The following is a 144,179-nucleotide window of genomic DNA, read 5'->3' on the forward strand; positions in this document are numbered from 1 at the left end:
GTTAGACATCTCGTTTAAACTACGTAATGTGGCAAAATGATCTAGTTTACACAGCTGCCTAAAGTCTATAAAAATAGAAGGCACGGACTCTTGACCAACACGTACAATGTTCGACTCGTTCTCTTTTAGTATTTTCCAGCTGAGGAACATTACTAGACGCATGACCAGACTCTTGCTTTTATTTCATCATATCTCGTCAATTGTGACTCCCTCTTCCATCCACGATGCTGCTACTTTTAACCCGGACATCTAAAAGGACTTGTGACACCAATTTTTCTGTATCCCACTAAAATCAGGATCCAGTTCAGGATTCTTATGATACCTTTCATGGCTCTGCAGTTTTTTTTGCTTATTTCTATTTATGTTGTTTTTATTCGTCTGTATTTTATACTTGTTGCTATATATATATGTATATATATATAATTTTTTTTTTTTTGAAATCATGAAGCACTTTGGGACGTCTGCTCTTGAAAGGTGTGATGAAAATACATCCCTTTACAATGTGAGAATGCAAGAATTGTATAACAATAGAGCGCACAGTAAGATAAACCGGTGTTTCTGTAATGGACAGAGGCAACCAAAGAAAACACAAATCTTTTCAAAACTGGTGTCAAAAACATTACTTTATTATCTAGGATGAAATGTCCTATCAAGTACAAAAGAGAATCTCTTCAGAGTTGCCACAATCTGTTAAAAACATAGAGTAATTTTTATCTGTAGTTTCGTTGCTTCAACATTACTCAAAAAACTGAGAACTTTTCATTGATATGAATAAATAATACAAGAAATGCAATGTCAATATAGAAGTTATGCTGAACTGGTTGGTTTCTTACAAAAAAAATGAAAAAAACTCTTTACAAGAGTTACTGTGTCACTCTACCCCATTCAAAACCTTTATGCTCACAATATGCAGCACTTTTAATATCAAGGGCAATTTCAGCTAAATGTAGAGTTCACTTCAATTAAAGAGAAAAAATAGACAGTTAAAATATACAGGCGGGCTTAGTTTGCTGGTTCAAAGAGTGAAAAATAAAAGTTTCTACTGCTCTAAAAATCTTTCATTTCTACATATTTGGACAGCAATAATATACAATAGAGATTACAAACAGTGGATGAAACACATCATCATCAGATTACAAAGAGACAGATATTTGTGTGAAAGACACACAAACACAAAAAAGAAGACAGAAGCTACATTATCTCTCAACTCTGATACACAGAGAAATAAAAATAAAAAAACTTTATGATTGAAACGGAAAAGTTTGCTTAATTTGAAATTGTTTTTCACATCAACTTAGAGACAGCTGTAACTGTGTCTTAATACTGCTCCCCTCCTACAAAAATGATAATCACACATTACAAAAATGTTCCCAAATATGCTAAAAATGCAGCTATAAAATTTTCATACAAACCCCACGGTACAAAGACTCCCCAGTCCCCACTCAAAATTTACTCCCAGACATGCTGCCACAAACCGCAACATAACTGAGTTGATGCTGAGTGGAAAAGTCCATTATCCAATTACTTAACCATGCTTTGAGGGCGAGTTGAGAGACATATGTGAGCCAACCTGTCAACTTCAATGAAATATGCTGGAAGAAGTGGCTGATAGATAAGGGAGGGGGGACATAGAGACTCAGCCACTGACAGAAAAGGACAAAGAGCTTTGAGGAGACAGTGTATGGAGGGAGGTACAGTACATGTGGGTTAATTAAGCCTTGTACAAGGTTCAGCCTCCCTGAAGGCCTAACAGACCCTTGTCATCGCAGCTCATCCTTGACCTCCTTCCAAAAGGTCACGTTTAAAGGAGCTCAGGACAAGTTAACATTCTTCACTTGCATTTCAGAAAAGCACAAAATGAGAAAAGGTCAGAATAAGGGCGGGGTGTGGTGGGTGGGATGGCCTGTTCTGGGCGTTTCCTTCTGGAAGTTCAGGTGAAGGTAGCACAGCCCTCAGACAAAATGATTTGAATTACTTGAGCGAGTGCTGTCTACACCGATATATGGCGATTTTTAAATCAGACAAAAACTTTGTCTCTCGACTATTGTCTTTTTTAAAATCAAGCTTCTATGATAAATGGAGCATCTCAGCATGAGGCTGCTGTAATAGGGAATGTAAATGAAATGTACCATTGACAGACATATTCTATGTGGCTGGTTCAGGCTTTGAACACACCTGAGGGTAAAGCAATAGTGTGGTCAGAACAGCTGGGTCCAGCGGAGTTAGGTGTGAAACATGGAAGGTGACACTGCATATTCATCCAAGATGAGCTGAATAAAGTGGCTGACTGTTTTCAGTGGGCTTACTTTTTCGGGTGAATGGAAAGGAGCTACGAATAGTCCTACAGCACCAATAAAATGCTGCTTACAGACATGCTGTTTGTTAAATATGAGAAGAATGAACTCAAGGTACTGTACATGGATGTGAAGTGTGCAGATCCTGCATATTTACCCCGACGTTAAGCATGGACAGGGCGTTTCTGTGCACTCTCGTAGCTGTTTTCATTTGTAGCAGTGACCAAGCTTAAATGGGATGTTTGTATCATGAAAACGTGAGAGGATGACATTAAAGTTGAACCTCTGGGTGGGAAGAACAAAGCTGACACTTTGCTATATAGGATACAGAAAAAATAGTGATCAGTTACAGAGTGAACACAGCTCTTTAACAGTATGGTGCTGCCGTGAGATCAAACTGCCACTGCACATCCAACCAGCCAACCTATAAATCTTATCTGCCATCTTTCTTCCCCATCCGGATCTTTCCTCTCACCGAGGGGCTGCACTGGTAGGAACGGCTGGCTGGGATGAAGCAGGCTGCCAAACAGGGTCGGCGATCACCCTGCCCCTGGTCTGAAGGTGTGACTTCTCTGTCATTAGGTCCCACTGACGCTTTGGACGAAAAGAGGGCTTTTGAATTCACTTCTTTCCCCCTCAGCAGTGCAATGGAGGTGTTGGAGGCTGGGCTCTGTGACACCAGTGCGAGCTGATTTTCAGCTGGGAGTTCAGATGCAGCCTGACTGGGACCACAGGGCTTAATCATTCAGAGGAAACCACAAGCCTTGTCTTTTTGACACTTGGTTTTTTAGGAGGGAGCTAAGAGGCTGCTGATTGTAGTTTGTTGTTATGAGACCTACAGAGACGGGCAAAGAGAGGAGGAAGAAACAGTTGGAAAACTTCTTTTCGTTTCCTTTTTTATTAAAAGCTTTACAATATGACAAAAATATGCACTAAGGGAAATACAAAAAAAAAACAAAAACAAACAAAACAAAAACATGTATTGGATGCCAGTGGGTCAGACACTTTGACATAGACCAAGCAGCCATGTTGGTGAAATGTTAACGAAGTGTATGATGTGATGTTGGCCCAACAGTGTATATACAAGGGCTTTTAGTTGTGAACTGGAGACTGCCAAGCTTGCCATATTTAGAACAGGAAAGCTAAACTAGATTTTCTCCAATCTATTTTTACAGTTCCTACCATTATTTCCTTTAGAGCATAAAAATAGTCCTTCACAAAAAGATAGAATATGCACATAAAATAACATTATACATGGGTACAGCCAATAAAAAGAAACTAATAAATGTTGCATGCTTTCTTAAAATTCTCGGCTAAGAAATGAGGTAAAAATGTTCTGCTGCAGCATGTTATGACCAATACAATAAACAACAGTTCTGTCAAATTAAAAGATAAGTTATGTGTGTGTCTGTGTGTGATGAACTTAAGAGGAACTCAGATTTCACAATAAAAATCAATAGCTTTATCTTTTCAAAATTGAATCTCAAGAAAGAGAATGACAAACTTAGCTAAACTTCATATTTTGCCGTATATCCAACTCAGACATAAACAAAATATCAGTCATCTGTTGCAAGAAGTGTAAGAAAATACATTTTCCCTTGAATGCTTTGTGTTACCAACATGGCTGCCATTATTAGACAGTAGAAACTTTTTTTTTTCTTTCCTTTGCCTCTAAAATAAAAAAGGATCACACCTACAGTGTGGCTTAATATATGCACTTTCTTACAAAGTTTTTAATGCTGTTTTAAACAAGTAAAAACAGCAACGTTCGGGATAGCAAATTATTTTTTTTGTTTGTTTTAAGAGTGACCCGGGCACCCAGGAGTTTGACATCACAATCTGCAAGAGAGGGAGAGAGAAAGAGGGAGAATGGATGGTGTAAATACATGCGGGTGAAGCACATCACCGTTTTAGGCACAAAAAGCTGGATGCAAACCATAAGACTCACTGAACTTATCAAACATCAGACCTGAAATGCTCAGAGAAACTCCATGTGTGATGAAATGAGACAAGAGATACACTATGACTGGCCCCTCTCAAGACGTCATGAAATGTTTAGCTTCATCTCCAGTAAACAAACATAATAAATCAATAAAGTAAAGCCAAATAACACCATGATGTACGGATATAAAATCAACCAAAATGCAGCTAAATATTGCCAAAATCTTGTAGTGTGCATCCACCCAAAGCAAACCACATTACGCAGCGAAGGGCAATGCATCGAGGTGAGTTTGGAGGCATAACCAAGCACATGATAGTAGTGTTGTTAGAGCTTCATTGTTGTATAGGGTTCAACTGTGCAGGAACAGCTGCCTCCACACTATGGGCAGGAGCAGAGGCAACAGCATCAAGGCAACAACTTGCTTGAAATCAGCTAACCCTGAAACCAAATAGGCCTGAGATTTTTTGGCTTTTTATCAGGCTGGCTTCACAGTCTATAAATCCACTTAAAACATCAAATAATAGCAGAAAATGCACCTTCATTACAGAGTGAGAGCTGAAGCAGACATGTTGTTATGGGTGTAAAATCAGCTGACTGAAGCCTGAATGTGTATGAAACGGGGATCCCACCAAGAAGGAACAAGGGTGTGACTGAACGCTCATAACGCGCGCAGAGAAAAGCTTGTGTCGGCAAAGGCATGTATCGCTTCCATAGTGCAAACAAATGAGGCTTTGAAATGACACAAACAAAATAAATTATGATTGTTTGTTCTGCTTGTTGACAGAACAAGCCTCCTGGTCGTATGAGCATTCACCCCTGACCCGAAAAGAAAAACCCAGTAGATGACAAAAAGGTCTGGAAGAAACATAAGATTAAGGAGGAGTCGATGAACTCAACCAGTGTCTGACAATGTGTTTTTCCATAAGAAGTAAAGTTTTATTGCTCTTTTTGGAGAAAGCCTGTGTCAACTGAACCTCCAGGGAGGTCAAAGGTCAGACAGCAGAACAGCTGGAGCCGCTAATGACTTGGTCTCTTTCTTACGGACACTTCATTCAGCAGGCTGGATGCTCTACCACTCAGGGGCATAACTATTCTCCAGTTTCTCAAAGTCACCAGCTGCAACTTTGTGTTTCTTTTCCTAATCAGTGCTCATCATCATGAACCATCATCATCCACCCATCTTACCTGCTGGCTTTGAAGCCTTTGAGCTTCTGGACAAAGAAGTTCTCCAGAACCTCGGCACACTGGTAGAACGGCGAGTCACTGGGGTTGTAGTAGCGGCAGTTATCGAAGATTTTGGTCATGTCCGCTACAAACTCTGTCAGCTTCACGTACTCACGCTTCTGTAACCTCTCCTCCATGGTGGAAAGGTCTGAAAAAAGGAGATTTAAAAAGTATATTTGGTCAAAGATTGTATGTACAGTATGTTATAGAGAAGAACAAAACAAACCCTACAAATTAAATTGCGAGATTTTGCCAGAGACAAACATCATATATGCGGAAGCAGCAGATGAATGGCTTTTCTAATCAACTTGGTTGATCAAATCAGCATGTCTGCTCCAAAGTAATTGCAGCTTATGTGGCATGTCTTTGACAGACTTTCAAATATGTTTTCTGGGAGCACAGTTCATCACTTTATATGTGACAGCAAAAATCCAGAACCTCTGCCAACTTTAACCTCGATCTACTCAGCCTTTCAGATCAGTAACTGAAATCTGACCGATTTGTCATTCCTGAGGAAAGTGTCATTATCCGAGTGTCATTCCAGAGAAAAAAAAAATCCACACAAAATTAATGGAACCTTTGAGAGTCCGATGAATATGAGTCTAGGTCTCCCTTGAAAGAGGAGCTTTCAGTGTTACTAACCTGGTTGAACCAAGTTACAAAATGAAAAAAATAAGATTGAGTTAGCGAGGAAGCTAACTGGCAACAGCTGAGGCTTCATATAATCTGCTGCTGCCGGTGGGTTGCTCTGCACGGCGTCCCCGGGGCTGCGTTTTAAACAAACATATCCGACTCTTAACCTCCTTAACCCCCACCCAGCTGGCCAGGGGCTCACAAACCTCATGGTCAATATCAAAGACCTCCTTCTTCTCTGTCATCAGATTTCATCTCAAAACCCTCCAAAAACTACCAACGGCTGCAGCTACACCGGCCAAATGCTCTTTTTATTTTCTGAAAATCAACAAGGTCTTTTTCTTGCGGTGGAAAGGAGAGGGGAGGGTTTCCAGGACCAGGCCAACAGGAGCTGAGTGTGGGGCTGGTCCCTTTCCACAGGGAGTCCGGCAGACCCGGACCAGCTCATTAACTGTTTGTTTGTGTGGAAGTTCAAAAAGGCCCTGTTGACGAAAGTCCCCATTTACATGGCCGGTTTGATCTGAGTTGGAGGGCTTCCTCCCTGCTGGCCTCCTGGCGGCTGTGTTTTAATGTTTAAGATATAGAGACTGGGTGTTACGTCCGATGCCTAAAGCAATTACAAAATGAAAACAGTAATACTGAAGCAATTTGATCTGCCGAATAAGGATTGCTTCCAATCCCAGTCTGAGTAACTCAGTATTAAGTATCTGCTGATTCATGAGTCACGATCTGATATTTTTCCATATAACGCAGCCAATGAAAGTAGGTTGACATTAAAATTCATAAGCTCAATCCACAAAAGATAAGAAGTCTGAAGAGCTCTGCCTTCAGAAAATACAGCCTGGACCACTGCTTTCCTTTACTAGTTTTATATTGTGTCCAGTAGTAGTAATTTTGTATCATATAATCTAGGGCTGCAAATTTATTGATTCTTTTCATTATCAATTAATGTGCTTTTTTTTTTTTTTTTTTTTAAATGAATCCATTAATCACTTATCATGACTGTAAAATGTCAGAAAATAGTGGAAATTGTCTCTCGTCGATGGGGGAGTGATATTTTATATGTTTATTGTATTGTTTATATATTTATTATTCATATTACATTCTCTGTGTTTCCAGTTTTCTGCAGTCTTGTCTTTCAACTACATTAACCTGCAGCAACAGCACAGATAAAAATGAGAGTAAAATGAGGTAGTTAAAGCTCATTGGTCAATGTATGCTCTGGAAAAAAAAGTCACCACCTAAGTACACGCAATTTTAAGTAAATGAGCTAAAACAAGCAACATTTGTAGTAGTGGTACTTTAGATTTGTATGATTTCGATTTCAAGATTTTCCCCAATGATAGGCATTTTATTTCAAAAGGCTTCCTCAGCGGGTTCAGTGATAATACTCAGAGAACGAAGTAGACGAGCCGTCAAAAGGAAGGTGAGAAAAGTTAAAATGCTCAATACGGTGCACGCCCTCAGTGGAATAAAGATCAGAGAGGGGGTTTGGATCCAGAGTATTTGCTGACCTAAATGGGAATGGAGGCCAATTCCCAAATACTGTTGGACATACAGTAGCTGGGAAACATTCACTCACAAACCCGGTTGTCAATATTCACTGGTGTGGTTCTTTGTGTAATGTGGACAAGGCCTTTGAACATCTCTTCTCACTCACCCATTGGTTCCTTGATGACCCTGTAGTAGTCCGGGGCGTCATTTGTATCCACTGGCTCCAGGAACGGCCACGCCATTTTATGTGCCTGCAGAGGAGGGAGGGCCCGAAAGAGAGAGAGATAAAGAGAAAGACAAGACACTTGAGAAAGCTGAAACCAACGAAGAAAAACAAACAGCACCGTGAAAATGACACTGGAAGCAGGTGGGTCAACACAGATGTTTTCTCTCTCTCTCTCTCTTCACACACACACATACACAGACCAGTGGACAGAGGAGGAGAAAATGAGGGGAGAAGAGGTTTGGAGGAGGAGGAGGAGGAGGACGAGAAAAGAAAGGGAAGCTAGAAAAAAAAAAAAAAAATGCTGAGGCCAGGCAGCTGTCCAAGTAGCGCTCTGGGGACCCAAACCCATCAGATAAGTCACACACAGAGGACTTTTGTTTGCTGCTCTTACACTGTAGAGGGGCGACAAGGAGCTGTGTTGGTGTTCAGTCTATCGCTTGTAATAAAAAAAGACCACTACTCTGTTACTGCTGCTTCAGCTGGTGCTGAGAGAGAGTTTGTGTACCTGCAGAGTATAATGGCACAGGGGGGTTTTATTCAGTACACTAAGTATGTGCAGCGACTGTTTGTCTCTTGTTTACCTGTAAGGAACGCAAGATTCTCCGCAGACCCTCGTAGTCCTTGTCAGTGAGCGGAGTGAACACCGTCATGGCGTCTTCTGTCGACTGACACTGTGGGCACACGTACTCGTCGATGTGGTTGGCCTCGCTCTGCAGGATGCCCACACAGCGACCGTGGTACCAGTTTTGACACCGATCACAGCCGATGTAGAACCTGAGAAGAAAGCAAGCGTTGACTTTTAATTGTGATTTTGGGCAATTTGCAATCCAATGCATAAAAATGTGCCGTCCTTCAAACAAATCACACACACACACACACACACACACACAGCTGCAACTGCTTACTGGGACTCGTCGTATGGTGTTTGACAGATGCAGTACAACTCCTCTGTGCTGCCCTCCTGGCCGCGTTTACACTCCACACAGATGTAGTCGTCCATTTTCTTGGCCTCCTTCTCCGTGATGCCCACACAGTCGCCATGATACCAGTTGGTACAAAGGTCGCAGCCAATGTAGAACCTTCAGAGAGAACAGAGAAACACAGGTGTTGTCACTGATGTCTCGCAGATACAGTGTGCCAACTTTACTTTATTATGGTTTTTAAAATATAAAAAACTGTGTTGGGCTTTTATAATTAGGTTGGAAAGAAAGGGTTTAATCTACACTGGAAGCTGAGTCGCATCATTTTACGGTTCTTTTGATAAATAATGAATGATGTTAACAAAGCTAATGTACACTACACAGGGGTGCGATACAGATATAGTTGGAACTAAAAGTCCCATAGAGCATTTGTATTTACGCTTCCATCACATCTGTAGATGTTTGTAGATCAGGCAAATTAGACAGTGCATTAATTGTCCTAATATTGGTTCTATAACTAGCATTTGCTTATATTTCGAATGAATGCTCCACAAACATCGCTGCAGTCTTGAGGCTTGTGTTTGACTGCAACCCAGTAGTTCCTGGACTGTTGGAAAGTACAACTTCAGGAGCTGTGACTTTTTGGGAGTTAAGAATTAAAATCCAGAAACCAAAACGGGAACTAAAAGGTTGCTGGAGAAGTTCCTGTCTTCAAAAAGAGCAATTCTATTTTACCTCTTTGTTTTTTTTTTTTCTAACTATGTTTAAATGTGCCTGTTGCTGTCACCTGCGCTTCCCTCCTTGGAAATAAAGTATTTAACATGAGTATTCGCAGTGAGCATGATCATACTTGGTCTCGTCATAGGGCGTCTTGCAGATGCAGTAGAGCTTGGTGTCCTTCTTGCTCTCCTTGGAACTCGTCGTTGAGATCATCTTCTTCTTCTTGGATTTAGCTGACGGTGCAGTCTCCCTCTCCTCCTCCCGTTTTCGTTTGTGTGTGGGGGTGACGGTTGTGGTGTGGTGGTGCTGAGCGGCGATGCCATGTGCGTGTGCATGAGCGTGTTGCTGCTGGTTGTGGGCGGCGGCCGCTGCGGCCTGGGCTGCCTGGTGGGCAGCGGCCTGAGCCCTCTCCTTCTCCCTCCGCATCCGCAACAGGTCCCGCTTCAGCTCCTCCTGAGGAGTGTCATGTCAAGACAGAAGGGGTCAAAACAAGTTGAGAGTTTCCACTGCCGTTCATCATACCATATATTTATGAGTATGTAAGGCCTTTTCGCATGATCAAAGCAATTTAATCATTTGTTATGTATCTCCTTCAGGGTTCTCAGTCTTTTCAAAAAAATATTTTGTGTCCCTCCCGCCCTTCCTCCATACCTGGGCCTCTAGCTGCAGCTCCTTGTCGAGAAGCGCTCGCTTCTTCAGGATTTCCATCTTGAGGCTCTCTTTGTGCCGGTAAAGGAGCGAGGAGAGTTTGCTGGCATTGGCCAACCTCCTTTTTGCCTCCACCACCTCCTCCTTCTTCCTCCTCTTGGCTGCCTGCCTCTCATCCTTGTCTATCCGGTCCAGGATGTACTTCATCACCTGGTTGCATACAATCATTCTGGACAGACACAAAAGAGAGAAGGGAAAACGAGAAAGGACTTCATTCAGATTCTACATCCTTATAACCTTTTAAAAGTTACAGTGGATCAGAAATGCATATTGTATAGAATAGTAAAGCAGGGTCTATTGAGGATGAACAGTGCTTTGAATGCAGCAGAAACAAAAAACAGAGCTCCAGAAACAGCCCTGCTGAATCTAATGAGGACCCATGTGAAATGGGGCTGTGGCCCATTAAGGGTATTTTAAAGGAATAAAAGACAAATAATACTCCTGCTGAGAGAGGAGAAGGATAAAAGAGCAGGGAGGGAGAGGATTATCACAGATCTGAATCTTGAATTCAGAAAGCCAGTACAGTCAAAGTCACAGAGGAAGAAAGTTATCCCTCTGACACACCAGTGGGAAGGAGCCGTATATTAATCCAAACAATGCTTCAATGTTTCAGAGAGTGCAACCTGCATGACTACTGGCTACTTCAAAAATGTGAACATCTAACTTTCCACATGTAAGAAATGGCAGTGCGTGTCAATGAACAATGAGAGCATTTCTCTCAGCACAGGTCCTTGAGGCATTCTGGTGGCTCGGTTGTACAAGCTACGTGACTACAAAATCCTGGGTTTGACTCTGGGTCTGGACTTTTCTTGTATCTCATCTCTATCTGTCTCTAAATCTTTCTGTTCTCCATTGTGAACTGTCAAATAAGAAGAAAAAAAAAGAAACCTAAATCTTGGAAAAACAAATTGCTTTCCCCAGCAATCTCCACTAGCACTGCTTGGAAAAGCTTCGGGGGTGTGTGAACACTTTCTGCATGGCTTGACAGACGTATGACACAATCAATTGAAATCCTGAACATACCATGGCCACTTCCTAAAAGCGATGAAAAGTATAAACAATTGTGCCATCATTGCTAGTCCCCCTAGTCGTGTTACTGGGCCACGTGTCTTACAGATGTTAGACGGGTGTTTGGTTGTCCAGTGTTTATTTGTGCGAGACACTCTTAAGTAGCAGGGAGTGGAGCTGACAGATGGAAGAGAAGCATGGAGAGAGATGGACAGATAGAGGACGAGTGGGAAGCCACACTGCTCTTGTAAACATGGGAAACCGAGGAAGAAAAGTCGTACACACAAATTCCATCAAATTAAAATGCTTAAGGGGATTCGAGGTTGTGTGTAAGGTCCTATTACTCTGTAATGATAGAACTTTCTGGAAACTTACATGAGATATTAAGAAATGAAAAAGAAAAAAAACATCTGGGAGAAACACATTGCAGATAAAAATATGTAAATCTAGATGATTCATGGCTCAACGTCTACAGTATGTTTCACTGCTGTTCGCTAACATTCACAACTAAGATTGAAAACCTTTCGGGAAGCCTGGTCCAGCGTATGTTTGTGTGAATGACACACAAACACATCCATGGCTGCTGAGGTCAAAGACCGGCCAGGGCTCCTGCAGCGTGTACTGAAATACGCAGTGCAAATGCAGCGTGAAAGTGGAGGAGACAAATGAAAGAGGACACGCCAACACAACTGATGTCAGAGCTCCAGGTTCTTACTGACAGAATCGTGTTTTGACGGAAAAGCGGGAGAAAATGATGACATGAAGGAATGGAAAAAGGGACGAAAAGTAAGCAGAGAGACAGACAACAGACAGAGCTGCTGCAGTGATGTCACGGTAGTCTGGGTTTGGTATTTCAGGTCTATGTGAATGGGAACAGTGTTGACACAGTGTCTGTGGACATAAACACGGGGTTGTCAGAGTTGTCTGTAGGTCAGAGTATAATCTATCTACAGCGTGTAAAGATGGAGGGAAGGGAGGGAACAAGCTTTTCTAAACATTCCACTACTGGTTTGTTTTTCTAATAGATTTTATTGTTGGTGTTTATGGAAGTGGTAGTTGGCCTAACTCGTCTCACAAATTAAAACAGCACCTTTTTTTTATGGTGAAAGTGAGCTACCAAAAGTGTCTGCTATAAAGATGTCACTCTGGGACGTCGATCAGTCTCTTGGGAACAACACTACCTGGACCCACTGGAAATAATTCCTGGCTTTTGATAAAACAGTGCCAAGATACCAACAGTGATACTAATGGTCACTGGAGTGATATAAGGTTAAAGAAGACAATCTCAGATCTCAGAGTCAATGCATGTAATGTTAGTAATTAAAGTGACATGACTTCATTTTCTGCCCATTTTAGACAGAATGTACACAAAGGGAAGCTACAAAGAAATAGACCGATTACCGTTTACAGACCGTTCACATGAAAGTTAACTACATACCCACAAATCAGTGAAGGGGCCGTTAGGGCCATGTGTGATTTCATAGTACAACTGCTCTCATTTGTAAATGGATTTGTCTTTGTGTTCATGCTCATAGGGTCACAGTGAGGACATGCAGCTGTTGGGGGTTACACACCCACAAGTTCCCATGCTGTGTAGCACCTCCCAGTGTGGAGCTGAATCAATGTCAAATGGAGACAGGAGAGGATAGCATACAGACCGCCTAAGTGTTGAGGTTACAGATCCATATGATCAGGACACAGACACACAAGAAGGCATCAATTTAAAGAGGCAGGAGTGTCCTATAGATAATGATCTTAAACATATTTTCAGTGCTGTTACTGTCGCACATTGTGTTTAATCCAGTGCTTCAGTATAAACCTCTTGCCTTCCAAAATGACACCTCTGAAGACAAGCAAAATATCATACCCGTATTTTCACACACATAAATGGAAACAAATTTGTGACACAAACCTCTGATTCTCTTCTCTCTCCGCAGGCGTCATGGTCTTCTTCTGCTTCAGGTGCTCGATCACAGCGTTTTGTTTCATCACCACCTGAAACACACGATGCAGGGAGACGTCAGAGCCGACCACATGTTCAACAAGAGAAAAGAGGTTTACATTTTTGAGAGGACATGATTATACACGAAACATACATGCACACATATACAGAGGAATCATTAGTACAGTAAATACACAGAGACAGGTGAACACACACACAAACACACACACACACACACACACACACACACGCACACACACACAAACAGTAACATTGGCAGTATTAAGCCCAACAGACAGAGACAGGGGCAGGGCTGTGAAAATAAACCCAGTCTTAGCGGAGGGCTGGAGGTTGAAGGATGGTGACTGTTTATGTACTGATGGCAGGGAGACGGACAGCTTTGGACTGAGATGGATGACCTGCCTACGACGGCTTCCCGAGCACATGCGCACCTGTTTCTGAATGATGTCGCTCTGGCTTGCTGCGTTGAGGGCTTGCTCTCTCTTGGCCTCTGCAGCTTGTCTCTTCTTCTGCTGTTGCTGTTCTCTGAGCTGCTGGATCCTCTGCAGCTGCTCCTGGACAGAAGCTGCCTGGATGGTCACCACGTTCCCAATCTGTGCAGACAGCGAAGTGTGATAAACAGTTCATGCCTTGAAAAAAAGCTTGATTCCCATTTTAATTTAGTTTACAAAATTAAAAAGAAAAAACTTTGTTAAATATTGCAGTTGAACCATGACAGATGTAAAGAAACAGTTTAAAAGGGGCAGGATTCACTTTTGAAAGACAGTTATCAAGAAAACTATCAGTTGAGGAAACTGTTTAATCTGAAGAGTAAGAAAAACTGAAATTATGAAATACTGTCGTCCTCTCCTGAGCTAGATGACACATTTTGTGATGTGCAGTCATCGAATTTATGGATTATAAATTATCCATATTGTATCTGATATGCTACAGAGAATAGAATACAAAAGACAAAACCTAATTTTCTGATTTGTTTTCCTCTAATTTTACTGTGATGTAAAACCCTCCAGCAAAGGCTTTAAAAAAGTAATAAAAGTTGTGGTCTAATTTAGCGGACTTGCTGCACTACCTGTCCTCCCTGAGCTGAGGTGGTCCCGGTCTGTTGTATCTGGATAGGAAGCTGCAGTTTGATGTGCTGTGGCAGAGAGCCTCCACCCTGCTGGGCCTGCAGCTGAGCCAGCACCTGCAGACACGACACAGAAGATACACAAATTTAACACAGCAGAAAAGAAAATCGTGGTTTTGCTTGTACATTTATATAAAGCATTTATTTAGAAGGGGTTAGATCACACTGTCAGCTACATCATACATCAAAGCTCTTAATGCAGAATCCAAACACTGTTTGGACCAGACAGATTAAATTAGCAGTTCACAGTATGATCTAGGTTTCAACAATTTGAGCAACAAGAACTTTTTTTTTTAGCCTTACTACAGATGTAGTTACATTTCCCAACAGTAAAGTCTCTTACTGCTGGACACCGTGTAACTTGAGTGTTCAGTGGCTAATCCGGTCAAGGTCAATTGAGCTACAGGTGTTTGGGGTAGTGGTTAACTTTCCAGTACCACCCACTATGTCCATTTGCTAATCATACCTGTACCTGCTGCTGCAGTCCAGACATGCTGATGAGCTGAGGCGTCTGCTGCAGCTGCAGCTGGGCAGTTCCTCCCTGTGTTTTAACTTGCAGAGAGGTGGGTGACTGGATGGGCATGTGGGCCTGCGTCTGAGGGGGCAACTGGCCCTGCGGGGTGGCTGAAGTAGGGCTACTGGTTGTGGCCAGTGGAGGCACCCCTGCCTGGACGGGGGCTGCTGCCTGCTGGGCGGGCTGGGCCGGGGTTTTGGTGGAAGTGGAGTTGGGCTGAGCGGGAACTGTGGTGGCTGGAGAGAGAGGGAGGGAAAGAGCAGAGAGAGGTGTTCGGAGATGTGCGAGAGAATGTAACTGTAACTTAAAATGTCACCTTCAAAACCATGGCACATAGATATACACGGACTTTAAAACTAATCTGTGAAAGAGACTCACCTCCAAGTGTGTGTTTTTGTGATTTTTTAAATGCAAAATGTAGAAAATGGAGGTGCTCTGAGCTTGCTTGATACTTCCCTAAAATTAGTTATTCAAAGACATGTCATTTTGTGTCCGTTTTCTGAGTGACTTTTCTGATATATTTTAATACTCGAGTGGATTTTTTACTTTTTGACTTTGCTTGTTTTTTTTTGTTATACCTGTGCTTGATGTGGGTGTGGCAGCTGAGGCCAAGGGCGTGAAGAGGAAGCGCTGCATCTGACCGTTGGGCAATGCCGCTTGCATGAGCTGCTGCCCGGGCCCTGGGATGACGGTGACCCCGTGAGGTATCACCTGCAGCTGGCCGGTGGTCTGGCCCTGGCCCTGAACCATCACTGTCAGAGCCTGTTGGGCACCACCGACACCAGCCTGCCGATCCACGCCTGACCCGCCCTGCTGCTTCTACAGGAAGCAGAGAAGAGAGCTGTGAGTGGGTGGGTGAATCAGAGCAATGCTATTTAATCTAGAATAATTTCGCTGAGGCTAGAGATTGTATAGTATAGTCATTTTTTTGTCCCATTTTTTCAAATCTTTACTCTACTTTCTTTCCACTTTTTGTATCGAAACACAAAAAACAGAAAAAAAGGAGAAATACTATGCACAGACCAATGTAATATGTTTATCTTTTCAATACCAAGTCTTGTATTGTACATATGATACACTCAAATAATTTGAATAGAAATTATAGGCCATGGTATCCTCTATTCTAATTTATTTGTCAAAGATACATTTTCCTGCGCATCAGATGAAATCTCCCTCACTAACCTGTGTGAGCTGGGTGAGCTGTGCCAGGGTGAGTTTAACCTGGCCTTGCCCTTGTGCCCGTGGGGTGCCGGGTGGTGTTTGGCCCACTGCCTGCCCCGCTGTGGTGGGGCTGGCTGCCCCCTGGCCAGTGACCGTGGCAACAGGGCTGGCACCAGATATTGCCGTGGAAACTGCCTGGCCTCGAATGATCTGCGTCACCACTTGTTGGCCACCCTGACCTGGAAGAGAGAGGTTTGGCAAATCTGACCCACAGGCAATAAACATGTAGCCATAGAGGCTGGGCAACACTCATATACAGACATACTGACTCACAGACAGGGGATGAAACAGTTAAAGTTTAATTTCTAAATTTGCTGCCAGTATTCAGTTTGCTCTTTGTTCAAACGAAAAGTATTCCAGCTCTCATGATGAGTACGTTACCTTGTTGGACCACGAGGGGTGTTCGAAGTATCGTCTTTCCCATGGGTCCTGTCTGCTGGATCGGGGTTCGGATCACTGTCATTCCTGGACGGATCTGACTACCAGCTGCCAGAACCTAGAAGGATATTTTCGTCAAGACATTACTTGTAATTCTTTCAAAGACTTTCCCTACCAGAATCTGACAACAGAGTGAGGTCTAGGATAAAGGTAAAAACAAAACAAAAACAAAAATTTGGTTTCAATTTGGAATAATATACATAAAATACATTATCTTCTATGGTAAAAACAACATGCAGAAAAACTACATATGTAATCGGCTGTAAAATTAAAAATGTGCAAACAGCAAAGGCAACAGAAACAGTGATGCAAGGGCATTTTGTTTTTGCAACCGTAGTAGAATATATATATATATATAAACTCTTTTATGAATATGCCAGAACAGAAAGAAGGCAGATGGATGTACCTGTTGCTGGGAGCCCGGGGTATTGGGCCTGATGTTGAGCGTGGTGGTGCGGGGCTGGAATGTGGTGTAGGTCTGGGCGCCACCCGCTGTGCTGGATGGGATGATACCCAACACTTTCTGCTGAACCACACCTGCAAAGAGAAGAGGAGCAGAAAGACACCAGGGTGAAAAAATCTGATGAGAAATGAGAAGAGAGGCATGAGGAGAGGGATGGGTGAAGGCAGGGGAGCAGTTATTATTATTAGGTAAGATTAACTCATAACTGGAGGAATGATATGAAGAGCAACAACAAGAAGGACAAAGAGAAATATTTGGAGATGACACAAAGTGGCATGGAGGGAGATGTGGTTTCAAGTAAGAGGGAAAGAGCAAAATGCTGAAAGGAAGGGGCAGTTTAAGGAAACGGACAGCTTTAAGATGTTTGATTTAAAGATACAATTCTGTAACGTATCTTTGAAAGACTGCTTGTCAAATTATATTTGATCAGTGATATTTATTTTTCACATACCTGCCTTTTATTACATCAAACATATCCATTAATAAACCTGAAAATGCCCAAACATCTCTAATACAATTACATTTTTGCATGTTACAAGTGAGCAGTTGTACAGAGGTCCTACATTGACACAACTCAATACATTATTTGTGGGCTTCTCTCCTTGCTAGATGGCCAGCTTTTGATCACAGTGATGGTAAATATTAGTTGAGCAGGTAAACAAAATCTTCAAAAGGCTCACTGAAAGCTTAGTTGGGTTCCCCCCAGCATATCTGAACCCCCTCATAAATTATGCATGAATTCAGACCCTACTTTTAAACTTTAATCTGACAAAGGGCGCGTTTCATATTTGTTCAACAGGCTCTGTGCCTTCATGGGCTCACGTGAAGCTGATGGCAGAAATGGAAACCATGAGAGCGTTGCTCTTTTTCCTCTGCTGCCTTGTTGCTGCGGTTTTTCAACCGCAACCGAGCAGGTAAACCTATACATCAAGGTTTTCCCTCTTCAAACAGGGACGTTAAACCCGGCCGTAAGACCTGGGGAGTAGCTGCTCTGGTCGCACACATCAAACACTCGTTTCTATGGACTGGCTGTTTGGAGAGGTCGGGGAGTTGGGACTCCGGTGAGTGGAGAGGTACACTTTTATTCAAAAGAAACGGAGGGAAAAAAAGAAAAATGGAATCCCACTATAGAGGGCTACCTGTCTGGGTAGCAGACCTCAGGGTAAACTTGTTTTCCTCCCTAACTTCCTTAAGCCCTTCCAAAACAAACAGGGCGCCCAACAGTCATGCTGGATAAATACACATGTCCATTAAATGGCTACACTCCACCTGAACTTAGTTTCTCCTTCATGGTAACTTCAAAGGTAAGAAAAGTCCCTTTCCTCATATCTTTGGTGAATATCATCCTCTTTATCGGGTGATTGCGTGTACGTATTAAAGAATACATTTATTGTATATTGAGTTGCTCTTTGTAATGGCACAATCATTTTTTGTTTGAAAATGAGAATTTATTCAGTTGTTTCTTGTTTCTTTTTCTGGTTTGACAGAATGGATAAAGAAGGAAAACAGACAGTTATTGTTAAGGCTGTTTAAAGGACAAACTCAATCCACATATATTACTTAATAGAAACATGGATACAGCTTTCAAAGTTTTTTGATTTCTATTTCATTTACCTTTCATATTCTAGGCTTATTTTCATCTTGAAATGGTGCCATTTAATTAAAAATAAATACATTGAGTATATCAGTGTTTAGTCAAATAACTGGTTTTGTGAATGCTGAATCTGACCTATGTGACCCACACGAGAGCTGTCAGCAGCTGTAATGGAGCTTGTCATCATGTCAGACCACCTCTACCGAGTGTGGAGCAGTATCCATCATCTGATAACCTGACAGGGCCACAGACAGGCCAGGTGGTGCTCAGTACAAACCATCGCCTCATCTGCGGTGTCAATATTGACATTTCGAAAAAAGTTAATAAGCACCTTACTTAAGATAGCTCAATTCTGAATCCGCAGTCTGGATTTAGAACCTCAGACTACACAAGTCTACCATCCTAAAAACCGTCCAACCAAAATAACAGCTTTCTATTAGATTACCATGCCGACAAGACACAACCAGACATGATCTGTCATACTAAACTACGCTGCTGACTCATGAGGTTGGCACACAATGGGCACCACAGTGGGGTTGGTGCAGAGCATGCTGCCACAGCGGCACAAAACACAGTGAGCGCACAGTGGCTGCTTCTCAGAGGGCAGCACCTTTCACATCTGTTGCATCTGGAACCAGATGGAACAAGAGGCTCACTTAATTCAAAAGGCCGGTGGACATTGTTAAGCTCAGCGTTACTTCTGCAGTGTTCGATGCTCCTTTACTTCACTGTGTCCTTCCTTTTCCTCTCTAAAATACATTATAAAGTTAGAAAGTTAAATTATCCATCCATCCTCTTCCGCTCTTCCGGGGTCGGGCCGCGGTGGCAGCAGGCAGCACGGACTTTTATTCATTCTCTTATTTCATTCATTCAGTTTCAGGGTGACCCTATAACATCACTTAAAGACAACCTTAAACTGAAAAAATAAGCCTATGGTAAAACGCTTAACTAATCAAGGAAGCGGGCTGTGGCTCTGAGGTCAGGAAGTAGGCTAAATGAAGTGCTTCAAAAGTGTGTGTAATTTCAAGCACGTAAAGGAAAACACAACTGCGTTAGGGCCATGGTAAAACTTACTGTGTCAACTGTGTGACTGATTCAGAAAAAGTGTATTTAGTAGTGCGGTTAATAGAGGCCAGCATCTGAACACTTGAGCCCTATAGTTCTTCTAAGATGTGGGGTTTGAAATGATCGTCTACTTGTGTACTTGGCTCACTGACAGTGGCAATCAAGGACAGAGGAATGTCCAATTTGTGTCTAATTTGTAGATTTCAAAATATTTGGGTCTGCGGTAGCTGGCACTGACTAGGTTTAAAAAGACTGAAGACAGGCTCAGTCTTTCTCGAGCGACATGCGCGTGGTTGGCACGCTAATTTGCTTACACAATGCCGTGCAATTAACGAGCCAGATCTAATTTGGCCCCTTTGACACATCTGAAAAGTCTCAGCTGTGGGTCCGAGGCGAAGAAAACGAAAACACAGACGCATCTTGAAATGGTGGTGGATGGAAAGAAACGTCTACACTGAATAACTGTAACTTGTGCTCTCTGTTTGCCTCAGAGGTGTGACTTATTAAAATCTGCCTTACCTCCTTGTGAAGTTGGCACATTGACCGTGACGATCTTGCTGTTGGCGGGCAGCGGCAGCTTGGTGGTCACTACCTTTCCACCCACTGAGGTTCCCGTAATCTGGAAGGTGTGCCCACCAGAAGTGGCCACGGTGGTCTCTGTGCCTGCTCCTAATAAAGCAAACAAACAAACAAACAAAAAAGATAACAAACACTGTTACTGCTGTCAATCCGTTGATATCACTACTTCTAATAAACTACCACGGTGACGCTGATGATGTTGATCACCATGCTGCTCCAGTACTCTCATGCACGACTAACAGACTTCATATACATGAAACATCACATAGAAAAAACAAAAAAATGCCAGTAGCCACACTCCTCTGTAACGTACCTTGTGTGGTTTGACCCTGCTTGACCCAGGTGGCGAATGACTGCTGGAAGTTCTTGTTCTGCTGGAATGTGACGGGGGTGCCCATCTTGGTGGATAGCACCACCTTGGTGCTGGGGGTGCCCTGGCCTGACAATGAACCGACAATGACTTTGGGTGTGGCGGCAGATGTTGCAGGAGTCCCCGTTGGAGTAACTGTGACTGAGCCTGGCTTCTGCTCCAGACGTTTCTGAAATGGTAAATAAGATGGTCAGCACATGAACATAGGAACAAGTGACAGAAATACTGAAACTAAGAGCCAAAACTTAAGAGCTGTATAGAAATGAGGCATTACAGTGGTATAGATTGGCAAAGACTGAGATGTGTGGATTTCTTGTTGTCTTGGCAACAATTGCACAAAAAGGTTAAGTGCGTGTGTAAATCCCAGCTACACCTGAGCTTTTTCCTTTTGAATTAAGACACAAGCTTTACTTGACACCAATTAAAAAAAAGGTAAAGGCCTACTACTTTGTTTAAATGAACAGATGTGCCTTAGAAGCAACTGAACTTTGATAACTGAACTAAACCACACTTGCCTTGGCCTGCTCTGCTGCCTGCGCTTTCTCTTTCTCCACCCTGTAAAAAGAAAAAAGAACCTATCAAGCTTAAAACGCAGCAAAAATCAAACATGAAGAAATATTTAAAATGTAGCCTAAAATCTTGTCACATTTTACAAATTAGAAATGATGATAATTAGGGTGAGGTTAATATCATTGGTTAAAAAAAGCATCACACAAGTTCAGCAGCACAGATCAACTCCACGCTAGAGAAATATTAGCGGTAAATTCTCCACGCCTGACAATATCTATGCAATATCACATGTTTCTAAATCGTTATGACTGACAGATTACATGATTGATGCTACACAGTAGGCGTAGCCAACACATGCTTGACTGTTGCGATCCTCTGCCCCTCTGACCTTTCTGAGAAGGCTCTGATCTCCCAGAGGTCCAGCTCCTCCTCAGCCACCCATGTCTCAATCACCACTGGGCCTGTCTGCTTGGCAGGCTCAGGCTTCTTGGGGCGCAAGGCACTGGAGCGCAAGCCCTTCCTCTGAGGGGTGTGGGTTTCTGGGATTGTGGACAGATGAATAAATTATAGACTGTTTGTGTTTTTGAGCTAGAGGGAAAGACTGTCAGTCAGTTAGATAGTTCTGTTATCAACAACAGGTTAATATTACCAACCAAAAAGGTAGAAATACAAATGAGGGACAGACATCTGACTGAATTCATACTTTTTTCTCAGCTATAATTATGGTCTTGTTCAGGAAGTAGCTTCCATCTTTTGGTCAGGTATGAAAAAAAAAGAATCTCACCTTTCGGAGTCTCCGGCACTCCAAGGGGGCAGATGATTTTGCGGATGCAGTACTCTGAGCGAATGCCGTAGGGTCCCACGTCACGGCGCTTGATGATCTCTGTGGTGGTGATTTCAGTGTCCGATGTCTCTGTAGCAATGAGTGGGGATAGGGCTGGGTTGGTATGGTGATGAGGAGGAAAGCCCGAGAAGATGGAGGAAATGCACTCCAACATAATAACACTGACACCCAAATGAGACTGAAGGCCATTTTGGAGTGTTTCTTTGGGCCCACAAGGGGACAAAGAGGGGAGCCCAAGTAAATGCAAGAAGAAATTAAGTTATCGCAAAGAAGGAAACACTTGAGTTTTTGATCTTTAGGATGGACTTCAGTAATTTTTTTGGGGAAACACCAGCTGCATGTATCTTCCACAATACAAGTGTAAATTCATTATCTTTTAGAAAGGTAAAGAAAAAAAGCTGTAAATATCTTGTACATCAAACAACACAATTAATTCTGCCCTCAAAAGCAGCTGGTGATTTCATACAGAACTAATTTCAGTATTAGACTTGTTGCCTTTTCCCCCTTCCTCCCAGAATGAAGGACATCTTTATTTGATGATTTGGGGGGTGGGGGGGTTGTACCTGTACGCGTGGTGCCGACAGCAGCGGACGGTTTGACGGCCATGTCGTCCCATCTGAGACAGGCCCACAGGAGCCTCAGCATCAGACTCACACCAGCCAGAGACTTCACAGTCTGAAGGCGATACCTATGACACAACCCAGAGGTTCAAGCATTAGTCACATAAAGTTGCATGTAAAGAACATCGCACCTACATCTCTTATGTAGAACATGAGAAAAATGCAACTATATTGAAATTAACTGGAAAATGGAAATGTCTGTTGATAGATAGAAAACGAAAGAACAGTTGTTCTACAGCTGTAGGTCGAAGGAAGGGCTGCTGGTATTCCCCGCTGCCCGGTGTCATGCAGTTCATTAAAGCAGCGCAACTGACCGCCAGTGAGTCGCTCAGCATTACAGAACACACACTGCAGCACGATCATGGAACAGGAAGAGGCCGAGTAAAAACAGACTGAGGTTTCTGGTGATGCTGCTGTCCCGTCATGACCATTTACATGAAAGAAGCAGAACAACTGGCTGCCATCTTTAATAAATCATTTTATTCACGCTAATTTGGTTGAGAAAAAGATATTATCCCTGACTACAAAAGCAAGTAAACCAACAGTTTTAACTCACTGAGTTCAAAGTGGAAGCTTGTGCATATTTCATTTGGTTCTTTTTAATTTAATAAACAATTCTGGGTGCAACAGACTGTTCTCAGTGTAGCATTAGATGACGGGACGATATCGATCAATGATTTATTTCCTCAAGTTTTTATCTTGAAAGAAATATTCCTTCCGTGCTGGGGCTGCCAGCAATGAACTTGTCACTTGGGATACGGTCATATAAAATATCTAGAACATCTACAAAAACATGATCATCACAGGGCTGTGTGTGTTGTATGGGGTTTGATTGATATTCCTTTTCCCATGTGTAACGACAGGCAGGAAAAAAAAATCCCTGGGTTGCAGGGTTGGGTCATTGCACAAAGTGAACATCCTGACACTTCTCCGACCGCTGGATGATTCATGTCTGCTTTGGAACTCTGAGGTCCGGTCAAAATAACCAGAGGTCCCTTTGTGACACACGGCTCAGAGCCACAACATCGCTCAGGGCCAAAGCCACAAACGTCAGACAGGGGGAGAGAAGACATAAAGAACGACAAATCAACAGGAAATGGCACTCCTGACAAAACCAGGAGAGGGTTTAAAGGTGACTAATAAAGAGAAATAGTATAGCATACGCCTGCCGTCCTTGTTTTTTGGAAAAACCGCACATATCCTACCACAAAGCTACCAAGAGAGATAGCACTGTTGCATTGGTTGACTAGATATTCCAACAAAAACATGTGACACACAGACGCAAGTGCTGTCAAATAGATTTTTTTTTTTCTGTTAGATTTTCATTTGTTTGGTTCAAAAGAGACAAAATGCAGTGAAGATGTAGAAACAATACAGACAAACCGCTTCAATACACTGTCTCTGGTTGGTGAGGTGCTCCCCTACAAAAAATAAATCAACTCTTTTTTTGTCTTTTAATTTGTCTGGTTTTATTTTAAATATATTGCAAATTCTAGTCTTTCCTTAATTTTAATCAAAGTAAATCTGCTGTGCTGCCATTGCAGGGTTTTTAATGAAGGTTTTTTTGGGGGGAGTCAGTAGATACAAATCATGTCTGACTGTCAAATACTTAAACTAATATGTTCTCTTTAAAAATGAATCAGAAATTAGATTTGGACTATCTGTATTGGAATTTCCCTCCTATCTCCTATCTCCTCCTCCTACATCCACAGTCACACAGTAAGTTTATGTTATGCCTGTTGTGTCAGAGTTAAAGACCTTAGTTTAAAACTTTGCCCCTTTTCTTTTTGTGTTTGACCTAATCTAGTATTTTTTTTTCCCTCCACACAAAGTGAGGTGAATAAGCTATAACGAACCCTACAGCCATCACTCTAGAACAAAATGCTCGAGTCCCACTGATCGTTGAAATAGCTGAGATTGTTCAAATGTAGAGGCTGGATTTCCCCACGCAGATCATTAAGTGCTACTTAACCAGTGAGCAGTGACAATAACACAGATGGAATGAAACCTTATGTAATGTGGTTTGGGTGGGTGAAAAGCTTAAGTAAGAGCAATGTTACCTCCAGGTGATGCCAAACGTGGGCCTGGGGGAAGGATATGGCCATATATCCAGGGCTGGCTTTGCATTGTAGCTAAACACGTGCACCTCCCGGAAACCGCCTCGCCTCGCCAGCACCTTCAAGTCATCATGTGGCAGTACGAAAATACTCTTGCGGCTGCTCTTGGTGACAAACTTGCGGTAAGAAGGAAGGGCTGTGTCCGAACGTGTCTTCTTGGTGCGGGAGAACTTTAGGAGGCGGACGCGGCCCTTTGTTGATGAGTCCTCTTGGCTCACAGCGACAGATGTTACCGAGGTTTTACCGCTGGTGTCAGTCGTTGACTTACTGACAGAGGCCGAGAGCATCGTCCTCTGTTCTTGTGTCACTGTTTCACTCTGGCTGTCCTCTGACTGACCATCGAGCCCGGAACAGATTTTGGTCACAGTTGTTTTGGTCATGGTGGTAAGAGTGGACACTGCGCTGCTTTCTGTTGTTGACAGCCTTTCTCCGGGTGCTTTCGATGGTGTGTTGGCTTTCCTCATCTCTGTGGAAACTACCGTTGTGGTGGTGGTGGAGGTTGTGGTTACCTGGGTGACGATGGTCTTGGGTGGTTCTGTCGTCCCACTGTTACTATTCTCCTCTGCAAAGTCGTCGCTCAGACTGGACTCCTCCGCTGAAGGTATAGGAGAGGGAGCCATTCTGATGATCTTGACCACAGGACTGGGTTTGGTTTCCACAGACTCAAATGGTGATGTGCTGTTGTGCTGTAGAGTGCTCTGAGTATTACCTCCAAGTGCGTCTATGTTGTTTTCCAGCCTTGTTATCTTCAGTGGAGGTTTGTAGTCCTGATCTGATATTGTCTTACTCTCGACCTCCACCTTAGAAGTTAGGCTTGGTTCTTTTGCCCCGACCTCTGTACTGTCATTTACAGGGGCCAAATCTCCGTTCAACAAAGGCTTTTGCTGCGTGCTGTCCTTCAGCGAAACAACTAGTCCTTGTTCTTCAGTTTTACCAGTGCTGTTCACCTTGGGCTGGGGACTGTTGGCGAGTACACCATTATTTGAGCTCATTACAGAGTTACTCAACAAGCTTTCACTCCCCAAACCATCATTACCGTTTACCTGAGGGAGAGGAGAAACTGGCTCGGGAGTACTAATGCTTTCGGCTTTATGTTGTCCAATTTCTTGCATATTTTCTTGGTTCACCCTTGGCCCCATGCCATTTTCCTCAGTGCCTGAATGTGCAGAACTTAACATTTCTGGGTTTTGTTGAATAGGTATAGAAGGAGATGCGTTTTGACCACTTTTTTGGTCAAGAATGCTCGTAGATGTCCTTATGGAGTCCAGTTTCAAGTTGGGTACGTCAGACCCTGTATGTTCAATATGTGCAGCCTTGGTATCATCTGATGGTACACTGACTGCTTGTTGCTCTAAAGAGCTATCAGTTCCCTGTGCTGTTATTTCTTCTGCATCAGGCAGTTTAACACCCTCTTGCCCTGAAATATCTGAACGGGTTTCTTTTGGCCCCATAGTCCTTTCCACTAAATCTGCCTCCAGTTCCTGGGGCAGGGAGGTGGTTTGGTTTTGTGGTGAAGCTGAATCTCCACCTGTACCTGTACTGCAACTGTCTTTGGGTGTGGAGTCTATTACAGAAGAAGTTAGAGGAGGAGTGACAATATCCTCTGTAGATTTCGAGAGTTCGGCCTGACTCTCTCCTTCAACTTCCCCTCCTCCAACTTCTCCTGGCCCTGGAGTTTGTATTGTGGAAGATTTCTCCTCCACTTTCACAGCGTCGCCCAGTGCGAGCTGTGTCTGAGCGAGAGAATGGGGCTTGAGTGGTGCCCGTGGCCGGACTGGAGTGCTCAGAGCAGGGGTTGAAGTAGATGAAACTGGTGTGGGAGTCTGGGGTTGTTTGGAGGCAGAGACTTGCTGCCTCTGCTTCTCTTCAATAATGTGCTGCTTCACTCGGCGCTCCAGCAGGCAGTCCAGCTTGGAGGACTTGACCTTCTTCTTGTAGGCAATGCGGGTGAGGAAGCCCTTACTGACATCCACTACATCGTAGTTAAAGGGTCGCTGAGGGCCCTCTGTAGGCTCCTCCTTCATGGAAGCCTTATCCTCCTGAATGCTGGACCCTGGAGAGGAAATGAATTTAGATTTTTAATTTGCATTGATAAAAAAATAACATACTTCTTCACACACCACTTGACACACACAAGTTGAAATGCTTCAGCAGGATACTCAATATTAAAGTGAATGTATTTCTAACTTTGTAATGAAATGGGCAAATATGAGATACTGTACATGCAATTGAATACAATGCTATTAGACACAAAGTCGCACTCTGTCATACTTTGCTCTTCATCTGATCGTGATTCTGTTGGATCCACCTCCATCTCTGCAGGTGATTCATCTATTGACAATTGGGCCGTCTTTTCTTTTTCATCCACCGCTTCTTTCTTTTCCTCTTCCATCGTCTCAGACTCGGGATCTTCGGCAGACAGCAGATGATCTGTTGCAGGTTTGGAGAGGCTAGATAGGCCTTGATCTTTTGCTTCACTGCTTAAAGCAGCAGCTCCCTGAGCTTCTGGTGCGGCTACACTTGGCCGTCGACTCAAGTCCAGCAGGGTACATTTCTTGCCAAGTTTAGCATCTTGGGAAAACAGAACGAGAAAGAGAGTTTATTTTTGAACTTATTTTGAAACACATCTGTGGCTATTGATAATTGCTATTACTCAGACAATTCAAAAGCACAAGCCATCAATCATTAAAAGATAAAATAATCTTGAAAAGGATTATCTTGCTGCCTCCAAGACGAGAAACATAAGAGTTGACACTGACACATAATTACACAAAGTAAAAGGTGAATAAGAAAGAATACAAACTATCTGTTAGGTCTTTGATTGAAGTAATAACATATAAGTCAGTTACATCCACAGACATATCAAAAGAAAGACTTAATTCACTGAAGACCAACCAACCCACGATGACATTGTGGAGATTAGTAAAAGAGAGACTAATTCCCTCTCAGAATCAAAGAGACTTTAAATTTGAGAAACCCAAAGTCCAAATAACTGAAAACCACATTTTAGGCCCCAAAGTTTCCCATTTCAGACCTTCCAGTTCTTTGCGGTAGTTGGCATTGGTGTTGCCGGGAAGCCTAGGGACGAACCGCTGCACATAAGTCTTACTGATCCAACTCCAGCCTCCATAGCCCGTAACGCGATACTCCTCTCCTTTCTGCTTCCACACCTTCACATAAGACAAGAAAGGAGAAGCGGAGTGAGAAATAGAGGGATAAAGAAACAACAAGAGGTGAAAGGTTCAAAAGGAGAAAAGTGAATTGTGAGAGACAAAAAAAAAAAAAAGTGGTGGGAAAGGAGAGAGTGAAGGTATAAAGAGAGATTCTTTAGTTTAGAGGCTGTTCACACACTGATCACTAATTGCTGAGGGAAATGACTCACGGCACAGCTCAGCTTGCTGTATCAAAGAGCCCTTGATGGTCACTCACGCACGAAAGCACAACATGCACACCAGTGTTTCCCACTGCAATGACTCAGTTTTCCAGGCATTAATTTCTCAACCTAGAAGCAGACTGGCCTGAAACATTCTTACCCTCATCCCATTATCAATGTGTTTCACGCTGTGTTGGTGCAGACAACAGATTTAAGATACTTATGTATGTGTACTACTGCATTTTATTTATAACATCAACATTCCTGTCATTCAGTGACTGCCACAAGATGTTTAGCACTGGTTGTGGTGCACGAGACATCAACATTTTATAGTTTAATAGCCATGTTGAGATTACACAGTGTAATGAGCCTTCCTGGACATTCAAGTGTCTCTATGCACCGTGCAATGCAATTTAAATGTACATGGCAGGGTGGGTTATCTTGTACATACAGCCAGAGTGTATGTGATGTGGGCATGAGAGAATGTCAGGCTTGCTGTCAGCAGTCAAATGAAAGAACAGAGCAGAACACTTAATTTATGCCTTTGTGCAACCTACAACAGACCTACCTGGTGTTTAATTGGGAAGGTGTACTTGACCCAAGTGGCCTGTTGCATCGTCTCTTCATCCTCGAGCTTCTTCTCCCTCTTTTTCACTTTCTCCTTCTCCTCACGCTCCATGGATGTCATGCGATTTAACCTGAAAGCATTTGAAATGGTCATGCAATACAGCCTGCAGCTCTTGACTGAAAATGAACAGCTTTTACACAAAGATTGGTGATTGCTTTAAATCGTGTTTTAGCAAAAGAACCTTGTTTCTGGGTCGTCTGTGAAATTTTTGCATTCATAGTGAGCCTCCCGCTGTGATTTGTATGATGGTCCCTTCACAACAACCATTCATATATTCAAGTCTACCTATTAAGCATTGTGGAGCTGACAAATGATAAAACAACTTCTGTATGACAACCTTACATTAATGATTATTTTTCTTGAGAGTGACTGTAAAGCTCACTGAGTGAGATCAAAGCGCTGATTAAAGATGAGAAGAAGAAGTTAGCTGCTCTTGGAACAGTTCTTGGAAACACACACACTTGTCCTAAAAGCTGCTGAACTGCAACTTGAGCAGCTCACACTCTCTCTTTTACTTTGATGCTCTCAGTTCAGTCGCACACACATGCACACACTCTCCGGGCCTGACCTTGTGAAATCTTGGACAATCACCTCTTTAGAGGGGCGTTGTGGTGTGGAAGCAGTAGTAGAGGCAGAGGTGGGTGGTACTGGTAGTGGACTCACAGTCTAAATATTATGCCTCACAGCTAGGGTGGGCCTTTTGATCTGATCTGGTTATGATCGCCTCTGCCTGCTAAACCAACCACACATCTCCTATGTACATGCACTGAATGCTTGTTTGAGTTTTTAACTTTTTTTTCACGTATTAGACTGTGTCTTATTTAAACTGAACATGTGGATGGATCATACAACTATTATTTCTTTTTATGTGTGTTTGAGAAAATTTTATCAATGAGTAAAAGCACAGATTTATGAATATGTAGTATAACATATACGCTATGTGTGTACCTGGTATGGCCAAGTGAGTCCTTCCAGACAGGCAGCATAGCCACAGGTTTGATGGCACACTCCAGGATTGCCAAAGCCAGCGCAAACTCTCTGGCCTTACTGCACATCTGAACTGCTTTGATCCAATTGGTCCTAGAAAACAAAGAAATAGACATTGAACCCTTCTCTATTTGCCCTGGGTGCTTTCACATTCAGTCTGCATTTGTTTTTAAGAGGCCAGTCTGGTCATGGTATACTTAAAATCACACAGATAACATGCATACATAAATACAACATAAATAATTTCTATATCCCTACCTCCACTCTGTTCTATACCTGTGTGAGGCCCAGTTAGGGTGCATGAACGGTGCCGGGACATTGTTCTCCAGCTGGATGATGGTGAGTCTCAGTGTTGAGATGGTGAGAACCTTAGAACCATGAATAGATCCATTCCACTTAAATTCTCCTGCAGGTGTCATGCAGAACTTGTGTGAGAGATGCCGCCTCTTGTCATGGTCCTGATGAAAGACACATTAATTTTAGTCAGGAATCGAATTTAGGAATCTGAAAGACCAGAGACATTTCACAGAACTGTCCCATTCAAAATCTGTCAAATAACACATATATCATAAAACTTTTGTTCCATCACGGGGCTAACACAGAAACACATTCACACCTGTTGACAACTTAGAACCACTAATCCGCCAGACTTGGATGTCTTTGTAATGATGGAAGAAACCCTTGCAATGATGGGAAAAAGAGTTTTTGTTGTGCTACTTGCCTCTCTGTGCTGGTGCTTGTTGAGGGCCAGGGCATTGGAGCTGTACTGGTTATGATAGACGCGGTACTTGCCCTCCTGGCCAAGCTTGAAGAATTGGCTGAGGGTCCCCTTCATCACCACATCCTTGCTGCGTGTGCTGACACGGGTGACATCACCTTGCGCATTTACTACCAGTACCTATGGAGGTGATAAAAGTCAGTTAAATCTGTAGTACTTCCTTGAGGCCCGTCTCTTAATACATAGATTCACCTGGCCAGTGCACCTGTGCAAACATTTTTCACATATTGCCTGAAAGTGTCTGCCTCGTCATCCACAGTTCTCACCTCTTTGCCTTCTTTAAAGCCCTTGTTGGCCTCGTGAACAGCAGCAGCCACCTGTTGGTTCTTGAGCTGGCTCAGCTTGCTCTCTGGGTTCCTCAGCCTGGTCACCATGCGAGTTGCCGAAGACTTCTTGCCGGTCAGACCTGTCGTCTCACCATTGGCCGAATCTTTACCCTCCCCTGAAAATGCAATGCTTGTTTCAGTCAAAGTCAGATGAAGCCAAGTCACACAGTAGTAAACTCTACTTGAACGAAGGTGATATGATGTGCACAGATTACTAAAAGAGAAAACCACTTGACAGTGATTTTATATCATAACACACGTGCTGCGTTTCCCATGTAGCATGTGCTGCTAGTCTTTTTTAAGGCCTATTAACTGGGATGCACAATCTGTAGATGACTAGTATGATATAAGGGACAATTATCCTAAGCCTTTTCTGGCAGCATTTAAGTTGCAAGGTTAATTTCCAACAGTAAAATAAATTGCTGCAGAGGATAGCTCTTATATTACAACAAAAAAATATGATATTTTTTTTGTCAGACCTGTGTCATCGAGGCTTGCTAGGGATGACTGTGAGGACTTGTCAGCAAGGTCTGGGGGTTCAGGGCCCCTGGGAGGGACCCCGGCTCCCATGCTGCCGTTACTGTTCTCTTCGCTGGTCTGGGAGGGCTGGCTCAGGCTGGGGACTCCATCTCCACTGACAGAATCTGATGATGGGTTTTCTGCTGCACAAACAGAAAATCAGTATTGATTGTCAAGACAAACAAGGCTTGCAGGTCTCGACTGTGCTGTTGTTGTCAACATCTGTGGCATCTTTGATTAATTGGTTTGCCAGCAAGATGCAGGTGTTAGCCCATGCTGAAATTACTGAGCAAATAAAACTGTAGCATCAAAGCCGTGATCACTGACCAACAAACAGGAGATTCTGCACAGGTAAAAGCTCAGTCTACGTGGAGACAAACTTTCTTGTGATAGTTCTGAAATATAGTTTATAGTTGAGGCTGTGGCTCCCTCTACTGATAAGTCATGCGTAATGCACCATATAAACCCCTCCAGGCAAGGCAAGGTTTGTGCACGCATGACCACATTGACCAAAACAACAAATGCTGCTATGTAATTTTTAAGGATGAATATGTGCAGGTCATCAATCAGCAATTACAAGCAAGCAGCCAAAGAAAAGCTTTTCATAAGAATTATTGCACCAGGCAACGCGATCACTGTCCCGAGTTGACTGATCGCTCCATGAGGCCAGTCGTGTTGACTGCAGTGACAATGCCTTCTGATTGCAAATCAACTGATGCAATCTCTTGGGAGAGAAAGAGGGCATGAGGAATTGAGAGTTCAAAGCTCCAAAGCTGATGCCAGAATTCAAGAAATAAAAACTGGACGACTGAACACAAAAGCCAGCAGATGGAATGAGAGCCACATGCAAAAAGAGGCAGGCGAGGAAATGGTCGGGAGGAACACCAAAGCACTCTGGGGTATATGGCGGAACACACAAGTCACACTAGTACGGGATTCATCACACAATCCGCTTAAGTTTCAGGCTGTGGCAGTGAAGCAGATTCTCAAAAAGGAGCTTAATGAGGGCAGCTTTGCCCTGAATTGTCCTGTGATACCTTTGGTGTTGTTAGAGACCTCCATAGGGGAACACCCCTCTATCCGAGCCTCTGTGGTGGAGGCCGGGGGCTTTGGGGGCTCAGTGGGCAGGCTAGAGCTCACGATGTTGGTTTGTGTTGGAGCAGAGGTTGCTGGAAGTATAGGTCCACATGAGAAGTTACTGCCACTACTGCCTTCTCGGTCAGTGGGTGGAGCTTCAGCAACTACAGATGAACAGCAGCAGTGTTGTAAATATTGTAGATTTTAGTTGATAATGCATAGGTAACTTGGAGACAATGGAGAGGAGTAATGATGGTTGACAAATATGGTCAAATCATAAAGTCATATAACATCCATCATCAATATGTCAAAAAAAAGATTTTAGACATTGTTGGCAGAGCCACATAATACCTTTAAAAATGTATCTATACATATGGAGTTATTTAAATTAGCTTTTTCAGATTAACACAATCATGTATTTATGGGAATACAGACATTTATAATCATTATGCTCTCGAGGCTAATTAGACGCCTCTTACCAAACCTGTATAATTGACTCTCAACTCGCCCCAAGATGTTTGTGTTTTGTTCTGCTGCCAATGCAATAAATGTCTAGTTATTGCATCGTTAGAGCCCCTTTATTGCACTGGATAATACATCTCTCGCAAGACACCAATACAAATTAACATATGTGCTTTGTGAGTGCCAAACGTGTCGCTTGCATCTTGACAAACAGCACAGCATTTCTAAATGGTCCACCAGACAAATAACTGTGGAATTCATTCTTGAATCAATAACTAATTACACTATTATGATGATGTCCTTTTTTTTCCAAGGCTCAAAAAAAGAATAGAGTGGAGGTACTGAGAAAAAAAACAGTTTTTAAGGTTAGATGTTATGTTTCTTTATGCCACTTTCATCCTTACTTAAGACTACATATTTGGTCATGTTTCTCTGAGTGTTTCGTGAAATATAAGCATCATAATTACCTCCAGTTTTGACACCATCCTTTTTCTCCTCTGTGGCCTCTTCGTTTGTCTCCCCCTCCTCCTTTGTCATATCTTTGACCTTGCCCTCCGGTTGTCCCTCCTCTTTCAGCTTGACCTCTCCGTCTTCCTTCTCCGCATCCACCTCCTTCTTCTCCCTCTCCAGCCGCGCTTTCTGGGCCTCCTCGGCAGCCCGTCTTTTCACCTCCTCCAGCTCCTCCTCCTTCTTAGCCCGCAACCGCTCCAGGATCTCCTCTGGATGAAAGAGAAAGAGGTAAACGAAAGAAAAGCGATAGTTGTAAGATAAAAGAAACGAAGGGCTGCGTCTATAAATATCCCAAGAAAGAGTGATAGACTCGAAGATTTCATGATAATCATACTGGATGTGATCAATGATGTGACGAAACACAAAGAAAAAGAAGACACAAAATAATCCTTTGGACAGTACGGCAACTCCAAAAAGGCATAATACTGCTGGATATTCACAACTCAATTCACAAAATTAAGTAAAAAGAAAAATCTCTAAAAAAAAAAAATAAAAAAATGATTGTGGTTACTCAACTGTGATGATCTGTCTGGAAACAGAAAAAATGTTACTTTCAAAATGAAACAACAGAGGCATCACAGATGACTTGACCAAACTGAAGACTAAATAGAAAGAAAAAATGAGGTGACTTTGAGGCCAGATTATAACACGTTTCAATTTTTTTTTGCTTAGACTTCACAAATGGTGTCGGCAACCGTTTATACACTGATTATCTGCACGTAAAATATTCATGCTCACTGATGTTGACTTCTAACCTGCTGTAAAACACCACCATAAAGTTACACCCCTATGCGAGGTCAGAGAGCACAATGACTCAATGCTGTATCTTAGATTGATCTTTTCACTGATTCTGAGGAGGAAGCATGTTGGGTAGAAGACTGTGAAGTCCTTTGTGAGAGTATGACTCATCAGTAAGACTACTGCAGATTAACATAAACCAAATGATGTAAAACCTTGATCCGCAGTGGGCAATTTATATAATAGCAAAGCGTAAAGCAGATGATAACCTTTTGTTTCATTAAATCGCAGAGGAAGGTGTGAGAAGGACAGCATAAATAAATGCAAAGAGGAATTAAATGCAGGTAAGCAGGCTGTCTCTCCTAAACACTTGACAGACAGAAAAATCTAAATCTGTAAATGAAAACACTCATCAAAAGTGAAAACACCAAAAACGACCAAATGACTTGAAGCTTTGATGGAAGATTCTGTGGTCAAGCTGTTTTTGTTCAGTACATGAAGTCTATCTTTGTGTGATGGTATGTACAGTATATGTTATCTTGAACATCATAATCTGTGCTCATTCTGCCTCCCCCTAAATAGCATCATGCACCACTACAGTATGCAAATGTTGAAGATTTTCTTTTATAGACACACAAAACAGGAATCACAGTTCGCTCTGTAGACTACAATTTTTTCCCCTCAGAATTATTCTCCCTTTTGTTTAAACAACACTGATTTACAAATGCAGACGCAGGACTGACACATGCCCGGCCACTGTCTCCTAACCTAACCTCCTAACCACCCTAGTGAAGATTGAGAAAATACTACACATTTTATATGTGATAGTCATAAACTGACTGTGTAAAAATGATCTTAAACAAAAGTTGATTCTAATTGAATTTATGAGCCTCTATCTGTTTTCCACATAAGGGTAGTTTTGCTATTTCAATTACTGTATTTTTGTGTTCTGGGATTATAATGCAATTTTATGGATGAGTTGTGTAAAACAGCTGCCACATATACAAAACTGGATATTAAGTGCTTCTTTTTCTACTTACTGACTTACTGTATATTCAGTATTAAGTGTGCAAGAGTGCATATTCATATGCTAGAGACCACAGTGGCAGCACACGGGTGAAGCTACTGCTGCCGGTTTGAAAAAGTTTGGCAAAAGCCATATTTATTCTTTCAAGTGACATACTTTTTTTCTATTCTTGTGTTACCTATTTCCTGGGTGTAAAAAAAAAAATAGGTTAAAGACTGTTGTCAGTTAGAACCTGTAACTTATCTGTGCACACCAGATGCTTGTTAGATGTGCTTGTTTACACTCAAGCTGTTGCTTCAAAAGTTGACACCACGTTACACAGCACTGTTTAAAGTGTACTGCTTTTTCTTAAAGCTGAATTGCTTTGAACTTGATTGAATGGTAAAAACAGCCAAAAGCATACACATGGATTTGGTGGATACCCTGCAGACAGAAAGGAAGGGACATGGGACTGAAGGGAAGCTCAAGAGCTGGATGCTAGCCAGAGTGGGTCCAGAGTAAGGTTACATAATAGCTGGGTTGATTCCTATGGCCCAGCCATCTATGACTGGGTGGCATTCATGAGCCCTGGGGGGAAAGCAGGGAGAGGAGTGAAGGGGGGAAGAGAGACAGCTAGAGAAAGAGAAGAAAAAAATACTTTGTGCTTAAAGAGATCCTTCTTCCACTCTGATTCATGTCTGAAGTCAGTGACAGAATGCACCTCAGATTCTCTGAAAATTCGTTTATTTTATTAAAATGACAAAGAATTACGAGCTCTTTACCGTTGGCAGCAGTAAGGAAACACTTGTTGCTGCCACGGGCCTTGTTGGTTAGGTCCTCATTGATGTCCATATGTGTGTGCACCTCATCCCTTATCTCTTCAAGGGCAGCATACAGGTCAGCCTCCCAGTACTCCTTATCCAAGCAATCTATCAGCTCAGCCAGCTGGACCTGGGAAGGACAGAGTTTAGGGAGAGTTTAATAAGTGCAATGTTAATATTATAACTGCAGTGCTGCCAAATAACAAAGAACGTTTGGATGCATTTTGTTAATTAAAAGAAATAAAGTTGTGACACATATAAAAAAAAGGAAACAAAAACAGAGTGACTGTGACTGTGTTAAGAGTAAACAACCCTTGTTGGAGAAAAAGATGAGTCTCATTTACCTTGGTGCTGTAGTACCAGATGGCTTTGTCCTCCTGCTCACCATCCTCTTCACTGTAGGAGAGAAATGAGAGAGGAAACAAAAGAGGAAAAAATTGTAAAAATTAGGAGACACAACAGGGAAGGGTAGGACATATGCTTGCTCTCTGTATGCTATTATGCAGCTGTATGTGCTTTAATATTAATTGGTTGTCATTTGTCTCATCAGCAGATTAATTTGTCTTTAAGTTTTCACATGACTGTGGTGAAAATTAGCCATTTGTCTAAATCTAAACATTTACATCACATTGATGTTGATTTATGTGCATTATCCCTGATAAATTTTGCCTAGAGGATCCATCCATTATAAATGTTCATTTTACAGTTAGCCTGCTTGATTGACCATCATCAACAAAGTGGACCTTACCAAAAATGTTAAAGTCTATTTCCCTCTCTCTGTGGTGATACATTGCCGTCTAATTCTGCACCACAGACAACACATTTAACATCAACTGCGCAACTCAAAAACAGGAGCAGGTGTGAACAACTGTGCAAAGCATGCAAAGTGCCAGTGGGAAATACAGGACAAAAAATCCACTGAAGAATCTTGCACACTGTAAAATTGTCGATCAGACTGTGATTTCTTCAATTGTTCTGCAGGTGTGCAAAAAAACAAAAAAAACAAACTTATATTGTATTACACACAAATAAGGCAACTAGCAAATGTATAGTTTATGTATTTTGCAATTGTAAAATATTTGTTAAAGAGCTATAGTTTACATGTATTACAGTCACAGGGCTTGCTTGAGTTTCACGGGTCTCTTGGCAACAATTTCCAAATAACAATTGTTTTCAGAGGTTCAAAATGACAACAGCAGTTCACAGCCAGTGCACACGCTTGGCCATTAGGAGCATCTTGAAAACATTGGCTGTCCATGGTTTTGAAAAGAATAATCAATTTATTCTAAAGCTACATATTTTGTTGAACAAATGAAAGAATATTAGTATTATACACTTTGAATGAGTGGGGCTGGGTGATATAAATAGAATTGTATCACAAGATTAAACATTTTTTAATACTGATATCCACGGCAAAAAATTATAAATGTATCTTAGTAAGTGATAAATCTTTATGGTTGTTCTGATTTACTAGCTTTATATAGCTACATATCTACATGATTTATATACAAATCATTAATCATCACTAGGGCACGTGAGTTTATGTGGCAGCAGCTACAGCTAGCGTACTTGACAGCTTTTTGCTCAGCATGGTCCTTGTCCAGGGACAGTGATGCCTGAGGACATATTATAACACCAGTATCTATTTCAGCATCCTTCCAGGACTTTTCTGGGCATATTTGGGTATACACATTCAAACAAGTGCACACGCACGCACACCTTAACTTCATACGTGCAGTCACACAAACTTATTTCCTGTGCGCATGACTTGTTTGCACAAACACACACGGCCTCTGAAGGGGGACTGGACATCAGCACCTGCTTTGGGCCAGTTTGGTGTGGGAGTGCGAAGCAGAAAAAGAAGAGACAGTGTGAAATGCAGCGATGACAAAACTTGGGCCACCTATCCTCTTAAATCTTTTATTGTTCAGGTGATCTATGCTCCTTTATGGTTTATGTAGCAGGCCCTCTGCTGCTGCTGACCCAGCACACATACCATCTGTGACTGCTCAATACCAAGATAATTTGCTAACGTATAGGACCAATACTGCTGATGGTCAGGTTATGTTAAATCTTGTGGAGGGATGCAGTTATTTTCGGTTTATTAAACAGCAGGTCTTACCAACACACAGATCTGTAATCGCGTGCAAAAAATTAAGCTTGGGGTTTCCTTTAACTTTACCCCAATGAGTTCATTACTTTTTGTCAAACAAAATACACAATCCTGTATCTTGTTTTCAGTGTCTGCAGCTACACATGAGTTTGAAACACAGCATATGGAAACTTGTTTGCTGATACAGTCACACAATAGTGGATAATCTGTTCTACAATTCTGTTCTCATCAAACAAATTTGCGGTATGTATGTTTGATTTTTTAAGCATTGGCCTATGTTTTTCAAACTGATGCAGTTAATTTGTAGTAAATTAAAATGGGTCACTGCAGGTCATTTCACCTAGCTTCATCACTTGCCTCCAGACCTGGGTGGGCTCAGACGGGACAGAGCCTGACTTTGAACACTTTATGGATGGTAATTTTATTCAATGTCAACAACATTTAAATGACATTTACAATTTATGAACAATTCTGTGATTAAGCAATACTGTGTAAAGTACTCTGACAACAGTCTTTTATGAATGAAGAGGGGAGTCGAATGCAGACTGAACACATGTTGAGCAAAGAACATGTCTCTACATCTGCATTTAATGGGTATTAATTCCTTGGATTAGCAAGGAGGCTTCGACAAGTATAGAGCCATCCACACAGAGCTTCACAGACATTGTAACAGTGTATGGTGTCTCTCAAGAAGATCATAGATCTCACAATTGCCAATCTTCAGATAAGAGCCTGGGATAAAGTAAACTGACCCACACATAATGTGGTAGATCAGCTGCACAGAGGGCAGCTACAGTTTATATTGTACTATGTCAAATCACAGTAGAGGAATGAGCAGAACGGAAATTACAGCACTAGTGGCCATAGCTCTCCTCCTTATGGTGTTGCTTTGTTCATGCAAATGATTTGTGACCACAAGTTTGCAATAACCGATTAAGCTGCTTTGAAAAAGGACACTGCTTTTCCGCTGATTACCTTCACAGGTAAAATACTTCTTTTAATTTTTGAAAACAAACTCACAGAAATTGGGACAACTGTGTGAGTTGGTTCTGTGTTGGTAAAGTCTTGTAACGGTGCTACTTTTCTGGCAAGGACCCTGTTCAAAAAAGAATAAATTTGTTTCACATAGTTTAATTAATTAAATGTTTGAGTGATATCTGGATATTTTAGTAACTTTCACTAATAACTTTGTTTTAAATTTTGAAGTGGCATATTATCAATGTGCAAGACTGCACCTAGATTAAGTCACTCACACTGACACCTCTAATGTTGAATCCTATGCAATAATCATGGAGCAAAAATGAAACATTGTAAACTTACACAACAACGCGGCGGTTCAGGAACCAGTATTTGCGGTGTTGTCGGTCATAGCCAACTGGCAGTTGACGAATAAACGGCTTGCTCTTCTGAACTTCTGGGATGCAGTCCGCAACACCAGGTACCTTGTGTGCTACACACACTTCACACTGCCACTCGTCCTCTGGCACTTCCTGCAATGGTGGCTTCACACACTCCAGATGGTAAACGGCTGAACATGTCTCACAGCACAGCAGGTCACCAAGACGATGGCATACCCTGCAGTGGTCATCATAGGCAACCACCCCTTCTGACATTAGCTCCTCCCGGGCAATATTTGTCGCCAGGAACTGGTCCACCAAAAACTGAAGAACTTTAACTTTGCTGTCCAATGGTTCATACGGGTAATCCTCACATTCCTGGAAAGGCAGAATATGCCGGTACTCCGGGTCGCTCTCACAATACGCCCGCACCACCTCTGGCCAGGTCATACCATCCACAAAATACAGAGTGGAGTTAACAGAGTCTTTCACGTCAGCAGGCCCAAATGTGGTGTTGGAAGTGTCCTCCTCTCTGAGAATAGCTTTGAGCAGGGATATGTGGGTCTCTGCCAGCAGTGTACACTGCTCCTGGCTGGCCAATGCTGCACAGAAATCCTCAAAGCGGAACGGAGAGAGCCGCAGCACTGAGCCAAAGTTGCGGAGGACCTCATAGACGGCCGACACGTTCAGGAGCTGTGAGGTAGGAATCAGGAGGTCCTCAGAGGACTTGGGAAGCTCCAAGGGAGGAATGTCCTTTGCCTCAAGGATTGGAGATCGTGGTCGCATTGCCCGACTCCTCCGACTACGGCCTGAGAGAAGTGAAAAAGCCAGGAGGAGGGAGAGCACACAAACAAAGAGAGAAAATGAAAAGGAGACGTGTATAGACCACTTTAAGCACTGTGTGCTGCTTGTCTACTTTATACAATAAATGGAAAGTTAATGGAAAGTTAATGGACAACTCTAAGCATTTGAAATGCAGGTGTTTGGAATGAAAACGAATGTGTCTGCAGAATAAAATGAACTTTGCTGCTTTCAATCACCACAAAATGTTCAAACATGGCAATTATGATGAGATGCACACAGAATACCAAACTGGAATGAGCTAACATGTATATCTTATGTTACCGTTATTCAATGCAACATTACGCCTGAACTCATTAGCATCCTTGATGTCTCACTAAACTCTGCTCTCTGATGTTGCATCAGTACAGTGCCTTCAGCAATGCAGGCACGGGGAGGGTATCCCTGGGGAGACTCAGAATACAATCTGGTTAGATTCTCTCTTCCAGCTTGGTGATTCCTCAAGAGGTAACCCAAAGTGCCACCAATGTGTATGAGGAGCTCAAAGCTTCAAATCCCTTTCTTATTAAAATGGGATACAATAACAATATACCAATTACATTTGAATTCCCTTTCCTTCCAAATATTACATAGAATTATTGGAATGGCGGAATCTCAATATAGTGCTTGTGTGAATGGTGCTATTTATAATACACTGTGACACTGTGGAAGTGACATTATAAAAAAATAGACAAGAACACTCCTGTCCCAAGGCAATAAGAAATACTTCAGATTGATTTATAAACCTGCTTCTGTTTTTGCAAGAGAAATATATGCAGATGTTGCAGCATATGTATTGTACCTGTGTATTCCTTCTGGACTGTGCGTGTCTGTGTACATTACCCATTTCTGAACATAGTGATGTTGAATAAGCCAAGCCTGCTTTTGTGGTTGAATTGGGGGGGGTCAATCCAGGTCGTCTGACCTGGCCTAACAACCCTGCTCCTGACCAGGGTTACGTGCTTGTCTGACACAGATCAGCTTTGTTATGAAAGAATGAAGAAACATTTCTATGATCATCATAATATTAGTATACTGTTGCTATTTACTCATTATAAAATGAGCATTATATTGTACATATTGCTGTGTGTTAGCTTTGTCGTGGGCTCTTCTCAATCTCACAGATTCTGTGACATCACTGTAGAGTGTGGGTTGCTGCATTAACTTTTCATAAGTAGACCAAAAAAACAAATCGTATAAAATTACACCACTGCATCCACACTGCCTGCTATGATGTATCTTCCCTGTAAACATTTATGCATTCATGGCTGACAAAGTTATTCAACATTTAGCAGATGTATTTGAATTCGGGCTAGTATGATTCAGTGGTTTTAGCAGTGATGTATACACAGAGATAGTGTTGCGACTACAGCAGCAGAAACGGCTGTATCATGAATGGTGAAGGCCAAGGATTAGGCTGGGACAGCAGTATGGTATGAACAGGTCAACCAGGGGTTGATCATGGGTTCACTTTGAAAAAAGCATGGATATATGTGCCTATGACAGCGAAAGCTCTGTAATGTCTGTCTGTCACTATTGGTCTTATGAAAGACCCCTCACACTCAGCTGCACCATACTGCCAAGTTCACACGTCTTTAGAAAAAGCAGACGGCTTGGACAATGGAAGTTGAGAGGTATGTGTGTAATCCCTGAACCAATTAAATTTCAACTGGGCCTGACCAGTGTTGTGAAGTGCTATAGAGCAAATATACCAAGTAACAGGCAAGAAATGTTTTTTTAAGTAGAGTTAAACTTTTGTTTCAAAGAAAAAGTACATTAGTCTGGGTTACCTGTACAACCATTTTTCTAATCCTATCCAGAATTACTTCCAGTAGCTTGCACACTGCCAGTGGATTACTTTACATACCAGCAGGTGTCAATTGATTTTTGCAGACACAATATTATTAGTATGTATGTTTATCACTGGGAATGTGATGGATCTCACTTGCTCACCTGATAAACATAAGAGGGGTTACTATGGTAACGGTGCACCACGTAATATTGTAATGACATGTTTGCAACAAGTGAAAAAAGAGCGCCTCTCTTCAAAACAAAGACCTGGACAAGCTCATTTAGCAGCATTATGTAACGGAAATATGTCTTCTGAAATCCAGTTGGAAAGGGTACATGTGTAAGTCTATTGATCGTACAAAAAAACAATGATTATCTATTTAACGGATAACACTTTAATTAAGTACTACAGCTATGGGGAAACTACGAACTGTCAAACTGAGACCAATTGGAAACAATGTTTACAGACGAGGTGTTTTGATGGAGCGCAGTTTACAAAACAGAAAGTGGACTTAGTCTGCTTTTGCATAAGTAGAAATACTGAATGAATGAAATGAATGGAAAGTAGCAAACGCAGTAAATACATCTTGCTTCTCAATGTGTAAGAAAACACGTCAAATACGGCACGCGCATGGAAAAACTCCGGTTAAAAAACACATATTAATCATTATAAATTGACAACAAAAAATGTGCTGATCCGACAAAAAATTAAAACGTGAGAGCCGGTTGAAGCGTGGAGCCGATCTGCAAGCCAGCGGCCAGCAGAGCACACGGTAAACAAAGGCCTGTTTCTGAGTGCAAGCTCCATTTTGAACAATGCGGCTTGGTTTCTGTACTGAGCTAAAAATAAAATGCACACTTTAAGTAATGCAAACATGCTTTGCTAAAGTGCGTGCACTTGCAAACGAACGTACCTGGGGTGCTACCGAGCGTGCTGTGGCTCCTAAAACTACTCTCGGTACAGTAGCTGGCATCATCATCATATGGTAGTTCCTCCAGATAGTCAGAGTCGTTTCCCAAGGCCTCCTCTTCTTCAAGATCCGACGAAGGGTTGTCGTTCAGGAGTTCATCTTCGTCGGACCTGTAGCTTAAATTATCATCTTCCTCGTCGCTGTTGTCGTCGTAGACTACCTTGGTTTGAGGCCGCCTCACTCCGCCTCTGCTGCCGCGGCCGCCTCTCGACCCCCTGCCTCTCCCTCTGCCTCCTCTGCCCCGCGATGCCGCGGCCGCCGCCGTGATGGAGCCTCCAACTTTCCTGCGGCCCCGGGACGAATGAAAGTTCTCTCGGCCGGAGATTTCTGTATCCACCTCGGCTGAGCTAGTGCCGCAAACACCGCCACTTCCTCCCCGTCCCCGACCCCGTCCTCTGCCTCTTCCCCGTCCACGCATCCCTCTATTCCTGCCGCCCCGAGAGCCGCGGACTGGCCCGGGTGAACCTTCCCGCATCACGGCTGCTTGTTTGGGCGGCCTTCCTCTTCTCCCCCTCATTGTAGGAGAGAGTCTCTTCTGTTCCGCTTCAATTTCGGTGCTTGAGTAAGGCACACACACCGGAGAAAAACGGGGTACAAAAAAACCAATGGATCTGGTGACGGTTCCCGAAAGTCCCCACCAAGCCCCGGTCTCAATTTCAGGGCGGAAAGCTCAAACTGAATGGCCGGTGTCCCGCTCTGGGTCGCCTGCAGACGCCATTTTTCTTCTCGGCTCTCCCTCCGTTGAAAACACAGCAGGCCCCAGAGCTGCGTCAATCTACACAAACATACAGTGATTATACCGGAAGAATAGTGCATATCCTTCAAAATAAAATAAGGGAAACGTTTAAAAAACAGCACAATAATAAATACAGTTGTGTACAGAACATAACCTAAGTATCACATCCAATTCTATCCATTATTGTTTTTCACCATCACAGTTTGATTAATCCAAAAACAAATTCTAAACGTTTTCGTTTTAACGAATTCACTGTAACGGAGCCGGACGTGCTGAATTATTCTCTAACTTAACACTAACAGGCCTGAGTAGATGCGAGGTCACGTGACTCTCTATTCCACAATAGACTCAATTGCCGTGCTAGCTCATAAAATTACTTATCCATGCAAACGCCGTCCACCAATAGTATTTTATTAGTGCTAGCCGGTCCTGCTGGGTGGTTTTAATCACAGGTGTATGAAGTGTATTCAGTGAAACACCATCGTTCATGTCGGCCCTGTCGCCATCGTCGTCACAGTAATGCGAGGCGAGAAGATAAGCATACGTCCGACATCGAGCACTATTACATGAACATGAACAAGTCCTCGTAAAAGTTAACTGTACACATATTACAAGGTTTGGAAATGCGTGAATGTGGAAAATGCTCCGGTGTATTTCTTGGCCAAACGCATTTTGCATGGCTTATTTTCTTCTTAATAATTACGAAGAAAACTTGGCTCAATTTTCAGTCAGTTCAGTCAGGTCGGTTAACCAAACTGAAATTAACAGTGCGCTATCATCTGTTGAAACAATGTAGCCTAAAATAACATGTAATAGACTAAAGTAGAGGCGCAGCACCGTGATCTGGTGGCCAGCGACACCCTTGACTCTAGCATTTATTTTGTCTTACGCTCTGGGTTTGACTTGATGTCTGAAGAGAAGTAACATTTTAAATTCATTTTTTCGTCTCAGCTTGTGGTTGCTTTTCTCTTCTTAACCTGGGTGGCTACATCAGCCACAGACAAAACACAGCCCAAGTAACTAGTAAGCCGGTTAAACAGGAGATTAAGTTTTTTTTTTCCTCAGCAGATATTGCAAAAATAATTACGTGAACCACTGTTAAAGATTTATTTGAAAATAGGTTTATTGTTGATCGGCCTGACAGAGATATGTGTACAGTTGTCGTGGCCGAGTGGTTAAGGCGATGGACTAGAAATCCATTGGGGTCTCCCCGCGCAGGTTCGAATCCTGCCGACAACGGATCTTTTACAACGGTGAGTTAAACATTTGTAACAGCCACCAAATAATGGCATAATTAGCTAAAGCTATAGTTTTTGTGGCAGCTATACAACGGCCAAGACGCCACCGTACCACCCATCCAGAAAACACTCTAAGCTGTTGCATGAACTCTGCCATCACGTGTAGTGTATTTCTACAGGGCCTATTACACACTTCTGTTTGCCCATACCGCTGTCCTCATCACCCTCGCAATGAAAAGTCCAAATGTTTTACTGTAGGTAATCTGCACAGGTGGTTTTCAAATACCGAATCAGGTGTTTATTAGGGAAATAGACTGTATATAAAGTAGTAGTAAGTGAGGAGTCAAAGAACCACAAATGTTATTACAAAAGTTAGGTGAATTACACCTAGTCAAAGTTTTGTACATAGACCTAATAATACTGATAACACTACCACAAATAAAATACTAAAATATTAATACGAATTATTCATCTTTTGTCATCAAATTATAAACTTGGAGAAAAAAAACACTTAATTCCATGCATCCAACACTGAGTCATGCTCTTCTATTTGATATTGATCTTTTTAATAAAAATAAAATTCACACACAGATCAACAGTTTCCATTGTTATATAACTGTATTAAACAAAAAGACTTTCCTGTGGAAAATCCAGTACAGTCAGAGCTGACAGACTTACAAATATTCAGCTGTAGGACAAATACGAAATACAGTCATTCACTCACAGTTAAGTGTTCAAAGGCTGAGTCTCATTATGAATGTTAAAAACCATAAACACACTGCTCTATTAGGTTGCTTTTACATGTATTTTACAAACCCATTATTAACCAGGTTGACATATAAGCAGTCTAAATTAATCATGCAATTCATGTTATCTGATTGGCAAAATTTCCATCAGCTTAAACAAGTTTAAAACGGTTCAAAAGCATCAGCAAGTCAATTCAACGTCCAACAGTAAAACTCATGCAACTTGAGTTCTGATGGCTTCCATCTGTGCCAAAAAGCACTTATAATACCAGTCGAGACATGTAAACAACCTTGAAACCAATTCAGGTGAAACGCTGGGAGGAGACAATATGCTCAAAGGTTTATTAAAAGTATTCTGTACACATTCTAAAACAGCTCAATGACTTCAATGGAGTACTGTCCGATGTCCTTCTTCACTTTCATCTTATTGAGCTCTTGGAGGCTGCCCTCGATCTTTCCAAGCTCAGAAACCAGCCTCACCTGAGGACACAGGGAAGCAAATTGCTTTAAATTCTCTTCCAGGTAACTTTTTACATGTGGCATTTTTTTTTTCTGCTAAAACTTCAATATCGGTTTGGCCATTATAAACACTGTCTCTACACAACTACAGTAACAGGAGCCACACAGAATGAATGAATATTATCAAACCAACATGCAGCCAGTTACAGAGCAGACAATGGGGAGACTGTTACCTGAGACTTAACAAAGCTGTGGAGGTTCAGCAGTAAGCCTTTGGCGTCCGGAGTCATCACTAGCACTGTGAAATGGGCGTCCAACACCAAGCACACCCAATCCATGATCTACAATCAAAGAAAAACAGAGTTAGACATGTAAGTCTTCTGACAAACTGAGCTATTTCGTGGACAACAATTCGTTTAAAATATTTTTTACTGCTATTATTGTTGGGAGTTTAGTAAATTATGTATATCACGATGGCAGTGATTTTACATGTTTGTTAGATATGAGAAGTTTATAAAAAAAATGTTGGACAAACTAAAAATGAATGTGATATCCAAGCTTAGATCATATTGATGGGATTTTGGCGAATATGATCACACTTAAATATTTTGTTTCTCCGCTGGCTGCATTTCTTTAAATCTATCTCCGAACAACTCTCATCTCTTGACATTGACCTATGAACTAGTTATAATAAAAGTCTGACCCCCACCATCTGTCAGCAATGTGAGAAAGTACCTTTTTTTCTGCGTCCAGATCTGTCACAATGTGTCCTGTTGGGACAGACACTACCTGCACCGATATGTCAAGTGCGGGCACCCTAATTATCTAGTTAGACATTGACACATACCTGAGTCAGACTTGGTGATCTCAAGCCATGCTTCTGTGGGAAAGCATCTTGGGAATATTTTAGGTAGAGGAACTGCAGGTACTGGAGGAAAAGCTGATTGGACGAGAAAGACAATTAACACTGGTCTATAACTGACCAAGAATATTCCAAGAACAGACTATTAGACGTGCAACATGAAATTAACTATATCTACATATCAGTTGTTTTTTTTTTAATGTGAATAAAAATGATAAAACAGACCTAGATAGTCAGACATGATGCATAAGGACTCAGGACTTAAGAGCTGTAAATTGTACCTATAGTTTACACCTGATGAACAACCTCAACACCTAAACTTTCTGTTACTTACAACAACATGCTGGGAGGAGAGATCCTTTAGGTGTGGGAGGAGGAAAGTGTCGCTGTACGCCGTCTGCAGGACCTCATTTCTTAGCAGGTTGAGTTAAGATCTCATATTTTTTTACCTTTTTTAGTCTTTAGGTTTTTGACTAATACACAAAATGTTCAGCAACTCACAATACAAGGTATAAAAATATCTGACAGACAAACATACAGTTGAATGCGAGTAGCGGCCTCATAGACAGAATGGTGAGAAGCTGTGTTTGAGTGACTGTGCACTGGGAGGATACAGAAGAACCGCCTTGTGTAAGCCCACTGGACAGATCTGTTCTGATGGAGTTGAGGTGTTCTCCCTGTTTTCCGCTCTGGCCTTTATGACGGCACCGCCTCCACTGAGGGCGTCTGAGCGGTCCTCGTCAAAGGAGGTGGGGCTAAAACCATTCTGCAAGCCAACCGGGCCACGTTCCCTGGAGATTAGGGTTTCCATGAAGGAGATGCTGTCGGGCTCCAGGCTCGCTTTCTCTGCATCGACGTCTGGCATACTGCAAGATGAAAGTAGAACAGCACACTGTTAGTTTTTCATTGTATGTTACATCAAGTCAAGTTAATAATCAGATTATTAAAACACTAAACCACTTCTGTTATATCATATGAAGGATATTTAATGTGTTGAATCAAACCAAACATTTAAATCACCTGTTGAAGCCACTATTTACAGAACCCCCCCCCCAAACATTACTACTTTAGTGCCCCCCTGTGGTCATATCAAAAGGACAGTGGCAGAGACATCAATTCATGCCTGTATTTATAGTGCTCACTAAACCATCATTTAACATCATTCTTAAAGTTTTGATTTTACCTGATGAAGGCCTTAAGACAGGCACAGGTGACAGCCTCAGGGATGTCAGGGAAGAACTGCAAGCAGAGTTGACACAGAAAGTAATCCTTCCTCTCCAGGGCCAACAGCACGAGGTCAGGACACGCACTGTGGAAGATCATGAAGGTGAAATGGTCACAGTCAACAGAAATAATAATGGTTGATTTATTCTACTTGTCAGTGTGGTTTGGGGAATTCAAATCATGTTTCACACATCACAGCAATTGCAGTGCAAACCAACTCAATTACGACATTTTCATTTAAATGCAAGGGTTTGGTATTTACAACAGAAATACATGCTGTAGAATAAAGACTGCGTAAATACAGCGGTTTTGAGATACAACATTTTAGTCTTTCAGTTCATTTCTTGCCCTACTGACCTGTGGCAGAGGCACTGAGTGTTCACGAGTTGTGCCAGGGTGCTCGGGGTGTAGAAGGCTGGATCAGCCAGGCTCCGGGACACAAGGATTGATACCAGCTGTCCCACAGAGGGTTGTAAGTCCTGGATGTCTGATCGGGAAAGAAGCCCCTCCACTTCTTTTTGGACATCTTCTACTGGTGCTGTCTACATTGGGAAAATAAAATATTATGTTAATTATTCCATGTCAGAATGTGTCTTCCTTGTTACGTGGAAGCGTGCGGATTGAGTATACCGTTATAGAGAGCCATGAAAAATCAACTTTTTTACCTTGATGAGCGCCAGAACTTGGTCAGTTGTTAAACAAGGTGTTGATTGGGTCTTACGGTTTGTTCTCTGGATGCAAAGAAGAGTCAAATTCATACGGGTTCCCATTAGAGACAAAACTACAAATAAAGTAACAAATCCTAAACAATAAAATACGTTAGGGTTGTAGTATTATACATTTTTCTTTTGCCAAGTTACATAACTTTCGACATTTTGTGAATGATGCACCACCATTTCAGGCAGCAACTTCTGTAAATTTCACTTGAAGGTCATGCTAATTAGTATAATGAATGAAGTTGTTTTCATATACACACCGTAGGCCTGAGAAAACACTGAAAGTGAGTTTTCAAGGCAACAGTGTGGGGTTGATGCACTAGCAATTCATGCAGCAAAAAAAACAAAAAAAACACCTGGCCTCGCTGTATCTAAGTAATTTGCCTTATTTTGCCTTGAAAAGTCATTTAAAGACAGTTATGCAACATACCGTCTTCCTGGTCTCCACAGTTCTTGAGGGCTGAGCTTTCTCTCCGTGCAGAATGTTATTCCAAGATGGTACACAAGCTGGAGATTTGGACTCTGTTGTAGTTGAAAAAAAGACACTGTATTGAGTGAAAACAAACTTTTCCATGCAGACATGACTATTAGTGCTGCAGCCTCAGTAAGGACAACTGATCACATGAATGAATATGTGTTATACAGTACATTGTTGCTGTACTAATTACTTATGCTAAATCAGGCATACAGCTTTAAAAGGTTACAGGTTTATGTCCTGTGTATATCATTTGCTTTTTGCAGATGCAAAAAGTTATTATAATTATTACAGTCCCCGTACAATAAAATGGTCTTAGCTCACCTTCAGTCTTGGCCTGCCTTAGTTTCCCCAGTGCCGAGGCCAGGGAAGATTTAGGGCAAACAAATGGTATAACAGAGAGGGCTTTCCCATGTGGAATGAATAACTTGTTGGAATAACACCATAGCTACATCAGAGAGAAAAGAAAATGAAAACAAATCAATATTCATAGTGTAAGTAAACATAATATAGATAACAGACTGCCCAGGTAGTCTATTTATGTGACTATTTCAAGATTGTAAACTGCCATAAAGTTGTGAGGAGGGACAGTGAACCCTGTCACAGTGGAGAGCAGGCACAATGCTCTACCAAAGTCATACAGTCCTCCTTCAGCACCCAGCAGCTGGAAGGACAGGGAACCTTGGCCTGCAGTAATAACAACAATGGAGCCCGAGTGCGCGGTTCATGCATACTTCTAACATTAGCAACAAAAGGCCCATGAACACTCCGGCGATTGTCCTGTGTGAATTCTTAAGGCCCTGCTGCCAACATGGCTGAAAGTCATTATCAGTGTATGGTTTCATCCACTCATCATACAACGAAACATTAGAAAACAACCAGCTTGGTGGATCAACTGAATTTAATACACCAAAGAATCCCTACCTGCCCATAGATTTTACCCGCCATCTCTTTTCCTGCCTGAAGCGTCTGGAAATTGGTATTCCAGATGCAGAGAAAGTCTGAAAAAAAACAAAGACAGAGCCACTCAGGAACTAACAGACACTCACATTAAACACTGGAGTCACATAGCTTCAAGTTATCATTCTAATACATTTATTCTTTAAACATCGTCCACCTGTTAAAATTACTGCAGTTGAAGACTAGAGTAGTAGCCTTTTGTTCATTTAATTTAAGTTTTAATAAACTGAACCTATAAATTCATTTTAATTTCAACAAACAAAATTCCCTGTTATTTTGGGACACATTTAAACTGACTGTTTACTGAAAGCCTCATTGTGTGTCCCGGACAGACTTCATTAAGATCGGTCATACTTAAAATAGTGCTTTTAGTGGAGTGAGAAGCGAACCAACCGTCCAGATGCTCAGGCTAATTACATCTGAAAACGTCAGAACAGACATGTCTGAGTACAGAGACCTGCTGTCTTTACTGTGGGCAGGGTAAATAAACTGGATTTACCTTTACCAGCTCCAGCAGAGGGATGTGGAACTCCCACAACAGCTACATGGGCTTCATCCAGGACCAGGGCTGATGCTGTCTCCAGAAGGCCGTCGCCGACAGGAAGAGCCAGCATCAGGCAACGGGGAAGCGGAAGGGCCTGAGTCCCCTCTTCGGTCCCCAGACCCCGCACAGAGACTACACTCTGGTACACATGACCGTTTGGGTCTTGGTGGAAGGAAAATGTTGGGGCAGAGAAAGTGAAAAGGATTATTGAGGGAAGAGACTAGACGGAATTAATAATGACACTCCCCACTTATCATGTATATATCATCTTGTGTAGCACAGTGTATGAGCAAAAACAGACCTGAACACTTTCTGATCCTAAGTTTAGAGTGCGTCATTTAATTAAAACATCACTGACCGCACAACGAGGTACATTAAACTCTGTGTGAGTAAAACTACAACACATCACTTATTTTTTGTGTGAAACACTTTATGGATTTGTAAAGTAATTTCACTTTTTCATACAGCCACCGACTTGCTGCTGGCCTTTCTGCCCGAGAATAATAACACGCTGAACCAGGATCATTCACTTCTCTCTGCAGTGATGCTTTCTGCAAGGCTGATCTCCATTAGCAGTAACACTGTGGAAACGATATCTACGCAATATAAACTGGGAAAGGTACAGGTCGGGTTTTGGAGAACACTCTGTCGCATGTGTCTTTCTTTATTGCAAACCTCCTACATGCAGAGTAGCGAATTTACCGTCATTGGCTAACACTGTCAGCAATTAAACGCTGTTTTCATTTCTATTAAAAAAAAATCTTGTCACCCACTGTGTTGAACCCTTTTTCATTCCTGAGTCCATGAAACGAGCCTGTGCTGTCAAACACTGACACTAAAAAGATTTTCACAGGAAATTCAGGCTTACAGAGATAAAGCAGGCGGATGTGTTTATCCCTGTAGGAGACAGAGAAGCTGAGCGGGGCGAGACCAGGCTCTTCTCTCTCCAGCCGGTACCTCTGTAGGGTGTTAGGGTTCAGTCTCTGCAGGTAGATGAAATGATCTCCTTTCTGTGGGAAGACAGTGACAGCCGTTCAAGGCAAATAGGCATTTAGAAATACCAATAACTAAGAGTTTATGGCTGAAGCCAATGAGGAACAAGAATGGAGAAAATTATTTTTTGACAAATTGGTCATTTAAATTCATGTCAATCACCTGAATTTCCATGCAGGCACATGAGCATGCCACTGAATTAACTGTCCCTATGGCTTTGTATTGTGATACAAGGTGTATAAACACTCAACTGAATTAATTGAACCGGATTATTAGTTTTTGTGTCTTAAGTCGAGAGCCAAATATTTAAAATTATGTTACCTGTTCAGTTGTGAAGATGACAAACTGTTGTGCCTCTGCCACTATGTTTGTACTCCACCTGAAGACAAAAAAGAAGACTCATTAGCAACATTGGGGGACATGGGGGGGGGGGGGGGGCACCGGGTTCTGAACTTTGCTCTGAAGGTTATAACAAAAGGGATTCACTGGGGGTGTGATGCAGGTAATGATACTGACCTGATGGCCTCTTCTGCAGCCAGGACTTCCTCTATGGGCTGCTGGGGAGCAGAAAGCAGAGAGTCCAGCAATCTCACAGCTCCTCTCTGGAACAAGACCACAGGCTCCCCTCCATGTACACACTGGACCCTCCAGATATCTGATAACACCTGGAGAGATTATATACATAAAAGGCATGAATGATCAACAATCAGTGAGGGAACCTATAATGACATTTCTGGTTGGTTACACTGAATACTATGGATGATTCTCAGATTAAGGAGAGTTTGTACAAGAAAGGAGCACCGTAGTCTAGAATGTTAAATAATCACAGCCAATTATGGGACCGTGCAGCACACCAGCAGTGGAAAGAAAGAAAACTTTGCTCTCAAGTTTCTGTAACCTAAATTCAGCAGTTTGGAAATGTTCAAGTGGAATGGATGCAAAGCGTTATAGAGTGTGAATAGAAATGTGGAGCATGCTTGGTGCGTGTCTCCTGACAGAGAAGATGAACATCCATGCTCAGACTTACAGTTGCTTTGAAGGCCTTATCTAATAGTAGGTCTTCTTCCTTCCAAATTCTGATCACCTTAAAGACAAGAACAAAAACCAAAAAAAGTTAAGTAAAATCCACATTTGTTTATGTTTAAGTACGACCTCATACTATGAATGAGAATGTTTGAACCTTAAAAAGTACTACAGCTAAGTGGTGAATCACTTTAACAATGTGGGTGAGGAAAACCGATAATGCAAACCTGGTAAACAAGTGGATGGAGGAATGAAGTCATGCAAAATAATGCAGTAAACTCAAGAACACAGTTAGCAATAGTCATTGCTTTTGTATTAAACTTAGTGATGACAGCATTTGCCTTCTTTACTTATGAAAAAGGAAGAATAACTAGCTCGGTTGGTTCATTTTTGGCCAATTGCAATCTGACAGCAAGTCAGTGGGGCTCTGTACACATACATACAACACAAGAATGGCTGAAAAAGTCTACCTTGTTGTCTGAGATGACCACATATTCCTTGGTTTGTGGGTTGAAGACTGCTGCACAGGTCAGACTCTGACCTTGTTTGACAGTCCAGCTGCCCAGCGGCTTCTGGTCTGACACCTGCCAGAACCACAAAAGCGAGGAACGATTAATACCATTCCTCTCTCCAATAATGTATTACCAACTGTATCACATGCTGTATCATCACGTTTCCCTTTACCTATAACTACACTGCTAAATTTAAGCAATATTGACAATGGCATAAAGTCCACCATGATAAACTGTGGCCTAAAGTAAACGCCACTCTTGTTCCTGAAGTAAAAATCATTATTAACACTCAATAAAAAAAAAATCTGGCAGTGTAATCTTGTAGCTGCCTAATCTGAACCACACAAAGCTGTAACTTGAATGTTTTTAGCCGGTCCAAACTGTTGACTGCAGTCATTCACGTTAGGATAATGGAAGAAGTACTTGAAACACCAGCTCTGATAGGTTACATTGAAGTTTGCAGGACATTAGCTCGATGCACACTGAGCCTGCTGAACAGAAGTCATTTTTAGCAATATGCCTTGCGGTGGATGTAGCTAACGTTAGCTAACATACCCTGCATGTTTTTGTAAACTAGCATGGGATTACTCCACACTGTGCGACCCTACATGAAGATTATCACGGAAAGGGAGTCATAGTACTATCACAGCTATAAAGTACTCCTTGTCTATGGTTTCTGTCGCTGTTGCTGAAAAGAGCCGACGATGCCAGCACGAGTTTTACAGGTCGCACTGATCAGCTGGCCCAGGCTAAGAGAGCCTCATCAAAACAAACGCCAAAACTTACCTTGTACAGTGTAACGGATCTAGTTGAGTCCGTGACGATGACATGATCACTGTCTCTCTCCTGTTCGATGCCCTGAATGCCTGAATTTGACAGATTTTGTGCTGGAACAAGTCCGCACAACGTGTAACCCTCATACAGCGCGGCCATGCTGGACGAGAAGAAAGTGGGGCATGTAGGATATCGCGAGAACAGACGAATGCCACCCGGAACCACGCTGCTTACTGCTCCTTCAATTTGAGCATGTTTAAAGAAAGTCTTACAGCACACCTTATCAGGTATTCCAGCTCTACTTATATGTAAATATATGAGGTTTACACTGAGTGAAATATTCAGAAATGCAACTTCATGTTATTTCACAGCTGCATAATTCAAGAATTCCCCAAACTTCATCCTGAGTTATCGTGTGTATTTGGAAACTATGGAATCTTCACAAACATTTACCATATATATATATCACTGTAGAGTGAACAATTTGTAACATGTCCTGAATTATACACTTCTAGAAACAAAGCTTTTGCACATCACAAATAGTCTAACAAATGTCCATATTTTGTTTTGCAGCTCCTGCAATTTGGATATTGCACTTGGCGATATTGTGATTTCGATTATATTTTGATTAATTGTGCAGCCCTAGTTTACAGGTTTGTGATATTGGGCATTGGTCTGAACAATACATATCTGCTTATTGCATTATTTTTGAGATTTTGTCATGGCTGTTGATTAGTGTCCAAATTGCTAGATAATATAAATCAAGATATAATGATTGTAAGCTTGGATAAAAACAACTCATGTTTTCTGTCAGAGGGCTGACACACAATGGACCTCTTTAGATTCTGCTATAGTCAATATAGAGGAGGGTTTGTTTGTTTTTATGGAGCCCAGTACAAGTTGGTGGCAGGTTATCACTACTGTGCTGTCGTAACTCAGGATATTTTCATTTGGGTGCAGGGCAACACAGGAGATTTAAGAGAAATGAGTGTGACAGACCATAGTAACCCATGAAAACTCTTCATTGTCATCAACTTCATTGTAGATCATATGTTAATTCACATTTTGAGAGGTGAAGTAACATAATAGCACATTTTGTTAATCAGGACTGAGTCAGATAAAATCATTTCTGAAATGTTACAGCTTGAGTTAAACCACATTCTTTAATTTTAGAGACCAGAACACACCGACAATACGGTGTTGTCCTAGTCATCAGAGAAGGGATCTGCTGCTGCCTCAGCACTGGTTGATTTCTGATGGAAGCGAACTAGGCTGAGACTGATAATCAGCCACACTGGGCTCTAGAAAGAGACAGACAGACAGACAGACAGACACACACACACAAATACAGAGAAGAGGTTAGAGTATGTGCATTTTCTATAGTAGTACAGTATAAAAGTACAGTTCCCTAATACTATAAGTGTTTTCCACAGGGACAAACTATGAACTATGTGATTTGACATTCAACAATTAAACAACCTGTAGTTTATCATCCACGGAACAGCTCTTGAGAATTATGCCCTATTAGTCATCTTGAGAAAACAGCCGCCTTGGACTATGTGGCATTGAGGGATGATAGTAAGAGGTGACAAATGTAAATACATACGCAAATAAAATAGAATAAGCTGCTTTTATGCTATATTTTGCTCTTTAATTAGACAGACCTTACCTTCAAAGCATTCAGGTATTTCGAGATTTCCATTCATGCACTGGGTTGTCACTGCATAACCACACTTCCTGGCTTTGTCCATGCAGTAGAGTGAGACAATCTGTCCGTGTAAGACTCTATTGGGTTGCAGGTCTTTGATCCAGAGTTTTTGTTCTTTGTATAATATCCTTCCTCTCTGTATGCCAACACTGCAAGGAGCTTTAAGTCACAAGGAGTAGAATAAAATGTTATACTTGAGAAATAGTTTATTGTTTTATGAAGCAGTAATATTGAAAGCAGATCAGCTGACATTAACGCTAAACTCTGGTCATGCTTAAATCAGTTGGTATCTGACTGGTTATTTTACTTTGCTAGAGCTAATTCAGCACAGGGTCTGGGTGTTTGATTATTTAGTCAACATATTGTTACTAAAATAAGTAGTTATATAGATTTGTCTTCAGCGCAGGTCAAATGCAGAAACCTTAAAACAATCCAAAGCACTGTCTGTCATATTTACACTTCTGTATCAGTCAACACAGGCAAAAAATGACTCATGGGATTGAAATAAAAATGCAAGTAAAAGCTTTGGGACCTGAGTAGCACCAACTAAAGTCACAGGAAATATTGGAAACAGGAATACATTAATTAAAACTGGGAAACATTAAGAACATTCCTCTCCTATGCCACTCGTTTCTGTAAAGCTAAACTCTAAAAACAAAACAAAACAAAACAAAAAACATGTAAGCAGATCTGATCGTCTTTGCCCTCTCAAAATCATCCAAGAAATACAGCTATCACCAAAACATGTAACGTAAAAAGACAAACACTGTAATGTTGGTTGTAGTCCTACCCTTGCAAGATGGCTTTTCAGACCATTTCCCATCCTTCTGACAAACAATCTGCATGCTTCCCTCCAGTACATAGTCTCCTTCGCAGCCATATCTAATTGTTTCCATGAAATCATAGTCTCTCTGGTCACTGTTTGACATGTAGCCGTGGTCAATGTTCTCCGGTGGACGGCATGTCACCTCTGTAAAAGAACAAATGCAGTTCATTCATTAGAGAGACTGCTGGAGAAAAGTGTGTGTCGTTTTTCTGTTGGTAGCACTTGGTTGCTAATTATCCCATAGCGTTGCTGGTTGAAGTGTTTTGGACCATTTCCTTTGAACCAAATGTGGTTCAATTCAATCTAAATTATTATAATATGTTATCCTTCTCAGCTCCCACTGCTGCATAATAATGGCCTTCTAACTGGAGGAAAGTGTTCCCACTGTAGAGTGAGATATCCATCCAGACTCCAGATTGTTTTGTCTTGTTTTTTTCTGTATACACAGTAGAGACTTGCCTTTAACCCCCGAATGGCATACAGAACAAACTTTTGAGATCTCATACAGTATTTTCCAAAAGGACATACAAATGATGATTATTAAATTCATTTAACCAACCAATACTTGAGGATTGTGAAGCTGGAGTACCTTTGAATAACTCCATCAAATGTATGTCAAACTACCAAAAATCTCATTAGCAACAGTGTACTGCGATTTTATTCACAAGTCATACTCAGTCTTCTGTACAGCAAATGAAATGTTTGCTTTGGTGAACTGGGACAGCTTATCACATGGTTTTGGGTTGGCCTGAAGTTTCTTTATTTTAGATAAACAGTTAGTACGACCATATCTAATATCGAGGACAACTTCTTAGTTTCCCAACTGTACTTCACTAAAATGATGTATCTGCACTGAACTTATCATGGTCTTAAAAAAATATGTATCTTTGGGCCAAAAAAAAGCCTCTAGCAGTCCACAGGACTCCCACACACATCTCATTGATTATTTTCATGATTTGTTACTCTTTGAAGAGCAAAAAGTGTCCAGAAAGCTTGGATGGAATTAAAGAGGAGAATTACAGCTGTATGTATGATTATCTCCATTGTCTTATATGTGTGGTGTGTGTAATTTTGTGTCCGAAAAAAATTGAGAAATTTGAACTTTTACAATTCCAGGAAATCTGGGCAAACTACATGTGGACCTTGTGCTGAGATTGTTTTCTCATCTGCTGATACTAAGACCAATAGTGAAACGTGAAACACAGAATTGTCTGACAATCAGAAATGTCGCCAACAGTGTGTTGGACATGTTTCGGTCTGAACAGTAAATACGTCTTGCAAGTGGGTATTTCATACCTCGACATTCAGGCGTCTTGGTCCAGGTGCCACTGGCAGTGCACTCTGCTTTTTCATTGCCAAAGAGTGCATGTGGAGGCAAGCACTTGTATGTCACTCTGACGCCGTAATCAGCTGTGTTCCCTCTTATCTTCCTATCATAGATTATTACCCCAAACTCTGGGATTGGAGCAAGACCACATGTCACAGCTACAAGAGAGGAGAGAGAATATGCAAGTTTATATGTATTGGCTTATACAGTACATGCTTGTACTCTATGTGATTGTTTGTTTAAGTGCAAACGTTTTTTGTACTTAATAATGTCTTCAAAGATCATAGGAAAATTTTGTATGAGAGTAACTATATATTTGATTGTATTCTGCTTCCTTTTTTATTTATTTATTATTTTGATTGCAGTGGATTACATACGCCTGCACACCGGTACTGGTGCACTCCATGTTCCATTGGCTTGGCACACAGTAGAACTGGCTCCAGTCAAGATATACCTGTGCAGAGCAGCCATACCATTAAGTCAGTTCATGCTTGGTTTGCAAAAAGATATTCACAAAACATACTTGACAGTGGATTCAAACGAGGTTGAATGTATTTGAAGCCGAATGTTGGTAGATCAGAGGAAAATAAAATAAAAATGAGATGTACACACAAGAGGTTGAAAGTTTATTCTTTGTTTGGTTTATTGGTCACCTTAACTAATGTATGATGAGTATAACTGTCAATAAAGTCATCTCTTTTCAGTAGATAGTTCTGTCATTGCTTAAATGACCAATATATAATAAATGACACTAGCAATAATTTGTCAAGTAGAGAGAACTATGTAGCTGATCAGAGGTTCTTAATTTGCACACCCAATATTTGTAAGGAACTGCAACATGACTAAAAGAACAAATGACAAAATCTGGCCTCAAACTGCACTTCAGACACAAACAGCTGCGTCTGCATCTGCTTATCCAGTTTTATCAGCAGATTATCCCCAAAATTATGAAAGATGGCACACAGTAAAATTCAACTAGAAGTTCTCGCGTTACCCTGCATAACAAGTGTAGTTGATGGTACTCTGGTACACAGTATCCTCATAGTTCAAATCTCCGTATTGCAGTGACTCAGGATAGGGACACCGCGTTGCTGCAGGAGAGAATACAGTAGAGTTCACATGTGTAAATAGATGGTTTTGCAATTCAGTTTTTATGAATAATTAAAACATAGAACTACATGTGCGCTGTACGTACCTGCTGTAGTTACATACAACCTTAATCGAGCCAAGCTGTGATCTCGTTGTGCAGACCATCTACACAATGTGTTCTGTTTTTTATTTTGCCAATCAACAGAGAACTAATAACTTATTCTTTAAGCTTGAATATGCACATTCATATATCATAGCATGTAAGAGAAATCTACCAAATATTTGTAAATTTTGATTACCTATACATTTATAACAGAAATAATCAAAGAGTATAGTAATCAGAATGTGGTAGAAATGTTTCACGATTCACTTGCTTGATAAATATTCTTCCTAAAATCTCCTACAGCAGTGCATTTTTCCCATGTTGCATCAACAGGTGAAATACAATAAAACATAAAATAAATATAGATTTATAAATCGGCCATACAAGATGTTCTGTCACAAAACCTTAAGTTCTCACTAGAATAACGGAGACTTACGTGTGCACAATAATTGGGTTGTTGTCCATTTTCCACTTGCTCCACAAACAATCTTCCGAGGGCCTGACTCAGGGGTGTATCCCTGTTTACAGGACAGCGTCAACTCTGCACCGGGGTTAAAGTATCTCTGGATCCCATCCATCTCAATGTTGCCACCCAGTTCAGGCCTAGAACACACTGCAAGGACACATCGATTTAATTAAAATAATAATAATAATTACGATGTGTGTGTGTGTGTGTGTGTGTGTGTGTGTGTGTGTGTGTGTGCGTGCGCGAGAGTGATGCACTGTATTTGCACCCAACAGTCAAGTTCAGTCACATGATTATGCTGTTTTCCCAGGGAAAAAATTCTTCAGCTAATAAAGAAAAATCAGCTCCATCACTATTTTAATGGTTTGTGTTTAGTCCACTTCTCCTGAAGCGATGTAAACAGCATTTAAACAGTGTGACTGTGATTAATCTGAAGAGACATGGGACACCTGTAATTAAGTGTTCACCCATTTCAGATACTTTTCCTTTTAACCCTTGGAGATTTGACAACATTTGACAGAAAATCTGTCATGACAAATTTGAATAAACATTAAAAGTTAAAATCAAACTCTATTTCTAAGTTAAAGTATTTTTCTTTTTTCTGTCAGCTTCTTGTCAGAACAACAGAATTGTAACAAACCATTTCTAACACCAAATGAAATTAGATAATTGACTTGTATTCAAAAACTAAACATGATCATTTCTACTTACACAGATGCCTTAAACAAAAGTCTATCTTATAAAATATTGAGATTGAACAGTGAAATAATAAATGCGCGTACATGCATTTCAAACCAAATGATATGAAATGAAAGCCAGTAATATTAGCAAATACCATTGCCCTCAGATGTCACGGTGGTAAAGAATACAAATGGACATAGCAGAAACAAAGTCTGTATGTGTTCCATCTTAGGCCAGGTACATACAGTCCTCGGTTCTTTCCCGTGGTTGTAGATTGAGGTTGAAATACTGAATCTCTGTCCTCTCTGTCACTGTTTGAGCTCCTCTAAAAGTAAACAGATAAGAGCAGCACGAAATAACTGCTCACTGCAGATCCTTGTTTTGTAGGCTGTTTTTTTGCTTCCTGCTTGTAATAGCAGATTATATGTGACATTTTACCGAAAGTGGGAAGTTCCCACAGTTTTTTTTTTTCTTCGAAGCTTTTGCTTTTTGCATCTGTGAAAACAAGCCCTGGACTGCACTTCACCCTCTTGTAGCCAAAATCAGTATTACAAAAGCAAACACTGATGAGATCCTGACAAAAAAATTTCTTTGTAGAAAAGAAAAAGATCACTTGCCTCTCAGGGCTTGTTTTCACAGACAAAAAAAAAACAAGACTTGATCTTAACAACAACAACAAAAAAATCACTTTCCTTTCAGAGCATCCATAAACATATGAAACAGGAACAAATGATTCTTTTTTTGTTTATTTTGTGTTTTGTAGACCTTGTGTATTTAGCCTCTTTTTACTTGTGTTTACATCATTTTAACAATGTGTTGTAGTAAATTTCCACTAAAATATCCTATGCATCATAATTATACTGAATGTTAAACTTATATCATCCAATGGAAAAGCTATACTCACAGCTGAGGTTCGATTTCTATGTACCTTTCATCTACACAGTTTAACTGAAGACTTTGCTCCTCATCTATAAAACATTGGTGTTTATCTGACGTGTCTCCATTTGATCAACCTGGCAGATTTTTCAGGTCACAAGACAACTTTTTTTCCATTCAAATTCACAGAGATCATTCAAAATTTGACAACACCGCATTCCTGCACCTACGGGATCCCCATGTACGAATAAACTGAAGATAGTTTTTGTTTAATGAAGCTTTTAATTAGTTTTTCGGCATCAAATGATTTAGAATCTAAAACTTTGAGCACGTCTGGTTCAAGAAGAAGAGAGGCAGAAATATTAGTGTGATCATAAATGAGTTTTAATGGTAATCTGGGTACCGGCTGTATGTATCTACACAGGCTCTTCAAGTCAGCAACTCTCTCAGGTCCCACGGCACTATTTTTCTGAAAACTAATTTTCATAATTTTCTCGACAAATTACAACTATTACTTTATTATAAATCGTAAATGACAGTCAAAATGAAAGATGAACATAACCAATAACAAACATGTTCTCTGTCTTGCAGCATATAGTTACAGATGTATTAGTCATGATACAGAGATTCATATCCTGTAAGTGTACATGGTGCTTCAGCTCATTCTGTGAAAAGTTATGCAGATCTTGGGGGGCTTGCGGGGCTTGCGGGGCTTGTGGGGCCTGCAGGAGGTGAAGCAGCACACATTGTGATTTCTGATGGAAGATTTTTGGCCCTTAAGGTGTACTCCACCTTGCCTGGTTCTAAAAGCAGGAAGAAGAGAGGGAGATATATTACTGTAGTCACAAAATATTTCATATTACTGCATAGAAACGTCATGGGCTTTTCCAAAGACATCTGTAAACCATTTGACAGACTGATTACATAACATTTTTTTTTTTTCAGGAAAAACAATAGTACTGTATTGCTACTAGTAAAAGCATGCAGACAGTGGGTCAAGCTGTTTTGAAATAGCTATAACACTGTAGATCTAGTATATAGACTACTTCCCCCTGCCTAAAACATGAAAATGTACAGGTATAGATGTGTTAACTTTGCATCTGTACACCTACTTACAGTATGGTATCTACATTTAAAACACATCCTCTCCGTTGAAAGCAATCTTCAGGAAGTTGAGCACTGGTCAGTCTTAGACCACTATATTGATCGAGCTGGCAAGAACTTACCCTCAAAGCATTCTGGGATGGGGAGGGTTCCATCATTACAGGTGCTGGCCACAGGATAGCCACACCTCTCAGCTCGGTTCAGACAATAGAAGGCAACATGTTCTCCGTGGAGGACTCTGTTGGGTTTCAGGTCTGCGATCCAGAGCTTCCTGGCATTGTAGAAAATACGGCCTCTTTTGATTCCAACTGTGCAGGGAGCTGGGTGGAAAAAAATGCAGTTACAGCAGATGGTTATAAAACTATTAGTTCGAAGCTCATTTGAATTTGAAATTGAGAGGAATTCGGGGCCTGGAGATTGCCAACTTGCAAAGCACAATCTGAGCATATCTGGACACCTTTGGTTAACTAACTGACTGCTGCAAAACTGAATCCAGACTCAAACACAAATACAACAAATTCAGCCTGAGGGGAGCTTTTAAGATCTAATTTTCCCATGACTCACCTCTGCAGACTGGCTTGGAAGACCAGTTCCCCGTGTTTCGGCACTGTATCTCAGCCTCACCGTCCAGAATATAGTGCTCGTTGCAGGCGTATTTAACCTTCTCCTTGTATCCATGTTGTCTCATCACAGCAAAGGTGATGAAGCCGTTTGGTATATTTGTTGGAATGGAGCAGCTCACATCTGGGATGACCAAAAAAAACAGGAGGTATTATGTAGTGGTTACAATTGCACAGTTAGGCTGTCTCAGAAAGAAAATGACAGAAAACATTTTAAACCTGCTGACAGACTGTTTAAACTGTGTCACATATGGTCTCTCAGATTTGGCCCATAATTAGTTGTGGAGGAGAGAAATGGATTAAAGGGGGGGTGATGGTTAAAGAATATTGAAAATATTGACATCTTCCGTGTACCTCGGCACACTGGTGGCTCAGTTGCGCTTCCATCAGCCATGCAGGATCCCCTCTCGTGACTTGGTGCTTTAGGCGGGTTACACTCGTATGTCCAGCCCTGCCCATACATGGTGGTGGATCCAGAAACTGGCTTATCATGGACAATTCTTCCATCTCTTGGTGGCTTGGGCAGAGGACAGTTCACAGCTGTAAGGCCAAAAAGCACTGGCATTAACTCTGAACACTTTGAATCCTACTCTGTCAGCTTTTAGAACGCAAAATCCACACTGAACCTACACTCAGCTGTCAGTTTACGACCAGTTGAAACTAATGCAGTCTGCTTCACCAGTCCTGCAATTAATCCTCAGTTTTTGTTCCAGAGAGGAAGTGATTCAACTGCATGCCGCTGTTGAACTGTTTAGCCTATCGTAGCTGATTTGAATGGGGTGGACAAAATGATAGTAACACCAGTCAACCTAACACAACACAGTTCACCAACGCCACACATTGCAGGCACCAAATAAAGATCATACAGTTGATTGAAGACCTCTTAAACACTAGGTAACATAATGAGCAACATCTTTACTATACAATTTCACACATCAGTTTAGAAGACAGAAATACTCTGTCTTTTGCTATGATGAACAAAGAGAATTCTGGTCAAAATAAAAGCTTAATGAATACAAATATACAGTAACATAATGGAGCAAAGGCAGGTGCATTGATAAAAAATAGAACAGCTTCCTAATTAGATCAAAAAATGTTAACAGACGTTTTTTCACTTTACATAATATGATGTGTTTGCTGACCACTGACAGAGTCTATTTCCCACTTCCATTATGTATTATGTATATGTATTTTACTCCATTACCTTTGCAGAGGGGTGGTGGATTGCTCCAGCGGCCGTCATGTAAACACGTGCTTTCATTGGCGCCTTGCATGACATACCTGATGAACGGAAGTTCATATCATTCTGACATAGTATATCACTGTAACACACAGCTTGTAATGATCTGTATGGAACTGCAAGGTGAATATTACTGTCATCCACTCAGCCTTACCCATCGTCACAAGTGAAGTTGAGCACGCTCTTGAATGGAGCTTCTGTCCTCCCCTTCGCTAAAGGCTGCAGAGGTCTGGGGATAGGGCACATCTTAGCTACGGAAATATAAGATAACACAGCCTTTGGAACCTCATCATGTGACAGGAGACAGGGGAAGCCAGGTATCATGGAGTAAAGTAAACCGTCCAACACAATGCAATGATTTCTCTGGGGATCGTGGGAAACATTATGTGATTTGTTTCAGCAGAATCACCATATAATTTATTTAAGCCAATATTTTCTCCCACCTTACTCACACGTTCTACTTTTAGGTGGTTATGACAATATAAGAATTACAGCTGTTTCACTGTCTCAAGCTACAGTCTCAACTCACGGGAACATGCCAGGTTTGACCGCGTCCACTCTCCTGTGGCGGTGCAGGTTATCCGCTGAGAGGCTGCAGTTGAAGGTAAGTAGCCCCGTTCACATGTGAGAGTCACCTCTTCTCCGACCTCATACACACGTTTTAGGGTCGACTCATCAATCCCGTCAGTGACAGGTGGTTGGCCACACACTAGTTGAAGACATAATTGGACAAAAATGTACTGTATTAGGTGCAGGAGTCACAGCAATAATGTTTACATTCTGCAGCTAAATTCTTTTGACAGCCACAGTATTCAACAATTCATAATTAATTGTGTAGATTAGAACGTTGTGAACTGTTGTAAAAGTTGTGCACACTTTCTCTTTTGATTTAACACTGTCAATCATCATGTGGATAAGACAGAAAAATGCAAACAAAAAAGCATAAAATAAAGCAACTGTCCTGCTCCATATTTACATTTTTTTTTTTTTTTTACCTTTCTTGGATGTTACAGTTGTGTACAAAGCTACTTGGCAGAGGAGCAACAAAGCCAAAGTTGGAGCCATCTTCTTGAAAGTGCTGTCTCCTCAGTATCCCCTGCATCTGGGTGGGGGGTTACAGGGCCAACATAAGGGCTGCTGGGTAATGGGCGCATGATAGCGCGCTCCAATCAGCTGCAAGTGTAAGCTCCTATTGATTGAGTACAAAGTTCTTAACTCCTACATATTTACCTAGAGATGATCAATAACCTTGATTTGGTACAAGAGCTACCAGCAGATATGAAGCGTGATAAACTCATAAACAATGAAAGCTTTGAGGGGAACAGTACTTAAACCATTTGACGGCTCTAATGAAGCAGAGAAACAACATTACAGCAATAATGTCAAATAACAAGGAGGAATGTTTGATTGTCCACTTAAAGAAATTGAAACTGTGTGACCTGCAGATCCAGAATCACCAAAATGATGTAATATCCTAACTGGGTCAAATGATCTGTTGATTTCCAGTCAGTGTAACTCTGTGTGTCCTTCATGTGTGGTTCTGCTAGACAGAGAGGCTGCATTATTTGAATGAGATTATGTCATCGACAGCTAAAAGCTCTCACTCTTTGCTATTTAAATGATGGAGGTTTTCAATGGGCTCGAACTAAGTGTCCTGAGGTTTCAGGGGATGGTAGATCTGGTTTATTTAACCTGATAGCAAATATTTGTCTTTCACATAAGCAGATATGAGATGGTTAGATGGCTGCTCTGCTGGTCAGTGAACCTATGGGGACTGGCAAACTCAAAAGAATTGGTGAACCCGCTATGGCTGTGAGAAAATGTTTCAAACGGGAAGGAACGTACCCAGCCAAGGCAAACACCAGCAGCAGTGTGTGTGTGTAAGCAAGTGATCCAGTTAAAGACATATTCATAAATGCAACAGAAGATCTTTAGGGACAGTTTGAAAAGCACATTATCAGTGACAAACAGGCGGCAGGTTTAAATGGAATATAATGCATGACTAAGCAAGAGGGAAATTAATCTGATCAGTGGCTGGTATTGATATTCACCAATAAAATACCCCATATTACAGTTGTATTGCATACTAAACATGCATGATTGACACAGTTATAGTGCAATGTATGGGTGAGCTGCTGGGGGTCAGCATAATTTTACAGGGAACAGCTAAAAATGTGTAATGCGATGTTTTTCCACACGATGACGCCCCCATCCCAAATTCCTGCAGCTAGACCAGGGGCCTCCTCCCTCCCACAGCGGGTCCTGTTGCGTGACATCAACCGGAGAGACGGGGTGGAAGTGGAGCGCAGAAGCGTCAAGTTACACAAAGGTACATAGACCACGATCAGGAAGTTTGTCTTCAAAATAGAATTAATATCAGAGCCTTTTGGACAATTGAGCCACAGCTATAAGGGATTACAGAACTTTAAAAAAGAAAAAAAAGGGTATTGTTTGATTAGTAACTCCACAGGCTTGAAACTATAATTGGATATAAAATTAGATTTATTTGGGTAATGTAAACTCAACTTTAGATTTTACATCCAGTACATAGTTCTAGGCCTATATGCTCTTACCTTTCTCATTGACTTGATAAAAGCACAACACAAAAAACCCTGTAAAACCAAAGACTAGCAGGAGTCTGCGAACTTTGAGATGAATCATTATGTACTTTTTAGTTGAGCTTCTCTGAGGAACCAATAAATCCACAATGTTCAGCGTTTAACAGTAGAAAACTGAATATGTATAAAGGTTTCATGGGTTCTTTTTGATGATTTAAAAGGTTGGTGGGTTGGTTTCGCTTTCATGTATTTTTTTTGACAACAAGGGCATAGTGAACCTCTTTGTGACAGTGACGGAGATTAAAGGCTGCACGGATACAGTGCTACACTGAGAACACCAAGGGCTTTTTCTTTTTTTAAATGACACTTTGAGGATTTTCAAATTATAACCTAGTTACACAATCAGCTGCCAGTTTATGAAATAGCCTACATCTCGGTAAAATTAATGTGGCCCAGCAGCCTTGCAATAATTCCCATCTTAATGCAGTTTATATAATTCAGCTGGCTGAATCAGTTTTAGGACGTTGTTGACTCAATTTATCCACTTGTAGTGTGGTGCTGTTGAAGTGTACTGCATTATACTGGGAGGTTTTTCTAATAGGTTACCCTCACTGGACAGTAGCTATAACTGGGGTGGGCACTCAAACACAGTTGCCACAGTTTCAACACAAGTTAAACATTACATTAAAACTGAATTATTGTATTAACTTGCAGTAGTTTGAAAAAGGTTTCTAATGATCTGAGTATAGTTTGTAACTATGCATTGAAAGTTGCACTCAGTATTGCTTTATGTAACTTCAAATAACAATCAGGTGCTCCTGCTTTTACTTTTCACATTTGAAATAGACAAAACAAACTAATCTTCTCGTCCTCCGAGTCCCAATGTCTGCCTGAAAAACAGTCTAATTATTTGTGCTATTAAAAAACACATTCATCAATCTTCAAAAATGTTGCTGTGCGGTGGGAGCTGTAATCATGGCCTCAGTATTGGATTTATGACATCTTAGCCACAGCCATGCATATAAACCTGTATTGATTGGACTTATTAGACAGCAAACAATTGTCATTCAAACCGTGGTGAGAATGTGGGCAACTACTGTATTAGTAGAAAACAGCCTCTTCAACATCTGACTGAAAAAAAAAGGCAAAGAAAAAAAAACGGGTTTTACTTTGAAGGCGGGGCCGGACGTGGTGTTATCTCACTGCGTGCACCTTGACGGCGCGCAGAGCTGTCAGTGGAGCAGCCCAGTGGTATCGACAGGCAGGGAAAGCCCTCACACAGTAAGTAGGGTGTCTCCAGTGAAGACCGCCGCTCCGCACTCCTGCTGGCTCCACACTGAGAGCTGCGCGTCTAAACGGACTGAAAGAGCACTTGAAGACAGCAAAGGCACAGCTGTAGCATTGGTCTGTGTGTGAGTGAGTGTTTTTTTTTTTAGGGGGACATGGCTGATGTGAGTTCAAACGAGTCGTCCACCGCGGACGTAGCGAACAGGTTTGCTCGCAAAGGTGCTTTGAGGCAAAAAAACGTCCACGAAATCAAGAACCACAAGTTCATAGCCAGGTTCTTCAGGCAGCCGACTTTCTGCAGCCACTGCACCGACTTCATCTGGTAAGCCTTCCGTGTCCCATCTCCACCACCCCACCTTCACTGCTGCCTGCTGCCTGTTGCATGTTGGATAACTTCATTCGAGTAGCCGACACACTGCTCGGTGATGTAACACAACTTCAGGCTAACTTTCCCTTCTTAATCCCGCAACCTCTTCACTTTGTCGCTACTAAAGTCGTAGTGAATGTGCGTCCGACAGTCTTCACTTCTCCTCCCCAATAGATTTTTACTGCAGGGATTGTCGAGATTCCTGTCTAAGCAGTTCCACATGGGAGGAGTTCTGGTGTTGTTTATGTTGGTAGTGTCATTGTATACAAAGACTGGTTGCATGGAAGTGAGTGAAATTTGTGTTTAGTTTTGTCGATTGCAGGATTTTATATACACTCTCCAATCCTGGAAATTCCCAGTAAGAAACAGTGACATTGAAGTAATCACTTTCATTTTTGAGGCACTGTGTGGTCCCAGATAATTCATGGATCCATGAGTGAAAACACCTCTAGTGGAGCATAGATATAAGTGAACATATTCCTGAAAGAGTGGCCTTAGTATCAGTCTTTACATAACACCAAATGATAACAGTTCCTGCAGTTAAAAGTCCACTTTTCCTGTTGTATTCCCCGATCAAAGCTTTGCAGCTGTGCCTCCTGGTTAAAGTCTTTGGATGACTAATAGGTTCCCTGTTCCTGGCATGTAGCTGAGCCATTCAGGCCTTCCATCCGAATCTACTGGGTTTTACTGGGGAGAAAAACTTTAGAAAGTATTTATTGATGACTGGTCGGATTTTTTTGTGGGGTGAAATTCTACAGTTTACTGGCAGCGTGGTGCGAGCCCGTATGGAAAAGCACTTCAGCTTCTATAATGAAATGTTTCAACATCACGCACATGGTATTTACTGTGGATGAAACACACTTTAAGTGGGCAGTGACTTGCAGAGGTACAGTGTTGCCTTTATGCTGCAGTTCTTTCCATTAGTGGCCCATAGAGAGAAAATGTGTATGGAAAGTATGACAAAACATTAGTTTCTCAGCATCATATCTGGACCCATTTGTAGAGCATTTTCAGATCTCTGTCTCTCCCAGTCTGCGATACAATGTTCAGAGGTCAGTGTTTCAACTTTCAGAAAGTTATCAAACACTGTTAAATGTAACTTCTCACACTTCTTTGTAGTCCTCAGTTTAGCTTGAGGCGTTGTAAATGTTTTGTTATTGTGCTGTTTTTCTTGTGAAACTGTGAGGAGTAAAAGTGTAGACAACTTGGTAGAGCTGCACCCACGTTTGGTTCAGGTGGGAGTGTGATCTCAGTGGCTTCTGTAACCTTGATAGTTTTACAGCCTGACCTGTGCCCTGCCAGCCAACCCTCCTTTATGAAACACTGGCTCAGCTTGTTATGAAACCTTGAGCCCACAAACTTGTTGTTTGGCTTTAGAAATTAGAATAGAGAGCATCTTCATTCATTGATGTTTCAGAGGTTTGGGAGGCTGTATTTGGTATAGGCTAGTTGTCATTATTTGTCTCACAGCTTTAGTTTTAGTTTCAGTCTCAGAACTGGATTTGATATTTTTTGGTACAGATGAAGAAATAGAAACAAACAATGTTCTTTTTTTACTTTGCATTAACTTTAGAATACATGCATATACTGTATATTTATATGCTCAATATACACTGTATATTTTGTGTGTATATTTGTGTGTATTTGTGCTCATAATTACTTTCTGTTTAAACAGTCAGACTAAACACAAGTCAAACATTTGGCAGCAGTTGAACAATATGGCCAAAGCATGTGGACACCTGAACATTATACCCATATGTTAGTGTCCAGCAGCCTCCACTCTTCTGGTTTGACTTTCTATAAGGTTTCTGAATCTTGGGGTGCAGGGTTTCACTCCCATTCAGCCTCAAGAGCACTTGTGAGGTCGGGTGCTGATGTTGGATGAGAAGGCCTGCCACACAGTTGGCATTTAAATTCATGCTGGAGGTGCTGGACGGGCTGGAGGTTAGGGCTCTTTGCCGCACAGTAAAGTTCCCCCATAGCAAGCTCACAAAAGCATTTCCTCATGGATCAGGCTTTGTGCACAGATTGTTATCATGCTGAAAAAAAAGAAGGGAAGTACACAAATGTCTAAAATATCATTGTAGACTGAGGCTGTAAGATTTCACTTTTATTGGAACTAAGAGAACCTAGCCCAAACTATGAGAAAACACATGGGTGAACTGTCCACATACTTTGGGCCGTAAAATCTAACTGAAAGTTGTGTTTTTTAAAATATGTGTGTTATTGTTTTGGTTGGGGAAGATGATGAATGCTCCAAGCGAAATGTAAAAGTTTGAAAGCTTAACGGTCCTCCTGCTCAGTGGTGGTGTACATTATGCAACACCCTGTCCCTGGAATTAACAAACGTATCTGTGTATGAATGAATGGATTTACTGTGTGTATTTGTGTGTATTGGAGAGAGAGAGAGAGAGAGAGAGAGAGAGAGAGAACAACAATTTAATTCAGACTTCTTTGTTTTCACAGGGGGTTTGGAAAACAAGGATTCCAGTGCCAAGGTAAAACAAAATTGTCTCTGACATCTGACTCATTCAAATATTATGAGAGCTGAACATGTACAGTATTTAAGGCAGACGCTTTAGAAAAGAAAAGCTGTTTGAAGGATAGTTCTGCATTTGACAAGTTTGCACACATTGTAGTTTCTCCTTTGGAGTTTTCCACTCGAGTGCCTGTCACATAAACCGTCACATCTAGAACTGACCCTTTCATTTTCTCCCTATCGTGTTTGATGCTTTTGATACACCAGCTCCATTTCATTTCTACAGCAAACATAAGAAAAGTACGTTTGATGGCTTGTGTGAATAGCTGATTTGTCTGTGAGCATGACTCTGGTTATATCTGACAACTGTTGTTCCTATGGAGAGAATCACGGATAAATATCGAAGACAACATGACGAAATAATAGGCAAACTGATCGCCCTGGTCTATAGGGCACGTTCATCACACCCATCGTGTCCAACTGTTCATTTACACTATTGCCATCCTGCTCATGATTTGTTTGCTATTTTGCAAACATGACATTATTTGTTTACCCACAGCATGCAGGGTAGTGTTATTGTGGTCATGATGCATCTAAACCATGTGGCCAGAAGGAAATGAGCCTAGAGTAACATTGTCTCGTATTATTTTATAGTATGGCCGTGCAGTGTAGAGAGGGGATTCGTTGTTTGTGCCAGTGGTCTGATATCATGAATTCATGCTTTCGATGTCTATGACACCATGCACGAGCTTGTTGCATGGTGCAATGCAACACACACATGGTTGTTATCACAGTGATAAATGGAATTGGGTTATTTAACTGCTGATTATCAGTAAAGTGCTTCCTAACAAGTGAAGCTGTGTGTGTGTGTGTGTGTGTGCGTGTATATGTGTGTTGGGTATTAACCGTTTAAGCTAAAGACAGAAAGTGAAAGAGGAGAACAGAGAGGAATAGAGAAGACGTACAAAGCACACAAATATGGAAAGATGTTGCGGCTTGCGAAAGGTCCTCAATCCCCAACCTCACACTGAAGGTGGATTTCCTATCAACACACCATTTTGAGTTTCAGCATGCATCAACTCTCAGAATTCCTCATCTAATGTGGAAACTTTTGGACTTGCCAAAGTCTTGACTGTGGCTGCGAGTGGCCAGGTAACAGTGCAGATGATGTCAAACCCCTGTTTCACTTAGTCATAGACGCTGATTATTTTTCGGCGTGTCAGTCTTCAGGACACGCAGCACTGAAAGTTAAAAGTGCATTGCAGGATTTTCTAGTTGCGTGCTTAGAGAAAATGGAAAGTCTCTCGTTTACATTCCAGAAACACTGAATTAAAGGAGCCCTGAGGATTTGTTTTGTCAACAAACAAAATTTCCATTTATACATTTACACGAAAACAAATTTTGTGTATCTTTGAGGTCTAAAAAATGTGCTTTCTCAAAACATTGCAAAGCCAATTTTTAAAAAAATATTTTGAATCCTGTGTTTTTTACATCCATGTTTACTGGCTTGCTAGCTTGTTTTCCTCTTTGCGGCCTTAATTGGTGCATTGTGAAGTTTATTGCCAAGTTACAGCCACCAACTGCTAATCAGTGGATCACTGGCACCTATATTTGTGCGTCTTCTTGTATAAAAACAAACAAAACGCGGATCCACACATAAAAACATTGCTACAAGTGCTCCAAAACTCCATAAGGTACCTTTAGTGTCAGTATTTGAACATTTTGCATTTTACATTCTTGTATTTTATCATTTCTGGTGCAAAGGAAATAAAAAAGAGGCTTTTAAAGAGTGTTGCTTCTGACTTGAAATTCTCAACATAGTTTTGATCAGATGATGACTATTGTTTATGTCATCTGGGGAAAATGTGAAGAAAGAAAATGACTTGATTGGGAAGAATCTTGATATATTTCTACCTAGACAGTTTTTCTGTAGGGCAGAAGACAGTTGGAGACTTCAAGATAAACAGTTTGCCTTGCAAGGCGTTTGATCTCAGTGATTCAGAGGCTCTTCTCCTGAGAGTGTAAGAGTGAGTGAGATATACAGAGGTCTTTATTACTCATCATATCAATACATTTAGATGGTTCATAGTGTCTCGTGCGTCTGGAAGGGCCTTTGTCTGGTAAATGTTTGCATACTGTATTGTAGCATGCATATTAACCCATGTTTACATGTAAATATCAGCAACGCAACGCCCACTCTTCTCTGTGATCTCCTCTCACAGAGGTGAGATGCAGCCTGCTCTCAGCCTTCTAGTATTTGCTCCTGCTTGGGTGAAGCCAGGCTCAGTGAATGAGTCAGTCCAAGGTGTCGGAGTGATGACAGCTTAACATGTTTTTTGCATAACCTGACATTATCATCAGCGTGCCCGCCAACCCCCTCCTCTGCTTTCACAGCAAGTTGTCATTTTCATCCTGCCTCATTTTTACTGTCAGAGCTTTTGATAAGGGACATGATAAATTGAATGATTGCAAGGACGTCAGGGACTGCAGTTCGGCGTGGAGGAGGTCTTGAACACAAATGGTGCCTTGCAGCTTTTTTCTTTAGTGAGAAACACTGACGCCGTCCACCGAACTCAAGAACTGCTTATTTTTCATCCACCATAAACCTGTTAAATAAATAATGTCTGCCTTATCAAAATGAAGGTGACTGGTTCCACTGCGGCTTTTCAAAGAGAGAAAGGTCCCTACTTTATAATACAGTATCTGTTTAGCTATCAATTATTAAACTTAAGCTTCTATAAAATGAGGGTCAGGTCCTCCAGCAGAGACAGCGAGCCTCGCAGTCAATACTCGAAAATGACAAAGTGATAAACTGGAGAGTGGCATTTCTCTAACAAGAGTGACATTTAATTTTCAGGCCTGCAAATGTCCCTTTTCCAAGAATAGGGTGGGATGAACAGTGTTACGTCACAGGTGTTGTTTATAGTGTTGTGAGCTTGAAGTTTAATGAAAATTGAATGTCATATTTCTAAACTCATTTGATGTGTGTGCCTGTTTGTTGATTTATTTATTTTTTTACTAAATTTATAAGTTCAAGCTGATAATTAGAGCTGAAATGATGATTCAGTACATTGACTAGTTGATTAGTAGAAATTAATCTATAACTATTTTGATAAACGATCATGCAAGATATGTTTTTAATTAAAAATGCATAAAATTGAATCGGTTTTAGCTTCGCGGATGTGAATATTTGCAGGTTTTCTTTACTGTCTGTAGTAAATAGAACGACTTGTGGTTTTGGACTGTGGTTGGGTTGGACGAGCAGTTTGAATATGTCATCTTGGGAAACTGCCAAATTGACATTTTATAGATGCAAACATGATCCAGTTAATCGAGGAAGTAATTGGAGTTGCAGTCCTACTCATGAAACCGTATATTAGAGCGTAGCATGTAGTGATAATGTGAGCGCTGTCCCCTGAGCAACACATTCAGATCACATGTTTATTGTGTTGAACACATACTTATGCAGATGCAGGTAAAAAAAAAAAAAATCAAACCACTCTCAACATGACACTTTCAGTGAAATATTAGAGCAAAGTTAATGTTGAGGAGAGTTAATGTTGTGTAAACAAACAAGCCTATCAGTAACCACCTTTCTAGATGCTATCTGCATTGTGAACGATCTCTCTGTCGTCTCCTGGCTACTTTCCCTGTGGAGTCGTGTTTCAAGGCCCCGGCCTGCTGCCGTCCGTTCCTGCAGCAGGGTATCGCAAATCCCCATTTAGTTGACATTGTAATATAGCCGAGCAATTTGTACCCGTGTCGCTCAGCAGATTTACCATTCTGATCTTTTCAAGCCAACAGGTCCGTCTTTGGAAACTTTGCAGTCAGGGGTTGAGGGTTAAGGTTTCTCATTTGGCCTTCTCTCCTTGAAGTTCTCAGTTATTAAGGGTTTAATTCGACAGTGTAATCTTGCTCCGTGACCTGGTTCACTCGCATTCAGCTAAACATATTCATAGTTAGTCTTTCCTTGGCCACTTAGCAGCCCTTCTTAAGTCTTTGGGGGTCGAGTGCATGCTTCAACGGCACCTGTGCAGACACTCACTGAAAGAAGTGTTAGTGTCATGTTCAGTCTTTGCCCCAGCTTTTCTATCCAGTTCAGGATATCTGCTATAAAAATGTTTTTTCTAACAGGATGCAGTTGGTATCATGAGCCTATTGTGCCCTGCCAGTGTAAGCTGAAACACAAAACCATTAGTAGCGCATGTAGTCCCACAGTATTGATCCTTTATCAGTTTTTTTAATAACAAGCTTTTAGTCCATCACACTCAGCTAATGCTCACTCTTGTCTCTTCTGACAAATATGAAGCAGGAAGTTGTTACTGAGATGCTAAAACTTTGTCTCACAAAGTCTTCTTCCTCGTGGCAAAATGGCACTGAATTCAAAATCAATTTCAAAATTACCCCCATAAACTGCTGCTATGCCCTGACTGTAATTAAAAATGTCTGGGGTAGATTCCTCTTAGAGGCCATATTTCAACAGACTACAAATGGAAGTTGATGTGAGAAGAGGCTAAAAGGGCTTCACAAAACGGCATTCAAGTGGCGTGGTGACTGTAGAAGTCTCATTTTCTGCTCCATGCACTCCTCGTAACACAAATCATCTCTGCAGTGTTGACGCAGTCGATTTGTGCACTCTTAATGGTTCATGTATTGGCTGGCCATAGACTACTGAATTTCACCTGAGGCTTTCCAGTGTTCCCTGATGCACGAGAGGAGACACTAATGAGTTTTCTGTTGCCTCCCCAAAGACAGGACTACTTGATGTCCAGCCATATAGGGTGAAGTGAGGGCGTGCACAGATCAATGGGGAGGAATCTTTGACCCCTGTAGTAGCGTAATTCCAAATGTTAATTGGTATTATTGTGACTGTGTAATGAGAGTTAAGAATAACATCAAACCTTCTGTAGAAAACTGTCGTACACCATGAGCCTGACGACGTATTATGATAACTATGATAATTATGATAACCGTGCCTTTTTGCTTCTTTGAATGTAAGTGGTCTTGGTTGATGCATTGGATCAAACTTTGACAGTGTCAAACAAATAACGACTACAAATGTTTTCTTCTGCCAAATTCCGTTGATGCACAGTGGCTTTGTTAACTGTTGTTGCTGTTCAGTGTTTGGACAGTGCTCGGAATATCCTTCATCGTCACATCGTCATCCCTGACTGTTGACAGTCGGTGGAAAGGTAAACTCCCTGAGTGTCCACGGTCCCCTACCGTGACTGTCGGTGCATGTGTTGTATGTCTTGTTGTTTTATCTCTCCATTATCCTCTTGCTCGAACAGCACATGATCCTTAGCTGCTGCTCCATTTGAGCGCGACATCTTGAAGTCGCATTAGAAGCGTGGTTATGATGCTCAGGCTTCAGGACCACTGCAGTGTCGGTGGTAGCCCCAAAGAGAAGGCAGATTGTGTGCAGGCACAATATCTAAAACTACGGCCTGGATTCATTACATATTGCAGTGTTCAAGTGTTTGCTAATACTACTGCAGATTGCCCAACACGGTCATGAAAATACAGATATCACAAGAAAGCAGCCAGCGTCTACGGGCACCACAGTTGCACTGCTGTTGTGTGGCAGATTTATGCTTCATACAGACAATGATACATTGGTTCATGCTTTTATTTCTCCAGGGGGTTACACGGCCTATAATAAACTCTATCTTTTCATGAGAGACATGAGAGTTTATTACAATTTCAACCTCAGGTAGCCTGAAATAAACCACGCTGATGTGTGCCTCAGTGAGCTATTCTTTTACGGTGAGATTACAGGGAAACATCATATCTCTGCAGTATAATAGTCTAGCAGATATTTTGGGTTCAATCCCCAAAGGGGTAGAACATTACTGAACTTGTGCCGCTTTATTATTATTATTTGTTGTTTTATGCTGCAGCTCAAATTGCAAAAAGTCAGACTTGGCCTAAATAACTGGAAATGATGTGCAAATGCTTCCCAAGAAACAGGAGCCCAATTGGCCAGTTGGTGGCGCTGTAATTATGGCTCAAAAACGCAATATTGGAAAGGCCAGGCCCCTCACACCGTAAGTCAGATTGACTTGAAATTTGACAGACAAGTCCAGCTCAGTGTGTTCAACATAAAACCTCTAGAACCATTAAAGTCCGCCATGTTAGATTTTTTGCTAATTTGCATAATATGAAAAACACTAAAGTGACTTCCGCTTTTTTAATTTTGACTGTGTCAGCACCAAATTTGGTATACAGCATTGCAGGAACGAGCTACACAATTCTAATATAAATTGGGAAGGTCAATCCAAAAACATGGCCGCCATCGAAAATCTTCGCAAAAGGCGGGGCTTAGCAGGAAATTGCCCATAACTCAAGCTGTCTTAGAGTAACTGTGATTAAAGTTGAGACATCTGGTGCTAAATCCTCTGTCTGATTTGATCTGACTTTGATATTCAGACTTTGGTGTCAGATCTAGCAAAGAGCAGCTTGGTGACTGGATAAATCTGCAGAGAGGACCCGGAGGGCTGGGTTCTGCTAGTTCCGTGGTATTGTTATTATTTTCGTAAGTGCCCCTTCAGATTCTGATTATGCACATTTTAAATGTCAACATCAGTATCTGCAGATGTTTTTTCGTCAGCACTCTCCCCAGAGGTTGTTTGTTTATGTATTTATTTACCCATACAAATAGGGGGAAGTGATGCAAATTTCAAACAAAAAACCATAGAGCCCGGGCATGTTTTTCCATTTCTGCAACAATTTCAGCCGTGAAAGGCTTAAACGTTCCACCATTAGACCCTCCAGGAAATAACTCTGAGAAGAAAAGATTCATGATAGAGACATGAAGGATTTGTCTACTGTGGTCATGGGATTCTCCTAAGCCCTCAGCCTCAGCCATGGCTGTGAAACCACTGACCATGCTGCTACATCTGTCGCTTTATCTCTGCCACCTTAGTGGCTGTGCCTTTGTTTGTGCCATCGTCTTTGTTCTTTTATTTCTTTGTTGTAAAGCGGCGTACTTAGAACAAAGACACAAATTCAGTGCTAATAGCTTTGATGCTAACAGCTGAATTTTGTAACTGTAGCGCGTGTACGGTTAGCTTTCTGTGTCTTCTCTTTCCATCTCTCTTTGTGCACTTATTTGCTTGTGTCTCTGTCCTCTGTCATTTCTTGGGCTCTCTGCCAACTGTTTTCTACATCGCCCCCTGTCCAGGCTGGCTGCCCACCCAGAGGGTTTCTCCTATATGACCACTTTCTCTCTCTCTTTCCACACACACACACACACACACACACACACACACACACACACACACACACACACACACACACACAGGTATTTGGTTTGAGCTGGATTTTCTTCTTCTTGTACAGTAATGTTGCATGGTGCTTGCTCCATGGGTTAAAAATATTCCAGTTGCTTCATTTTTGACACTGTTTTGGCCCAGAGTTAGAGCGACGTCAAGATACAAGCTTTAGAGACTGTTTGAATGGAGAGGAGCAGAGAGGAGGCGTCATGGCATATGTGATATGTGTGTATGTGTGCGCACACGTGTGTGTTTATGAGGCAGAGGAGGAAGGGGGCAGAGTTCATCATAGACTATATTTAGAGTTGCTTCTCAGTCCCCTGGCATGATACACTGCTATGCATAGCGTTGGCTCTGTTTATAGGAGGACACTTGTTCTGTCTTTTTAGATGGCCACTGTGTGATTACATAAGGCCTTTGTCTGAAGACACACACACTAGTTGAGCTCAGCAGATGTTAGCGACTTGACTAGGGATCTCTGCTCAAGTCACACTCATTGTGGCTGGGTTATGATTTTTAGCTTATTTACTTTCCTCCTTAAATCATTCAAAAAGATCCCAACTAGTCAGATGATAGAACTACAAAAGGAGTTTTGGCTGGTGATTTTGTAACTTCTGTACTGTTGTTTCAGTTTTGGCACATGTGCTTAAATTAAATCTATTGCAAAATACCATATTTCTGTAAAGATAGTATTTCCACCATTTGGAATAGTTAGAAGATGCTGTTCATTATTTCTTCTTGTTACAGAAATCTGCACATGACATACACTTTATGGAGAGTCGCAAATCCAGTTCAGTCAAGTTAAAAGACAGAGCAGTAAACTGCAGTGGACTGCCCATGAATGAAGAATGCACAACACATCTAACTAGCCTTTAATAAATGCAGAACATATAGTAACTTTTATTATTAATTTCTAATGCCACAGCATTTCAGTATGAAAAACCACTGTTACCACTAAACCGGTCTATTAATAATTTCAGGCCGCAGTTATATTTGCTATAGATTTGCATTTTGACCAAAGTCGTAAAATAAAGTAAAACGTGTACGATCATAAGGCTGTTAACCACCAGCATCAATCAACAATATCAATGTACCAATATTGGTGTGGTCTTTTTCCTCATTACAGTTGACCAAGTCTGTCACGCACATTGACAGAGACTTGTACCTTGTAGAAAATATAATTGGTACCACTGGGCTTGACACCTTTTAAGTTGTACTCTGAGATCATGCACCATGACCTCTGCACTTCTCCCTAGTGCCTGGGAAGGGACACAGGGAGAGATGTGGCCTCTCTGACAATGACCATAATAACTAATGCTGCGAATCCCCAGCATTAAAACAGCTTAGTCCTAAAGCCTCCCCAGCTGTAAAAGGCTCACCACTTCATGTTCACCACAGAAAGTAGTTAAAATAGCTTCTAGCTATTGGCTACTTCCTGTTATTTTCTGTCCACACTGCGGTCTTGTCTTATAAATCTAAGGTAGTCTTAGGCACATTGTGTACTTAAGTTAACTGGAAATAATCACACTGAGCACAAAGGGGAGGGCAGTTCTGAGTGATTCAATGGCTGTAGCATAGCATGATGGGAGACAAATGAAAATACAACATAAGGTTTCTGATATATCTTTAAGGTGTTAGACCGCTTTTAGCCTGAAGAACAGCCTTGATTCTACAAGTCTGTGGAGCACTAGTAGTGGGATGCAGCACCACCCTTCCATAAAGATAAGAGAGAAGCTATAACATCAAATATTGTCTAAGACTAAACAAACATGCCCAATTTGTTTAAACAGTGTTAGCCATTACCTTCATATCCTCTTTCAGTTATGCTGATTCTTTGTTTGGCTTTTTTTGGGTGCCACTTTCTATATGTTTGCAGAAAGGATGTAGGTCTGCTACATATACAGAAAAAATACAGAGCCGACAATATTCTGTCATCAAGGACAAATAAAATACAGATACGTTCAGTTCTGTCTTTTAATCTCTATGCACTATTTGGATAGCTGTGCCGTCTTGGGAATGCTGGGGACTGTAAACTGGTAATTCTATAGATGTTAATGTTTTGATTTGCAGTGAAGTGTGAATCAAAGCACAACTGCAGAGGGGTTGTAGTCAACTACTTTATGTTGCCTTTGACCAGTTTCACTGTCAACACCGTAAAGCTTTGAAACGGACATAAAGTGGCATCCAGAAGTCTAAGACCGCTTTCCCAAGTGGTCTCAGACTTTTGGACTCGACAACTGGACATGTTTTGTCATTGAGCGACAGCTGAATGAAGCCTTCATGATAACTTTGAAAGGTGAATTGAAGGTTTTGGCTCGCAGCTCGCTACAGATCAGAGGCAGCATTGCCAAAGTAAACTCTAGGGCCATTTTTGACTTCCCTGAAAGCCTCTTGTCTCTCTTCCTGCTTCTCAACAATCAATTCAGACCAGCTGCATTAAGATTGGACTAATCTATCATAGGGGTCTGCATTATTTATCAACTGAATTCCCCACATGCATTTGATGAAAATGTTGTGTTGTGTTCAAAATAGTGCCTCATAGCTCTAGCGTGTTTGCCACTATATAAGCTCAGGTTTGCACAGAAAAATGCTGCTGTTTATCATATTTGCCAGCCTAGAGGGAGTTTGCTGGAATATGTAAATCCCAGTGCTTACAGAATGAGCATTCATTATAAATATTGGTTTTAAATTTATGTGACTGAGCACGGATGTTCAGTCAAATATGTCAATATTTGAAATGATGCTGTGATATTTGTTGCTCTCTTGCTGCAGTGCTTCTCTCCATGCCTCTGAGTCTGTATTAGATTAACTTCTGGGCTTCCATGGAGACCTGGACGACACGTTGATGCAAATCTGCTTGTCTCTTGGCACAGGACGACTCCTGCATGGAGGGAAATACATCCTCTGACACCTGCATGTCATGAGATAATAGAGCCCTGTTCAGTTCCTGATTGCATGCTGTCATGATGTAGCCCAAATCTGTTTCACAGTTTGATAAGGGGATTTGAGCGCAGGAAGGGGACTGACTGAGCAATCCCAGGTGGGATGACGTCCATGTTCCTGCTGTCATGCTGATGTCACATGGAATTTGAATGGTCAGGCTTTTGTGTCTCTCGCTGTCAGTTTGAAAGCCACAGGTATGTCAGAGCATCAAGGGCCTTTTCAGTCAAATTTTGACAAACAACTCAGAGTTGCTGGGTTTGCGACTGTGTTTCCCTTGGGGTTTTTTTTCAGCCTGTCTCTTATACACATCTTGCATCTCGAATGACAGGCAGACAGAGAGGGCCAGCTAAACTTTGTATATTTTTAGATGGTCCATCGGGGCACTGATGCAGTGGCCCACCGGGATTCTTCCCCCCGTATGCCAGATGGTCAGTCTGACAGTGAAGGGTTTAGTTGAACCTAGGTGGTGCGCAATGGGTAATAAAAATCTATAAAAGCTTAAAGTTAGCTAGTTAAATCTACCTTTCACTTTTTCTCTTGTTTTTTCTCTCTCTACCTCTTGTCTCGGCCGGGTGTCGACATGTATCCTCACTTCCTGTATCAATTGTTTCGAATTTAAAAGCCCTCTGTAGAGTCAACTTATTGCGACATATCTTGCATGTTGCCTCATATGCCGCCCTTAGCCCTCTTCACACGTGACTAAAAATTACCACGAATACCCTTTTATTTCCACAGGCTTTCATTGTGTGAGTGCGACCCCTCTCCTGCTGTGGGGTCAGAAATGGAGCTAGTATTGGGTTCTGTAGAAGAATCCATGCATCTCTTTTCACTACAAACTTCAAGCTTAACATTTTTAAATTAGAGGGTGACTAAATTTTATTCAAGTTAGTTGAGAACTTTTGCAATTGTGACCTCTTGTCCTATAACAATCACAGTAACAACAAATTATAGGCTTTGCAATTCAACATGAGAACATTAATATCATTGTTGGATACTGGAGAAATTTTGTCTCTGTGTCTCCAACCCTTCATATGCAAGTTTTTAGACTCACTGACAGTAACACCGTGGATTTCACTCTTTTTTTAAATGTTTGAAAATTGAAACTAAAGTGACTTAAACACAACCACAGTTGACACAAACAAGCTGTTTTGTGTTTCACTGACACACTGTGGGACTGATGTGAACCACGTGGAGTATCATTCATTAGCCTTTATTAGATTAGTGTGACATTTTATGTAAACCAGAATGCAACAATGCAGTCCGTCACTACTCTTGGCTTCTGCTCTCTCTTGCCGTAGCAACATTATTCAATCACAAATTCAGTTTTGGCGAACATGTGGGTGAAACTCGGTCCCTAGGAAACCCTAGTTTTCCATACTCAGACTTGTAAAGCAGTATTATGGATGAAGGTTAGTTTGTCTGGATTGATGCGTGCGGAGCACATTTGTGTGGACAACGTACCCGTGCGGAGTCAGGTGTAAAAGAAGGTCCTGCCAGCAGCTCTGTGTTGCGGCATCTGCTCTGTGGTTGCTCGGGGGCTTTGAGCTCCTGCAGGAGGAAGTGTTTGGCAGCTTGGTCATAAAGGACTCAGGTTGAGAGCAAGCAGATACAGCAAGTTGAGCCAAAGTCTCAGAGTCTCAGCTCACAGTGTTTCCCCTTTTGGCTTGTCTAGAATGGTTATAGTTGATGTTTATTGTGCCTAGTGTAGGTTGACAGGGCTTGAATACAGATTTGTCATATTTATCATGGGAAATTATTTTCAGCCTCTTGTTCCAGCGTTCTAATGTCTTTGATAATAGACAACCATAAAACATGCAACAGCCGTAAAACAGCCATAAAACATGTGACACTGTTTGTTATCAGTAAGACATTAGTGTTTCCCAGGACTAATATAGAATTGGCTTATTTTATGATTCGCTGTTTTGCAACAGGATTTAGCAATCATACATGTTTAAAAAAAAAAAAAAAAAAAAAAAAAAAAAAAAAAAAAAAGAAGAAGAAAAAAAAACATTAGAGAAGAGGCTGGGGTAGTGTTTCTGCACTGACAGCAGCCTGTGTGCTGCACAACATCATGCAACTCACAAACATCATGCAAGCCACAAACCATTTAGCATTTCCAGTAAAGGGCGAGCCTTGCTCTTTCTTGACAGGAAAGTCTTGTATGTTGCTCGCTCTACCTACACATATGCAGCAGTCTTGCCGAGTTGCATGGGTGTTGTTGAAAAGCGTTCAGGGAAGTGTGGGAACATGACAGAATTTGAAGTAAAGGATGAGGCATGCTGTGGGCACGTGGACACAACAGAATGGCAGCTCATAAATCACGAGTGTCACCAACATAAAGCCAATGTTAGAACACATTATCCCTGCAAATGCGATGTCCTTTCAGGATGCACCAGTTTGCAGTAGTTAGGCTACTTTTGACCTATTAAACTGACCTCTGCAGCAGTCATAATGGTTTTTTAAAATCATCCATTTAGATTATTAAAGCCATGTCTATGGTTTCAATGTTAAATCTACTCTCAGATGGTTGATGGTAATGTGTTGAGGGGCAGAATGGTATCATAGGTGCTTAATGGGAGCTTAACGAATGGCAGCTTTTACTTGATTGAAACACTCATTCATCCTGTTTTTGTTTTTTTTTTTGTTTTCTTTGTGAATGGAACCACCTGTTGTTCTGCCATTTGCTCGTAGGAAGTGTGCCCGCTCGCTGGGATTAACTTTTGGGCTGGATGTGAGCAGCAGGGAACAATCCTTCCCTGCTCTTCTGAATCGATGCTGTAACATCGACAAGTCACAAATCCCACATCTGTCTCTACACAAAGTAGGCCTCTGGGCTGGCTGCAGTTTGCCCTAAGCTGGATTGTCTGCCTTGCCATTTACTGCAGACCTCACGTTGGCCTCTGCAGTTAAATAAAACCTTCAGCTTTAGCGTGCTGTTTTACATCGATGGCTGGTGATCTTCAGAGATCCCCAGAGGTCAGCATCTCAGGACCAGGCACTCTCAGGATTTATCGATCAGCGTTGCTCTTCCATATCATTATGGCTTTATAGCCGAGGTTGTTTAGAATTTACCTTTTTTTTTATATATTTTAATTAATGGCCTCTATCTCTTCAGCGTTAAAAGGCAGGCCTCACATAAAGACATGAAGGAAATTGAAGTGGGGAGTTCCCACTTCTCCTTCGGAAAATAAGAAGCAGTATTGTGATAGGATGTGGGTGACTAAAACTACCATTAGGACTGGCTGAGTCAAAAACAACTCCACTGGTTGATATCGCATAAACAGTTTCCTGTGTTTCCATTCGATGGGTGGCATGATTGTTTTGGGTTGTGTATGTATTTTTTTTTGTGTGGACAAGCTAGTTGACATCAGAGGAGTAAGTGACTGTACAACCTCCCACACTTTCCCCCTTAATATGGTGAGGCAAAATTGGACCACATGACTCTGAGCCGCTGCTCTCTTCCCTCCTTCCTCTCATGTCTTTGAAATGTGATCTTGGCAGCTGCACAGACGTGGAGTGGTAATAGATTTTTCACCCTCAACACAGTTTGAAAACCTGTTGAAATGTTTCTGTTGTCTGTTCTTGCCCTTAGTTGCCCGAGTTGCTCGTCTGGCTTGGCTTTTGAAAGAAGATCTAGTGTAAACTGGTGTCTCAGGAGCTTTTTGCAATAATCAGCGACTGTAATTGATAAGGAGGATGCAGCTGCCCAAACAAATTTCTACGCCCTCTTCTTTTATCAAATCCTTGGGGAATTTGGGAATGTGCAGTGAAAGTGGGAAACAAATCTCTTCCCAAGTGTCTTCCCCTTTATATCAAGCGTTTCTCCTGATTGACAGGCACCAGGCTTTTATGTGTCCCTCCTATAGATTAACCAACCACCCACGCCCCTTTCCAGCCAGTACATTACACCACAGCCAAAGTGCCAGATCGTTGCCAATCGGTTGCAGTGAAGTCACTGATGGATTACAGTGCTGAATAATCCTGATGAGGATGATAACTTTCTATCGTCTCTGTCATCACCAGTAGTTACAGCTGCATGGGAATCAAATGACCTATGTGATCAAATTCACAGTATGTTGTCCATTTTGCCGTATTAGTTTGCTCCAGTTTACACAAACAAATGCAAAGGGATGTATAAAGACTGACACACATAAATGCAGACTGGTTTTAAGTTATTAAAAGTGTCATTTAGGTCTGTATGTCAACATCTGCTCCCTGGAAGCGGGCGAGTGATGGCAGAGAGCTTAAGTCATATACACAGCATATGGCTTGTTTTGCATTTATTGTTTTACTTGATCTGCTTCATCTCTTGTTTATCATACATTCCTTTTTTTTTTTTGTTTATTTACTATTTTATCTTTACTTCTGGGATGATTTCACCCATATGGATCATTAGTATTAATCTCATTTTATATACCTACTATATGTGAGAAACACCCAACAACACATAACTGTGCACTGTCCAGGTGGACGTGCTGGAAAAGTGACATGTCCCGATGCTTGATATACGTTTGAAATTGCTTCCCACATGAAAAACAATACACCACTGGAGATTTTCATTAATGTATGTGTTCACAGTTGAGAGATGGACAGCACACTGATGATGTCCTCTTGTTGGGTACTTTGTGATGGAAGCTTTACTTAATCGTTCTCAGGGTGAAATTACAAGCTCATTCCATCATTCTCATGCCTCGGGTGCATTTCACTGGAAGTCTGCATGAAAGTTTTCATCAAGACGTCCAGCAGACTGAACGCTTTCCCATCTGCACTTGCACCAGGATCTGGAAACTTTTAGTTTCACTTTCAACCAAAAATATTTCATTTGAAGCCAATCCATGCTACACAATGACTGACTGAAAGCCAATTAAGACTTCTTCCTTTCTCTCTTTCTGCAGTTAAGACGTCATAAGTTATCAGGCTGACACCCTCTGGGTCCTAGAATAACTCAAACCACACTTGCCGATTGTAGTGGATTTTAATAAGTTGAGTCACAGGATGGACATAGTGTTGCGTAAGTGATGATCCACAGGAATTCATGAATGAATTCAGCTGAGAGGTGGTGAAGATATTAAATTGCAGCTTTTTTGGGTTAAAAAAGTCCATAATACTTAAACAGTGGTCAAACGGCTGTTGTTTCCTGATCACCCGATGCTTCAGCCACACTTTGTTTTGATGCTGATGAAGACCAGGTATATTGTTCTACCTCAGCTCTAAGGGCCAGTGTGCTGCTGGTATGATGAGGATGGCAACTCGGTTTTCTGTTTGAGCCAATGACTGTTAAGCCGTTTATTTACAGCCGGTACACTTTCCCTGTCTGTGTGTTTATCTCTCTGTCTTTCTGTTTATACAGACCATGTATATAACTCCGTGATTCAGAGGTAACATGAGCGTGGAGATCCTAACAAGACTCCAGCTAATGCTTCCGGCCGAACGAACAATTGAATTTCTCTGGCTCTTGACCGTCGTCATTATGATTGTGACGTGTTTTCACAGACACTTTGTGATGTTGTGGTGGTGAGCAGTTTCTCTGCTGCAGTCTATATACTGCAGACAGGTACTGCATGTTTAAGTTCTGTACGTTCTGATGCCGATATACCCAGACATTGTAAACACCAAACAATGCCCCAGTGTAAAGTCAAAGCAACAGATCCGTGCTCTAATTTCTTATGGGACACATCTGGGAAAACATTCAGGAAAATATGAAAGGCCAGTTATTACCTCACTGCCAGAATACAGCAATGGAAAGCTCTGGACAATGTAAAGTTAGTTCAACTGACAATTACATACAATAGTTGGAGCATAATTACATATGATATGATGATAACACTCAGTGCAGTGAATCTTCCTCTTAACACTGGAGCACTATTGGTGGAAGGTGGTGGATTGCATAATCTTGGAGGAATAGTATTTACATTAACATTAAGTGGGACATTATAGACAGAAAGATTCAGCTGTGAAATCAGAATAGTTTCTGTATTAATTCTGTCAGTCAGAAAAGTTAGTTCAGTCTATCTAAATAGCTTCTGTACAGCATTCATGTCTTTTCAGGACAGACATTATTGTGTCATGTCTTCAATTACGCACACAACACGGACAAGGACAGGCTACGTACAACCAGATATACTGTCGTTTGACAGTATATCAGACAAACAGTGATACAATTTGTCTGTATTTCTGATCTCAGTTGTTTCCCTGAACACTGAAACTCACTTTTACTTACTACCTTCCCCTTGTCTGTGGGTTTAAGCTCCCTGTTATGTCTCTTTCTGTGGCGATGTTTATTCTTTCTGAACAAGAGAAGGAGTTTGTGGGAGGTAAAAGGCCACAGCAGACATGTGAAAATATGTTGTGACGTTTCCGTTTTCACATCAACTTAACTTTAATTTCATTAACGAGAACAGCGGTGTTCTATAGAAAATAATTCCACTTTCGTATCAACCTCAACAAACTTCAGTAGTACCCGGAAATAAAGCGATGAACTGTTTGAACTCTGACCGGCCTGAATTTACCCTTTGCAGACTATTACTGAGGGAATAATGCACATTGGTAAAAAATACATGGATTCAACTTAATGAAAGGTGTACCTTCCTAGGTGCACGCCACTTTGGGTACGGATCAGAATGCTTTTAAAACTGAGAGGGTTTGGTTAATCCATGGGGAGGTGCAGCACTGAACATTACCAAGGATTAGAAAGGGATATTACTGTCTGACTGCATTAGAGGTGTATTAGATAGCTCCATGATGGAGCACAGACTAATGCACCAGGCTCTGAATTACAGCGTAATCTGCATTTAATTGCCCAGAGTTTTGTTGTGATAATGGCATTATCTAATGGAAGAGCTCTAGAAAGGTTTGTACGAAGAACAAAAGGCAGGGGAAATGGAAAGGACTGAGTTGCAGTTCCAGATGTGGGACTCTCACTTCATGATGATTACGCTGTCTGATGAACTGGTGAGATGTTTTTTGACCTTAGTTACACAAAGATCCCCTTCACCACGACACAAATGTCTTTCAACAGTAGAAATGTTAAGAATGTAAAAAAAAAAAAAAGAAGTCAATACAACTGAATCACATTGTACAGCATGGAAATGAAAACAATGGTTTTGGAAGAGGTCCTTTGGGTGTGTGTAATTTGCAGGCCTTCCAGTTATTGTCAAGACTTACAGGCTCCTGATGTCTCTCGGTCAAATGATATACACCCAACTAATAAAACTGAAAGTAATACCATGGGTCATCTTAAACTGCTTAAATCCCTCTGACAGGTTGCACCTTGTAATAACTCCTTAATTAAAATCAATTTACAGGGCACTAACAAAGAGCGATAGGAAAACAATAAAGGTGTAATTTGTGGTACTTTCAGTCATTTTTAAAATCTGAGGGCTCTGTGTTTACATGGCATTTTGTCTCTCAGTAGTGTGTGACTACTAATGCACGTTCATAAGCATACACACACACACACACACACACACACATACACACACACACACACACACACACACACACACACACACACACGCGCGCACTTGTATCTCTATCTTCGAAAAAGGCCTGTTGCCCCAGTAGCAGGGTTCAACACTAAATATTGATTTGCTCAGTTGCTCTCCTGGTTGTCAGTAAACAGCCAGCCAACACATGATCCGATTATTTCCCCTGTGTTCACCACTGTCATGTTAACCTTTTTGTTGGCGGCATCTGAAGGAAAAGCGATGCCTCGTACCCGCTGTCTGTTATTACTCGGTCTTGTGTCTACAGAAAATACTTCCTGATCCAAACACGCTCTTGTAGCGTGAAATTGTATCAGTATTTGGCTGTCAGGGTGAAACAGTAGTGCATTCATTTTCGGTTCTTTCAATATATAATTTGTCAGAGCCTCTGCAATGTCCTCACAATCGGGTGGCTCCAGGACTCAAATCTGCTTGGTCTGTTACACCAAGTCAACCTCTCCGTGTGAGGACATGAAAGTATATGATGGGTTTTTCACAGGTGGTATTTACCCAATATAACGTGGACTGGGCTGTGAACTTACCCAAGATGGGGAAAATACCAAGCCTTCACAGGCTGAGAAACTAGATTGTTAATTGAAGCACTGAGATTGATCACTTTTTCAGTTCATCCAGTGAGGGATTGATACAAATATTGGTGGTAGCATTGATGAACTGCCAATACGGTTCAGGGTTTAAATGGAAGGAACAGCTGGTGATTTGAGACTCTCCGGCAGCTCGAACCGCAGACAATATCCGTGTGATTGGAGGCAGAATGTTTCTCATACTCAAGAATAAAACTGGGATTTAATACCACAAGAAAACATTTCAATTGATCCGAAGATGCAAGAACAGAACAGACTTTGAATACGAACTTGCACTCTCTGAAAACAATGAACCTTCTACCTTGAAGTTTCACAGCCTGAAGCCTGTATCAAAAAGTGTTGCAGCATTTCTTTCATAGTTTGTCATGGGTTGACAGTTAATTACTAAATCACATGACGCATTTACTGACATTTTCAAAGTGCAAACTGAAGCACATCCAGACCTGATAACATTTCTAAACTCTGACAGTTGGGGGAACATTTGCATTATCGAAAAACATGACAGAAATAGTCATCCTTTGCTTGTCATCTCCGAAACCTTCCTGCACAAGCACCTCGCTTGTGTAAGATTAAACGTGAGCTTCTCCCTCATGTACAGGTTTCACACTACTGATTGATTTTGAAGGCAGTGGACTGAGATATAGCTCTACATTAGAAAGTAGCGCTCACCTTCTGAATAGGACAATGATGCAGTTAATGAGTAACACGCAAGTTAATGATTTATACATCTAGAGCACAAACTATGAAGCCATACTGTGGTGCTGAGGGATTTCCATCCAGACAGGATTAACGCTTACTTGACATTGTTGCCTTTGATCTGATTTGGTGGAGGATATTGGCAAAACTGATTAACATAAATCCCTGATACACCAATAATTAAAAGAAACAACACGTGAGAATGTGACATACTTCTCCTTGCACCTTTTTTTATTGTGTTTAAATAGTTAATCCTGCCACATTCTGTACAAAAGAAAAAGTACAATCCTTTTCTAAAATGTTCCCTGTGTTTTAATAGATCATCTAAATGCCTAGTTAATCCGGCCACAGATTGCAAAGTGCTTTATAATCCATTTGCACAAAGACAAAATGAGACTTAAGTGACTTTAAGCTGATGTAATATTGTAAACATAAAACAACAATACTTCTTTCTCAGCAGAAATGTGCAGTGTGTTGGGGGCTAAAACTGACACAGCTGTTAAAACAGTATCCACATACAGCTCATCTCTAATGCTACTCTGCCGTCTGTGAAAGTGCAGAAAGGATTTCAGACGTAAATGGCAAAAATAATCATGTTATCTCGTTCTGTTCCGACATTTCAACGAACTGGAAGGGTTCAACCAATTCAACGAATTTAACTTAAAACCTCTGTGTTTGTTTGTTTTTTTGTTCTATAATACCTGAAATCATATGAAAACGCAGTGACTCGGGTGGTCTCCAAAACATGATAAGTTTTTACGTGATTGGCTAAGATGGAAGTTGTCTGTCAGCTGCAATGCATTAAAAAAACCTATACAAGTTGACGATGAAGATGAGGATGAAACAAAGGGGGTTGACACTCTGCACATCGTGCCCCGGTTAGGTCCAGGTCCAGGTACAGTCATAAGACAAAGGAAAAGAAGAGGTAATCTACACACCAACACTCCCAAAAGTCTGATGAGACAACAACATTTCAACCAACAAGGTCTTCGACAACGTCCTGATGGTCATATGACCAGCCTACATACCCAGATAACTTAAATACACATGGTAACCTCTCTGCCTCACCAACCACCACTGCTTCTTTCAAACAGCACCATCTCCATCCTCGACGCAACCGTCCATTCAGACTGACCCTGAGGTTTGTTTGAATTATTCACTTGGGATGAGTCCAGTATCCATTAAAATGCACAAAGATGCCTTAGAATGTGTCTTGAAGTCTGTTTGGTCTGAGAACAAATTTCAAACCATAAACAGGAAACTACTCCCAACACCAAAGAGTTCATCTTCAGTCGTTCTGTTGAGGGAAAGATGTCTGAAATATGTCTGAAAGCCGTACGTGCTTAAAAAGCCTTACAGGTCAAGACTGATGTGTGGTTTGAGTCTCCATTCTGCTGTGGACCTTTTTTTTTAAACATGTTTATGGTACAAAATTTAAAAACATAACCTGATTAAAAATAAGGCTGAAGCATGATGTCTCCGAATTTATTATGTGTAATGGCAAATAAAATATTTATCTCGGCAGTGATTTGTGATGATACAACAGGATTTATTTTTCACTTTTACTTTTTTATTTTATTTTTATTTTTTTTAAACTCCCTCTTCGTGTAGAGGGATCACTGTTTCACATCAGGAACCCATTGGATGACCCTGAATCACAGAGCATTTGTTTCTGTTTAGGGGAGAGATGAGAGCGCTCGTTGTTGTCCACACTGTGAGTCAGCATTTGATAGCTGCCTTTTAGGAATGAGTCACAGTGGGTATACCGTGTTAGAGGTGTTTATTCAGCCATGAGAGGCGTTCCTGTCATAACTCCGGATAGAGAACATCTGACTTGTGTGTGTGTGTGTGTGTGTGTGTGTGTATTCAGCGCTCCTGGGTTCCTGCACAAAGTGGACAGCCCTGTGTGTGTTTTAGCTAAGCTAACAGCTTCTTGCCGTCTCTGTTGTTTACTGACTGTCTGTATGTCTGTATAATCTCTGTTTAATCTGCACTTTTGAGGATTAAATCTAATGGAGTAGATTGTTGTGACCTGAACAAAGTTATTGTTGAGAGGAACGGCTTGTCAGGAAGACTCATCTGGAGTTTGGTATGGTACCGGACACCAACGTAATTGTTACACAATGTTGATCCTTTAGCTGAAATGTTCCATGAACGCTTAACTCAACTAATAACTCTCCATTAAATTTTTATTTATTTATTTTTTTAAACTTTCTTAATGTATAACATGTCTCAGTTTGTATTGCGTGTTGTTGGAACATGCTCAAGGTGACATCCTTCTAAACAAACACGTGCGTCTTACCAAGGCTACATCACACGCATGCACGCTTCTCCTGGTGGGAATATTGGGTCGTGGTGCAGTGCTGTGTTTTCCCCTTGTTTAACTTGATCAGCTGATTCAGTGGGGGACTGTAATAATATCCAGTACACTCTTGACACCGAGGATGTTGCCCGAGATGGCTCTTGTAATCAAACCACGCTCATTAAATCCTCTCTTGTTTCACACACCAGACAGTCTAACTAAGCTTTTACCTTAGAACACCCTGACGCTGACATTACACACCGACCATCTTCACGTGTTTCACTTGCTGCTGACGGGAGGCAGCGCATTTCTATTGAAATAACCACAACTTCAGTACAGTGTGGCACCCCTAGTTGAAGCACTGCTTTCTTTATGTGATAATTTGTCTGTTTGAAGAAGTAGTTCATTAGTTTATTAATAGTTGATGTACTGTTTTTAATTAATGTTGCATTGAGGTGAATTTAACAGTCGTTATGATTTTAATAATGGGAAGGTGTGTACACAGTTTAGATCACTGAATTTAACTGCTAATCTTTAGGGTTCTTCTGCTGTTTTATAAACAGCTGCTGATTCATTTGTAGTAGACTATTCCTTGAATTTCACATTTTGTACTGTTATGGTTTCATCACTACTTTGATCCAGACTTAAATATCTCTGCAACCATTCATAAGAAAACTATTGGATGCATTGCCAGTAAATTTGGTTCAGACATCCATGTTCCCCTCAGGATAACGACTTTGTGGACAGCTTCAAACTGATAGGCTGTATGACATCTACAGATTACAGGCGCACCAGACCGCAGAGTTTCTGTCCACTTGAAACTTGATTCCCACTATGATGATGACCTCGTTTTATCCGCTCACCTTAAACCTCTCTAAACGCTGCACATAAGAGGTATACGTGTCTGTTTTTCTATCTCGACTCTAGTTGTGATTTTTGGATCAGCATCTTTTCAAGCCAGCCAATCGTATTCCTTGGATATCGTCCACACGTGTTTCCTTCAGCTCGGGATGTTTGTGCTCTCATGAGGAAAAAGTGCATGTCAAATGACATATTTAAGGTTTCCTGTTCTATTGTAGGGCTGGAGTTTGGGTTCAGGCAAAACTGTTAAAGTGATCCCATCATCAGTGAAGTGCAATGATGCGGACATTTTACAAACTTCTTCTTTATTTAGATTTTATGGTCTTTCTCGCTCACCGTTGTTGGGATTTATTCACGCTTCAGCTACCTGTCAAATAATATGCCCAGTTTCCATCAATTTATTTATTCATCCATTTTGCTCTTTTTTCCCAACCTGCCCTGTTCTGCTTTTTTGGCACACATGGTTCAGAGCTGTGTCCTATTAATAACCAACATAATTTTATTTTCTGGGGCCATTGGTCTGTGAAAAATCACAGCCCACTGCTTGTTCCTTCAGCTCTATCGCACTTATCTTTGAGGCAATCGGACGTCTTGTGAGGATTTTGTCCTCTGATGATCTCCTGATGAGAGAAGAGAATTTAAAAAGAAAAAAAAAAGAAGAAAATACAGAAGAAGAAAAAAAGAATCAAAACTGATTCCAGAAAGCTCTACTGTTTGCTCTACTGCCCTCTGCTCTTTTTAAACTTTCATTTAATTCATACCACAGTCAAGTTATAGGTGACTTTTTTGAGTTTTGAATTATAATCATGTGTCATGATCAGTTTGAGGTCTGGGGGTAAGGCTTTGCTGTGACTTAGCACTGCACTAATGGTGCTTAGTCGTAATCCACACTTTTACTGTAGATCATTTAGACTGGGGGAAAAAGGGCGGCATATGAGTGAAAATCAGAGGAAAAATGAAGGGAAAATTGAGAGAAAGCGATGCATACTGTGAAAGTTGAGGCGTTTGTGCTCTCAATTCTCAGCATCCCAAACGTCTTTCCCTCATTTACTTCACTCTTCACTCACACTTTAATGAAATTTCCAACTGGCCCAAGCTTGTAGCCACTGAAATCTTATCTTCCACCCCCATTGTCATGACGGCACCAAATATGATCTCATCTGAGGCTCTCCCAGCTTTCCCCTTCATTATCAAAGTTATTTCAGTATAACATTGCACACAATGACTTCGTCTTGCTGCTTCCCTGTCCTTCAGTCTTTTGTGCTCTTTCTCCAGTGTGTGGCTCGTCACTCTTTAGATATCTTTTTTCATTTTGGCCCCGAGCTTTGTTTGAGGTGTCACAAGCTCAAAGGATTGACCCCCTAACCACCACGGTTAAGCTTGTGGCTTTTGCTAAAATAGATCTGATGTTGTTAATGAAGCTGTGTAGTAGATGGCAGGTCAATAGGACTTTGCTTGTCGGTTCAGCTGGTGCTCCATCACTGCTTTATCTGGTAATATCTCCTTGTTGAAAGGATAATACCCGACATGTTGTACGATGGTAATGGATGATGTGGGGGCTAATATCCAGGGGATCTATTACGATCATTAAACTTGAAGGGTATATTAACTGCTTATACTATATGGCTATATATGATATATAACTCCAGATCCTCAGAGTCGTTTGTGTTGCCAGGCAACATATTGCTAAACTGGAAGGGGTTCAAAAGGCAGGAGTGTTTTTTGAAAACCCGGAAAGAGAAATTTTCACTAATTGGTGTCAGTCTCAGGAACAGAGAATAGTGATGTGTTCTGATAGACATGTTATAAAGTTATTTAAGTTGTTTCCTCCTCCTACTTCTCCAAGCTGTTTATCTGAGGCTCAGCTGTTGTTGTCTGAACCTACAGTTTAATGCAGGTGCATTAATTTAGAACAAAAAACAAACACATATGTCATTGGCACCCAGGTAAACTGACCGGTTACTAAAGGTTCAGTGGCCGTGGTATAATTGGTTTATAACCTTATCATGATGAAATAAGAGATTTTTGATGCATATCATGTACAAAATACTCTTTCATAAATATTTTACACTCATATGTGTTGTTGAAGAGATGAGCAGTGTTGCTTTACAGCACAGCAAAAGAAAAGTTTGCATCAACTATCAACTATCAACTAACAAAGTTGCTGTATTTATTTAGCATTAAGTGTTTATCCCTCTTCCTTCTCTCTCAAACAAATGCGTGTTTAATGGCAGCCGACAGTGGAAAGGCCTGGGGGAAATACTGCAGGTAGCAACACCATTGCTGCAACAGGAAGCAATGGGGTGTGCAGGAAATGTCAAAAAATTTGCAAAACATAGACATTAACAGTATGATTTGCATGAGATGGATGAGGTGAGATTTAGTACAAGTATGCCTGCACCAGTGTATTGTATCTAATTGTATATACTGTAATATTATTGTCACGTGACTTGGTAGAGTAGAGCTGTCTTTATGGTAACAGCCATAAAGACAGAATTTAATACCATTGTAAGGAATTAATTGGGGATTCATTGCATCTCTCTTCATTATAGCTTGTTAGTGCCCAGTACTAATTTCTTTGAGATAGATTAGACGGATTTCTCTGCACACAGCAAACCGTCTATCCTGACCATTCAGGCAGATCATCTGTGTGGAAATTTTGTGATTGTCAGTGTTACCAACAGATGACTGAGATAAGCCCTCCTATTGGTTGATAGCTGCCTTTTGCTTCCATCCACTTCCTGGACTTGAACCCTGGGGGCTGCGTCTGACAATTTTGTTGTTTTCCGAGCTGAGAGATGGACATGGCAAGAAGTACTGCAAACAACTTTGCCTTCAAATGTGGCTGGACGACTTGTCGCACAAACTACTTCGTCTCAAGCATAAACCCCAGGCTTAATTTCAGGCTATCAGAGACTCTGGCGAATTATTTCTTATGTTAGACGTTAGATTAGATCTTTCTATTTTTGTTGTAAATCCATATTTGTGGGGAAAAAAATGAAATGAACAAATGTTGGAAGGAAGGATGGAAACAACTTTTGCCAGCAGCCAGAAAATTGAGTCAGGTGAGATTCTTTTTTTTTTTTTTTTTTTTTTTTTTTTTTTTTTTTTGGGGCTTTTGTGCCTTTATTGGACAGGATAGTGGAGAGAGACAGGAAATCGGGAGGCAGAGAGGGGGAATGACATGCAGGAAAGGCCGTCCGATGCGGGACTCGAACCGGGGCCAACTGCAGCGAGGACTGTAGCCTCTACACATGGGGCGCCTGCTTAGACCACTACACCACACGACGCCCCTCAGGTGAGATTCTTGACAAGACTTTCTTGACGGCGTAGCAGCGGCAGCAGCGTGTCAACATCCCTATGAGACTGATAAAGACGATGAAAAAGATCAAGAAGATAAAGATGGCAGCACTGCTGCTGGTTGGAGGCAAAGACACAACTAAACAAAACCAGTGAAGAAGAAACAAACTCTTCACTATTAAATCCTGCTCCCTCAATGCCCCTTAGAGTGTGTAATTATTCCAGCATGTCAAATAAATCTGTGCTTATTTTATGCAACGTCCACCACTGAACTCATTACAAAGCAAAGCTATCACACAGCATATTAGTCAAACATCTCCTCTGCTGCTAAGTGAGTGCTCGAGGCAGCATCTTTAGCCGCGGCACTAATTTGACTAAAGCTCAAACATTCTTAGGTAAACAAAATTTCCATTCAGAGGCCGATAAAACCTGGATGAAAAAAGAAAATGTGGCTATTCATCGCTATTTCTGCGGGGAATGAAGAAGCTTAGGCTCAGCTGATAGAATTTAGTTTGCGGGCAAACAAGAGATTTGTACCAGAGAAGTAAAATAAAAGAACAACACTCATTAAGGAAGCTGGACTGCTTGTGTGTGTATAAAATGCAACTTCAGGACTTTTTGTATCATTTGTCATGCCTTCTGAAACTCCCTAAAGCTACGGATGGACACCACTCTCTCCTAACACTTCTTCCCTCTCTCTCCTCTCCTCTTCCCATCCATCCATTTCCTCTGAAGCGCTCTGTCAGACTCACTTAGTTGCCCTGTGAGCGATTACCCTTCATGTAAACATGAAACACACACACACTTTATCTCCCATACCCCCCCACCTAATGTCTTCAGACGTCAGCATCACAAACCTATAGCCCGTTGTCTCTCTTTTTTCATCCACTTGTGGACACAGTCTCCAACATACATTGACAGGCACTGTGGAGCGTTGCTCTGTTGCTCCTGCTATTCCTGCTATTCGTGCTCCTTAACAAGGAGGATCTAACCTTTTTCTGCCTCAGGGGACATGGACGAGTGACTCACAATAGAGGAAGGAGCGGTGAAATGGGAGCTGAATAAGGCCGTGGCGTTGTCCTGTCAGAGCTCGGCGTCTTAGCCCTAGAAAATACCTGCCGCATTGTGAGACTTTTATGGCACTTCTCCCTTCAGAAATGAACTTTGCTCAGGGAGGTGGTGGGGTGATAATGACATATAGTCTTGTGTGTATTTGTGTGTGTGTGTGTGTGTGTGTGTGTGTGTGTGTGTGTAGTGGTGGGGTCAGGAAAAGGTCAATGTACAGTCACTAATACAACAGGTTTGTTCAGTGATGTGCTTCCTTATTTCATTGTGAAGAGAGGAAAGGATATGCTACGCTGCCAGTCATTTTATCAGTGAAGAAATATCAATAGTTTAGAATCACAACATTTTTCACAATAAACTGACCATGAACCTCCAAAATATAAGTCATTGTTATTATTTATCTTTATTTACTCCCTCTAACCTTCACATCAGAGAAGGAGCCGGATGGACAGTTGCACATTGTGAGCCAGAGTCGGTTTACATGGGACAGTTTGAGGTCCAACAAAGAGAGAGATTTGGATATTTTCAGCAGAAGATAAAGGATCGGGAGAAAGCAATCGCATTACAAAAAATGAGAAAGAGGGAGGAGACGGTGTGAGGACTTGGCCAGACGACCTGATTTCTGTGGCAGGGCGAGGTGAAAGCCAGCATGAGGTCATCTGTCACTTTCTCACAGAGCGCTAATTTTAGCATCATCACGCTCATCTCTCCCCTCCCTCTCTTCCCCTGCTCTCCCCCTCTGTCATACCACTTAGCACCACCCGCTGCATGCTTCCCTTTGTGTCAGCCGTGACTTGGTTGGTGGTCACAAGGGCGACACGTTCGACAGCGCTGACTTTGTGCGCGCGCGTGTCTGTGTGTGAGTGTGTGTGGGGGGGGGGTCTGTGTGTGAGTGTAGTGTGCGCTTGTATACAGTGTGCAGGGGCGTGAACTCATGACTTGCATAAGTGGCCATTGTTGCTCAGACTGTTTACATGCTTCACACCTCACGTCATCTCTTTAAAAAAAAAAAAAATGTACAGGAGCGTGGCGCTTGTGTCACAGACATGAATCGGGTTGAACCAGCTCGCGAGTCGTGCGCCACTGAATCACTACACAAATGCTGTGAATGACTTCTGTTATTGTGGCGTGTGCATGCGTGTCGAGTGTGTATGAATGTGTGTGTGAAACTTCGTGTGAGCGCGTGCTGCTGACATTGAATGAATGACTTGTTTCTTATATAAACTCCATTCACTCACTTGTAAAACGGGGATGTGTCATGTGCGAGCAGAATGTGGTCTGCCTGCAGCACGGTGGATACTTCTCGCACACAGCACTGGGTTCTGCTCGGATGCAAACTTCCTACAAGAGTTGCACAGTCTGTTATTGGAGCAATTCTGAAACAGTTAATCAGTTAGTAAATCAACAATGATTTTGATAATTGAAAATGCTTGACATTTCTCAGTCCTAGCTTTTCAACTGAGGATTTGGAGCTCAGCTTGAAAAAAAACAAGCAGAGATGTTCTCTTTGGCTTTAAGAATATTTGATTATAAATGTTTTTGACAATTAAAAGATTAAATGATTCATCAATTATCAGTAGAAAAAGTGATAAGATAAAAAAAAAAGATCCTCAGTTGAAGAGGACATTCTCTCATTAATTCTGGACAAGCCTTGTTTTGCATTGCATGTTAGTTGAATCTTGTTTGTGTGCAGCCCAATGCAAAATGATGCAGAAATGTTGATCATGTTCCAAAGCCACTTAAATTTCAGACCAGTCTCAGAGACCATTAATTGTGTTGCACATCATTGACGGACTGACTAGATATCACACTACTGTATTGCATGATTGACCCGCCTTTAAAGGAAACCACTTATCCAAGCACTGCGGCTGTTATGAGGATGAAGTGGAACACGCCCATTTCCTGAGGAGTAATCAGGCACTGCTCCCTTTACACCAATTTCCCTCTTCCTGCTCTCCAATCATTGGTTGTTATTTTCTGCGACAGGAAGTTATAGACAGATATGGATGGCCACAACTGTGTGCTTCTGGGGCTTCAGTTAACAATCATACAAACTGACACGCTGCCACACATGTACGTGTGCATGTCTGTGTGTCCCAACACACACACACACACACACACACACACACACACACACATATGGGGTTCAAATTTCCCAGCTCATCCATCTTCTGCTCTGAGCTAACATGTCTCAAATATGGCCATATTGGCAGACCCTAATGCAATCTGTGGGCTACTAAAAGTTTATATGTCAACAGTTTTTTTCTTCTTCCCATCTGCCCTGGTCTGCTTCCTTTCAGATCTAGTGATTTACATAGAAATGGAATGAAGATCCAGTCAGATAGAAGATTTATTTGATATGCTAAATGGATTGCATTGTATCTGGTAATGCAGTTTTGCTTGGGAAGCTACACACAAATATTAACTCCGGTTTAGAATATTACTGTTACTCAAAATACAAGCCTATATTCAATAGTATTGCTTTCAGGTATAGAAAAACCAGTCTGTTGTACATGCCATTTATGGACAGATGCAGTGTCAGCAGCAAACGTAAGCACAGGGCTGTTTGCACTCGAGGCATCAAAGTCATGTGAGCTTGTTGCTTGCATCTGTAGACCTGTTTTCCTGATTCCACCTTTTGTTTGCACCCTTGACAAAGGATGTGGTTGATTTCAGCAGTGCTCTGTGAGGCGGCCTCTTTATAGCTGTGCTCCTTTTGCCTGTGTAAGCTAATACAATTTTTCAAAACCACAGAGTAACTGTTAGAGCTCTTGCTGTCTTGGCATTTGTTGCATCATGGTGTGACACTGAAGTATGAAGCAGCAATGAGCGTTGTTCAGTCCTGGTGTTCACAGCTTGTGCGACTTGCCAGAGATAAACTTGGTGTCAGAGAGGGAGAAGAGAGCAGAGAAAAGGAAAGAGAGAGGAAAAAAAAAATCTAATTTTATAAGAAAAAGAAAGAGAGGAAATAAGAAAGAGAAAGGCTCCGTTATGTAAGTGGCAATAATGCTGTAGTGATATCTTGGAGCATTTCCAGCTCCGTGGTGTTCACCTCCCCACACATTCACACACGCCCACCCACACAGACCCACTCAGTGGAAGGCTGGGGAGAGTAATGTCCCGTCGGACTGCAGGCTGTAACAACCACAATAAGCAGTTTCTGTGGCCAGCTGACCGCAGCCGAGGGAGCTGCCGGAACAGAGGAAATGCTGTCTGAAGAAGCGGACCATAAGCTGAAGCAGGCCTCTGTAATTAAGCAGTGATGGAATGTTTTAAATTTCTCTTCAAAATCTCTTCACCTCTTCTTTTCTGGGCTCTCTCATTTCATTACCTAATTTAGCCACAAGGGACATTAAAGTTTTATCCTATTCTCATTAGTCATATTCTAGCTATTATTTTCTCGTAATTCGCAGTCCCCCCCCCCCCCCCCCCCCCACTGCAGTATGTTGTACTTCATGTGCTGTATCCTTTAACTCTTCCTCTTTCTCATCATGTACTCGACAATGTTCTCCTTTCGTATAAGCAGACCTTTTCTTCCAGACGTCAAGGAGGTGTGTGGGTCCTCGTTCTTTCAGTTTTTCTTACTTAACTTGCACACATGCCGCCTTTTATTCCCCGCTTACCTTGTCTGTTCCAGGTCAGGGACCTGTCTCTTTTTCTCATTGTAACCTCATATGCTTGTCTAGTTCAAAGTGGCTGATAATAAATTAGGAGAATGTTATTCTATGACACTTTGTCAGCCTGGAAGAACTTAACATTTACCCGCTCTGTGTTTGTCTGCTCATTGAAGTGCAACCTTAAATGACTCCGCCGACTTACAACCCAGGAAGCTTGTCCAGCGTCACCACCTGTTGACATTTCTCTGTTTTTATCACTTTTGTGTTTACTGTCTTATCCTGTTACTGACAATTGTATTATTCAGAGCCTTGTCTGCTTTTATACTTCATCATTGATACAATAAAAAAGATACATCATGTTACCCGAGGCAGTAGTGATGAGGAAGTGCTCTTGTATCATAGACGCAACCCACTGGTTACAACATAAGTGCAAAGTTTTAATACAGAATTTTGAAAAAAAGATGATACATGAAAATAACTCTACTGCATTCACACAATAAGTGCATTACTGAAGTTATACCATGAAAACTTACCACCGCTGAAAGATGAGCTGCGTCCACATTACTAAAATGATGTAATTAGTTGTTAGTTTGGTTGGAGTCAGTTGAACCTATGGTTTGGTGAGTAAAGTTGCAATAGTGTTTCTGTCAAGATGCATGTACATGTCTCTATTAGAGTCTCTGCTGGCTGTATGGCAACCTCACAGTAACGTCATAAAAATAGTCTGGCACGTAACCGTCCGTAACACAGCAACATGGCGTTTTTACACTTCGGTTTTAGGTCTGGATTAAACAAACAAGATGTATTGTGGTAATTCATCAGCTTTAGAGGCAGGCAGGTTTTGTTAATTTTGGAAAGAGCCAGGTTTGGTGTTTCACCCTGTCTCCAGTCTTTGTGCTAAGCTAAGCAGCTGCTGGCTGTTGCCTCTTATTTATCCTACAGACACAACAGTGGTATCCGGCCAAGAATGCGAATGAGTGTATTTTGCAGGATGTCTAACTTATTACTTTTACTGTGATGTATGAAGCAGAAGCACTGTTGCTATGGTTACCTGGAGTTTAGTATACCTACTGGACGGATATACTGGACCTCTGATTGAGGTGCTCAGTTACAGGATAGAGTTATAACAGACACCTGTCGACCAATCAGAAGAAAGTCTTTTCTCTGGTGAATGTATACAGTAAATGTATCTTTGTTTTGAGGAAAAAGAAGTGAGTCCGTGCTTCAGATCTGTGTGATTGACTTATGTAGTGTGACTTTTCATCGCAAGGTGTCAAGTACTGCTAGAAAATGTAAATTCACTGACTTGTTCAATCAGGCTTATCTTTCTTCTATTTACAGCAAGCTGTCACATACAGTGCCAACATTTAGTGCCTTCAGGGCACAGGGAGTGGGGAGAGACACAGAGACACAGTGACACTTGGAGACACGCACTCGCTCTTACTCCGTGTGTGTGTGTGCGTGTGTGTGTGTGCGTGTGTGTGTGTGTGTGTGTGTGTGTGTGTGTGTGTGTGTGTGTGTGGTCAATTGACGACAAGGATGCTAAGTGAAAATCTGAATTACACATCCTGTAATTTCAATGTAAGTGTTGACAGCAGGCCACCTCTACTTTGGATAAACTCACCCTATTATTTACACATGGTAAATAAATGCTAACAAAGTCCCGTCACTGTTTGAGTTTCAGTGTCTGGAAAATATAAGACACAATAAACCTTTCAAGGACATCCAAAATAGCTTTGCAACACATGCAGCTCTTATTTCCTGTACACAGTCATTTTTCAAATGACCACTTTTCAAGCTCATTATCTGACACCTCATATGTGTAACTACACACCTGTTTGTGGTTATTCAGTCCTAACCACAACACCCACAGTGAAGCAGTGAAATAAGTCTGCATATGTGAACGGGATGTACCTTTAAGGTCACTAACTCCAAAAACAGAGGATTTATGTTGCCCTTGAATTAGAGTTGAGAGGAGATATTATTGGTGAGCATGAAGCTCTATGATTAGAACAGTCATTATTTTACATGCTGTACCTGGGATAATATGTTGTGGATTAATTTTTAATAAAATGAATCCGTTCCTCATTTAGTGAACTGTCCTCTTTAACCTCACATGGAGCTAGAAGCCCTCCAGCTTTCCAGCTTCTTAGTGACTTTGGAAAGTTGCCCAAAAGGTTTTACTCCTTTTTTAATTGTGCAGTTGTAGCTTAATGCATATCTACTGCAGTGCTTACACTCGGTTTGATAAAGGTTGTGACATGAATCAGGCTGTCTGCCACCACGCCCAGTAATCTCCTATGATTATTTATAGCCTCTGCAATGCTAGACCTCCAGGGAGGATGGAGAGGTTTAAACCATTGTGTAACGGTGGGTATGCCTTCTTAGTAGAGGGGTGTTAAGTGTGTGCGTGCATCTGTGTTTTTCTGTTGGTGTATGTGTGTATACAGTCTGTTCAATTCCGGCTTGGTTTCAAAATTTTCATTCTACAAGTTCAGACTATAAACCACTGAAAAAATTAGTTTGTTTAGAAATACAAGGATCACCAGAATAACATTTTCAGTTGTCTTGTGCAGAGCAGTTAAAGGTTGGTCTATGCTGTTGTCTGGCTCACTGTTCTCATGGGTGGGAAAGCCTCATCTCTCAAGGTGGCGAGGGTTATACACCCTGGACAAACTCTTACTTACAGCACACATAAAAGCAGACTACACACACACACACACACACACACACACACACACACACACACCCCCACCCACCCCTCTACACTCCTGAGGAATCCTCATATGCAGTGCACTCTGGAGAAGGATGCAGTATGAACTAGCATCAGAGGCCTATAGTCACAGAGAGCATGGTCAATATAGAGAGTCAAGGAGATGAAGAGAATAGACATCTGACTGTAATATTACAGATTCACATGAGAAGTTTTCACCATGTATAAAGCTCTATTTCCTAATATAAACACTGGGATTTTAAAATTTACCATCATTAAATCCAAACCCATAGGCTATGCTTTCACGCCTGTGAGTTATTCTGCGTCCTGGCCTCAGCTGACAGAAATGAATTGTTTGCAGGCATTCTGGGGGCGTAGGAATAATGAAATCCCAGAATGCTGCCAATAAAAAACTATTTTTCTCTGAAATGGTGTCACAGTGTTTTCTATTTATTAGCCAGTTCTGTCATTGGGTATAATTTATATCCCCGAGCAATACCAGCAACTGCAGGGACATTATTAGAGATCGATGAATTCGGCTCCATCTTGAGGTATAACTCAGCTGGAAAAGATCTACTACGTACCGAGCACCGACAGTGCTGCCTGTGAAGATAGAGAGAAGATGCGAGCGCGTATCAGGCTTCCCCTGTGTTATTCAAATTTGCTCCATTATATCAATCGTGGGGGGTAAGTTTCCATTAGGATGCAGCTAGTGGTAATGAGTAATGTATGCATGTTTTTTCACAGGAATTCTGTCCATCATTCAGGTACATTAAAATCAAGAGGCGCAGCAGTTGTTCCACACATGCTGTTCCAAAGCCCAGACACAGTTAGGGGGCCTCTCTGCTGGGTCTGTAGTTCTTGATAGTCCTACTGTGGTTTGCTTATTATGCTAGATCTTTTTACATTATAGTTGTGGCAGTTAAATGTGAAAACACTGTGTTTTCCCTAGGAAATCTCGCACACAAGCATATACTGTATTTTTGAATTACAGTTGTAGACACACACATCCATATAAATCAGTTCCTGGTTTTTCTATGCGATGCTTGCTGCTCCATTGTTCTTTTAAGAGAGAGGCTGTAGCTCTGACACTACTATAACATTTTCTTCAGTAAGTCCTCCAGATTTTGCTCCCCTGCACAATAGATGAATTAGCACATCCAGCCTGTCTTGTGTGGCTGTTCTAAAAGAGTGGTCCCCCTAATTTCAACCTCTTCCTGTCAAATGTAATTGGGGAGCTGCGAGGGTTGATGAGGTGCCTTTAGTCCGTCTGCCCCTGAGTGCTTATTGTCTGACCTCACAATTGCAGGTTGTGGGCCCAATTTCAGCCTCAAGACACTGTCTAGAGGATGAAGTGTGTTGTTAGTGTTTTGTGCTTTTGAGACCAACGTTTTATTGTCTCTTGCAAATCCACAAAACGTGCCGAAAGCATTGAATTCATTTTTCTGTCTTTCAGTCTGTACCCTCATTATCTCACTCTCATTTTTGTGTCTCCTTTATCCTCCCCCTTATTAAACCATGTCATTTATCCATAAGTAGGGTGGTGTTTGCCTCTTCTCACAGTACAATGGCCTTGAGCCTCTGATTAACTCAGTGATACTTGAAAACTGGCTGCCACTGAAAATGTTCCTGAGCTGTAATTGCACTAAGCAGACACAAGCTGACTAATGAGATGGGCAGATAAATGAGAAGGCCCCAGCTGACGTCCTGTTGCTTATCTGTCTCCCACCCTAGCACTTTATCAATAGCAACTCAGAAGTGAACACGGTGCCTCAGAGGAGTGTGATCCTAATTAAAAGTCTGGTAATAGCAAAATACAAAAGGACAATAAATGTCAATTCCAGCGTTATTGCTTAACATTCAAACATAAACTCCTCTAGGGTTTTGTTAGAGGGAATGCAATAAAATATAATAATACATGAATGTAGTGTAAAAAACATATATGTGTGATTAGAACACATATTAATGAAATTTTAGTACACCTTTGGGAAGGCAATACAATGATCAGAAGCCTCTAACCTAATAAACATAATACACACAACACAATGAAATTAAACCACAATCAATACCCTCTGACAATGACCCAGGTCAAAATTGAACACCATTAAAATAGTGTGTTTGCCCTCTGCTACGACAGTTAAAATGTTAGCTGCAGGCGGCTTTTTCACCAGTCAGTGTGGTATTGATGTCCTGGTTTTGACCTTTATGGTAAAACCCGCTTTAGAAAAGAAATTTTATAGTGCCATTTTCAAACTGTCTTTTTCTGCCACATAAGTGTGTCTTGATACAGAGATGTCCCTTTATGTCACTGTGTTAAGGTGTCACCCATTATGGAAGAGTTTAAATGTCAGTGCGTGGTGGTGAATTATTGATGGAGATAAAAACTGATTCTTTTATCATCAAGACAAGGGAGATGTTCACATTTGTCAATAGGTGGCTAAAATAAAAAACACAAAAAAGCACAATGACTGTGTCCTCACGTACTGTATATGCTTTAAGGGCTGTTTTCCTCCCTTCAAAATGTCAAGTTGACTCCTTGACAAAAGCTTCTTCTTGGAGCTGGGTTTAGAGGTGTTTGGAAGTCAGCCAGCCATAATTGTGCTAAACAAAAACTGAGCTCTCTAAGGCCATGCAGTGTTATGCACACTATACAAAATAATTTCTATCAATCTTGAAAGAGCGAATTAATGTTGGTTGAAAATCTTTCTGTTTTAGTTTTGTAACATAATGTTGGAACTGGAGGAAACTGTAAGTGAGGATTCATATCTGTTATCTATTGTTATCTATTGGCAGTGCATGTCCTTGTGGAGAACCGCCCTCCCAAATCGGTGTTAGGGATGTCATGATGCCGGACGTCTCATTGTCAGTAACAATACCAATCAAAATTCCACGATTCTCGAAATATACTAAATTTGATACCACTGCTGCACAGTGTGTGCTAACAATCTGTGAGTGTGTGTGTAGAGGGTGGTCTACCCAAAGCATAGGGCTGCTAAGTTATTGTGCAGTTATTTGTCATTTTTACACTCTTAAAGCTGTATTTTCTGTAAAAACTAGAGTAGAAATGGCTTTTGGTCAATAAATACATTGTTTAACAGCAAATGGAAATGTCTGTACTTGCCTCCCTGGAGTGTGTTTGCCTTGTCCTGCTGAGAGTTTACAGGCTGTGCTTTGGATTAGCTCTGCCTTTTCAAAATCCCATTAAGACTCTACCCTATCAGTGACTTTAAATCTCAGCCACTGTAAGCTTGCTTGTAAGTTTGCTGATTATAGACTGAATACAGTATGCAGTTCATGACCGTCGGCAAATCATTTCTTGAAAACCAGTAACCTGTTGATTCCAATGCCATTAACGATTAACATTTGGTGCAGCGAAGTTGCAGTTTTCTGTGTATGCAAAATGTTGTGCATCCATCTGTATATTTTGCTTCATCATTTTAATTGGCTACAAATGTTTGAATGCTTGAATTCTTGGTGCAGATTTAGTACAGAGTTACAACACCTGTGACAATAAACCTAGACTTCTATGGTCAAAGATCCTATAAGGATTGAATGTTATGGTTACAATGCAAGCTTGTATAATGTACAGTATGTGCAAATTATTTTGCGGTATAAGGATCTCTGTTCAGGGATCAGTACTGTCATATGTTTACCAGCACTCTCAGTCTAACCAAAAATCAAATGATCAGTAACTTTGGACAATACAAAAAGGTCTGTATGCATAGCAAATGTAAGACCCTGTGTGTATGCTGTGGAAAAGCTGTCCAAATAAAAGCCAGCTGTATCTCCCCTTGTGCTTGCCTGGAACTTGAAACAGGAAGCTGGGCTGAGCCCTCTGAGCCGGCTGGGAGGAGGAGGGCAACAAGGTTGGTATGAGATCCTCCCCTGGAGAAACATTGCAGCAGCTTGTGTTCAAAAAGGCATTGTTGCATCTGCTACAGGTCTGTAGTTAAATGGAGAAATAAAAGTCATTTCAACTTTTTCAGCTAAGTTGAATGAAACATGGCTCCTCGAGAAGAGGTTTTCACTGATAAGAGATCAGGATGAAAGAGTGGCAGGGACTGCCTGTTTTTTTTGGGGGGGGGGGGGTTTGCATCACTGGGCAAAGGATTAGTGTGCGTATATGTGGGCAAATGTAGAAGTGTGTGAGGTCATTGCTCAGAGGCCCATGTGGCACAGTACAGTATAGTGCCCAGGATCAAGATAAAGTCGCCCTCATCTAGAGTGATTTAACAGTACATTACTTTCATTGACATGCAGAGTTATCTTATCCTGAATGAATGAAGGAAGAAAGGTCAGGAGTTATTATCTGGATACACCAGCACCAAGTGATGTTACATAGTTATACTGTTTATTATTTATTTATTTTTTACCAGAAAAAGGCACAGCAGAAAAAGAGACCTTGTAACCCCAATTTAAGAGGTCCTTATGTGCATTACTTGGAGCATAAGATATTCCAAATGCATACTGATAATGATTTGCTGCAGCCCAACGATTGATCCCCGGAACATATTCAAATTTGATCCTAACACTCAAAAATATTTTTTATTAATCAGATTGTTGGTGTGTCCCTAAACTGTCATATAGACTGGAAAAAAGGCTTCCATATGTAATAGCTCTGTCACGGCAAATGTCAGCCTGCGTTAGTATATTAGCACCTATGGAGCTGGTTCGTGCAACTCTGGTCCAGGACCTCCTTGACAATGCTCGTCATACAGCACAGCCCAACACAACAGTGTCACAAGTTTATCCTGGAAGACTGCCTTTTCTTGTTCCTCGACCCCCGTCAGGATCCAGTCCATCAGCTGGTCTCTGGCGCTCCGGGCTTCTTCTGAGCGGCTCATTTCCATCATGATGGTGTAGGTATATACAGGAACGCAAATACAGTTCCTCCAGGATTGATGAGCAAACACACAGAAGCAGTTTGTTCCAGTGAGTAAAAAATACCAGCTTTATGGTCACATTCCTCCGGTGTTAGGGTTGGATGCTTCTGCTGGCAAAGTTTCTCCGCTTCACCATTGTCTCCCCGTGTCAAAGCCACGCAGGCCCGTCTCCCTCCAACCTGACAGCCTGTCATGGCAGGTGAGGTGTTGTGACAGCCTGAGAATGCAGTGCTGTTATATGCAGCCGCCCCTGAAATGTTGAATATGCGGCAGCTTCCCAGCAGCGCAGCCCCTCTCCCCAGGAGCCTAACAGCCTCAATCTCAACTTTTCAACATTCCAGAAACACAGTGTTTTCAAAGGAAATACAAAATAAAAGTTTTCTGTTTGAGTGGATGAATATTGTCTTGCACGGCAAATGACTTTCTACACAGATTTACAAAAATCTGTTGATTTGAAATAAGCTGCTATAAATTGCATAACCACATTTTTGCTCACAAGTTTTATTTGGAAAATGGAAATGCAGCTTTTTTGGTCTCAGTGATTCATTAATTAATATCATTGGTGTTCCAGCCTGTCTCTTTTGGAGCCCAGAACTGTTTTCAATCTATTCTATTTTTGCTCCACATGACTGAGTTGTGGCGTTACACAATGTCCTCGGAGATGTTCCCTGTACGCAATGTCCATAGGCACAGAAGCTGAAGTGGAGACAGTGTGAGAGCAGGCACAAAGGCAGGTCAGGTTAATCCACTGATGTGCTTGAATGGAAGTGTTGAGTCGTTGCAGAAGAGAACTGCCTCGTCCAGCCACGATCTTCCACACAGGCTAACTGGAAATTTCTCTCTGCCTCACAGAGCTTGTCCATGTGGGAGAAAAGAAATGTTCACACCCAGTGGGCCTGTGTCCTTTTCGAGTGCTGTCTTGAACCCGTTCACGCTACGGAGCAGATCAGTGCTGACTGCCAAGCGAGAGTTTCCCACTTTGCTCTCCACAGTCCTGCAGGGTGGAAAGGGTTTATGATCTGCTTTAAAGTGACTTCGACTTCTGCCTGTAAGATGGAAATGTATGCGTTGTTTTCTCTTAAATGTTATGACCATGACATGTATTGACTGCTTGGACCTTACTTGTTCAGGAAAAAGAATTCATTCGTCCATGGTAGTATTGATCATATCGGTCTCCTGTGTACCAGAGGAGTCAAGCATTTAAAGTCTCAAGGTTCATCCTTGTATCCATCAATGATCAGACTTGTTATCTTTCTCTGTGTTTAGCTGTAAATGTAACACTTAACCAGGTATCACACACACAAACACACAAAACTGAGGAGAGATCAGGGACGGTGGCTCGTCTGGATCAGTCAATGGTGTTGTTCTGAGACCATATGAGCTATTTGCCTTTAAATGCCAATGACGAAGCGCTATAGAGGCTGCAACCTTGAACAGTCATGTTATTCCATCAGTAAGATGCTGCTGTGAGTGTACAGCTTAATCCTGGTCCACTGTTGTGTGCAACCGTTGAGATCTGCAGCTCATTTGTTCACTCTTCATTTTAGAGGCTATACTGGAGTTACGTGCGTCCCAATCTTTCACCACAGTTTACTTTAAAGTTGTAATTGTGTCTCAGTGGAAATGAAAACACCAATCACCCCTGTTATATATTGATTTTTTTTATACCTAGGTGCTCGCGAGTTGAGTTGTGCATATTTGCCAAGTAGTTGTTATGCGTCTGATTTCCTTGATCTTCATTATCTGTTGATTTGATTCTTGGTGGAGCCATTAGTGGCTATTGAGTCATTTATTTTAAAGCCTCAAGTAGCTCTTCCTGCAGCTCTTCTAAACAAGTCAGCCATGTGTGAAAAGGCTTTCTTTACCTCAAAGGAGTCAGTCAGGCATTTATTAAGGGCTGTTTCACAGATCAGCAACATCTTGAGGAGAATCCCAAATATGTTTAACACACACACACACACACACGTGCGCGCCAATGCACACACATGCGCACACTATCACCCAAACGCGTCACAAGCCATTTAGCATGCAAATTCAGTTCCATTAGACGAATGAACGTCCCAGTTACCTGGTCAGTAATTGCCTTCCATAATTGGGTTTTTCCTGTTCTGACATCAAGCAGTTTCCTAAACAATCATTGGCAACATTAATGATCAATAATCAATCATTAAATCATACAGAATATAAGCTGTTTTTATCCTATTGATCTGCTGTTTCTGCAGCTAAAGAACATTTAATGTAGCAGTGACAGGCACTGTTGGAAACATACAGGGCACAAGTAATTTCTAATACATTCTTGTAACAACAACAGAGCTGTAGCCTATAATTGCTGATTAGAAACGATAAAAAAAAAGTGCCGCTCACAGTCTGGTCACTCTGGATCAGGGCTAATATTGCAAAGGAAGTGGAGCTGGGTGGTTGCAGGCTACAGACGCATATGTCAGTTTGGGTCCACTCACACCTCCAACATGTCACAAAAGGTATACAACACCTTTGCTGTTGCATATGGTAAACCATTTATATTACCCACATCGTGGGCTGCGGTCACAGTTGCTCATGATGCACTTGGCACAGTTATACTGTATCAAGTGTATAGAAATCCTAGACCCTGAAAACATCAAACGGTTTCATGGGAACAATTATCAAACGATCAGTGTTGCACCTGCTTTAGACGTTGTCAGTTAACTGTGTTATCCAGTGTCAAAGTCCTGTATGACCATCATTCTGAAAGGTGTTATCCATTTAATTTTTACTGATTTACTATGGCAGTGCTATGACAGCCCCTCACAAGTGCTGTGACTCTGACTCTCTGCCCTATTGTTCCTGCCCTACCTGTCACGCTGAGGTCTGCCGTTATGGTTGATTCTAATTGTCATACCTTCAAGGATTCCCCTTGAGTGCCCCTTGTATAATTTGTATAGACAGCAGTCCATATCCTTCCATTACATGTCATACCTCTTGACCGCTCTCTCACACAAGTGCCCATTATATGTGCAGTGTGCATAAGTCTCCTTCTCACTATCCGCCAATTACCAGCAGAGAAAACGCCTATGCATTTTCTTTATAGACATCACTTATACAATCAGTGACCTGTGTCTCCTGCGCTGAGCATTGATTAAGCCTTTTAAATGCCTGTAATCTTTGTTCTATTCAGGAGCTTTTGATAACAGATGGAACCTAATTGCCATTTTGAATAAACAACCTGTAATAATTTATCTCTAAGAGCAAAGAGACATTTATTTAGGATATTGGTTTTAATTGCTTCTAACCTTGTTTATAAATGCTCAAAAAGAGTGAGGGGAATTAATGCATGGGGAGGAAAATAAGTAAAGTATTTATGGATAAAAAAAAAAGAATATCTGTGATGGTGTCCAAGACCAAAGCCGAACGTGGAATGACTCCGAGTTGGGGTATTTGAACTTTTACATCAAACTCAGCCCAGCTTCATTGCCTATATATTGTGAATATCATGGGTAGTAAATGCAGCCTGAGCCCCATTTCAGTGAAAAGCTGATAGATGTGAACCAGATTATTTTTGGACATTGCCAGAAATTCTCCCAGTGTGTTGCAAAACATGTCCATGAGACTAAATGACTTGTTTAAATAGATTTTTTTTCAGAAATAATTGTGCCCTGTTGTGAGCTGATTCACTTCTGTTTTCACGGCCTCGTTTTCAGTATCATTAGTTTGCAGATAGTGATAGAGCTTATGTTGATAAAGACAGGATCATTACTCAATAAATGGCCTGCATCTGTGTATATTTTGTAGTGAGTGCAAAGCTGGCTTAGTCAGTGTAAGTGCTGCAGCTTCCAGAGTCTTGTTTATTTTCTCTATCTCTGGAAGAGAGAAGTTCATGCTCATAAATTATCAATGTTTTCTGGTGCTCCTAAAGGTTTGTTTGCAATAGTAATTGTATAAAACAGCCTCAGCCACATATACGAGAGAAATAATTCTTATTTATACAGTCAGAAAATACCGATTGAACTTCCATCTATGGAGCGTAAAATGCGACTTTTTAAAAAAAATGTATTTCTACACGCCCTGGAAGAATATTTACTGTTGTCTGCCTTACTCAGACCATTTAGAGCGGCCCCATTCAGTTACATGCCCTCGGCTTTAATATTGCAGTGAGATAAGTACCTTAATTTCTTAAGATAACCTATTCATTGCTTGTTACCTTGGAAACAACCGCTTCTTTGCCCCGGTATGCCCATGGCTCCCTTAGCATTTAGCATTTCAGGGGGGGCACTCAAGTGCAATCCAAAATTACTGTTACGCTATGTCCCATTCTTCTCTTCTCTTCTCTTCTCTTTTCTTCTCTTCTCTTCTCTTCTCTTCTCTTCTCTTCTCTTCTCTCTTAATCTTTGAGTATGTTCGGTTGTTTGCCGTCAGTTCAGTCAGGGGCTGAAACTTCACCTCAGAGAAAACAAAGCTACTTGTCATCAGGACACTACCTGACAACTGTTTATGAGACGTTGCCCTTAAACAGTGAGTGTGTAGTGTAAATATCACTGAGCCGGTTTCATGATGCACGAGTTTAGAGTACAAGTGGTGGTGTTTAACATCAACACACTTCATGACTGGAAAACAAGTGAACTGGGTTAAATGGCAAATACGGTGTGTCTATAGAAGCTGCCTGTGATGCCTCAGGCCGCTGACGAGAACAAACGGAGGTGTTTAAGGCTGACCTCTATTATCCGGTTCATGTGATACTGTTGCCAGTGATCAACAGCCACCTCCATGATAAATACCTGATGATCACATGACGTTCCTGACTCTACAAGTTTTCCGAATGCTTCATTAAGAAATATACTGATTGTTTGTGCAGTTCGTTGTGAGATACTGAGGGCTGTAAAGTATTTGCAGTTTGACAGGATTGTAAACACTACCAAAAGGGGAAGAACCTGTCTATGTGTAATTTAGCTGCATAACCTGATGTGTAGGTTGCTGTTAAAACAAGTCAGTCTCTAATTACAAACCAAGCCCACATTACAATCATACTTTTAAAAATGAGTGCACATGTTGTACATACCTACTAAACGTTTCTACAAAATGATTAACTGAAAGTGTTTTATATGATATCTGATTTCTGAATAAGGCAGAGCAGAGGATTTCAGGATGCAATGTCTGATAATGACTGTGTTGAGCTCCTGCATACGCTGCAGTGTTTTTAACCTCCACATTAAAGATTGGGACAAGCTTTTTTATCTGGCAAAATGTTGGTGTAGTCACCAAATTATACAGCGCGGAGTGTGAGGACCATTATTGTGAAGTTTATGATAGTCCTCATGTCTGTGCCTGGTAGTGATATTCAGATTCGGCGGGACTCATAACAGGGAGGGAGGAGAATGTGATTGATACTTGATGAATGCAAGTCATGAAAGTAATTATCTCCACCCGCAAAGTTTTACTTGTATTTTTTAGTGTGTATGTTCTGGCCTCCCTGATTTTGTGTTTGTGACATATGAACGGTCTCAACAAATCTCAAGCTCTCTCTATCTTTAAACGCACAACAGACATAAACAAATACATAAATAAAACTTAGACATAACAGCACCCTCTGCCTTCTGTATTCTTGAATATGAAAGACATTATACTGTAATTACTGAGGAGAAAACTGCTGCCAAGTAGCTTTAGGTTTAAAGCAAATTTAGTCGTTACAGGATTTTAGAGTATTGCTTCATTTAATTAACTTATTTGCCAATGATAATGAAGGCCTTAATGTAGACTCTTAAAGTACAAGGTTTATTGGTTGTCCAGCAATCACTGTTATTTAGTATTTAATAGATGCCACTGAAGAGACTTTAGTTTAATCAGTGTCCACAGTAGCTGCCACTAACCCACAGTAGCCCTCTCCACTTAAAAGGTGGAGATGTTGGAGCCTCGTCCAAGCAGGAATAAATCATCAGTCGCACAATAATGTCTCTGTTCATTTTTCATTTTACTCCATGATGTTACTTTAAATGATAAATGAGGCCCCTGTTAGGGACTGGCTATGGTTCATGTGTCAACATTGTCAGCCTTAATATCCAGACTTTTAACTTATGATGGTAGTAAATACAGCCATCGTGTGGAAAAGCTGTGTGGATGGTGTTGATGGGGAGGCATCGACTCTCTGCTGTTGACCTTTAACATCGCTTGATCATCATCACTGTAAATGCTGCCGAGGCCGTCGCTGCTGCAGGTTATAGCTTTAGTAGCAGTGTTAGTTTATACAGTTATTTTTCTGTCCCTGAGAGTGAGAGAATATGTCAATGATCAGGTCTTTTCAAGATTTGGTTGTTGATTGTGGTGTCGACGTTTTGTTCAAAACTGTAAATTGTCTTGCCATGCCATCTGTAACACCCGTTGTTAGTTCTTTTTCAGACTTCTCATTGTTGCATAAAAATGTTACATACATTGACACATTTTGATAAGACAGGCATGTGTAACTCTATGAAAAACCTTAATCCAAGCCATTTACATCGTTTTCTCTTTGTCAGATCTAAATGGCCCCTTTTTAATGATTTTCCTCATTCACCTTTTCATGGCCGTGGAGTTATTGTTTGGTGACGGTGAGGAAAATGATTCGGGCATTCAAGTGGAGAAAAGAACCAGAGGGAATAATCAAAGCCCCGCCAGTCTGGGAGGATAGGCTTTTGTCAAGGCCTCCACTGGGCTGCAAGGCCTCTTGATAGTTACAGCTTTCTCTCCTACAATCCCTTTGTTTTTGTGAGGTACCTTGGAAATAAATCTCTCTACCCGCAAACTGTTGAATAAAACCATCCCCTCTTTCTCATTTCCTGTCTGCATTCAAGAAATAAAAAACTTCAGGAAATTGCTCCTATAAACTTGTGACCTGGAAAAAATTTGGAAGAAATTGATTTGCCGGAGTGGAATAGGAGAACGCCTGAGCTTTGTTATCTCTTGAAAGAAAAGTCATTCTGTTTTGTGTTGTCGGGGAAAGCAATAAGTATTGATTTGAAAACCCTCATTACGCTCTCTCTTGCTGTATAATTAATCCTGTCCAGAGAGTAAGGAAATTATAAGGTCAGACATATATCTCCAGTTGCCTGAACAGACATATTGGAAACACCTCAACTCAGCTGCTGTCCTCTCTCACCGGTGACTAATCTATTGTCAGAGGTAACACCTCACAACTTCAAAATCTCATTTCTTGCAGGAACTGAGAGAATGTTTCACCTGCACTTACATGAATCTATGAGCCTTAATTGCTCTTTATTAAATTATCAGTCTCCCAAAGTCCCTGTTTTAATCCATTAGCTGGTAATAGCAACAGCTTTTAATAGAAACTGACCACTTGACCCCAATGTCCTCTGTCCGCCTTATTATGATGCTTTCAAGCTCAGTAGCTTTCCTAATGATTTGCTAAGATAAATTTGCTGGATTAATACTCACCGCTGTTGAAATACGGAGAACATTATCCTCTCACAGTGACGCAGTTACAGTGAAGCTTGGTGCCTCCTAATGGAGATGTTCCTTAAAGATGGCATCAGAGGTGATGAATGTGTTGAACCGCTGTAAGTGTTGCCCCAGAACAAGGCCGCTGGGACAACTGATCACAGGCAGCCGCGCTCTAATGAGAACAGCAGAAGACGATGAGCTTCGACCTCCTTCATCTTGGCTCCCCTGACCTCTTCCTTTATCTCCCTCCCATCGGTGCAGCTCGCGCATACACCCTCTCACTCTTTGTCTCTCACATTCTCTCAACAAGCAAAGCCAATTCCATAAATCTCTGGAGGAACAGTTTCTGTGTTACAGAAAATAGTTGTCCCAGCCAGAAAACAATGGTTTAGGTATTTGGATTGACCACTTAATCCTGTGCAGCAGGTTTATGTAAAGAGGCAGAAATTGGAGAAACAAAGCAGATAAAGCTCATGAAGCATCAATGAAGTGCCAAAATGGAACAGACTCAAATTCAGTGCTGACTGTAATCAGTCGTGGCTCTCTGCTGAATCTGTTTAGCACATATGTTTTGTATTTTCTGTGGGGTCCAAATCAGAGCGCTGAATGATTGGTCCAACATAGCCCTGCTTTCCACTGGTGAGCTGCTGTTGCAAAGTGTTCCCACTTGTACCTTGTTTAATAAACTATTGTGAATACCCTGTTTGGCCGTTCACAGGTGAGATCGACTGCTGCAAAGGAGGCGATGCGCGATGCGCTAAGCACGCTCAACGGCAGCTTTGTTTGGGAGAAATAATAGAAGAGTAAGGTCAAGGACAAGAAACAAGCAAACCGTACAGACACTCTAACTCGTCCGGTATAGCAGCGCTCAGTGTAACATCCTGTGTATCCCTGTAGCCCTTTGGTCTTCAAAAACTGGACTGAAGAGACTCACACCACTATCAGATATGTACTCTAGGATGAATTATGGAGGTTATGAATCATTGAGATTTATGGCCTATGTGGTTTGTGGGTTGGCGGTGGTGTGAGTTATGGGTCATGGTTTCATGTTGGTTATTGACCGCGCTGACCCATCGCTACTAGGAGGCATGATGGGATAGCATGGGTCGAGTTTTGGTCGTGCGATATGCCTGTATATGGGGGTTGTATTGATCTGCCATCATTAAACTACTTGTGAATACCAACATAATACCAACATGTTGGCTACCCTAACCCTTAGTGGTTTGTGCAGTGTATGTATAGATCTATAATTATCATATTCTCATATTGAATGGGGGTTTCTTTACATATCTAAACCATGGCATACATTCATGTTTTTTATTTCAAATGATTGATTGTATCATCATGGGTAGAAAACCTGACATGTGGCCACAGCTCTGCAGTTACTGAGTCCCTGATTTGTGAAATCTGGCCCGGAAAAGTGGATTATCTCCACAACAACACCCGCCACCATGATGTATTTCACTCCACCTGGAGCTTGTGTGTGATTATTTACAACTGCAGCCATGGTGTTGGAGATAAAGCGCATTTACGATCCAAAGAAAGAAGAAAAAAAAACATGTCTATTGATAATTGGCATCGGCTTAGTTGGTCCTGCCAAGTTCTTTAGAAGTGTCAAATATTCAGATACATCTCTTACAAACCATGTTAATCAAATATTCATGATGCACTCAGCCATGATGCTAATGTGGCTGATGCTCTGACAGCTTTGGTGCAAAACCCAAAAGGGCGAAATTCACCTACAGTATGTAACCGGTGTCTAGGGCGGAAATGCAAACAATTCTGCTGGTATTGACCCAAGCACTGTCTGTGACACTGTTTAATCGCGGTGTCTGCCACCCACATAGCAAACAACCCTCTACTGAGAAAATACAGTATGCACTGTAAGGTGTCTGCATGTTCTGATATATTTAATTTCTCATTACCACAATTTCCAGTATTTTAAAACAAAAATGTACCGTACTAAATGTATTACCCTGAAAAAAAACCCCCAATAAAACATTTTCATATGTTATTGTGTTGTTCCCAGAAGGGCTTGACGTTGCCATTTCCCTGCTGAACACTGATGTTTCTTACAGCTAATATTATTTTTGTATGCTGTGTGCTTCATCAAAAATGATATGAGAGTGAGTGACTATGCAGAATACCAACTATTCCTTTCTTACTCTAAACAAACGTGCTAAACTGCTGCTACTGTTTGTGTCTGACCCCAGCGATACAAACGGTGCTGCTGGTCAGGTGCCAGAGGAAAATATGGCACCGAAGTTGAAAACAGAAAGAAGTAAATTAACAGACGGTGCTTCAGCATCATTTGCGTAGTCGTTTTTACCTATTGCCCATTTGCTAAGTTTATAATATGCACTAAAAAATTTGCATAAACCTTCTTGCATGCGAGCAGAATTTAATATATGGCAGATACGTTTGTGATAGTGCACATTTTGAGGAGACAGAAACAATTCCATGTGAGTTATGACTTATGCACAGTAAAGTGTCATATAAAGATGATTTATGAGCCACATTTCAGTGGAATTGAATAAAGTTTTATATGCAAAATATACAGGTACTACACATGTGCTATGCTAATGGGGTGTTACATTCATAAATAGCTGTCTTTATTCATGATTTTAGGGGAGGCAGCTCTGTGACAGGGCAGATGGTGGATGGATGTACCGGGTTTGACTCACGCCAAAACAACAGTGTTCAGAAGTCAAAAATAATAACCATAATCTTAAGAGCGGCACTGTCATTACTCGATTTGTGTTGCATGTCTGAATCATAATCTAGACTTTTCGACTGAATGAGGACACAGAAACGAGTATTTAACTGGTAGGAATACATAATGCATGAACAATCCAGTCGTTTGACGTAGTGAGGCAATAAGTTCAACGGTTACAAACATTCTCGAATCGTGTTTGATTTTTGATGACACCTCTGTCGGTGGGGCGTTTATGCGACTTACGTTTCCCTGGATTTTCTGTTGAGGAAGTCTGTGAGAGGCTTTTTGTTCCCCGTTCAGCCATGGTGGCCCTCATCACAGCTCATCTTGATCACTCACCTATTTGTGTTTTGGGTGGAGCTGTTTTGAGAGGGATGCAGCGGAATGACGAGAGGTGATCTGTAGGTGGATGCTGTGTGCAAGAGTGAGAGACGCTGTGCACATCACTTTGCAGTAGTGAAAGTAGTAAAACTGAAAATCAAACGTGGTCTCTGAAAATGCATCACCATCACCATCATCGATGCAACACAAACCACTAATGGAGTCTGCACGGGGTTACTCAGTGCTAAGTGAAGACTGTTGAAAACCACCAATTCAGATGCTCTCATCTCATGCCGCAAGTGTCGGCCTTGAAAACATTTAGTCCTAGGAAGAGAGGGAGGGATGCTTTGTCTCTCAAGAGGAGCAGAGAGAAAAAAAAAAAAACACTTACCTAGACACATCTATGATGAACAAGTCTGCCTGAACAAGTGAGGACAGAACAGGGAGAATTTACCGTTTTTTGTTAATTATGCCGTCCAGCTCACACAATTAGCCCTCCTCACCCTGTCTCGTTCTGGTGTCAGCCTGGTTCATGAGAGCCAGTAACAGGCGCCTTCCTCCACTATGAGTCGGATGCTTGCTTGGCTGGAGACGAGAGTGCACTCAGTGACCTGGCACTTAGACCGCAGTAGTATTCACGGGTGTATAGGCCTGGATGTGTTCTATGTGGATACTTGCTCGGTAATTGTTTTTGCGGATCTGTCTGTCTGCATACAGCAGGTTGCATGTGGATAGAAAAGCGTGAGCGCGTCTCTGTGTGTGTGCGGTGTCTGCCTTAGCTCCTGTCATGTCAGTGAGGAGGTGGCAGTGTACTGTGCAGTAAGAGCAGTCAGCCTGCAGGCAGGACTGGCCATCTGGACACATGATGAGGAGCCTGGCCCAGACATCAGTCATTTTTTTTTTTTCTCCAATCCCTCTCAGTGTTATCAGATTTCTGTCTCTTTCTGCTGTCTGTCTACATATCAATCAGCAATGATACACTGTATTTTAACCATGTCACTCTTTTTCTCCTTTTTGTTCTCCATCTGTCTGTGTATTTCGTTCTCTCTCTCTCTCTCTCTCTCTCTCTCTCTCTCTCTCTCTCTTTCGCTCTCTTTCTACCCTCCTCTCCTCTTTTCTCCCTGCAGTTTGCTGTTTTGTGGTCCACAAGAGGTGCCATGAATTTGTCACGTTCAGCTGCCCAGGGGCAGATAAGGGGCCCGACACAGACGTAAGTAACCAGTCACCTCTCACGTGTTTGTCAGTGAGAAGGTGCCTTTTCCTCTCATTAGACCGAAGTGGACACACAGCACAGACATGCTCCTTTTTCACAGCTGTAGAGCTGCCATGTATTCTTGCTGTGTTATGATGTAGTGGTCTGTGGCAGAGGAACACTGAGTCTTGCTCTTCCCCTGACAAACACTATACTGCTGCAATTTCAGCTTGAACAATGTCGGTTTGAAATGATAAAATCAGACCTCTGACAAGATATATAATATTGATTCCAGCAAATTTACTCATAAAAAAAGAAACAAATATAACTGAGAATGATAATGCCAGCTTTGTGTCTCCGTTTCAATAATCTCAAAAGAAGAGTTCTATAATCTTTTACTTGGGTAGAAGAAAGAAGACCTGTTAAACTCTTGATATGTGATTGAACCACAGCAGCAGCAGCAGCAGCAGCAGCAGGTGGTTAATTCCATTCATTCAATGTCAGTGTTCCAGTTGAGTCACTGGCCGCCAGCTTTAGGAAAAATAATTTAAATATTCCACCCAGTGAGTCTCTGTCCCCATCCCCAAGATGAACTTTAGATTGTTCTCTTCCTGTAATAAAACGTCCTGCTATCCAAGTCAGTCGTTTTTCCTCCAAACCGTGATAGTGACTTCACAACACACTGACAGTGACTTTCATCCCTGACAGGGTCATGGAGTTCATGGTATAACTCTAAATAATAATTCTAATTCATCAGGACTGAGTTCAGACAAAAGCCGATTGGCAGATTACTGTGCCATTAGCAATGACCTTATCTGGCCCAGAGACAGATGGGAAATGTTGGGTTGGTGTCCAAAACTAACACACCTACATCCGTCTTGGCCAGGCCAAGAGGTGCTACACTGAGTGAGCAGGTGGTTTCCTGCAAGATTGCAGGTTGAATTTTTTTTTTTTTTCTTAACAGTAGTCCAAATTTACTGAGCAGCGTTTTCTGCAGGATAATTTAATCAGCACATTGACCTTAAAAAAGGGATTTAGCCATAATGTAGTTTTCTGTTACAAAATTTAAATGTATTAGAAAGGTTTTCTTTAATTGGACCATCAAAATCGTTTTAGATGCTTGATAAATATCAGCTCCTGTGTGACACGGTCACTGAGGTCTCCCATTCGCCTCTTCATTGGCTGCTAGTACCAACTATGTGCCATCAGCTGCTTCTTGCCTGCTTGATAAGTGTGAAACTCCATTTAAATGCCTACTTGCCTGCTGGGCATGCATAGCCTCTCGGCATTATAGCAGCACAGCCTGGCCTATGTAACTGGAGATATGTCAGTGTGTCATTCAAGATCATCAACCCAGACTCTTTAAATAGAGCACGCCACGGATGACACGTAAGCCGTAACAGCAGAAAATAGTCTGAGCAGGGGGGATTCTGGGGCTCAGAGTAGTGAAGGAACATCAGGTTTATCATTAACCAGACAGTTGACTTTTAATGACCTTTGACATCTGCGTGCTGCAGTGATCCCAGTCTCCTAATTTTGTTTTGCACAAAATGTATGAAAACACCGTTGTTAATTAATTTACCAGAATCACTGCATTCATTCATGTGTAATACTTTAGAAAGGTATATCATTTAAAAACAATTTAGTTCCACTTTTATTCCAATTGAGGTTATGTTCTTTCAATGTTGCTGTAGTCAAGCAGACCTTTAATGCTACTTGCTACTTCCACACTTGGATATATTGATGATGTGTTATATCCTGTATTCTTATCTGATACTCTTATGCTTAAGAAGAACTAATGTGTAGAAATCCAATTCAATTTGAGCAGACTTGACTTGGAGCAAAAGAGGGTTCAATTATTCCCCGGCCTTTGTTCACGCAGACGCTCTGCTGGGTTTTATGACTCTATAATTCAACAACTCCTGTGACCACATGGCCGCCAACCACCAATCAAATCTCTGTCCTTTAAAAATGCATGAGTATGTTATCTCCTCCCATTTCAAAATATTTGAAGCTTCCTTTTAATATACATTTCAACAGTACTTGGCAGTACTGTTGCCAGGGGCAACCACACTTATTACATGGCATGCTGCCTCCCGGGCGTGCAATTCAGGAAGGCAATAACTCCCATGGCCAGCAAATATCCTGAAGATCTGCAGTATCTAGGCTACCTGCATTTTATGACTCATGTCTGTGTTTTATAACTCCCCTACTGGAGGAAACAAAGTGTGCACAAAGATGCCAACAAGAGTCACTAGATCTTTTCAGTTCCTGTCTTGGTCTTGGTTTTACCATGTACATTCTGTCCTCAGAGCTACAGCCTCGGGGTGTTGTTTCAAGGGCAGGATAGGCTGCAGATATGCACATTACTCGCACATGATAGATTTAGGCTGTGGGTGCCGACTTTGTTGAGAGAGCCAACGCTTGATTCCTCCACCAGTTTCATAGCGATTGAAGGGATGTCTGTCGGGTCACAGGCTTGCTGCTCAAAATACGAAAATACTGCTTCTCATTGAAATTGTCATGTGAACCTGTAAAAAAAAAAAAAAAAAAAAAAAGGTACAGGTAAAATGAGTGCATGCAGCTAATACAACTAGTTATATGCTGTGTCTTGTGAATTATTGGGAGCATGTGAAAAGCTTTTCTGGAGTAACACAACAGTTCATTTTCAAGGCAAAAAGAATAACACAATGTAGTGAAGTATGCATTTAAACTGAAGGAAATGCTGGAATTTTGTTATAAAAAAGTCTTGAGATTAAATACTGGGTTTTTTTTTTTTGGCTTCTTTAAACTTTTAGAACAATTACTTAATTACTGTGTTAATGGAATTACATGTGAAGCTATGCTAGTTTAGTAAATTTGGCCTCAAGGGGATCATTTGTAGCAATCTGTAATAGTATCACTTGTAATCACATTCCATCAGTTAGTCTGATTAAACCACTTAATTTGACAAAATGTTTTTGTTCGACTGCCAGGTATAATGTTACCAGCAGCGTGAGTGAGTTCAATGCTTTACAGGACGAGCCCATCAATAATGCAAGAGCTTCCCGTTTCACTACAGGGGCTCAGCAGATGAAACTGAGAGGTCTGATGTGCTCGTGTTTGTAGGAGCGTGTGGCTGCCGCATCATTGATGTCCACTTAACGAGTGCACCACATATGACCCGGGGCAAATCGGCAAGTCTTTTTGCACTGATTTCCCCTCTGCTTACGGACACACACACACACACACACACACACCCACACACACACACACACACACACACACAGACATACACACATACACGCATACAGACAAACGTACACACACACACTCAGACAGTCACCCCTATCCCCTTGAGGCTGCTCAGTGCACGGATAGCTGTTGCAGAGTAACAGAGTTAAGCAGCAGCTAAGAGCCCTTTTTGCATCCTCTGCTTGGAAACAGACGGAGCTGACCTGAGGGTGACATGGCAGCATGGCAGAGCTGAAACAGACACACATTTTGAATGGCTATACCGCATACAATACGCAGGTACTCCACAATATCCACCAGCAAAATGGTATCAGAGACACAGCCTCAAATCAGTTAAAGGGAAGGAAATCGTAAAGTATAATCAGGACCTCAGTTAATCTGAGAAAAATCTAATTTGTAATATTAATGAGTAATGCTGTAGGCAGGAGTGATCTAATATTTAAAAGGGCAAATCACAGAGGAGGAGATGGTTTGGGCAGACTCCAGCAGGTCTGGGAAAAATAGGTGTTCTGTGGACAAGGCTTGGGACACACACCATCTCATTACAGGGACTCTGCTTGGGAATTGAAAACAGGATTAAACTGGAGTGGAGCTAAATTACATCATCAGCGCCACAGGCATCTTCGGTTGTCACTGGCGCTGGATCCTTTCTCCTGTATTTTTAGTCCATTTCCTTCTAGCGATGGTGCTGTCCATCTCATTTGAACAGGCCTGTTCTGGCCTGCAAGTTGTCTTAAAACACCTCGTCATGGTGTTCACCATTTCACCGTTCAGCCGGGGAGTGGTGCAAAGAAGTGAATCCAGGAGCAAATTCACTGGAACACCTTTTGTGAGTGATAGAGTTCCCAGCAAGAGGATTCTGCTTGTGCTGATGTGGCGTCATCCGATAACATCAGTTTGCCAGTATCAATCACCACGTGACTTTTTGTATTGTCAGTTAACAATACAGTTAAGTGGCCAATGGCAAGCTGCTTCATTTCGCTATTGAACCATATTGCAGATGTGCGTTTATACTTCTGTTGTAGTTTGGAGGAATGTTTAAACTTCTTAAAGAAATCTTTTCGAAAGCTTCCCTTTTCTTTCTAGAAAGCTTTCAGACTTAAAGCCAGTGAAGAACAGGGGAATAAATCTTGCCTCATGTTTTTAAGAGGAAGAAAGAAAAGCTTTTTAGTGCCTGGACCCCCAAAATAAAACAGTGCCTATACAGAACACACATCAGGAGGGTGAAACCTGCTGCTGAAATGAAAAAAATAAATGTTTGTAAAGGAATATACCCAAAGACCTAGCAGTGCTCTCTGTATGACCTCTTTTACTGTGTAGTAATATTCGACGTTTGACTGAATGCAAATATAGCCAGTTATGACAGTGTGATGTAATCGCCTCTGTGCCAGTGTCCACATAAGTCAGCCTCCCACCCCTTACTGAGCCGAATCCCAGCTCATGCTTTTAGCCCACGCCCCCATGCAAGCCTAGGTGCAAACCCATACTTCCAGGGAAACATGGACCCAAAGAAACTTGATGCTGCATATTTGTGCTTAGTGGACTGATTTTATTTTGGTGTGAGTGCTGACATATCCTGCAGGGCCCTGTCACACTACACTGTTTTAACTAAATGAGATCATTGTGCTTTGCTAAAAGCACACAAGACATTCACATAAAATCACACCGCGATAAGTGCCAGATAGGATTATGTCTGTGGCTGGTAGCTGCAGAACGGGCACACGAGAGGAGACCCGTAACAGCTACTCATGTCCTTGCACAGGGAATAAGAGAATGTGTTCTGCTAATGTAGTGTGTCTAATGCAGCTTGGCCTCTTTCACCAAGCTGAATTCATTGTCTAAGATGAGCCACCCCCCCGCACCCCCCGTGTGATGTGTTTGGAAATGTTGCTTCGGGTTTGTCAGCTTAACTCTGTATTAACACCAGTTACACAGAGAGCACATTAGATGATAAATCAAGAAAAAGAAAAAAAGGTAAAAGATGTGAGCCGTTACTGTTTTTATGGTCTACTGATGGACTGGAGAACAAACAAGAAGGGCAGAGGTTGGGATTGAGGAGAAGTAGGAGGAGAAGGAAATGGAAAGGAGATATCTTTTCTAGATAATAAAGAAGACGGGACAAGATGAAGCACGGCATAAAATACCAAGTCCATTTCAGGATTTGATTTTAAGGTCTGTTTGCTATAATGCACTGCGGCACCCTTCTCCTGTTTGGAAAAGCCTCCAACTGATAAATGCACTGGGAGGAGATCTGCTGCAGGATGATGTTGTTTTTGCTCAGGGTTTCTTCTTTTATTAATAAAAATACTTCAGGCAATGATAACTGTCAGTGTTTTTAGTCAAAAAGACATGACAGAGTTGACTAATTTATGAGAAATCATCTTTCGAGAATGGGCTTGTTCTCCTATGCTGGGACAAACACGCTGTTGGTTATAAATGTTAATGAGTGTTTGTGATGTAGATTCCCTCAGACTGTTGACCATGCATCACAGTTGGACGTTTGTTGCTTATGCCTTGCAGTGGACTCCATATCTGACGAGGCAGAGGTTCATGAACTTTCTCATCTTAGACCCTGAAGGAATTAAGTCTCCTCAGGAGACACAGTCTAATATAAACAAATGCGTGGGTCTTACAGAGGCGTGCTCAAAACCAACTTTATAGCCAAACTCGATGATATGTGTAGATATTATGACACAAGCCCTAACACTACAGATTGCTATTTAAACTGAATTGCAGTTTAAATTAAAACTCACTGAGAGCACATCTGACCACATGAAGATGAGAATAGACACTGTTTTGAGTTCCCATGCTCTGTGACACACAAAAATAAAAAATAAGAACATGAGAGATTATTATTCTGTCTGGGAAGTGTTTACAGAGTCGGACTGTGGATCTTAATGGTTCTCCAGAACTGTGTGTGTGTGTGTATGTGTGTGTGTGTGTGTGTGTGTCGCTGAAAAATAGTCTTTATTCAGAAAAGCTTTCCTAGACACCGGAAAAACAAAGATCAAGTACTGATTATGTTACCTGCACAACAGTGCCTTTATATTCATACTGCTGCTAAGACACCATTCAAGTTGGCAGTTTAATTCAGTTACAGTAGGTTTACTTAATGAGAGTCACATTCAAATACTGTGATTGTACCATGTGGGCATGTTAACACTGCTACACACTCAAGTAATATGAGGTTTAGACATCTGGTCTCTGGTCTACAATAAATGATTCTGAGCAGAAAGAGGGATATGAGAGCAGCAACACTGCTTCCCTTTGTTATGAACATGTTGTTTATGAAATACTAAGGAAAACAGGAATATTAACAAAGCCTTTTGTTGTATTGTATTGTTATAAAAAAAAACCTTACAATCTGTTGTAATATCATTGCAGTCACTAAAATCTCTCAGAGTAAGTTCCCTTTTTCCAATATCTTAATTTTCACGTTAGTATCCAGAGCATTATGATGATGATACTAATTTACTCAGTAAGGCTGTCACTGGACTAGAAATTGTGGCAACAATTAAATCTTCAGATTAATGATAATCATTTATTTGAACAGGTTTTGGATATTTTAGTGGAATGATTTTCCATATGCAAATATATGTACATATTAAATAGGAACTTTTATGTAGAAATTATATATAACACGTATTAGAAATTGGAACAATGTAATCTATTGACATAATGTATGTGTCTAGCCCATACAAAAATGTATGTTTATGTATGTATGCTTATATATGTAAATAGCCAAATTTCACTCTAGGTATTTCATATGTGTTATACACTTATGTCTTCATATACACTGTTGCTCATAAAGTAGGAATAAAATATTGTTTACCTCTTTCCATGAAATGATTGTGACTGTGATTTATTTCATTTCACCTGGGTAATTGGGACATGCATTTAAATAAGAATAAACAGAGGATTGTGTCTGAAAACAAAATTATTCCAACTTTATGGGCAACAGTGTATTATATATATAGTGTATGTAGGATGTATATATGGGATAATAATGTTTCCCCTTATAGGTGACATATATGTCATATTTTACATTTCTGTATGGGTTATAGTAACCCAAAACTGGATCTTTCTTTTAGATTCTCCTCTTTAACTGATACAATTATATGTGAAATAAACTGTATACATTACAGTTGTAAGTTACAAGAAACACAGAGCCTTTAAAAAAAAAAAGAAAAAAAAGAGATAATGTTTTTTACACTTTTCATCAAAAATACAGTATGTCATTGTTTCTGGTGATTATCAGTGCTGACTGATGGGTGATGTGATGGTAGAGAGTCCCCTGGGTTGCCTGCTGATGGTATTTATACGCTCCGGGATCCTAATGAACACTAACAGATCTCTAGTCTCTGTTGCTAATGGTCTGTGACGTGCCTGTCTAAAAGGAGGTTTGATGAAGGCTTTGCTAGGGGGGAGACCATACAGAAGGGTGTAAGTGCTCCCATGCTCTCAAGTGTGTGTGTGTGTGTGTGTGTGTGTGTGTGTGTGTGTGTGTGTGTGTCTGTGTGTCTGTGTGTCTGTGTGTCTGTGTGTTTGGTAGTGGTGGAAGATAGAAGATGGGTGGGCGCGGTGGGAACTGCTGAATCACTTCCTGGGGAAATGTTCCCCAGTGGAGAAGTATTACATACATCAGTGTTGATGCAGTGCAAACCTCCATAGCCTTTACTAAATTTTACTGCGAGTTTCCTCTGCATCTGCATCCTCTGTCTGTCATCTAACTTACGTGGCAAGAAGCAAGCCAAAGAGATACTGTACCTCACTCTTTGCCAAATGGCAGAGAGATGAAAGGGTTAATGTGCAGATAGGGCAAGTTTTCAGTGCCTGAAATGAATTGCGTTTCCAGTCCATATTTTCTACTGTTAAACTACATGGCAAAGGTAGCCCTATAGTGTATGTACTGTGCATAAATGAATAGTGAAAAGATATGAAGCTGTTGGCTGAATGGGAATGTATTTGGACTCTAACATTTGGACAGCGTGTCTGTGGCAGGATTATTTGCCGGTTTCTGACCCCTCTGAATCAAAGGAAATCTTCCTGGAGCTGCCATTTCACATGGACATTTGGGAGATGTCAGCATTGCAACCTCAGCTCTCAGCTCTGTGGATCTCGTTTCCATTTGAGTTTGATTTCTGCACACTGTGCAGTTCAGAAGAGGCTGGACGGAGAGTGAGACACAATGTCTTGTCTGACAGTTATACTGTAATTTGAACAACCAGCAGCATTGTTCGACCTCCACCGTTGTTTTCCTGACAGACAAGAACTCTTGCATTGCAGCTGACATTGCCCTGGACACCTGTGATTTTAAAACTGCAGCAACTTCACACCCACTGGGGACTGTCTTATTGTGAGTCAAGAAATCACTAACCCGCCATAAGCAGATTGATGAAAAGTGGTCATGATATGCAAGTGAAGTATAACACTTAATCAAGAAATCTCTGCGTCACAGATTAATAGCTGAGGCACCCGAGATGCATTGGGCTTCTCAATGCTCAGTGGTTGTGTCCCTGTTTGTTTAGCATGATGGGAACCAAAGCTAATCAGAATTCCTGCCTTCTTGACCCTGCACAATCCCCCCATCAAGCACACACACATGCACACACACACACACACACACCACACACACACCACACACACACACACACAATAAAAGCACACAAAGAAAATTATGCAATATACACACACAAGCACATTCTATCAGTCCCTGCGAGGTTTGTTTACAGCAAGTATCTGGTAGCCTGTCTCGCTTCCAACCACGCAAAGTATTACTAATGACTAGTGCATGGGAGAGTTGGAACTGCTCTTGACCCTGAATCAACTTGGTATCACAGATGTTGCAGGACGGGAGTCTGTCCTCACCAGTGCCTGCCAGCACACAACAAAACATCCATATCCATCCCTCTATGATATCAGTATTGAGCCTTAAGCACCCAGTGGTTTTGCTTGTTTTAGCCCATTAACACCCAATCATTTTTTACTACCTTTTCCCAAAGCATATACCATATGTTTTTACATTGAACTTCTTAGGCAGCCACTGAGTTCAGATAACTTCAGTACACTATAAAAATACATTTACACGGACTTAACTATTTTGAAGTCCTGATTATTAGTTTTATTTACCAAAGTATCACTCTGTTATAATGAATGAAGGTGGAGTCTGACTGATAACATCGCTGTGTTCACAGAAATCTAATACTATCGGTGGTGGCGTAAAGGTAAAGGCATGGTTTATTTAAGATCCTGTCAAACAGGCAGACATGCTATAACTGTCGCTCATGTCAGCGCACACAAAAACACTTGAAATAGAAGCCTGAGAGGGTCTAAAGTCTAAACTTGACCTCGCTTGTGAGAGGGAGGCCTGAAGCTGAACCAGCAGTAGGTCTGGAGCTCAACCCCAGAAATAGAATGATTTACAGATAGGTCAGCCTGCCTCTCTCCATCTCCTCCTGTATCTCAAGAGATGGAGATACAGTTCTGTGGACTTTAATAACTACAGGTTATCTTGCGGTGCGTCAGGCAAAGAAAAATAAATATTCACTGGAAAGTGGTGACCTTGCAGTGTTTGCAAAACTTTTGGCAACTCACTTGAGCAGCGCAGACGCTGGGTAGTGACTGAAAATGTTTGAGACAATTAAGTTTCATACTTCAGTACAGTGTTAACCAGTGGGAAAGGATAAATTATCAACCTGACACTGACCTCATACCACCGTGATGATTGCTTGATTTGTGATCCAACTAATTACTGTATAAGTCGGTTTTAGTTTAACAAAAAAGTACCTGATCACGTCTATTATTATCTGGCTAAGATTCAGGCCTTGACTCTATTCATTCCATGTCGACAGCATGATTTAAAAGAGAACTGACTCACTAACTAATCAATGTCATTAAGCTGATTGTTAATTATTGATTCACTTTAAGTGCTTGATGCCATTATATCTTTAAAAAACTGGCAGTGAGAAATAACGTCACAGCATTTGAAGCAATAGATTCTGACCATAAGCCCCTGTTATCTACAGAGTAAGTATTTCTTGAGTCAAACATTCTCCTTCGGTCAGACCTGAGCCTGGCTTTGCTTTACATACCATTACCATTTTTATTTGTAAGATTAGGATGTCAGATTACTGGAGGATAACTTGATCTGGATCTACATTAAATATAAATATGAGAATGCTTTTCTTCTTTTCTCTTTCTCTCCCTCTCTGTCCACACATTCTTTTCACACCAGACTTTACAATATGTTTGCTGAATTCCTGGGCTTCTGTTTTTTTTTTTTTTTTTAAATGCTAAAGAAGCCAAAGTATCTATTCCTCCAGTCCATAACACACACACACACACACACACACACACACACACACACACACACACACGCTCTCAAAGCTGCAGTCATAACATTGATTGCACAGACAAAAGCGAACTTCTGTTGAGTTTCTGTAATCCAAACCACAACTCTGTTCAACTCTGTTCAACTCTGCTCTGTCAGCTGGATCATTACAGTGAAAAAAGACTCTGCCAAGACTTTGGTTATCAGAAAACCTTTTTGGAACACATCTTGTGAAGTTCTTTTAATTATTAAACACCTGACAGATGGCTTTCGTCTGATAAGCCAATTTATTCTGGCTTTTTGGCGTTCGCAACATGACCGAATGAACCAACAGGTCTTGTTTTTTTTTTTCTTCTTTATTTCTCAACTTGTTCCTGTGCTTGAGAAAAAGTTGGCCTAGGAGGTAGTAAACAGCGCAGTCATCTTCCAGCTGATGTTGCAGCCTTCACAGACCCCCTTGTCCTCTCCTGACCGCGAGGATGTCACTCTCAGCATGTGCCAGTTGCTATGCTAATGAGCCAGTGTCTGCAGTGCCCATGTGTGAAAGTGCTGTATTATCTGGGAGCTCACTTTTCTCCAGCTGTGTAAAGTTAAGCACGACAGTTTGTTCAAAGGGCTGTGAGGTCTCCGTGCTGCTCAGTCTATCGCGTTCTGTGCTTTTCTCTTAAGGTCCATTAAGATGAAACAGGCTCATGAAACAGTTACAGTAATTTTTGTCTTCTTGGATTGTGTTTTATCAGAGCCTTTGGCAATTGTACATCATTTTTCCCCTCTTTATGAATTTTGAACACCGCATTTCAAATATTAGGAACATACTTGAAATATTTCCCTTACTGCCTGTGCATTCTTGCATTTTATGTATTAGTAAATGTGAGTCTGTACTGGCTCAAAAGATTTGGGTCGGATTTGCAGCAGGGGGGTTCGTGAAGGCCAGATTGCCACAGCAGGAGTGTAGGATGCTGTTATTAAGAGGTAGGGGCCACATACTGGCTGTCGTCATCAGCACCTAGGATATATATTTTTTTTTTATCACATGTTAGTTAAGGCCACATCTACCAAAGTTCAAACACAAGATTCCAGGAGTTTTACAGCAATTATCTTTTTGGTTTTGGAACAGTTTAAACATTTAAACAATTCAGACCTGATTCAGCTGCAAGAAGCCTCTTGACATTCAGGGATGTAGGGCAAATAATTGCTAATCAATAGTTAGCTGAAAGTTATTTTTGCTAACACAGCTATGCAAAGGTAAGGATCCATCCTGGCTCAAGTCATAATTTTATTGTGGCTACTTGAGGCTTGACATGGATTTCACTTAACTTGACACAAAGGACAGGGGCTTCATTTGGAAATGATTGGACATTTAGACTGTGAACATATTTCCCAGTGTGTGCAAGGATATAGTCCTGTGACCATTAATAAAATAGTTGGATTGAATTAGTACTTGTGTCTCCATCACTTGTGAGTGTGTGTGTGTGTGTGTGATTTTGTGTTCTAGGAAAGTTTTCTGGTGCAAAACATACTCCTGTATCTTCATGAACTCACCGAGGGGTAGCTTATAGATTTAGTAGATGTGGACCCAGGGTAGACTCCTGAGGCATTCCACGTGAGATGCATTGGTTTTTTGTTGATTTATCACTACAACTCACACAGAGGTTGTTATTTAAATGAACAGAGGACCTCAACTACCCAAAAAATTGTATAGATGCTTTGGTTAAAAAAAGCTGAAACTGATCGCAGCAACCAACCAAAAAAGTCTGCATGATGGGTTAAAACAGTATAGTTATTTAATGACACATCATTTTTCTGCCGGCTTTGTTGGGAAAACTTTACATGGTACTATGATACTACTACAACACTGCTGTAATAGATGGCATTTATTTACAAAAAGTCAGTAAAAAAGACAATTTGGGCCCTGGCCGATTAAAAATGTCAGTTGTTATTTCTACCTCTGCCAGCAGACAGATGTGTTAACAGATAACACACGGCAAGGAAAACCCCCTGTGAGTTGTGGTGGCAACCTGCCCTCCCTCTCAGCACTCAGCAGCTTAGTGAAAGGCCAAGAGGAATCAGAGTGGTGATTTATATGCTAAAAATAGTAACCTTGCCTAGCCTAACACCTCATGTCTGGGTAAATGACAGCTCCGTTTTGTTCTATTTAGATTCTCTCCTCACCTTAATAACCATGGCGTATTCTCCTATAGCTGGAGGCCAAGACAAGGGTATTCACTAAGAAGTAGCCAGCAATAAAGTTTGTGTGTGTGTGTTTGTGTGTGTGTGTGTGTGTGTGTATCTGTGTTTGTGTATCTGGGGGAGTAAAGTGATGGCTAGCTCAAGCATTTTAATCAAGCTCTGTACTACATTCCACAATGCTTTAAAACACGCCTGTGTGTCCATCCATGTGATTGACTGTGATGCCTGAGTGGCGCAGTCTCTCTAGTACAGTAGAGTTTGATGGGAGTAGGAAATGGTGATTAATATGATGTAAATGTAATTAAAAGGACCACAGTGTAATAGCAGTGACACAGTAACACAGACTGCTTTGTTTAGTTCAGCAGACTGTCACAATGTCATTAGTGCCGGGTTGAGGGGCTTGACCATGATTCTTTGAAAATGAGTAACAGGAGCTGGGCAGAGGAGGGAATTATTTAACAGTTAGAGGCACTGTTAAAATTTAAGAAGACTCCCAAATTAACCAGAATAGCTCATTTAAAAAACCAAAAAGTAATTATTTTTAATGGCAATTCAAAAATGTCAAATTGTTTCATTAAACATGTTTAAATATCGTCATCATTTGTTTAACTGCAGACTATAGGCAATATTAGTAGCATTACTTAAAAATACAGTAATCAGTACTTTAATCAGTGCTCATTCTCCTGGTTTTACTATGTACACAGTAACAGTCTTTATCACAAAGTTAGATCAAACTGTTGTGGTTTCACCATCTTTCTAAATGCCAGTCATCAGTCAGTTGGCATATAGCTATTACTCAGAGTTGCTCATTGCAAACTAATAACTGTAGCTGCAGCTATTGATTGAAGAGATTGTCCAACAGGCACACATACTGCATCTGTCAAACATATCCTTACCCTTCCCAAAATACAGATTTTAAGTGAAAGAAAAGCAACCTGCTGTGCCTTCCCAAATGTTGCTTGTGTGTCTGTGTGTATACACTCATATACACATAGACACAGGTTAACCACAGGAGAGGGTGACTCAAAAACTGGTACAGGAAGGAGCATACTGCCACTTCCAACTCAAATGTCATCTCCCAGTGAGGGATGATGGGTAAAAAAAGGGAGGAGAGTATTAGGTGAGAGAGTGAACACAAGAGGGAAGAGAGAGAGAGAACTCAGAGAAGTTGATGGTGGTCAATAATTGTCTGTTGCTGGATATTATGGAAATGGTTCACCTTGAAGTGTTGCTGTCATAACTTATTTCTCAGTCCTGTAGGGAACAGATGGGTCAAAGAGATAAGTGAAGGAAGGATGTGGCAGGGATGAAGTGATGTGTCTCATTTCACACACTCTCTCGCTCCCTCTCTCCCTCTGGCTGCAAATGTCACACAAGGTGGATCGCTTTTGACTCTGTGGGATGCAGGTGGACTGAATTAGCTACCCAGCCCCTTTGATGATTGCTACACTCAGGTCATTCCATATTCTCCTGTACAATAAAGTCAAAAAATAGTGTTGTTGCGATTCTGAACGGCGGCTGTTTCACGGCCCAAAAGTGATTTTGCAATTTGTTAACCCTTCAGAGTCGACTGCAGTCTCAAGTGTTTACAGGGAAGCTTGCACATTCTTTCACTCAGTGTGATGACATGCACTTAAGTAACATGGTTACAGTCAGCTTCCTGTACTACCATGATTATTTAAACATCATGTATAGCCTATGAGAAACCAGGTTTCCAGAATATAGATAGGGGATTAGAGAAGCCTAATTTTTCCAGCTGGGTTTCTCCTGCCTGGCAAAAGCCAATTTCTGGGTCGTATATACTGTATGTATACTGTATAGCTGGAGTTTCTTGGCTTTTCACATGTATATGCATGACTTCACACAGACAGAAATCTTTTTCATTTTGTGTGCATGTTTGATGTTGTTCTGTCCTCAATAGTGATACACGGGTAGCAGTTTTATCCACGGGCACTGTGGTTAATATGCAGATCGGTCGGGCCGGGTCATAAAAATTAACATTGTGATTAACAGCGGATGGGATGTGGGTGAGTGAAATAATCTATAATGTATGAGGAAAATATTAATCACATTCTATGAAATGTGATCATTTTAAAAAATTTTATCAGACTGCGTTTGGACTGCTGACTTATGATTAATTAATTATTTTGGGCAGCCAAACATTATTATGAGCTTTTAAATAGTTTGTGTTTGGGAAGTATCACAGACATTCAGAATTTAAATGTCAACCTGTGTTCAGATTATTGTGGAAATACCTGTTGCCATTTTCATTTGACCAAAAAACGGTCAACTTTTACTTTAAATAAATGTTTGTTCATTTAAAGTCAGCCTACTTTAGTGTAATATGTCACCATATCAACATGCGTATTATCCCATTGAGAAATAATGGTAATCTGTGATCGGGTGCGGGTCTCTAAACCATGGAAAATAATTAATTTGTGTGGGTGGTGGGTGGATTATTTATGCATATGTGTGAATTCGGATTACATCAGAGCTGATCCACGCATCACTAGTCCTGAATGTGTTATAAGGCACCAGTGTTTACTGGCTTGACAGCCCACATGGTATTGGCCATTCCCACCAATTATATCTGTTGAAATTACATTATATTACATCAATGCTGTTGGTATGGAAATCACTGGATTTGATGAATGTATTTGTAGAGGCTGTTAACTAGTAAGCTAGTAGTGAGCAGCTTTAATATTCACTGTGGTGAGAATCTCCGTGTTCATTTTATTCTTATGGTCTGCATAATGCATAACACAAAGCAAACACGTCACACATACAATAACTTAGTCTGGATTCTTTCAACTGAAACTGAGATAAAAGTAACTGCAGCACCGGTTGTTGCATCTGTTGAGTGCTACAGGATTATTTTTCTCCAGATTATTTTTAAACATTTTTGCTTTGTTTTGGTATTATCATGCAATGTCCTGGGGTGCTTGGAAACCAGTTTCAACAGAGGAGTCACATTGTTTATTTTGGGTTGGCAATATGGATGTAGTTGCAATGTTACATTTTCTGTTGTCAAGTTATTAAGTGGAAATGTAAATTGCAAAAGAGGTGTAAAAGCAATAGCATTGTAATTTACATCCATGCATATTTCAGTATATATCAGTAAACAGGGTGAAAATGTCATTGTTCATCATTGTGAGTAGTTTGTATTCAAGATGGAGGGTGACCCTCGTCTTTAACATCATCCGCCTCTGCTCCTCCTCCCTTCTGTTGGGAAGCCCCCGCTCCCTTCACCCTGCCAAGCTCTTCATTAACAGAGGCTGGTTGGCGTCCTGCTTGCTAATTAAACTGGATTGGAGAGCCTGGCTAATTAGCCGACATCACTGTGCTGACCCCCTGTGCTTCTGTTTTCATCACTATCTCCTGGTTGCCTCCAGTCTTTTGATCAGCCCTCTGCCCTGCGTCTGTTTTTGATCTGTGACTTCACATGCAGATCTGCCAGGGCAAATACCAAAATACGTTTAGGGATTAGTTAAAGAAAAAATATCAGATAAATCATAACTTAGAAGTAAAAATAATAGCATGGCTTGTGTTGAATTTTAGTAATTTGGTATATTTCATTCCTTGTGTGGGCAGTTCTGTCTTTCAGTACAAAGTTTGTGTTGGATCTATCTTTGTCAACTTTGGAATTATAAGATAAAATGTTATCTACTTTACATGCAACTAAATTAATTATAGCTTTTATGGTCAATTTTGACAAAAGATCAAGTTAAGGGTTGGCTTAGTCTTGGTGGCCATCTTTGTTTATCTGTGCTCACTGGTGAAGGAATCTGTTCTGCTGCCACAAACTAAAGGAGAACATCTGAGATTTCTGTCTCCCTTGTTTACCCTCATCATGGTTATAGCCAGCATCCATCATTGTTATCATCACTTATACCAAATGGGAGTCAATGTTTACTCCTCATCTGTCATGGGTTTGCGTGTTTTTTCCTATGTCATAAGCAGTGTTGTTAACTTCATGTCAGTTACAATTCACCAAACATAGTCTTTTCTGTTGTTCAGATTTATACAATACCAGTGCTCAGTGAGATCTGTTCTATAACAGCTGGATACTCTGCATATTGGTGTACACATACCACTTTAATTGTTTGTTAAAGTGGGTATCATGGCCTGTGAATAAACAGTACACGAGTCACACCTTTAAACAGAGACAAATACAGATGTTATTCTCCTCTATTGATGCAAAATTACTCAAATGACATGTCTTTGAATGTGACATATGGACAGTCCTATTGGCTTTCTTATTACTGGTAGCCAAAGGGGAACCCCTTTGTTGCTTCATCCAATCAACATGTAACACCCTCTAGTTTTTTTTATGTGGTTGTCATTGTGGCTGTCTTGTGTTGAGCCTATATAGTTGCTTTCGGTATTACACTCTGCTTCCCCTGCTGCTCAGCCAGGGCAGCGCCACCCAGTCTGTCTTGAATTTGTCATTAAGACCCAATTAGGCTGTAATAGGGGATAGAAGCCACAGGGGTAAACCCTTCCATCCCAGAGCTTGCAGAAAGGATGTGTTAATGGACAACCAAACATGCCCAGTGATGTGTAGTTGGGTACACTCATTTACAGGTTTCATTTTCTGCACATTACCGCTTGCCCTAGTGAATCTTTAAATTGCACGTTGGAAATCATTATAACAGTTGAGTTTGATTTTGAGGTCATTTAAGTAGTGAAATTACTGTGGATTGAATAACCTTCAATGTTCAGACTGAAATATCAACATCTATTATATGGATTCCCATGAAATTTTATATTTCATGTTCCCCCGAGGATGAATCACAGGGACTCATGTGATCCCCTGACTCTTACAGAGCGCCACCTTCTGTGGGAAATTAACATATTAGAACTGATGAGGTTCACATTTGTAGTTTTGAGTGAAATGTCTGGTAAATCTGGGAAATACATTTATATCCTCCTCAGGATGACTTGTATTAAGTCATAGTGATCCATTGACTTAACATCCATAATCAGGTTAAAACTTAAATTTGTCCACTTCTTGAACTAATTCTCATCCGCCTCAGCTGCACTTTGTGTTTAGTGGTAATTGGCAAAGGATAGGATGCTAACATGCTAAACTAAGATGGTGAACATCTTATACCTGCTAAACATCAGCATGTTAGCATGCTGAGATTAGCATAGCTCTAAGCACTGCTGTGCCTAAGTACGGTTTCGCAGAGCTGTTATCATGGCAGCAGACTCTTAGTCTTGTTTGACTGTTGGTCAGAAAAACAGCGATTTGAAGACTCAATTTTATGCTTTGGAAATCTGATTGTTGTTGTTAGTTTGTGACATTTCATTGACTACTAGTTTAATCCATTAATTGAAAAGAAATCAATATTTCAATCAGCAATATAAATGTTTGTAGAGACAGTAAAAACAGGAACTGAGGAACTCTCACACTCACACAGGTACCATCATATTGCCAATTCAGGAGGCTAAGTGCCGGATTTCATGAGCCTCAGCAGTGGTTCACCAAGGAAATTTTAAGGAATGGTTCAGCCATCAAACGTGGATGTGACAGTTGGTAAAAATACATGATTCATCTGCAGCTGAATGTGGCTGTTAGTTGCCATCACTCATTCATGTTGTAGATGGATGGAACAAAGCAAAGGGTGGGGGACGGGGAGACGGGACGAGAGGATAATCCTTCAGGATCAGCTGTGTGTGGGTGGACATGAGTAAGTGCAGCTGGCACACCCTCTCTCTCTCTCTCTCTCTCTCTCTCTATCTCTCTCTCTCTCTCTGTCCCTCTGTCTCTCTCTCTCTGTCTCTCAACGGTCTGTTTACCTTTCTCTTTTTCGTGTTTGACCCTAAGTGACACACTGACTACTGGCCTGTACGTGGTGTGGTCTTGGCGGCAAATTGAGTGTATATATGTATCGTGTAACTTGCTTTATCTCTGCATGAAAACATTGACTTCAGAAAATGGAATAGTTATATTTAATATAGTCATATATTAAAGTTAATAATTCGGCCATTGTAATAAAAAATCATATTAAAGCATGATTCGGACATTCTGTTTCCTGCTAACCAGGCTGCGATAGGGTGAGGAATATTAGGTGTTCTGTCAGGATTCTCCGTTACTTGACTGTATTGTACGGTGTACGGTGGTTGCTGTAGCTGTGATACTAATGTATCTACTGTGTGTTTGCACAAAATGTGATGTTGGAGGACTTTAAAGTCACTCAAGATGATGGACATCTCAGACAAGCCGACCATCAGCCTGTAACTGCTCGTGTCATGGTGGGCAGCCTGAGATGTGCTGAACAAGCGAGAGTCACAGACGTATCCAGAAAAGGAGAGCAGAACATGTCCACTGACTGTGTGAAATATTTATGTTTGAGACTTGCATACACTTTATTTAGGTGTGATATTTACTGTCCTTTAGCACTAAATCTTCATTATGTATTTTTAGAGTTTGCGCTGTCGTTGATTAATTACAATGATTTAGTGATTACTTCCTCATTGCCGAGATTTTCTGCATTTCAAAAGTAAAAGGTCACTCCCTTTCCGTTTTAGATGCAGACCAGTGGAAACTGTGTCCAAGACATGTTTATGATGTATCAACTCCTTGGTACACAATAAAATATTCAAATGGTGTTTTTTTTAAATTGTCTACAGCAGCTGAAATGCTATCACACCTCTTTTGCTTCAGACCGGGGCTCACTTCTTACTTAGAGGAGTGGACAGCTGAAAGACAGACAAAGGAAGCATTGCTCTTTGTTCTGGAAAAGGTGCAAAGCCTCTGCAGACTGACAGGCACTGAAATGGCAGATTGGGAGCAAGATCTGAGGAGCCTGAATGAGTCTCTGTTGCCTTCGTCCAGAGGCCAGTGTCAAACAGACTGAAATGGCAAACAGCAGCATTGATCACTGTGGCGCCTCATGGTGTGATACTGTCAGCTCTCACTGAGATATATGCCCCCCTTACTGATGATTTATTTCTGCTGGGTCAAACTGGTTTCATTCATTTCACATCTGACACTTTCTCAACACACTGAAAAAAATAGGACACACATTCGTAGGACTGCTGTGCTTCTTCTCTTTCTCTCCTTCCTGGGAGAATGAAGCTCTCCTGTTTCCATGGAATACATAGACAGGTGTTCTTTCAACTAGATGCAGTAAAAAAAAAAAAAAAAAAAAAAAAGGAACGGACTAGCCTGGATAATGTTCTCAATGCAAATCCACTTAAAGGGATTCTAACTCTGAAAGAGATTTACAGTACAGCACAAATTGAGAATGAGCAGGAAAGCACTTCGAACAGGTCCTTGGAAAAGTGGCAGTTCTCCAGTGCCCACTCCGGTGGAGTGTGCTCCGTATGCCGCAGTTTGAGTGCACATAAGGCATGAATGAATGTAAGCATGTGACAGGGACCCTGCACTGTATAATGTAAGTGCTGCAGTGGCATTCTAATTAATCTTTACTGTACCACTTACCTTCAAGTGATACCCAAATATTATAGTAGTTGCAGTAACATGCGTACCATAGTACAGTACAGAAAAGAATAGAACAGGATGGTAACTGGTTCTGCTTGTTCAACAGATCACATCAGAAAAACTTCACATTTTACTTAACATCCACATATATTTACTTATGGTGGAGTTTACTCCGGGTGCCATTTGTTTAGTTCAATGCCATATTTTATTGAATTGTAAATGTCCCGCAGTGACGGACAGAGTGCCAAATGAAATGGAGTCAGCTTATGAATGTTACATTACCATTTTAGTGCTGAATTGAATTGTCGACCGAAACGCTGAACAGGAGAATTCTAGAAGTGGCACCATGTATTATTTCTTTCCAGTTAAAGTCCCCAGATTGGTTCTGCTAAATCCACTGAATCATCCCTTGATGTGTTAACAGGGCTCTTCATTTTTCTCTACCGGTGAAGCACTTTCTCTCAGCTGTGTGGAACATTTGACCTGTCGTAGCTCTGTTGCATCCTCTTACATCTCTGGCTGTTCTGAATGTAGCTAAAGGTTACTCTTTATACTAAATATTACCTTATTTGAGTATCCAAATTATGTAATGGATGCTGGCCCAGTGAGTGGCGATGAGAATCTGATAAAAAGATTGGTGCTGCATTTACTTGAAGGGGGGAAGGAAGCTATCCATGCAAATACCAGGCCTGTGCTCAGGAATGGCAAATGCAAACGAAGCACAATATATGGGTTGTTTTATTAGTGCTGTCTTACAAGTCCACACAACAGTGTGAGGATACTGTGTAAATGTATTATGTTGTGTTAGAACAAACAGTAATAGATAATGTTTTTCTGTGTATTTGTGGTGATGGCTACAGGTCTGAGCTGGTTGCTCTATGTGTGTGAATTTCACTTATCATTAATACTCTCTAATCTATTATATTTTGACCTCATATATTGAATTTTAGAAAAATACTATGTGTCATCAGGTACCAATATCTAAAATCCAAATTATAACTCCGAACCCGAATCAACTTGGATCGAAGCACTTGATGAGTTTCAATATAGTCTGGGGTTTTTAATGATGTAAAGTTATCAAAACTTATTCGATGGGAGTCATTTCACGTGGTTAGGGGATAATGAAATCATGTAGCTTGACTGTGATTTTGCAGAGGCGTGCAAGAAGAGGTTCCAGCCTGTTTTACATCTTGTAAAATGCTCACGTAAGCACCGTTAAAACAGAATTGAGAGGTGGGTGATGAAATATTCCGCTTCCTTGTCTTTGGGAGAAGCTCTCTTGATTTGACACTCAATTTGTGTTGAAAAAATCAACACAAATTTTTTTAATAACATATGAGATCAATGCAATCAACATAAAAAAGTGTATACTATTGTTTTATGAAATGGTAAAATTAAAATAAGATGGAGTCCAGGACTAGTTGTATGTAGGAAAATAGTGTAACGTAGCAGAAGCCAACAAAGAGTGTAGCTACAGTATTATCTTTACGGAGATGTGATTTAGCCTCTAGCAACCTGTAGCTCCTTTACTACCCTTACATCTTACTGACACTAATGTGCAGTATTAGCCTGGAGCAATGAACTGCGATAATAGGAAGCTAATGAGGAATGAAAAGCTTTCATGGCTTTGATGAGTGTTTACACCCATTGACTGGAGAGCCAAAAGAACAACAATACATGATACTAATTTTTCTATTATTAGTACAATGCACACAGTCTCATAAGGCTTCTGACACTTATGGAGTAATGACAATCAAGAAGCAGTGTCTTTTTCATTGTTTATGGTAATAACTGAGAATTTAATTGTGTTGATTCAACAAGACTCGGTCTTCAAGTGTGCAATAATTCCTAGATGAATCGTGTGTACTGATATGAGCATGGCTTTGAAAATTAATCATGTAATTGCAAGAGGGAAATGCACTGTATTTATTTCTTTGGTGCTCTTGAATTGAATGTTAAGCCCACTGAGTATGAACAACTCAATTGTCACACACTGATGTGGTCAAGGAAGATGGAAAAAAAAAAAAACCCAAAACCAAGATTCAATAAAAGGCAGATACAGATTGATTGGCTGCCACTTCAGAATGTACCAGAGAAGAAAATAACCGCTGACTGTGGTCAGCTGATTGTCTCCCGAGTGACTTTCATTTTCGTGACACACAATGGTGTTTTGTGATGCAGAAGGACAATTTCGCTTTCCACTTGTCCTTCAAAATCATGTGTAAGTGAAAGAAGAAAGGGACGCTGAAATCAACTGAAGTCGTTCTTCCAGGCTAGATTTTTTTTAGAAATGATGGCCTTATGTCAAAAACCTTTAAACATCCAGTATTTTGCTGTTACTGAGGTATCAATGCACATCTGTCTGTATTTACTTAGCAACTTTCTCAAGGACACACATTTCGCTCCCTTTTCAAAACTCAAGAGTCTCAAGAGAACTTCATTGTCACCTGTGTATTCATGCTCAAGTACACAGTAAGGATAAAACGCATTTGCATTCTGGAGCCAGTGGTGCTGCAATTAACTAGTGCAAAAACAAGACAGTCAACATAAGGTGCATAGACAGAAACAAAAACAAGCTCATAAGAGAGCTCATAAAAAATGTCTGAATCAGACGGTCGAAAGGCCCTTTTTTAATCAAACCACATTCTTAGTGATGTCATCAGCCGGCCACAGACCTATTAGGTCTTTTTAAGTAACATGAAGAAAATGTGTTCTTGCAGCTTAAACTACATAACAGCTGGCATTTGCTTTGTGTTTTTGCTCATCCCATTGTTTAAGTTTTTTTTTCATTCCTCTTTTCTCTTTTGATTATTCCAGGATCCCAGAACAAAACACAAGTTTAAGATCCACACCTATGGGAGCCCCACCTTCTGTGACCATTGTGGCTCTCTGCTCTACGGCCTCATCCACCAGGGCATGAAGTGCGACTGTGAGTTATTAAATTTAATTTCTGTAACATCAAACTCAGTGTGTGAGAGAGATTTTAAAATGAGCATTTCATCAGATAAAACCAAACAACTGAAAATGAAATGGTTGCCTGTGCTTGTTTTAAACAGCTGATTCATGTGTAAAAATAATATCTGTAGCATAATATTTAACATTGAGTCTAAACTGTTGTTTATCAATACTATAAATGGCTGTTTAGATTGTCAATCATCAGTATCAAGAGGTTAAAGTTGTGAAGGAGGAAAATTAATCCTGCACTGTTCTGTTATACAGGTCAATGAGTCGTAAGTATGGCATGCATATGAAAATAATGGTTTGCTGTAAGTGGCTCTACACACATTATGTTCTGTTTTAGAGCCACTTTATCAATATCAGTGTCCTGATAAAAAAGCCTATTGTTCCTCTTCACGGAATATCACAGGTTTATGTATTTCCCCTCCTTCTTGACTTTCACTCATTAAAATCGCACATTGTCTCTATTTTCAGTCTGCAGCTATGTTGGCTGCACCTTGAACAGGCCTGCTATCAAAGCTTTACCCGGACTTTATTAATATCCCTCTGTCACTCCTCTTCTCTTTAATCTTATGTTAGTGGATTAAAGTCTGAATGCCTTAATGAGCTCCTAAATACATTATCCGCCACCTACTACAGACCACCAGTTATGCCTAATGAATGCTCCAGGGTGTACATAAATAGAGATGTGGAGCGGCAAATTATTTTGGCAGATCAATTTCACCTCTAATCGCGGCACAATAAGATTGCACTGTAGTATTTTTAAGCACTGTTGAGCCAC

The 144,179-nt window shown here is 41.2% G+C and overlaps 5 protein-coding genes, 1 long non-coding RNA gene and 1 other non-coding gene across 20 annotated transcripts in view; 3 read left to right on the forward strand and 4 right to left on the reverse strand.

Moving 5' to 3' along the window:
- Positions 1-605: 605 nt before the first annotated feature.
- On the reverse strand, positions 606-43,617 carry LOC111659727 (nucleosome-remodeling factor subunit BPTF). Of its 11 annotated transcripts, none has more exons than XM_023412743.2 (36): positions 42,814-43,617; positions 39,252-40,077; positions 36,163-36,214; positions 35,780-35,948; positions 33,211-33,462; positions 32,242-32,373; positions 31,165-31,347; positions 30,626-30,801; positions 30,303-30,479; positions 29,840-30,039; positions 29,543-29,674; positions 28,535-28,664; positions 27,628-27,763; positions 26,865-27,164; positions 24,537-26,646; positions 22,420-22,544; positions 21,797-21,949; positions 21,401-21,551; positions 21,018-21,057; positions 20,446-20,671; positions 20,073-20,222; positions 16,838-16,968; positions 16,375-16,489; positions 15,955-16,172; positions 15,351-15,591; positions 14,725-15,008; positions 14,202-14,315; positions 13,564-13,725; positions 13,082-13,164; positions 10,105-10,330; positions 9,584-9,906; positions 8,719-8,892; positions 8,395-8,587; positions 7,754-7,838; positions 5,422-5,608; positions 606-3,129 (listed from the first exon to the last, which is right to left on the reverse strand). In XM_023412743.2, the coding sequence occupies exons 1-36, from the start codon at positions 43,385-43,387 to the stop codon at positions 3,093-3,095; spliced, it is 8,967 nt and encodes a 2,988-aa protein (XP_023268511.1). In that variant the 5' UTR covers positions 43,388-43,617; the 3' UTR covers positions 606-3,092. The 11 variants fall into 11 exon arrangements, with proteins under 11 accessions (XP_023268511.1, XP_087031853.1, XP_087031856.1 ...); XM_087175727.1 differs by having other exon boundaries at positions 29,858-30,039; positions 31,165-31,344; positions 32,242-32,445; XM_087175730.1 differs by having other exon boundaries at positions 21,797-21,925; positions 29,858-30,039; positions 32,242-32,445.
- Positions 43,618-44,763: 1,146 nt separating this feature from the next.
- On the forward strand, positions 44,764-44,845 carry trnas-aga (transfer RNA serine (anticodon AGA)). The gene has a single exon. It is a non-coding gene; the product is annotated as a tRNA-Ser (tRNA).
- A 543-nt stretch (positions 44,846-45,388) lies between these two features.
- Positions 45,389-55,133, reverse strand: nol11 (nucleolar protein 11). The gene is made up of 18 exons (XM_023412738.2): positions 54,145-55,133; positions 53,317-53,430; positions 52,851-52,907; positions 52,340-52,488; positions 52,145-52,202; positions 51,699-51,840; positions 50,786-50,992; positions 50,251-50,327; positions 49,651-49,774; positions 49,282-49,373; positions 48,801-48,866; positions 48,493-48,677; positions 48,095-48,220; positions 47,526-47,777; positions 47,246-47,324; positions 46,897-46,989; positions 46,283-46,390; positions 45,389-46,070 (listed from the first exon to the last, which is right to left on the reverse strand). Exons 1-18 carry the CDS (start codon positions 54,289-54,291, stop codon positions 45,957-45,959), a joined length of 2,190 nt encoding a protein of 729 aa, XP_023268506.1. The 5' UTR covers positions 54,292-55,133; the 3' UTR covers positions 45,389-45,956.
- Positions 55,134-55,276: 143 nt separating this feature from the next.
- Positions 55,277-60,736, reverse strand: LOC111659688 (beta-2-glycoprotein 1-like). The gene is made up of 8 exons (XM_023412690.2): positions 60,487-60,736; positions 59,622-59,798; positions 58,988-59,084; positions 58,371-58,447; positions 57,963-58,151; positions 56,631-56,810; positions 55,802-55,999; positions 55,277-55,433 (listed from the first exon to the last, which is right to left on the reverse strand). Exons 1-8 carry the CDS (start codon positions 60,557-60,559, stop codon positions 55,369-55,371), a joined length of 1,056 nt encoding a protein of 351 aa, XP_023268458.1. The 5' UTR covers positions 60,560-60,736; the 3' UTR covers positions 55,277-55,368.
- Positions 60,737-61,570: 834 nt separating this feature from the next.
- LOC111659680 (beta-2-glycoprotein 1-like) lies at positions 61,571-65,327 on the reverse strand. The gene is made up of 8 exons (XM_023412679.2): positions 65,168-65,327; positions 64,702-64,881; positions 64,327-64,423; positions 64,137-64,213; positions 63,287-63,472; positions 62,877-63,056; positions 62,435-62,632; positions 61,571-62,011 (listed from the first exon to the last, which is right to left on the reverse strand). The coding sequence occupies exons 1-8, from the start codon at positions 65,235-65,237 to the stop codon at positions 61,884-61,886; spliced, it is 1,116 nt and encodes a 371-aa protein (XP_023268447.1). The 5' UTR covers positions 65,238-65,327; the 3' UTR covers positions 61,571-61,883.
- Positions 65,328-67,969: 2,642 nt separating this feature from the next.
- prkcaa (protein kinase C, alpha, a) overlaps positions 67,970-144,179 on the forward strand; it is a 141,624-nt gene continuing 65,414 nt past the window's right edge. For 2 of the 4 annotated variants that reach the window (XM_023412695.2, XM_087175733.1), the window contains exons 1-4: positions 67,971-68,339; positions 70,851-70,882; positions 120,172-120,254; positions 143,258-143,369. In XM_023412695.2, coding sequence (XP_023268463.1) covers positions 68,173-68,339; positions 70,851-70,882; positions 120,172-120,254; positions 143,258-143,369 — 394 coding nt within the window. In that variant the 5' untranslated portion in view covers positions 67,971-68,172. Of the gene's footprint in view, positions 68,340-70,850; positions 70,883-120,171; positions 120,255-143,257; positions 143,370-144,179 lie in introns of all 4 variants that reach the window. The other 2 variants (XM_087175732.1, XM_023412696.2) reach the window with 2 other exon arrangements.
- On the forward strand, positions 95,563-96,399 carry LOC147818760 (uncharacterized). Its single transcript, XR_015437655.1, has 2 exons — positions 95,563-96,090; positions 96,324-96,399. It is a non-coding gene; the product is annotated as an uncharacterized LOC147818760 (long non-coding RNA).

Source organism: Seriola lalandi, unplaced genomic scaffold, assembly GCF_002814215.2.
Source record: "Seriola lalandi dorsalis isolate HSWRI2012SDOR001 ecotype SW California unplaced genomic scaffold, Sedor1 jcf7180002054486, whole genome shotgun sequence".
Lineage (NCBI taxonomy): Eukaryota > Metazoa > Chordata > Actinopteri > Carangiformes > Carangidae > Seriola > Seriola lalandi.

Coding starts and splice junctions, on each gene's coding strand:
- LOC111659688 (XM_023412690.2), bottom strand. CDS start 60,559: ATGGAACACATACAGACTTTGTTTCTGCTATGTCCATTTGTATTCTTT. Junction 59,085..59,621: donor AACCCAATTATTGTGCACAC/GTAAGTCTCCGT, acceptor TCTCTCCTGCAG/CAACGCGGTGTCCCTATCCT. Junction 56,000..56,630: donor TGAAAAGCCATCTTGCAAGG/GTAGGACTACAA, acceptor TGTGACTTAAAG/CTCCTTGCAGTGTTGGCATA.
- LOC111659680 (XM_023412679.2), bottom strand. CDS start 65,237: ATGGCTCCAACTTTGGCTTTGTTGCTCCTCTGCCAAGTAGCTTTGTAC. Junction 64,424..64,701: donor GTCAAACCTGGCATGTTCCC/GTGAGTTGAGAC, acceptor ATATTTCCGTAG/CTAAGATGTGCCCTATCCCC. Junction 63,473..64,136: donor TCCACCACCCCTCTGCAAAG/GTAATGGAGTAA, acceptor TTGGCCTTACAG/CTGTGAACTGTCCTCTGCCC.
- LOC111659727 (XM_087175725.1), bottom strand. CDS start 43,387: ATGAGGGGGAGAAGAGGAAGGCCGCCCAAACAAGCAGCCGTGATGCGG. Junction 36,215..39,251: donor CTGAACCGCCGCGTTGTTGT/GTAAGTTTACAA, acceptor TCTCTCCTACAG/TGAAGAGGATGGTGAGCAGG. Junction 35,949..36,162: donor TCTGGTACTACAGCACCAAG/GTAAATGAGACT, acceptor TGTCCTTCCCAG/GTCCAGCTGGCTGAGCTGAT.
- nol11 (XM_023412738.2), bottom strand. CDS start 54,291: ATGGCCGCGCTGTATGAGGGTTACACGTTGTGCGGACTTGTTCCAGCA. Junction 48,678..48,800: donor AAGTTCTGGCGCTCATCAAG/GTAAAAAAGTTG, acceptor TTCCCAATGTAG/ACAGCACCAGTAGAAGATGT. Junction 46,071..46,282: donor ACAGCTTTGTTAAGTCTCAG/GTAACAGTCTCC, acceptor CTGTGTCCTCAG/GTGAGGCTGGTTTCTGAGCT.